General features: G+C 37.0%; 6 protein-coding genes across 12 annotated transcripts in view; 3 read left to right on the forward strand and 3 right to left on the reverse strand.

The window, feature by feature from the left end:
* Positions 1 to 35142: 35142 nt before the first annotated feature.
* Positions 35143 to 40724, forward strand: LOC132145002 (E3 ubiquitin-protein ligase RNF5-like). The gene is made up of 6 exons (XM_059555661.1): positions 35143 to 35402; positions 37691 to 37709; positions 38217 to 38329; positions 39049 to 39103; positions 39199 to 39310; positions 39424 to 40724. Exons 1-6 carry the CDS (start codon positions 35203 to 35205, stop codon positions 39540 to 39542), a joined length of 618 nt encoding a protein of 205 aa, XP_059411644.1. The 5' UTR covers positions 35143 to 35202; the 3' UTR covers positions 39543 to 40724.
* Positions 40725 to 41147: 423 nt separating this feature from the next.
* Positions 41148 to 74248, reverse strand: LOC132145001 (choline transporter-like protein 4). Of its 4 annotated transcripts, none has more exons than XM_059555659.1 (23): positions 74086 to 74248; positions 60145 to 60193; positions 59262 to 59335; positions 55480 to 55558; positions 55295 to 55394; positions 54397 to 54528; positions 53689 to 53749; positions 53479 to 53602; positions 50739 to 50756; positions 50386 to 50469; positions 49586 to 49698; positions 49094 to 49216; positions 48144 to 48243; positions 47745 to 47837; positions 47285 to 47387; positions 46002 to 46261; positions 45550 to 45644; positions 44532 to 44635; positions 44376 to 44449; positions 43454 to 43524; positions 43273 to 43367; positions 42005 to 42089; positions 41148 to 41924 (listed from the first exon to the last, which is right to left on the reverse strand). In XM_059555659.1, the coding sequence occupies exons 3-23, from the start codon at positions 59299 to 59301 to the stop codon at positions 41818 to 41820; spliced, it is 2061 nt and encodes a 686-aa protein (XP_059411642.1). In that variant the 5' UTR covers positions 59302 to 59335; positions 60145 to 60193; positions 74086 to 74248; the 3' UTR covers positions 41148 to 41817. The 4 variants fall into 4 exon arrangements, with proteins under 4 accessions (XP_059411642.1, XP_059411640.1, XP_059411643.1 ...); XM_059555657.1 differs by lacking the exon at positions 74086 to 74248 and adding an exon at positions 69081 to 69319; XM_059555660.1 differs by lacking the exons at positions 55480 to 55558; positions 74086 to 74248 and adding an exon at positions 69081 to 69319.
* A 933-nt stretch (positions 74249 to 75181) lies between these two features.
* Positions 75182 to 98517, reverse strand: LOC132145003 (histone-lysine N-methyltransferase EHMT2-like). Of its 3 annotated transcripts, none has more exons than XM_059555663.1 (29): positions 98419 to 98517; positions 97850 to 97889; positions 97147 to 97227; positions 96482 to 96711; positions 96324 to 96399; positions 95189 to 95277; positions 93008 to 93178; positions 92871 to 92921; positions 91667 to 91799; positions 91492 to 91602; positions 90655 to 90788; positions 89233 to 89376; positions 87776 to 88083; positions 85940 to 86167; positions 84922 to 85004; positions 84705 to 84811; positions 83561 to 83683; positions 82843 to 82914; positions 82376 to 82477; positions 81163 to 81267; positions 80636 to 80790; positions 80392 to 80559; positions 79359 to 79503; positions 78090 to 78167; positions 77898 to 78013; positions 77701 to 77787; positions 77543 to 77621; positions 76345 to 76520; positions 75182 to 76158 (listed from the first exon to the last, which is right to left on the reverse strand). In XM_059555663.1, exons 1-29 carry the CDS (start codon positions 98443 to 98445, stop codon positions 75978 to 75980), a joined length of 3600 nt encoding a protein of 1199 aa, XP_059411646.1. In that variant the 5' UTR covers positions 98446 to 98517; the 3' UTR covers positions 75182 to 75977. The 3 variants fall into 3 exon arrangements, with proteins under 3 accessions (XP_059411646.1, XP_059411645.1, XP_059411647.1); XM_059555662.1 differs by having other exon boundaries at positions 97132 to 97227; XM_059555664.1 differs by lacking the exon at positions 82843 to 82914 and having other exon boundaries at positions 97132 to 97227.
* A 2786-nt stretch (positions 98518 to 101303) lies between these two features.
* LOC132145005 (palmitoyltransferase ZDHHC3-like) lies at positions 101304 to 105734 on the forward strand. Its single transcript, XM_059555665.1, has 7 exons — positions 101304 to 101547; positions 102595 to 102932; positions 103022 to 103146; positions 103257 to 103353; positions 104092 to 104173; positions 104297 to 104427; positions 105332 to 105734. Exons 2-7 carry the CDS (start codon positions 102621 to 102623, stop codon positions 105488 to 105490), a joined length of 906 nt encoding a protein of 301 aa, XP_059411648.1. The 5' UTR covers positions 101304 to 101547; positions 102595 to 102620; the 3' UTR covers positions 105491 to 105734.
* A 3467-nt stretch (positions 105735 to 109201) lies between these two features.
* On the reverse strand, positions 109202 to 112217 carry LOC132144623 (transmembrane protein 42-like). The gene is made up of 3 exons (XM_059555184.1): positions 111920 to 112217; positions 111286 to 111432; positions 109202 to 109821 (listed from the first exon to the last, which is right to left on the reverse strand). The coding sequence occupies exons 1-3, from the start codon at positions 112094 to 112096 to the stop codon at positions 109681 to 109683; spliced, it is 465 nt and encodes a 154-aa protein (XP_059411167.1). The 5' UTR covers positions 112097 to 112217; the 3' UTR covers positions 109202 to 109680.
* Positions 112218 to 117914: 5697 nt separating this feature from the next.
* LOC132145006 (oxysterol-binding protein-related protein 10-like) overlaps positions 117915 to 127500 on the forward strand; it is a 24480-nt gene continuing 14894 nt past the window's right edge. Inside the window, exons 1-2 of one of the 2 annotated variants that reach the window (XM_059555667.1) lie at positions 117915 to 118277; positions 127002 to 127177. In XM_059555667.1, the coding sequence (XP_059411650.1) occupies positions 118123 to 118277; positions 127002 to 127177 (331 nt within the window). In that variant the 5' untranslated portion in view covers positions 117915 to 118122. The remainder of the gene's footprint in view (positions 118278 to 127001; positions 127178 to 127500) is intronic. The other variant, XM_059555666.1, reaches the window with a different exon arrangement.

Here is a 127500-nt window from a genome sequence, read left to right on the forward strand (position 1 = left end):
AAGAAATCAATCACACTAAGTGACATACACAGCTTCAATGGAGGGACTGAGAGCTCTCGGACTAAATCTAAAATATCTTAAACTGTGTTCTGAATATAAACGGAGGTCTCACGGGTTTGGAACGACATGAGGGTGAATTATTAATGACATAATTATGATTATTGGGTGAACTAACCCTTTAAGGTTTTTTTTTTTTTTTTTTTTTTTTAGAACCAGAGGCAAAACCTTCCCATTTTAAATGACAAATGAACACTCTTGTTTTTTATTCTGATTTAGATAAAAAAGGATTCCAATGACTCCAGCTAGAAGATCAAAACTTCTGAGGAATTAGATCTATCTCTACTTTCATCATCAATTGCAGCTTTTGGGATTAAATGAATCCAAGATAACGTCTCGGTTACGTACGTAACCCTCGTTCCCTGATGGAGGGAACGGAGACGTTATGTCGAACGACATATGGGGTCTCACTTGGGAGGCCAATCATCTCTGAATTTAAGAGAAAACGCCAATGAAAATTGGCTAGTGGATTAACACACCTGAGCCACTCCCCGAGCCACGGGTATAAATAGGGCGACAGGTGCATCCACTCATTAGGTTTTACGCTGAGGAGCCGAGAACGTGTCCCGGCATCAGCGAACGGTTCAAGGTTGTGGCATGGGGACATAACGTCTCCGTTCCCTCCATCAGGGAACTAGGGTTACGTACGTAACCGAGACGTTCCCTATCTGTCGGTCACTACGAGTTATGTCGAACGACATATGGGGTCCTATGGAAAACGCCACAACGTGAACATCGTCACAACCCTGTGGCGCTGCAATTGTCGACAAGCCCTGGCGTGCCACAAAAGCTACGCTTAAGGTCGTAACCTTGCCAAAGCCCCAGCGCAAATTCACTGACCTTGGTACCGAAGGGGCCAAAGGGTGAGTACATCGCTGCTGGAGAAGGCCATGCTGCTGTTCCGACCACATAAGTTAATGGAAGGGATTTCAACCTTCAGAGAAAGATTGCTTCAAATCTTCCCTATTTGTTCTTTCAGCTTTGGCAAGACAATGGGGAAGCGAGCCTAGGAAAAGGTCGCTACGGAGACCACATCCTACCCGTAGGGAGGTGACATGTGGATATACTGATATGGACTGACCCAGGGGGCAGTACTACATATGGAAGGGGTCTCTGAGGCAGGTCCTACCTTGGAGTAGGGATGGAACGGCTGCCAGAAGAGACTGACAGAACAGGTCTGTCAAGGGAAGACACGGGTTTGCCAAGAGGGAAACCTTACCGTGGAAGAATACCCATATGGGATTACCCGTAGGGAACCAAGCCATATGAACACCTAGCCCAGTAAAGGGGCTGACCGGAACTCCGGGCATGCTAACACCAGTACTGGGCCTGGCAACAGACTGCTCCGCCAAGTCTGACTGCCGAGGGTGCTGGAGGATGCTCGACCAGGGTACGCCAACCGGGGAACTCTACTGGGAGAAGAAAGGCGCTCACATCCCCGTGTTAGGGGGAATGGCACAGCAAGCGTGACACCCAGCCAGCCCTTCCCGCCAATTACCTGTTACCCAACACACGGGAAGAAACTGGCTCCACACGGAGGTTGTAAAACCTCGCAAAGGTGTAAGGTGTCGCCCAGCCCGCAGCTCGACAGATGTCTGCCAGAGAGGCGCCGTGCGCCAGTGCATAGGAGGAGGCCACACTCCGTGTGGAGTGGGCCCTCACCCCCAGGGGGCACGGCTCGCCTTGGAAATGGTAAGCCAAGGCGATGGCATCCACTATCCAGTGGGCCAACCTCTGCTTAGAGACAGCCTTCCCCTTCTGCTGACCTCCAAAGCAGACCAGGAGCTGCTCAGAGCTTCTAAAGCTCTGGGTGCGGTCCACGTATATGCGAAGCGCTCTTATGGGACACAGCGACGCCAAGGCTGGATCTGCCTCCTCCAGGGGCAGCGCTTGCAGGTTCACCACCTGGTCTCGGAAGGGAGTGGTGGGAACCTTGGGCACGTATCCAGGCCGGGGTCTCAGGACAACGTGAGAGTAGGCCGGCCCGAACACAAGGCACTCTTCACTTACCGAAAATGCTTGGAGGTCCCCGACCCTCTTGATGGAAGTGAGCGCGATCAGGAGCGCTGTCTTGAGAGACAGGAACTTAAGCTCGACTGAATCCAGCGGCTCAAAGGGACCCCTCTGAAGTCCCGCCAGGACAATAGAGAGGTCCCAGGAGAGAATCAGGGGTGTCCTAGGAGGATGTAACCTTCTGGCACCCCTCAGGAACCTAACGATCAGGTCAGGCCTCCCCAGGGACCGGCCGTCCACTGCAGCGTGATGGGCTGCAATGGCAGCCACATACACTTTCAGGGTGGAGGGTGACAGCCCACGCTCCAACCCTTCTTGCAGGAAGAAAGCACGACTCTGACCGGGCATCTCCGGGGGTCTTCTCGGTGAGAAGAACACCAATTCGTGAACAGACTCCACTTCAGAGCATAGGCCTGCCTCGTAGAAGGGGCTCTAGCCTGAGTGATAGTGTCTACCACCGCTGGGGGCAGATCACTTAGGTCTGCCGCGTCCCATCCAGAAGCCACATGTGGAGGTTCCAGAGATCTGGACGCGGGTGCCAAATGGTGCCAAGCCCCTGAGAGAGAAGGTCTCTCCTCAGGGGGATGCGCCAGGGAGGGGCTGTCACGAGGAGCATGAGTTCCGAAAACCAGGTCCGGGTGGGCCAATAAGGCGCAACCAACAGGACCTGTTCCTCGTCCTCCCTGACCTTGCACAGTGTCTGTGCGAGCAGGCTCACTGGAGGAAACGCATACTTGCGTAAAGCCCGAGGCCAGCTGTGTGCCAGTGCATCTGTGCCAAGGGGGGCCTGGGACAGGGAATAGTACAGCTGGCAGTGGGAGGATTCGTGGGAAGCAAACAGGTCTACCTGGGCTTCCCCGAATCGACTCCAGATCAGCTGGACCGTCTGTGGATGGAGTCGCCATTCCCCGGGGAAAGTGAGAGCGTGTCGGCTGCACGATTGAGCTCCCCCGGGATGTGGATAGCGCGCAGCGACTTGAGCCACGTCTGACTCCAGAGGAGGAGATGGCGGGTGAGTTGAGACATGCGACGTGATCGTAGCCGCCCTGTCGGTTGATGTACGAAACAGCCGCAGTGTTGTCCGTGTGGACCAACACGTGCTTGTCCAGCAACAGCGGACGAAACCGTCGTAAAGCTAGAAGCTGCCTGCCCGTTGCATGTTGCGCCCCAGCCCGAGTTGGAGGCATCTGTTGTGACAACAACGTGCCGGGACAATTGTTCTAAGGGCACGCCGGCCCGTAGAAAGGCAAGGTCCGACCAGGGGCTGAATAGGCGGCGACACATCGGTGTGATGGTGACACGATGTGTACCACGGCGCCATGCCCATCTCGGGACTCGGGAGTGCAACCAGTGCTGAAGTGGCCTCATATGAAGCAACCCGAGCGGCGTTACTGTGGCAGCGGATGCCATATGCCCCAGGAGCCTCTGAAAGTGTTTCAGTGGTACCACTGTCCTGCCTCTGAAGGAACTCAGGCAGTTCAGCACTGACTGGGCACGCTCGCTGGTGAGACGTGCCGTCATACTCACCGAGTCTAACTCCATACCGAGATAAGAGATTCTCTGCACAGGGGAGAGCTTGTGGGACCGCGCCGTGACCTTCGTCGCCCGTAAGGCGAAGTCAGTCGCCGTGCGCAGCTCCTGCATCAACCCCGGGTCGGTACCACCCTCGTGCATTCCTTTGAGCGCCTTGGCTTGGTGTACCTGCAGGATAGCCATGGCATGCAGGGCGGAGGCAGCTTGGCCCGCGGCACTGTAAGCCTTGGCAGCGAGCGCGGCTGCACGGGACAGGCGCTGCGGAAGGAGTGAGAGGTCCGTGGGGCATGGCCCGGCGGAGAAGCTCTCTCTGTAACCCTCAGATCTCCCAGAGCGCCAGCCGGCGGTCCTCTGCTCGAGCCAGAGAAACCGAGACGGGTGGCGACAGAGGGGTCTGCTGCACTCCCCTTGAGGAGTGAGAGACGCGATCGCAGCGCTGCCATGTTCATACGCCCACAGTAGACGCATGAATCATCCACGAGCGCAGCCTCAGCGTGTTGGACGCCCAGACACTGCAGACAACGCTCGTGACCGTCCACCGAAGACAGGAAACGACCGCATCCAGAAGGACACGGACGAAAAAGACGCGAAACGCCCGTGATTTGCTCTTTTAGAAAACTGTCTCTTTTAGCCGAAGCGCCCAGGGGAATCGCCGTCACAGGGACACCGCTGTACCGCGCCGTCACACCGACCAGGAACAGCTTCTTTAAAACAAAGATGAATGGCTTTGTAGTGACTGCTCTCATCGACTACTCGGCTCCGAAGCAAAAATCTAATGAGTGGATGCACCTGTCGCCCTATTTATACCCGTGGCTCGGGGAGTGGCTCAGGTGTGTTAATCCACTAGCCAATTTTCATTGGCGTTTTCTCTTAAATTCAGAGATGATTGGCCTCCCAAGTGGGACCCCATATGTCGTTCGACATAACTCGTAGTGACCGACAGATAGGGAACTCAAGGTGTAATGAATGAGGCTAGTTTCCATTAATCCCTTACCAAGCATTTCTTCCATTGCCTGTTTCTTTGGCTTCATGTTATATGACCATTGTGCTTGTTTTGATTTATTTTCCTAGTTGGATTGATAACATTGTCAGCTTCCACAATTAAGTCTCTGCCTTGTGTTTTGGAGCTTTTATCTAGGGAACATATTGATCCTATATTGAGTGCTTATTGTAACCAGCAGAGGACAGCATGAACGCAAATAAAGGATGTCTTTCTCTGTTGTTACTTTCTCTTCGTCATGCAGATGTGGTGAGAGTTTCTCATCTCAACAGCAGACCGAAGCTGCAGTAGGCTAAATGATTCTGCTAAACATCTGCGAGTGTGTGTTATACAAAAGTCAATCTAAAGTCTTAAGTTATACTGAATGTTTGTGTTTAAGAGACTTGTGGGCTACGGCTGCTCTGTGTGATTTAATTGTTTTTGACCATAGACATGACTGTTATGTACAAGCTGGAGTCACGTGACTTTGTTCTGAAGCTTTGATTCGAAACACAAGTGTTGCAATCTCTGCCTCCTCCTGCCCGCTTGTTAACCTATTTTTTACAGTCTATGTTGTTAACAAAAAGAATCGCGTATGTGTGACGAAGTGGGCCTTTTGGGTTTCGGTGGTAAAAAATAAAAAAAAAGAAGGAGGAGGATTGCGGGAAATCAGTCTGTGTTGACAGTGAAAATGTCATAGTGACGCAGTCTATGTTCCAGTCGAATGCTAGCAAGCAAAGAGACTTTTATGCTGTGAATGTGTACCAAAGTGAGTAATAAAGCCCGAGTTCATTGCTGCAACCCACCGACGCATCAGTGTTTTGTGCTTCGGCTCTGTTAGCAAGTTACCTGTCACGAGCCAAGTTTTTCTATGTTGAGACCAGCTCGCCCCAAACTACGGTTCGGGGCGTGAAAGCTGTAAAGGTAACACAAGAGTTTAATGATGCGCTTCTCGATCATCTCAAGTCAGCATTAACTGCATCCAGCTGAATTTTTTTCCCCCTTACCTTACCTGTTCTAGATTGTATTATTCTAAACGATGTCTGAAACTTCTTGTTTCTTTATCGCTAGTGCATTCCATAATTTGTAAGTCGCTTTGCGTAAAAGCGTTTGCTAAATGAATAAATGTTTGTGAATTCAGAATACATAGAGTATTTAGGTTTGAGCATTTATTAGCAAAAAAAAAAGGCTTGATTCGTAATCAAATTTTAACAAAGAAAGAACTTGTTCGCCAATAATTGTTTATTCTCCAATAGGTTCATTAACTTGATTCCGTTCAAACGGATATGATTCACTGAATCGAATCGTTGAGATGATGATGTCAGGAGAGCGCGGTCAGATTGCCAGAATTTAGCTGTATGCTCAAATTTAACTTAAGAACATTTAATCGTTTTGTTACGATACAACGCACTGTTTAGACAACAGATAAAACGAATTAATATGAATGATTACAGTAATTGTCACAATCTGAGACCGTTACAGCATCACATTTACCTCATCACAAGTCTCTCACATGAAAGCGGACGTTGTGGTTTAGTAGCCTAGTTTCATTCTGAAACTTTAAGATAATGGCTTCAGTCACAGTTCTCTTCCTGATTTTATCTGTTTTCCCCTCTCAGGGTGGTAAGAACACTGTATTTTATTCTGCTTTTCTTATGTTCTTACTGTACATTAATTGCATTACCTTGTGTCTGCATTAGATTGTAAAGATATGATCCATGTTGAGAAAATGCTCAGAAGTTTAGTAATGTTTCATGCTTTTATCTTTGAATTGCTCAGGTTTAGGTTAAACTTTGGACATATCGGTTTACATTGCTAGATGGTGATTTTTCTTTTCTTTTCTTGTTGTAACATGTTTATTTTCCTCATTTCAGAAATATGTTCTCTGTATTACACATATAGCGCCATACTGAGATCTCTGAGCTCTCGAGACATTTATGAATTTAACAGCTCAGTCGAACTCAATGACATACAGATGAATTTCTGTAACAGTGTGAATAAAGCAAATTTCTTGATACAGTTGTGTGAGAAATCTGAGAGACTCTTTAGAAATGAAAGGGATGATTTGAACTATAAACGAGAGTGGCTCCAAATCAACATAAACGCACTGGTGGAAACAGGAAATGATAACAGGACAAACAACTCAGGTAAATATGTTTAGGGGGAAGTGGAAACTGTGCCATGTCGAGATGTAATTTGATGAAATTGAGGAATGTATAAATGATTTAAATTTTTGATGTAATTATTTAAACATGACCATAAATGAGAACAAACTAATGCATGTGATATATTTGATCAACAATACAGTAAAAATAAAAAAAAATTGACAATTTTTTTTTTTTGTAGAAACCGTGACCAATTTTATTCCGAATTCTTTGATGAAATTAAGGCATATATATATATATATATATATATATATATATATATATATAAATATATATATATAGTAAAAATGCATTAGAAGTGTCTTAACTGTCACTTATGATCCTTGTGGAGTATTCCTTTAATAAAATCTTACCCATGAATGGTAGTCATTATATAGAATTCTGGATGAATTTGCTTTGAGAGAAAATGTACTTGACCTATGTAGAAAATTTACTTTTAAAGCAGTTGTTTAGTTTTGTGACTTTTAAGCCCTCTATTCTATTTAAGTAGAATTTACTGTGATAAATATCTCACTTTAGTAATTACAGTGGATAGCCATACACTTGTATTTGTAGCTGCTGTAAAAAAAAATCCAGTTTTTCTTGGAATTCCATACTTGCTCACCAAACTTTGCAGGAGCCATTCGACTTATAATATATCAGTGTAGGATCCAAATGATTCTGAAACTGTTATTTCAGTGTAAAAAAAAAGTTCATATGATCTTCCTTAAACATATCACAATGAGTTTTGTCTTCTAATGTGTTTTCTCTAGATCTTCATGTTCTTCAGTGGACACACGGCTGTGCAGCTGAATGTCACTCTAATGGTTCAGTAATATTTCTTCAAGGCACTGATGAATATGCCTATGATGGAGATAACTTGACCTTTAACCTCTCTATGCACTGGAAACCTTTACTCCTTGAGCACGGCATCATCTGGAACAGACAATCAGTTTCCAGCCTGGAGAGGAAATGTTTAGAGACATTAACCAGCTTCAATGACCTTCAACGAGACAGAAAATTCAGCGTGGCATGTGAGTTCAACACACTTGTAGTTCACACAAGAATCTAGTATTATTGTTTGAATAAGTTTTTTCATGCTGGTTTATTATCATGTGTGTCCTGCAGCTCGTCCTGAAGTTTACTTTTCTGTAAAAGCGTCTGGATCATCAGAGCAGCAGGTTCTGGTGTGTTTGGCCACAGGCTTCTACCCTAAACAAGTGCAGATGGAGATCAGACGTGATCAGACGCTGGTACCTGAGGACCAGCTGAACTCACATGGACTCAGACCAAATGCAGACGGATCCTTTCAGCTGAAGAAGAGTCTGAAGATCCTGCCGTCTCAAAGATCTCATTATCAGTGTGTAGTGAAGCACCAGACACTGACTGAACCACTCATTATCAGCTGGGGTAATGATGAAGTTGATCATGTCTGGTCTTAGATTAATAAGAACACATCATTATTAATGTTACATTTGATTTGGGCCATTATTAACCCAGTTTGTCTTTCTGTGACAGATGAAGTGAATGTACTGCAGCCGGTGATCATTGGATTATTAGTTGTTTTTGTTGTTCTTGCCATTATTGTTCTTGTTTTTTATCTGTTGAGAAAATGTTTTGAATATCAAAGTGAGTATTATTCCTTTAAGTCTTTTAAAGTTTCAGTAGGATGATAGAAGAGGAAAATGAATGTCAATGTTTGTAATTTCAGAATCTCTGAAGACACAAGTAAACTTACTGGAAAGAACGGGTGAGTCTGAAACTTCTCTAAATCACAACACACTAAAAACACACTTCTGCAATACTCTCATGTAATCAAACATATACTGTCAATCAGAAGACAGACCTGTAATCATAACACTTTCCTCAGTTCATATTTCGTACATTTTTACACAGGTCCTTTTGAAAGTGAATATTGTTGTAAGTCTCTTTCAAAAACGACAAATGTTTTATAACAAATGTTATTTTGTTATAATTGCTATTCATACAAAAGTAAAAACTTAATATCCTTACATTCAAACATTGAAATGTATTAATCCATTTAATAATACAACAATGAACACCTTTTGAAAAACCTATAAGGTATATTTCTACCAGAAGTGGATCCAGGACTTTCAAAAGAACGTGAGGAGGAAGGTGAGTCTGTCATTCTGCTTGAACTAAAAGAACATGTAAGAAATGTATTTATTATTATTATTATTTTTTTTTTAATCTCTGAATTTAAAAACGTTCAGTTTGATGTCACTTTACAGCCTTACTGTGTAAATGACAATATGCATTTACATATTTAATTACACTATGTTGCATTAGCTCTTTATGAGTCAAGACATTTGTACTTCAGAATTACTAACAATGTAGTTACATGTTAATTTTTACTGAAATATTGTTCAGAGCCATTGTTTACTGAGAAGATGCGCAAATCCACGTTCATTTTCAGCGTTTATTTGCGCATCTTCTCAGTTAACAACGGCTCCATGTAGGAACAGCTGCTCTATGTGAAATCACGCACCTGAGGGAATTTACCGCTGATTAGAGAACCGGCTTTACTGACGAGATGCGCCTAACGATCGGCCGATCGTGATCGGAGCACTCCTAAAATCTTTACACAGATTCTTCTGGTGATGAGGAATGTTGTCTAATGAAAGTCTAACTTACTAAAAAACTTACCCATCAAAACACAAAAACAAAAGTTATTTTGTGATAATTTTGTTATAATTATAAATTCAAACATTGAAATCTATTAATCCATTCATTAGTATTTCAATGAAAAACTTTTGAAAAACTTAACAGGTGTTTGTATACCAGAATTGTAGGACATGTGCTAGAAAGTGAGGAGGAAGGTGAGTCTGTCATTCTGCTAGAACTGAAAAATTGCTGTCATGTTCACACTGTCCCAACAGACACCAACAAACACTGACTGAACATGTTTAGTTGTTTGACAAACTCCAACCATCAGCAACAGGCACCAACAGGGGTAAAGCCTGGTTCACACGGCAGGATAATACTGCCGATTTTAGCCCCGATTGACACCTTCCGACAATCTTAAGGATGCTCCGATTATCGTAAAATAACCTGATCAGATATTCCTGCCGTGTGTGGTGTGTTAAGACTGCTCTCCTCTGCTCGGAAGGACGTCGGGACCGCTCCGATCTCAAATCGGGGATATCCAACATGTTGGATTTATTTGGCCCGATTTCTTCTCGTGTGTGTGGTGTCCCCCGAGGACAAACGATCACGCAGCCTGTGGACTGTGGCGTGTAGCCAATCAGAAAGCGAAGTGACGAGGCGGCGAGGAAGTACCGGGAAACAAAATCAAAACAGCCGGCGGCATGGCGCACCAGAAAGTCCGGTGGACGTCGGAGATGGAGGACTTTGACTCCACTTCTTTGACCATCGCCTTTTCTTGTTTTTCTTATGTTTTGTTTTTTTCGGTTACAAACAAAGCACAAACTATGGCCACTGCATCCTCTTCGTCCGCCATGATTGTTTACTCTGAAGTCACGTTTGATCTCGAGGGATTTTGCGAGATTTCCCGTCTGACCTGGGAATGCTCAAATCGGTTCGTGTGTGATGTGTTGATTTTGCCGTGTGGCTGCACACCACACACTGTACGACCAAAACTGTTAGAGCCGTGATTTTTTTATCGCTGTGTGTGGGGTCTCTCAGGTTTGGAAAATCGGCCGACAATTTTAAAATCGTCCCGTGTGAACCAGGCTTAACACACTGATCCAACAAAACCCAACAAACATGTTTGTTGGTGTTTGTCTGTGCAGTGTCTATTGACCTTATGAGTAAAGAAGACACTTATACCTTAGTATTACTAACAATATAGATGCATGTTCATTTTTAATTGAAATGTTGTGAATAAATAAAATGGAGCTTTTAAGATTATGATGAATTGGATGACTTGTGTTTTCATACTTATTAAATCTTTACACAGATTTGTTTGGTGATAAGGACTGTTATCGTAAGTATAACTCTTTTAAAAATATGTACCTATTAAAACACAATAGCAAAAGTAATTTTGTGATAAAAAAAATTTTTTTATAATTATTGAAATCGATGAATCCATTTATTATTATTACAATGAAAAACTTTTGAAAAACACACCAACAAACACTGACTGAACATGTTCTGAACAAGATATTGTCAATGATGTAGTTACATGTTAGTTTTTACTGAAATACTGTGAATTGTTCATTAAATAAAATAAAAACTTCTAAAATTATGATGGATTAGATGGATTTTATTGTAAGTTTAAAAAACATACCTTATTTTGTGATAATTTTGTTAGAATTATAAATTCAAACATTGAAATCTATTAATCCATTTATTATTATTACAATGAAAAACTTTAGAAAATCTTCTGGATACAGGACTTTGGGCAGAACTTGGGGACCAAGGTGAGTCTGTCATTCTGCTAGACTTCAAAAATAGCGGTCATGTTCACACTGTCCCAACAGACACCAACAAACACTGACTGAACATGTTCAGCAACAAACACGTGACAACAAACTCCAACCATCAGCAACAGGCACCAACAGGGGTAACACACTGATCCAACAAAGATGTAAAACATATAAAGTTATTTGCAGAAAATATCTGTCAGATTTTTAAAAATCCTTCATCACTTATAATCATTTAGTTTTAAAGCACTGCCATCACAAAATCAAACTTTAGCACCTTTTTTTTACTTTGAGATCCTTCTGATGTTAAATACAGATTTAGGATCATAAGATATAGTTTAATAGCTATAATACCTTTTCTGAAACCAAATCTTTGGATAGCTATGACAGGAAACACTGCCTTCAAATTAACAAACAGTTAATTTGAAAAATAAAGTATCTGCATATACCCAAATAGGAAATAAAACAGTTATCAAATAAACGTCTTTTCTGTGTCCTAAACTCCTGAAACATTGGTTTTTCATATTTTAGTGCAATCAGTGTAATTTGTCATACTGTATGCATCATACTGTATGCACTGATCCAGAGCATCCCAAACATGCTCAATGGGGCACTTGAGTATGCTGGCCATGCAAGAACTGGGATGTTTTCAGTTTCCAGGAATTGTGTACAGATCCTTGCAACATGGGGCAGTGCATTATCATGCTGCAACATGAGGTGATGGTTGTGAATGAATGGCACAACAGTGGACCTCAGGATCTCATCATGGTATTTCTGTGTATTTAAAATGCCAGCAATAAAATGCACCTCTGTTCATTGTCCATTACATACGCCTGCCCATACCATAACACCACCGCCATCGTGGGCCACTGTTCCACAATGATACATCAGCAAACTGCTCCCCCACACTACGCCATACATGCTGTCTGCCATCTGCCCTGTACAGTGAAAACCGGCTTAATCGGTGAAGAGAACACCTCTCTAAAGTGCAAGACGCCATTCAATTTGAGCATTTTCCCACTCAAGTCAGTTACGACGATGAACAACAGTCAGGTTGAGACCCTGATGAGGAAGACGAGCACCAGATAAGCTTCCCTGAGATGGTTTCTGACAGTTTCTGCAGAAATAATTTTTTTATGCAAACCGATCATTGCAAGAGCTGTTTAGGTGGCTGGTCTCAGACGATCTTGGAGGTGAAGATGCTGGATGTGGAGGTCCTGGGCTGGTGTGGTAACACGTGGGCCTGCGGTTGTGAGGCTGGTTAGATGTACTGCCAAATTCTCTGAAACGCCTTTGGAGACGGCTTATGGTAGAGAAATAAACATTCAATTCTAAGGCAACTGCTCTGGTGGACATTCCTGCAGTCAGCATGCCAATTGCACGCTCCCTCAAAACTTGTGACATCTGTGGCATTGTGCTGTGTGATACAACTGCACATTTTAGAGCAGCCTTTTATTGTGGCCAGCCAAAGGCAAACTTGTGCAATAATCATGCTGTCTAATCAGCATCTTGATATTCAGTTAGAGGCTGTCTAGAATAAATCTATACACATAATTTTGATGATAAAAGCAAATTAGATAAGATTATTTATTATAATTTAGATTATTATTTCTTGTGTGCGATTACCCCCTTATAGTGCCTTTTGTGTAACACCAGAAGTACTGGAGAAAATAAGTGAATCTAAGCTGCTAAAAAGCCCCAAAATAAATTACATTAAAACCTATGCATTTATTAATATTTGGTTTACTGTCACTGTACAGCATCACGGTTTTCCATGATTAAATATTAACGTTATCAACAATATCAACAACCATTTTATCTCTTCTGAACTCTCCATCAGGACAAGAAAAACGTGCAGGTTTGGCTGCTGATATAAGTGATTCTCCAGATGAGGAAAACACCACAAATGACAGTCTTCAGGAAGTTCAGAGTAGGTCCTGAACTAAAACACACAAAGGATGCCACTTCAAGCACTTGTTCAGTTGTTTTTCAGGACGGTTTCATTAGTGGTTCTTCTCTGTGTCTTTCAGCTGAGGAGCTTCATGAAACTCAAAGTCTTTGTGAAGCTAAAGAGACTCCAGCAGCAGCTCCTACAGCAGCTCGAGGTCAGAACATCTCAGTTCATTCATCTGAATTATCATCACTCACTCAGAGTCTTAAACATGTGCTGCGATTACTTTTCTAGGCGCAATGGGCTCTAAATACAGATCTCTGCCTAATTTTGGTGAGTTCAGATACATTTTCTTGGGTTGTATGGTTGCAGACGCTGAATGTTAAATTATTATAAATGTGTTTTTTCAGCCTTGGAGAGAGAAGACACAGATCAGAACACTGTTACCCAGAATGCCCTGCGGTTACCACTGCCAAGTAAGATTAATAGTTTAACCTCAAATAAAAATGACTTTCATTGTTATAAGGAACAAAGAGTTTATATTTACAGTATTTGTGTTGATTTTAAAGACATCATAATGCTGTTATTCTGTATTTCAGGACGCTGCAGATCAAAGCTTATTTCACTGCCAAACCTGGGTAATGCTTCAGTTCCTGTTAACCGAAGATAAACAACATATTCATGTTTTCATTCATTTACACTTTAAATGTATTTTGTGATTTAATTTTGGTGTGTTTTAATACCAGAAATACAAAGTTCTCCAGTTTTAAATGGCTTTAAAATAAAATTTTGTTTTTTCTTCAGCTCTAGATAGAAAGAACACTGATGCATCCAGCTGGAAGATCAAGTAATTGGTTATGGTCTGTGCAGGTTGTTATAAAGAATCAGATCTAGAACTTTGCTTCCATCATCAAAGCCAACAGTCATTTGTGCTTGTTTGGCAATAAAACATTTTTCACAATGTTTACGAGAGCATGAAGAGGTCAGACACCGTCAGAACACAATTTTGTGTTTCAAACTGTATCTGCATTAGCCTACTTCCGATTCCAAATTCAATGGACTCACCGTCTTTTTGCAGGGGCATTACACGCTTGTACTTTTAAGGTATGCAGGTATATAGCTAACTGTTGTTGAAGCTAATTAATTACAGTATGAAGAGGTTAAAGCATGTGGTATTTGATGTGTATTTAAACAGCAAATGTAAATATGAATTTAAACTGTTGTAACCGTTTTGAAGTGGTGGGGATACATTGTACCATGTATCATCGTGCAATCAAGAATTTTTCCAGTAAAACTATAAAGAAAAATATGTTTAAACTTTTATTTACTTATTTTTTCCTTCCTTCCCACACACACACAATTGTGTTTGCATTGGCACCCTAGTCCTAACCAAGGGTGTAGGTTTGCTTTTTGTAGGTTTTGGCACACAGGCTTTCATCAGGTATAAAAGATTGCAGATGTACATAGGTTCCTTTAAATGCAAAACTTCAAAACTTGCAAACAACCATTGAAAATATTGGATTATAAAGCATCCACCAATCACAAAATTCATCAAACAAATAGCCACATGTTTTTTAGAATAAATAGCTTGTAAAAGGCTTTAATAAAAAGCTTTTTTGTATGTTCTTCCAAAAATTAATAAATGCATAAGAAACCCAATTAGACCAATTGTTTCTGGTATAGGCAATCTTACGGACAGAATCTCCAGTTACGTAGAATGCCATATAACAGATTCCAAACTAAAAATAATATATAAGAGATAGTTCCGAGTTTGCGATATATCTTAAAGATCTTCCTTGATTCAAACTTGTTTCAGATACAATCGTGTCCGCTTGATATTGAATCTCTTTATCAGAGGTGGGTAGTAACGAGTTACATTTACTTCGTTACATTTACTTGAGTAATTTTTTGGGGTAACGAATACTTTTCGGAGTATATTTAGAGATGGGTACTTTATACTCTTACTTGAGTAAATTTTTGGGGAAAAATCTGTACTTTTACTTCGTTACTGTGGGCGACGCTCCTCTCGTTACTTTATCTTAATGCAATAAATGTTATAATGCTTCAGTTTATTCCAAACGCGCCGTCTACTTTTCTCTGGGCAATGAGCGATGCCCATTCGCGAATGATTCATTCTTTTGAGTCAATTCTGTTCAAAGGCTTGATCAAAGCAATTGGCAAACGAGTGAATTGGTTCATGAATCAGTTTGAATGATTTGTTCAGTTCCCTGCCGCACGCGCTGAGCGTCTGAAGTGGTTCACTCGGAGTTGTAACGTTTAAGAACAGAAAGAGCGTTGAAAACGTGGCTGGAACTGCACTGAATTGAAATCTGCAAAGGTTATTATTTGCTAGCGATGGAGATCCTTATTAGATGAACACCGCGTGTGCTGTCTACTGTTTAACAGGTAATAACTTGGGCTACATTCGATTACAGTACACGATACCACTGTGACAGTTTGTTGTATGTGTGTGGTTTATAACAGAGGGGAGTCAAGTTGAATGCAGCTTCCAAAAGACAAAAAATAGCCGATTAAGATTTTATTAATTTTAATACAATCACACTGGTGCAAGTACGTTCAGCGAGTCATATTATCAGCTGCTAAATTCAGATCTGTGATCGCTTGCTGGCGCTTAGCCAGAGATAGATGCGTTTATACAGCGCTGCGCATTATAACCAATCACACATGATTCTTTTGAGCTTATTAAAGCATTGGCCAATCAGAGGCGTTCAGATGAGTCATCGCTAAAATGCCGGTTCTTCCTTCACTCGCTCGCTGACTGAATACCTCTTTCTGGTGAATTCTCTCGCAGGAACAACAAAGTTCAGATGTGTGTACGAATCTTTAATTAAGATGTTGATTTCACAGTGTTAACAGTTTCAGTGATTTTAATGGGAGTTTCTGAGAGTGATTGAAATCTAGACTGTCAGTGAAAATTATCTTTAATAATGTAAATGTTATTTGCTCTCTTTCTGAACAATGAAAGATTAGTAGCAATATTTATATCACATTAACTTTCAATGTTAAATTCACATTTAATATAAAGTCAGTCGTATTAAAAATATGTTATGGCATGACACCTATATCTGTTACTTAAGTAAACAGACAGGGTTTTATAATAAATTACATAAATTGGAGTAAAGGCTGATGAAATATATACATTTATACACGCACACATACATTACATACATTTTATCTATATATCTAAATAAAAATAGGCTCAGTATATATGACCCAAAGTAACTAGTAACTAACTACTTGAGTAGATTTTTTATCCGATACTGTTTTACTCTTACTCAAGTAACTATTCAAGACTAGTACTTTTACTTTTACTTGAGTAAATATTTCTAGAAGTACTTTTACTTTTACTTGAGTACAGTTTTTGGGTACTCTTCCCACCTCTGCTCTTTATACCGGTATTGATCATAAAAAGGTACTTAAGGCATTAGAAAAATGTCTTAATAAAAGGACAAATATAATTCCATCTACAGTATTTTTATTTGAATTAGCTTCTTTTGTTCTGAAAAAGTATTTTTTTCTTCTTTGATTAGATTCAGGCTCAGCAAAGTCTTTTTTCGGTTCACTAGAAGAAAATATTTTATATGAATAAAAAAAATTTCTTACACATATTATTAATGAAAAAGCTAAAATAATGTTTTTGTTGTTGTTGTTTTTAAACGAAGCATTAACATGTTAGAGTGCACCCCATAAACACAATCAAGCCTGGAAAAAAACAGTCAGCCACCTCTTTAAGGTCTACTGTGGACAGCTGACTTTATAAAGTTTTTGATATTCTGCATATTCGGTGTGGTGATTAGTTCACAGCAGTGATAGAAATTAATCTTTTCAATAAGTTTAGATAGATTTTTACCTTTTTACCTTTATAAAGCCATTTTTCTTCAGGTGTGCATCATCTTTTCAGTCAAATTCTTACAGTCAATCAGTCAATTAGAATAAGTCATTTGGTCTGTTACCAAGCAAAATTAATCTTTGCAATGCAGAAAAAAAAAAACATGCTGCATTAGAAGTGGCATTTAGATGCATCTCACTGTTTAATGCAGGACATGCATGCATGGGAAGTCGTGGCCTAATGGTTAGAGAGTCGGACTCCCAATCGAAAGGTTGTGAGTTCGAGTCCCGGGCCGGCAGGAATTGTGGGTGGGGGGAGTGCATGTACAGTTCTCTCTCCACCTTCAATACCACGACTTAGGTGTCCTTGAGCAAGGCATCGAACCCCCAACTGCTCCCCGGGCGCCGCAGCATAAATGGCTGCCCACTGCTCTGGGTGTATGCTCACAGTGTGTGTGTGTTCACTGCTCTGTGTGTGTGTGCATTTCGGATGGGTTAAATGCAGAGCACAAATTCTGAGTATGGGTCACCATACTTGGCTGAATGTCACTTCACTTCACTCACTTCACTTCATTTAACCGGCAGTTACAAATGCATTAATACTGTTTTGATATATTAAACAGGTTAAAAACAGGCAACATTGTGTCTAAAACATAAGTGTCTTAATTTAAAATTCTTTATTATTGAACTGCTGTATAAAATCAATATTAAATTGTAATCATTCTGCTTTTTGGTAGAAAAAAAAAACATCAGGGTGGCCATATGTGCCATTTATACATGTCCTGGCCATGATTTTTATATTGCCTAAAACATCAAATGTAGTTTGACCAATAACATGCTGGTATTGTACATAATAGACCAATCGCATGTGTCTGTTCGTTCGTTCAACTTGAAGCTGCTCACCGATCATTGTATGAAACCAAAGTAAAGCGAGAGCGATTTGAAAGCATAAGAAGCTGTCTGCTCTGCTCTCAATAGCTCTCGTGAAATAATGTCATACATCCAGGCCCGGACTAAGAATTCAGAGGCCCCTGTCTTGGTCGGGCCCTCACACACACACACACACACACACACACACACACACACACACGTGCAGAATCAAGGTTTTAAATTACAGGGTGCTTATTGTTGGAAACACCTCTAGCTTATACAGGATTTACACTCACAGGTTACAGCCTATGATTGCATCCTCTATAATACAGGATTTTACATCACATGATTGCAACAATGCTTTCCTGGACCAGCAGAAATCTTTGCAATAAGTGTAAATAGTAATTATGCTACCTGTACTTTATATTGGCAGACACTTTTTGCACCAGTATTTTTGTATATTAACAGAATAACAATATAGGGACTCATTAATGAAATTTGCGTTAATATGTGAGTAAATTCAAAGTAATCCGCCCTTAAAACAGAGCCGAAAACTCTTCTCCTGATACACAAATGCTTCATAATCATCAGATTTGAGAGTTAAATGTGTATGTGAATTAATTCCAATCATTATAGTGCACGTGTGTATGCTCGCTCGTTCACAATAAACATATGAATTACAGCTATAAATTACATGTTCAGTAACACGGTGGAATATACTGGACTCCCTTTTCAGGTTTGGCTCCAATATAAATGTCACCCCCCCCCCAAAATGACTAATGTTCTTTTGAACGTGTTCATCAAAGCATTTTTAGCCATTTTTAGCCAAAGTTGAACAGTAATTAACCATAGTCTCAGCTCCAAAAAAGAGCTAATAAAAATATTATGATGGCACTGCATCAAAACGCACCATTAACACATGAGCAGATGTACATCTCTTTTCGTACCTTTGTTCGAGTTTCACAAATGAGGCCCTAGTGGTGGACTGAAAATTGAGTCGATCCATCAATCACAGTCAAAAGTAATGCTGTGACTGTGAGACTGACACTCTACTGGCTGTACCACTGATGCTGTTGATTTTAATGCGGCTTTTTTAATATCCAGTCTATGGTTTCAATCAGACATTGGTGGGCGGAGCTACTGTAAATAGCATTTGCCAACAAGCAGACTATTTGCACTATTTGCAGAAAATTTTGTCATAATTCACTTACCCACATGTGGTACCAAACCCTTAAAAGCTCCTTTCGTCTTCGGAACACATTTTAAGATATTTTGGATGAAAACTGGTAGGCTTGAGACTGTCCCATAGACTGCCAAATAAATAACATTGTTGAGGTCCAGGAAAGTATGAAAAGCATCGTCAGAATAGTCCATCTGTTATCAGTTATTCAACTGTAACGTTATGAAGCTGCGACAATACGCATGCGCATGGGACCCTAGGCCTGTGCCCATAATGCCCTTTAAATAATTTGGCCCTGCACAACGATCTATCTGCACAGTGCCAACAGCCAAAACCTGGAATAATAACAAAATTATTTTACCTGGAACAATATTATGTAAAACAGTTGTTTCCGTTGGAGAGTTGTGATGTGTACTGAATTTGGAGAAAGTACAGTGTGTTACAGTGAAGTTAAAACATAAGACATAAAACACATTTCTTCACACACTTTTCCAAAATAATTTCAAAAAATAATTATTGATTATTTCAAAGGGTTACTAATGACACATCATTTGGATATTTTCATGTCTGGGAAAAATTTGGGATTAAATGGGTAAACACTCAGGAGCCTTTATGAATCACTATATTTTTAAGTCTAGAAATAAAAGTTAGAATTAGACTTAGAATTTTACGGAGCCCCGCACATGACATGCAGGAAAAAAATATTAGGCTAAATCGTGTGCACGATTTACTAATTCGTTCCCTCACTGTACTAAAACGTGCACGATTTACTATTTCGTTCACTCGATTTATAAATTATGCACTCACGCTTGGACTTAAGCGTGAGATTAATACTGAAAGCGTGAGTGTCAAGCCAGATGCGTGAGAATTGGCAACCCTGATGATGATGTCTGTTTCATATTGAACTGGTTGGTCAAAGTTTATCTATGGTTTCATAAGATCACTTCAATATTAGTATTACATATCATTTTTCAATTAAATCAATTAAAACTCTTTGTTTTTCTTTGACAGATGAAGTGAATGTGCAGCTGCCGTTGATCATTGACGTTAGTTTAGTAGTTCTTGCCTCTTGCTTCCTTTAAGCCCTTTAAAGTTTCAGTAGGATGATAGAAGAGGAGAATGAGTGTTAAGGTTTGTAATTTCACGAGGAGCGGGTGACTCTTCTCAGAATCACAGCACACCATAAACACACTTGTGTAATCATGACATCAAACTTTATTAGATTTTCTAGTGTTTTTAATTTACATTTAGTCATTTTGCAGACGCTTTTATCCAAAGTGACTTACAGTTGGGGGATACATAAAACAATTCTTCTTAAAGAGGCAAACAGACACATGAAGTGCTTGTAGACATTGTTCAAATAAGTACAAGCTAGAAAGAGAAGGAATAAAAAAAGAGGAAGACAGTTATTTTTTTTTTTTATGCTGAAGTCAAGTAGTTTCGAAAGAGATGAGTTTTCAGCTGTCGCTTGAAAATTGTCAAGGATTAGTCACTTCAGATAGGAGTGGGAAGATCATTCAATCAAGAGAATGTTCTGGAAAGTGATTTTGAGCCTCTCTGTGATGGCATCACCAGGTGTCGCTCACTAGCGGATCTCAGATTTCTGGAGGGGATGTAGATTTGTAATAGTGAGTGGAAGTAGGCAGGTGCTGAGTCCGTGGCTGTTCTGCAAGCATCAATGTCTTGATCTTGATGCGAGCCTCAATCGGTAGCCAGTGCAAGGAGATAAAGAGAAGTGTACCATGGGCTCTTTTGGGTTCTTTGAAGCCCAGTCATGCCGCTGCATTCTGAATCATTTGTAGAGGTTTGATAGTGCTTGATGGAAGTCCAGCCAGAAGAGCATTGCTGTAGCCCAGCCTAGAAATGACAAGGGCCTGAACAAGAAGATGTGCAGCATGCTCTGTTAGAAACAGCCTGATCATTTCTGTGCAATGCAAAACTGCGAGATTGAACAGTCTTTTCAGTGTGGTCTTTGAAGGTTTTATAGTTGTAGACATGAAAACACTGGATTTTTAGTTCTAAAATGTATTTTTTTTTTTCAACCTTGGATAGAGAAGACACAGATCAGAACATTGTTACCCAGAATGCACTGCTGTTACCGCTATCAGGTAAGTTTAACATTTTCTCTTTCACATTTCATTGTTATGAAACATAAGTTCTCAAATTAGTTATATTTTCAATATTTGTGATTTTAAAGATGCTGCAGATCCAATAACATTACACTGCTAAACAGTAATATTTATAACAGACTGCAGCTGCAGTAAATGATTCTTCTAAACATTAGCAAGTGTGTGTTATAAATATAAAGTCTTTTGTTATACTAAATGTTTGTTTTTAAGAGACTTGTGGGCCTCGGCTGTTGTGAAATTATTATTTATTTTTCGACCCGTTTGTGGTACAGCTCAGATGAAACGTCAAACAGACACGGTTGCTAATTTTTCTTCCATTCCTTAGGTGCAAATAGACGAGAAGAAGATTTTTTCTGAAACGAAGCCGTGCTTGCTGATATTGTGGTCTATAACTCCTCCCCGCTGCTCTGTATCTTGCTCTCTCATTGGCTGTCAGTCATCGCCGATGTAGTTTTCAGTCAGAACACTTTTCACACAACATGATTTTGAATTGCCAACAGGTCCAGATATTTACCATGCCAAATATCTATCGAGCTTCAGTGACTCAGCGGTCAATTCTCTCAGATCGCGTCTTTGCTCACTCACACTAGCACCGATTTGCCTGTGATTTTGAGCATTTGTCTCAAATTTCTCAAAACCTGCCGGTGAGCCAAAATCAGGGCTTAAATTGTGCTGTCTGAACTCGGTTTAAAACTAAAATATATCAAGACTGACTCATTCATTATTACAGTATTTATTACAATCCGAGTATGCTACAGCATCACATTTACACAAGCAGCAAGCTCCCACTCTTTGTTGTAAAGCCCATACGTAACTAAGTGACTTAAACTGTAATTCATCGACTGGCCGCTAGAGGCTGGATGCAAGGGAAACATCTCCGGTTACTATCGTTACCTCGGTTCCCTGAGAGGCAGGAACGAGACATTACGTCAGCTAAGACGTATATGGGAACTCCTCCCTTCTCCACTTTCGCTGAAATCTTATTGGCTAACACCAGCTGGGGGCAGCTGGCCAATTGACGCGAAGCATGCAAATACGGACAGGTCAGCGGGCAGTATAAAATGCATGGGCGCGAAAATTATGTCGGAATCACGACTGAACGCTAGCATAGCTGATCAAACAGCGACCACGGCAGCTAACGTGATGTCTCGTTCCCGCCTCTCAGGGAACCGAGGTTACGATAGTAACCGGAGACGTTCCCTCTCGAGGCGGTAACTCAACATTACGTCAGCTAAGACGTATATGGGAACTGTATAAAATCCCGCCGTGAGAGCAGTGAAGATAAGCCCTGAACGTCAATCACCCCCACACATAAGCAGGACAGTTCTAGCCAATGGCCGTGTCGCTAAGAGTGCTTGCATCTGATAGGCGGAACTAGGCCAATGAGACATCTGCTCCGACCCTAACAAAATTTGCATAACTTCAAGCAATAAATCGAAGTCTGCACTAACCAGGGCAGACACAATGCAATAAGCACTCAAGCATGAGACTTAAACAGAGTCGACGAGTAACAGAGTAACTACTGCATAGCTGGTTATAACAGAATGAATAAAACTTAACTCACTGAAAGTACATGTGATGCTACAGAGGGTACATCCAGCTTGTAAAACCTGGCGATTGTGTTCTGGGAAGACCAGCCAGCAGCAAAACATAAATACTGGACAGACATACCTCTAGACCAGGCCCATCAGGAAGCATTTATATTGTCCTTGCAGAATGAGCTCTGATGTTGAGGGGATAATCCACGATCCAGTGAGAAAGTCACTGTTTAGAAACAGCACGTCCCTTATTACATCCACCAAGCACACGAACAGCTGGTCCGACTGACGAAAGGCGGCCAAGCGATTCATATACATCCGTAAAACCCTAACAGGGTCCCGGCGCTCTGAGTATCAGCGTCACGCGAGGCTGACGGCTCAACAGATAAGGCGGGCAGGGAAACAAAACGGTGTATTGAGTGACTTCGGAACGAAACCCGGTCTCGGCCGGAGAGTGACATTACAGTCGCCAGGTCCGAAACCGATGCAATATCGTTCACCAAAAACTCTTGAAAGTCTCCAAGGCGCTTCGCCGAGGCGAGAGCAAGAAGCAAGGCAGTCTTCAGGGAAGCTCCTTAACCGCAATCAAAGCTAAGGGCTCGAACGGTAGTAAGAGATTGAGCCCTCAAAACTAGAGCTAAATCCCACGGCGGCACGGAGGGCGGCCATGAAGTACACAATCTTCTTGCTCCCCTGAGAAAACTGATTACCAGAGCGTGCTTACCGATCATTTGCCTGTCAACATGGGAACGAAAAGCTGCAATAGCGGTCACATACACCTTCAGCGTGGATGGTTTTTAAAACTCCCGCTATCCATTCTCTGTGCTGTAGAAAGCACAAAACATCCGACATGGAACCGGTCCCCGGGTCAATATAAATGTCCTCGCACCATTTTGTGAAAACTCCCCACTTCTGCGCGTAGCAGCGACTGTTTGATGGTGCTCACGTCTCTGTAAGTGTGTTCAGCACTCGTGAGTGCAGAGCGTCCCACTTATTAGGGTCCCCGCAGCGGCCACACATGAAGGTTCCACAGTTCGGGACTGGGGTGCTATATTGTGCCGTTCGCCTGAGACAGCAGGTCCTGCCTGAGGGGGATTCGCTATGGGAGAGCCATCACTAACTCTCTCAGGTCCGCGAACCAGGGCTGATTCGGCCAGTTCGGGCCACAAGTATAACTGACGGTCTTTCCTCCCTGATTTTGCACAACACAGGCAGAATCTTGACCGGAGGGAACGTGTAAGCCTGGCTTCCGGCCAACGCGATGTCAGAGCATCTCCCGGCAGGGGGGAGTGAGATAGCGAGAAGGCAAACAAATCCACTTCCTCCCTCCCAAATCATTAGATCTGATCCTGGGTGAAGCCTCGATCTCCTTGAGGAATCCCGTTCCTTCGAAAGCATGCTCACTCCACGGTTCAAAGTACCGGGGATGTGCGACGCTCTTATGGAGATTAAGTGTCGGTCCGCCCACAACAGGAGACTCGCTGCCTGTTTGAATAGAGCTCTGGAGCGCACGCCGCCCTGGCAATTTATGTACGAGACCACAGACGTATTGTCGGTTTGAATCAGTACATGTTGCCGCTCCAATTTCGACCGAAAGGCTTGTAGGGCTAAGGACACCGCTTCTAATTCTAAACGGTTAATGTGCCACCTTCTCTGTGACTCCGACCACAGGCCTGAGGCAGGTACACTCAGACGCACTGCTCCCCAGCTTGAAGTAGACGCGTTCGTAGAGAAAAGAACTCCTGGGCTGAACATATCCGGGCTGTTCCACGGTCTCAGAGTGCTGACGCAACTGTGAATGACCGTATGTGCTTGTGGACCGAAGACCACGCCCTCGGCGGAACTCGAGTTACAGCCAAAACTGTAGCGGCCGCAATGTAGCAGACCCAGATGGCACACTGAAGAAGCCGCCGCCATCAGTCCCAGAAGCCTCTGAAATTCCCTCAGTGAAAACGACCTGCCCGGTCTGAAACATAGCAGAGTCGATGAAATGCTCTAGAGAGAGATGGGCTCGCATCGCCATCGAGTCCAAACATATTCCCAGATATGTTACAGTCCGACTCGTAAAAACACGCTCTTCTGCATATTCATACGCAGTACCAGCGTATCCAAACGGCGAAGCATTGTTTCCGCGTGACTGATAACACATCTCTTGAGTGGGCTAAAATCAGCCAATCGTCCAGATAATTCAACATGCGCATTCTTTGAATTTAGAGAGAATATCTGTCGTGAATTATTCCCAGTATCCACGGCGAAACGCCCGGGATAGCACTCCTACCGTCAAAGAAATGACACTGCGGACCCATTAGGTCTACAGCCACTGATGACTTGTTTTGACCAGGGCCCCGCCCCGCGAGGCTAGAAGCACTGGCGGGAGGGCGGTTCGCGTCGGCTATATAATGGTGTGACACTCTTACGCCCTCGAGAGGCCATTATAATCATGGGTTGTGGCTGTGTGCTGTTTGAGACAGGGCGAGTGACACAGTGTTGGGTGCAAGAATTTGGATACATGCTTCTATAGTAATATTTTACTCACACAAACATCATTTAAACAGTGTTGAGTGTAAGAGAAAGAAAACGTCCACGTCCACGTGCATGAACATGGCCTGCATGGCAGAGTGGGTGCGCGCCGATTGGGGTGCAGCCCACGACTTCACCACAAGCTCTTGCATGCCTCAATGCCGTCTGGCAGCAGCTCGACTGGAGGAGCCACGAGTCCAGCTACCTTTCACACGCTCATCAGGTGCGTTACAAGCGAGATCCAGCTCCGTGACAGCTTTTCCGAAGACCCTCACAAGCTCCTCCTGGAGTTCTGCAGGGCCCTCTCGGTCGGGGCGGTCCCACTGAGAGGCCCAAACCTTTTCCGACGTCGAAAGCGACATGGAGTCGTCTTCCTCGCCAGCTCCGAAGAGGACGAAGTTCGCGGGCGGAAGCTATCGTCCACCACGCCGACGTCAAACTCGTCTTCGGGCCAGGGAGGGCCCACCAGCGGCTTGCTGGCAGCAGTGGGCAGTGGTGTTAAAAGTATTGGCATTCACTACTCAAGTAGAAGTATAGATACTAGGGTTTAAAAAGACTTCTGTAGAAGTTGAAGTATCAACTCAAGCTTTTTACTCAAGTAAAAGTGTAAAATTACTGGTTTAAAAAACTACTTAAAGTATAAAAGTAAAAGTAATGTAAGAAAAAAAAATGTCATTAAGAACAAAAGCTTGGGCCGTGCCACTTTAATATGACATTATATTTTAATATAATGATATATTAAAATGTTCATGTTGAAAAAATTGGGATTCACTAGGTTACTTTTTTCAGCCGCATATGCCCATTGAAAATGAACGCACTTTAGTACAATGCAAATACATTAAAGGACTAGAGATATGATGACTAGTTGCCTATAAGTATTGTAATGGTGCAAAAAGTCAAACTTCAGAGGCATGTCATCAATAACCTTTAATGGAATGTAAATGTACATCCAAGCTTAGCTGCAGGAATCTGCGAGGGCAGTGGACAAGAACATTGGTGCAGGCTTAGTAACAATTACTCTTGTATGGTTGTCTATTTACAATAAACATTATAGTGCTGTCAAAATGAATGATTAATCCAAGTGAAAAATCAAAAACTAAAAATAAAAAATAAGTCATAATCCTGATACCTTCTTGATTGATAGCTTCCTGTATTCGCTACATACGTCTGCTATGTCCAGTGTGGGTGGGCTAACGAGTTACAAAGTGGGTATAGCCTACTTATCACAACATTGTCAATCGCGTCGTCAATCGCAAACGATAATTTATTCAAACGTCTCGCTACCGAACTACCTACAGTAGCTAAATTTGTGGAGGAGGAAGAGAAAGCACCCAAATAAGCCAGTGAGAAATAATAACTTTTAAGTAGGGTCCAGTACTTTTTTGATACTTTTAAAACGGTACCAGTGCATACACGGTGCCTGAACCGATACTTAAAAAAAAAGAACCACAAAAAAAAACTATGGATAACATTAAAGAACATTAAAAATATTTAAAATAAATCCATAGCTTCACATCGGATGCTCTCATTTCTCAAATTATGCTTCCCTTAATCTAAGGCTAATAAATGTATTTCACAATCTGGGTCATTATTTAATACAAAACCACAAATAATGTTTCTACTGTATCTCTGTCACTGACTCTGATATTTAGTTAAGATGAGTGCTGTCTGTCACTGTCTTTAGTTCAGTTCTGTGAATTACTCTAATGTCAATCTTTATAAAGTAGCAACAATGTCATTTGTAAAGTAGAGTACTGTGCAAAAGTCTTAGGTACATTAGTATTTTCACCCCAAAAATGGGTTTTAAGCCAGTTATTTATATCTTTTGCTGTAGTGTGTCAGTAGGAAATATCAGTTAACATGCCATTCATTTTAATAATAATCTAGTGAGATTTTGAATGCACAAGCAGTCTGACAACGCCACAATGAATGTTTGGAAATGTAAACTGATATTTTATACAGCAAAATATATAAATAACTGGCCGAACACCATTCTATTGGGTGAAAATACTAACGTGACTAAGACTTTTGCACAGTAGTGTATGTATAAAGTATGTATGATTAAATTAAGTATATTTAAATAAGTGTAATTAAAGTATGTGTTTGTTCATATGTGTTCAGGGCTCGATTGTCGCTGGAGGAAACAGCTGTTTAGTGATGAGCTGTGACAAGCGAAAATTTTACAGTAGATGAGAAACCGACTGCTCTCTCGTGACCTTTTGTAAACTGGATTTATGACAAAGAACTGCACAGATACGGATATTCTAACAATCTATTGATAAACACATACCTTGTGTCCTCTATCTGTGTTTAAGTGCGCTTGCGCTGCTCCGCCGTGGTCTGCGGGATCAAGAGCGCGCTGAGGAGACGGGGAGGAGACCGGTCTGACGCTGGTTTCATATGAAATTTAAGCGGACTGACTCTGAGGCGATCGGATACCGATTCCATACCCAACCCTACTTTTAAGAAATATATTTTTTGATAAACGAACCCAAAACTGGCTATGTCCTTGCTGGAGTGTGATGTGATTGTGTCATGTGCAGGTGCGATGGATCGCGTACAAACCAATAGGGTGTCAGAATGGTATATGTTTATACTTCTCATCCAACCACAGTCAAATTCACTCCATCCGGATGGCGCGATTTATCTGGATAGGGTTTTTTTTTTTAAATGATGACAAGCCGAAATGAAAACAAGACGAAATGAAATATCAGTAACGAAGCTATTTTTAAAATGTATGGAGTAGAAAGTACAGATACTTGCGTGAAAATGTAAGGAGTAGAAGTAAAAAGTCGGCTGAAGAATAATAACTCAAGTAAAGTATAGATACCCCAAATTTCTACTTAAGTAAGGTAACGAAGTATTTGTACTTCGTTACTTGACACCTCTGGCAGTGGGCCTCATTCCCGCTGTATTCCGAGCCACTCTGGCTCTGAGGGCATGCACTGCCAGCTCGGCACAGTGGGCGCACGTGTGGTCCGTGTGAGGCTTCCAGGCAGGTCACACAGAACTGGTGAAGGTCCGAATCTAGCATTAGCAGCCATTGGATGCGGAGAGGAAAAACAGGGTGAGTAGTCCTCTATTGCAACTTCAACGATGACTTAGATAAGACTTCTAGCGTGAAGAAAGAGATTCTGACTAGAGTTGTGACGTTCGCGAACGAACCGATTCTTTTGAACGGCTCATAAACATGAACGATGGGAGCCGAGTCGCGGCTGGAGGGGAGCCGTTCTTTCTGTCGTTTTTTTTCCCTATGCGTGTTTCACACAGATGCACACAAATGAGCTCCTCCGCGAGACAGAACAGTTATAGGGGGAGGGGCGCACCCAGCGCAGGCCAACCCTTTATAGCGTGATGATATTAGTTATTAGTTGTGCATGTTCATTGCAGCCCACTTTGTTATTGTTCATTGACTTGAAGGGGCTGATGTCCTATTTGCAAAGTTTACAGTAGTAATAGTATGTAGTATGTAGACATTTCCATTTTATTTATTCTAATTTTATCTACTTTAAATATTTTTTGTTTTCTATCAAAATGTTCTTGTGTGATAACAATGTTCTTGTGTGAAAGTGTTTGTAGTAAAAGCTGTTTTGCACAGAAATTCATTGCAGCCGGCTTTGTTTTTGATGTTTATTTGAGTAGGTATTGTATGAATAACATAAGTCAACGTAGCTTTACACACACACACACACACTTTGTACTAAAGGTAAATCCAAAATAGTGATGTCACTGTCTAAGCAGAGGGATTTGTGCAACCCTATGGAATATAGTCCACACATGACAAACGAGGTAATAATCAATATTTCAGATATTTCAAACTCAGATATTGGTGTGTGATATCTGAGTTTTAATTATTTGACTACAAATCTCACCTCATTTTTCCTCCCAGTAATTATTTCCAGGATAAACTGAGATGCCTCCAAGCTGGCTTCTTAAAACTGGCTAAATATTTAAAAAGAGCCAAAAGAGCCGTTCTTTTGAACGGCTCTTTGAAAGGAACGGATCGCGAAGATCCGGATCCCCTCAAAGAGCCATAAATCCCATCACTAATTCTGACGTAATTTTCACACCCCTGCATTTTATACTGCCCGCTGTCCTGTCAGTATTTGCATGCTTCGTGTCAATTTGCCAGCTGCCCCCAGCGAAAGTGGAGAAGGGAGGAGTTCCCATATACGCCTTAGCTGACGTAATGTTGAGTTACCGCCTCTCAGGGAACTCTTTTATTCTGCTTGTCTTATGTTCTTACTGTACATTTATTGCACTACCTTGTGTCAGCATTAGATTTTAAAGATAGTATTCCTATTGGCAAAATGTTCCTTTTTGAGAAAATGCTCAGAAGTTTAGTATTGTTTCATGAGTTGCTCAGGTTTAGGTTTAAACTTTGGACATATCAGTTACATTGCGACATGGTGATTTTTCTTTTATTTTCTTGTTGTAACATGTTTCTCTTCCTCATTTCAGAAATATGTTCTCTGTATTACACATATAGCGCCACACTACTGTCACTGATGTTCCTTGTGGAGTATTCCTTTAATAAAATCTTACTCTTGAATGGTAGTGTCATACTGTGTAGAATCCTGGATAACTTCGTTTGAAAGAAAGTTTACTTTTAAAGCAGTTGTTTAGTCTTGTGATTTTTGAGCCCTCTACAGTAAAGTAGAATTTACTGTGATAAATATCCCACTTTAATAATTACAGCGGATAGCCATACACTTGTATTTGTTGCTGCTGTAAAACAATCCAGTTTTTCTTGGAATTTCATACAGTACCTGCTCACCAATCTATGCAGGAAACAAACAGGAGCCATTCGCCTCATAATATATCAGTGTAGGATCCAAATTATTCTGAAACTGTTATTTCAGTGTAAAAATAAAAGTTCATATGATCTTCCTTAAACATATCACAATGAGTTTTGTCTTCTAATGTGTTTTCTCTAGATCTTCATGTTCTTCAGTGGACACACGGCTGTGCAGCTGAATGTCACTCTAATGGTTCAGTAATATTTCTTCAATGCACTGATCATTATGCCTATGACGGAGAGAACTCTATGCACTGGAAACCTTTACTCCTTGAGCACGGCATCATATGGAACAGAGAACCAGTTTCCAGCCTGGAGAGGAAATGTTTAGAGACAATTACCAGCTTTATTGACCTTCAACGAGAGAAAAAGTTAATCAAGGAATGTGAGTTTGTAACACTTTCACTCATTCAAAAGAATCTGTAGGAAAGTTAACATCAGTTGAATTTTATTTATTTTGAAGTCAGTTTACTTTTAATTTTAGTCACATTAGAGTGGTTCCAACCCACTGACCCTTCAGTGCCAGGCCAGTCTCTTTGTAAAGCTTGTGACAGATTCACAAATAAGTCTAAATCAGGTTTAAATAAATAAATCTTGTTGAAAATAACTGAGCTACTGGATTCTAATGTTAGGAATTCAAAAAGCATCAGGACTCAAAAAGTCCAAAAAGATTTGACACATTTTACTCTTATTGGAAGTTCAGCTGTCAATAACAGGCCTGGGTCAATTTCAGTAGCATTTTCTTAGTCCGATTTAAATTAAATACAGACTATAGTGCCCTCTATCAAAAATGTGAAAAAATTAAAGCTGATATTTCTCTGAAAGATATGCAACACACATGTATTGCTTTGTTTAATATGCAGGGTCTGTCAGTTGTTGATTGCTGCTAAATTTCTTTCTGGCCTGTGTGTCACCTTTTGCTTCTGTCCCATAATGTAATATCAGACTGGCTGATAGTGAGATCAGGTCTGTTGTAGGGCTTCTTGTTCATACACAAATCTCATTGGATTACAATATTTGCAAAAGGAATGTTTGGAAATGTAAAAGCAAAAGATAAGAAAACTGGCTTAAAAGTTTTTGTGAAGCATCTAATGTGCATGTTAGAGACTTAAATGTTCCACAGTGCTCTATTTGCCAGTCTCAAGCTGTCTGAAATAAGCTGTGAAATAGACTTTATGCCAATGCAACATGAGGCAACAGGAAGTGTCCATTATTATATCAATTACTGATAAATTAAGTTCATTTGTGTGTCTGTCTCTGTGTCCTGCAGCTCGTACTGAAGTTTACTTCTCTGTAAAAGCATCTGGATCATCAGAGCAGCAGGTTCTGGTGTGTTTGCCCTCGGTCTTCAACCCTACACATGTGCAGATGGAGATCAGACGTGATCAGACGCCGTTACCTGATGAACGGCTGAACTCAAGTGAAATCAAACCAAACACAGACGAATCCTTTCAGCTGAAGAAGAGGCTGCGGATCCTGCCGTCTCAAAATTCATGCTATCAATGTGTGGTGGATGAATGGATTCTGATAGAATTAAATGATAACAGTTTAGCTGAGGATACTACTGCAGTCCCAGGTTTACTCAGTCTTCTTCAAGTAAAACTAGCTAAGTTTGTTTGAATGTTGTTGGAATGATTATCTATGGTCTCATAAGATCACTTCATTATTAGTGTTAGATTTGAATTTGTTCAATTAATCCTAATCTAACTCTATGAATAATGGATTTTTGTTCTGTGACAGGCCTGTTGGGCGTTGTAACTTTAGTCAGTTTGATTGTTGCTTCCGTCATTGTTCTCACAATTTATCAACTGATCAAATATAATAAACATCCAAGTGAGTTTTAAGTAAATTAAAGTCATAAATATGATTAAAAGAGGAGAATGACAGTCTGTGTTAATGTTTACAATTTCAGTGAAGCAGAAAACACTGAAGACACCATCACACGTGAAACTGTTGAGTGAGTCTGACACTTCTAAAAGTTATTTAATAAAACACACATATTTCCATATGTCTCTTAAAGGTGCTGTGTGTATGTTTTCGACTCTACTAAAGCATAAAAATAGCATAATATGATTAAGATATAAGATATTCAAGAAACATGCTAAGTTAACTTACTTGTTTATATGAAAAACAATGCTATAGTCAGTTATTCTCCTTTGAAAATATTCATTACGGGCCGGAATGCAAGTCTCTGTTTTGGTTTGTGAAACCCGCTGACTGTCAGTTTACCCAATTGTATTTGGGCACCCCGTAATACATATCATTCATCGTCAACTGTTCTTGTTGATGTTTTCTTTTCACTCCATAATTTTTGAAAATAGGTTAATTTTCTAACTCATCATTTTCGAATCCATTCAGCCGATCCGTTGGTTTTAGTACATACAGAAGAGTCAAGTTTTAAACAGGAAAATTATCAAAAGTCTTTGGTCATTTTTGAGCGCGATGCTAACGGTCTAATCAGATTCAATGACCTATGCTAAACTGCAGCTAAAAGTGTTAAAGCTAGACCTGGAGATCGGCTGAATGGATTCAAAAACAGCAAAACTTAACTGTTTAACTCTAGGGGAGTTGGAAAATGAGTCTGTTTTTGAAAATAGCGAAGTGTTCCTTTAAATTTGAATTCATTTCTGGTTCTTGAAAGTGAATTATTCACCACTCAAAACACATTGTGGTCATTCCTCAGACATTAATGCTTGCATCAAAGACTAAATCTATACACGCTGAATATTGCTTTGGATTAAATATAAACGAGCTGAGATGAGGAGGCTGAACATCTGGGTTGTTTAGAATTTCATGTGATTATGAAAACACCAGACCTGGGGAAAAAAGTGAGTGTGAATTGCTCAAGAAGCTAGAACTTCTTTACTGACACTTTACTACATCACTGTGTCCAGGATGAAATGCATTAACGTTCAATAACAATCTGTACTTTAAAAAAAAAACTTTATTTCTTGTGAACTCTCCATCAGGACAAGAAAAGCGTACAAGTTTGGCTCCAGCTTTAAATGCTGCATCAGATGACAGTCTGGAGGAGGTTCTGAGTAGGTCCTGAACAGACACTATACACACACTAACAGTGTTTCTACACTTCTGCCTCACGCTGCTTCAACATCACTTGCCTACACTTCTACATCACTTGTTCAGATGTTATTCAGGCCTGATTCATTAGTGGTTCTTCTCTGTGTCTTTCAGCTGGGGATCTTCATGAAACTCAAAGTCTTTGTGAAGCTGAAGAGACTCCAGCAGCAGCTCCTACAGCAGCTCGAGGTCAGAACATCTCAGTTCATTCATCTGAATTATCATCACTCACTCAGAGTCTTAAACATGTGCTGCGATTACTTTTCAGGGGCAATAGGCTCTAAAAACATCTCTCTGCCTGATTTTGGTGAGTTAAATGGGTTTTACAGTTTTTATTTTTAATCAAACAGCCACTGGATGTGAAAATGTTTTGTTGTTGTTTTTTTAGCCATGGAAAGAGAAGATTCAGATCAGAAAACTGTGACTCAGAATACACTCTTGTTACCACTGCAAAGTAAGATTTATACTTTTTCTTCAGATTACACTGAGCTCGGTGCTGTGAGAAACAGTTTATATTTGCAGTATTTGTATTGCTTTTAAAGATGCAGTTTCACATTCTGTGTTTCAGGGCACTGCAGATCCCAGACCATTTCAATGCCAGATCTTGGTAATATTTGGTCATTCAAACAAAATATGAAAAAATAAACATTTACGATGTAATTAGTCTACATTTTAAATGTAGGTTATGTTTAATATTGGTGTTTTTAAAAAAATGAAGAATAGTACAGAATTTAATGACTGTAAAATAACAGTTTGGGGTTTTCTTCAGCTCTAGAAAGAAAGAACAACAGTGACTCCAGCTAGAAGATCAAGTAGTATCTCATGGGCTGTTGTGATATTTCCATCATGGATGTCAAAAGCAAATGAAAATGTTAAGTCATATGTACTTTATATTTACTTTCCACAACATCCACACAGCATCCACTATATAAATAGGTCAGAAACTGGATGATCCATATAGGCATGTGTGGTCAGGAGGCATAAATGGAGACAGTGTCATTCTCTAGCATGAAATAAAACCCCTTCATTGTGTCAAAACCTTACTGTATTTTGTTCAAGATAAAATATTGCCATGTACTGGTATCATTCATTTGAAATTTGATTTTTTTGTTGCATATAAGACTATAATGAAACAAAATATTTTGAGAATTATGTGTGTTACTTCAATGTTGTTATATACATTTAAATGTAATCATTTAGCTGACACTTTTATCCAAAGCAACTTTTATGCTCTTTGGATTTGTTTACAGATTCAGGGTTCCCATTGTCATAAAAAAAGTAAGTGTCTGGTAATTGTAAAATTGTGATGTCCTTATTCAGTGTGGATTTTACAGCAGATAATAAAGTAAGAGTTGGTGTGTTTTTCTGTTATTCAAGAGCTTTTATAAATGGAGCAGTGATTATAGATTGATTTCTGATTTCTTGTAAGCAGCAGAGGGCAGCATGATTCTGTGCATTCTGTGAACATTTACGAAACTCATGAAGCTTTGTGTTTGTTTTTAGTCCATGTTTGTATCATAGACTGTATAAAACAGGTTTGTACTTGTGATCTGCATAGCCTAGTTTTCACAGATGTATTAACTTATCACTTTATCTTCTGACAGTTGCACCGATCGATTGCTGAAATGTACAATTTGAACCCAACTGGTGGCATTCATATAGAAATAACCCAATAAAAGTTAAAAATAACCCAACATAGATTCAGTGTTCTTTGTTTAACCCAGATATTGGGTACAATAAACAATCCAACTGTTTTAGAGCATGGGAAAACATAATTCATTTGAGTTTCCTGCTATCAAAATTTTGCATACCTGGACAAAATGTACTGGCTGTAAATCTATCTGTTCTTTATGTAAAGTTGATAGTAGCCTATATGGAAACTAAAGTTCTGTTAATCCTAAATAAGTGAAAACGCTATCTCTATATTTATCTTATGTGGCGGTGTTACTCTTCATTTAGGCTATTTATTTTTGTTATACATTTGTATACTTTTTATTTCTCTTTGTTTTGTTTTTATAACTTCTAAGGGCTAGGCTCTGGCTAAAACTATTTAGTCACGTGTTTCCAACAACACTCGCTCAAACCCCGCCCGCTCAACGCAAAAGGTGTTCTCTCGAAGTGGGAGGGGCTGGTAAATAGCGTGGCGTCACGTCCGCGCGAGTGCGATACGCAACGCAACGCAGGACAGTACGCGCAGTGGAGTGCGAGCGTGAGAGGATGGAGGCCGCAGAGCAGCAACAGAGCTCGAGTGACGGCGCGGCCGCCAGAGGAGCGGGAGTCCCGGGCAGCGGAGGCGGGGCAGGGTCGGGGGGAGGCGCGGAAGGCGAGCGGGACAGAGATCGAGCCACCTTCGAGTGCAATATCTGCCTGGACACCGCGAAAGACGCGGTCATCAGCCTCTGTGGACATCTGTTCTGGTACAACCTATCGATAATCGATCCCAAACCAGTATCATAACAGTATGAGTGAGTGCTGAGCATTAAAACACACACAGATGACAGTGACTAAATAACTGACAGTTCGATACAAGAAAGACTACCAAGGTTAGTTTCGCCTGCTATTTGTTATTTACTCACGTAAAACTGCAGCAATACAAGCGCAACATTTCAGAGAAGAAAAACAAAACAACAATTGATTGACAGCTTGACATGTTGACAGGAAAGAGTCGGTCTCATTTTCAATCCTTAATTTACCGTGAAAATATTGAATAAAAAACATAGTTACTATAGTTACTGTTATATATATATATATAAAACGTTACTTTTTTGGTAAAATGTAACATAGTGTACATCGCTGATAATATCCTAATGTTCATGGGTGTGTGATTATGGTGTATCACTGAACATGGTATTACTGAACACAGTACTCTTTGTAAGCACAAAGGACATTACTTCAGTTATTTGTTACCATAGTAAATATTCTCTGAATATTCTGAACAAGCTCCTGCGTTACTTTTCAATTATTTTACAGTAGTAACATATTGTGTGTTACATTTGGAAGTGTACATCATGTGTTTATGACTCATGTAGTGTCATATAGTGATAACATGGAGATAAAAAATACCTGTTTTTCAGAGGCACAAACTGAGTGATTTGATGCAGATGCTGATATTTATATGGACAAACAAAGTAAGATGTCTTGATAGCTTGTAATGTAAATCATTGAGCTCTTTATAACAGTATAACAGTTTATATACAGTTTATAATAATAAAATGCATAAAATATCAGTTTACACTTTATATCTCCAATGATATTTCTTAGTAAGATATTTAAATGTCTAGTTTTATGATTAAACCATATAATACAAAGATAATTGAGGGATGAACATAAATATTCCTCAAAAGCCTGATGATCATATTTGATTCATTTGAACATGATTTTCCTAATATTTTATGCGCTAAAAACTGTCAATCAGATGAAGCAGACTGCATGCAACAGGTTTTTCAGCAAAGTTTTGAACAACAGATAGAAATCAGAATGATCTGTTAAGACCTGTCCCAAATAGATGGAAGTCACTGCATGTGTGTCTGATGAGTGAATTCGATTAAAGCAGGTTGTTTTTTGCTAAACAGTTACATCAGAGTGTGTTTTGCGTAGTATCTGTGCCGTTAGTGGGAGATTATGGGGTTAATGAGAGATTAGACTCTACTGAAGGATTGAGGCCATAATGGAGGAGTAAGAATAGATGCACACATAACGCTGAGCCTGTGTGTGTGTGTGTGTGTGTTTGTTTTGTAGTTGTGCAGATGTTTTGGACTGTGTTTGTGATTGTGTGCATGACAAACATCTGTTAGGTGTTTAGTATTTGGGGAACAAACCCATCAGGATCAGCAGCACAACTGCTCCTGTCTTATCGTTTATAATATTAGCTTAGAATGAATTATGTTTTATACACTTAGAAGTTTTGAACATTCACTCTGAGATATGGAGTGAATCTCTATAAAACATGGTCTATTTCACCTCAAAATCAACATCAATACAACGAGAAATGGCATAAAGCATATAGGCCTAATGCTTGGCAATACAATGAGGATTGAGAGATGAACAAATAAACGTTAATCAGAGGCCTGATGATCATATTTTGTGACTCACATTTGATCATTATTTTTCTGCAAAATTGTGTGATGGGAAAAATGATGAAGTAAACCTAACAATTGCTGAAATTATATAAAATGTTTGTTTTTTTTACCTGAAAATGTTTACAGTGAACCATCTATGAAAGTATTTTCATGATGATTACAAACATGTATTCCAAGAAATTATTAGCTACACTGATTTGTATTTCTATTTCTTTTATAAATATGATAATATATCAATATTTTTGGCATTACAGCAATAAGAACTGAAATGAGGGAAATGTTTAATTAATGATTGCCATGGAACAATATAAATACAAAAAAAAAACTTTAATACATTTCTAAATGTATCTTATTTTTTTGGGTGAATATATTTTAGACATGCTCTCCACAGGATTCCTGAGATTCACCATATTTCATGTTCAAAACTTTCTGTATTTAATTTTCATGCTGAATTAATTCTGAGAAAATGCAGATTTATGATTTATGCACATGGGATGGGCGAATGTATTTTGCCAGATGCTCCTGAAAGAGTTTTCTAACCATGAATTCTATTATAAAAACAGAAATGATTTATGTATTCACCTTATTTCTTTCTCTTTCTCCTGGTTGGACTGCTCCTCCTGCAGCTGGCCATGTCTTCATCAGGTCAGTATCTGAGGGTCTAATATCATCACATTATAAATGATATTATTTAAATGATATAAATGACATTATAAATTATTTTATAGCTGTTCATGCACAGTATAATGACATGCTTACATCTTAAATCAGATATTAAATTATTGTAATGTACAGTAGAAAGCTGGAGAACTCTTATACTTTTATAATCTGTCAAAGCAATAAGGAATAAAAAAATTATCAAGGATGCATTAAGTTGATCAAAAGTAACACAAAGGCATTCATAATGTTTTCATTGTTTTTTGAATGTTATATCTGAAGATCATGTGACCCTGAAGAGTAGAGTAATGATGCTGAAAATACAGCTTTGATCACAGGAATAAATTATATTTTAATATATTCACATAGTAAACAGTTATTTTATATTGTAATAATATTTCAGTTTTGACTGTATTTCTGATGAAGTAAATGCAGTCCTGGTGACCGTGAGAGAATGATCTGTTTATCTCTCTGTTTGTGTCCCGTGTGTTTCAGTGGCTGGAGACGCGTCCCAGCAGACAGCAGTGTCCCGTGTGTAAAGCAGGAATCAGTCGAGATAAAGTCATCCCTCTGTACGGCCGCGGCAGCACCAGCCAGGAAGACCCCAGGTACACTTGATTTGATTTTCTTTCTTTTTTTTCTTTTTTTTTTTTTACATGTCAATCCATATTTGATATTTGTTTCAAATTATTTTAGCTCTCCAGTAAAATAACAAGGCATGTAACAGGTATTTTGTATCTTTTTCTTCTTAATTTGTCACTGTAAATAGAAGGTCAGGTGAAGTGCATTGCATTGTGGGTCTCTCACAGTATGTCATTATTTCTCTGGCAGATAGCAGGTCGTCCATGTACTCCATGAAAACAGAAAATAGTTTTTTCTAACAGATATATATATATTTTTTTTGTTATGTATATAAAACAATGTTAATTGAACTAAATGAAAATTAAAAATATTCTCTTGGCAATGAACTGTTGAAGCATTAAAATTACTAAATGGAAATAAAAACTATAACTGTGCAAAATATTTATTACACCTAAAAAGTCATATCAAAATTGAAAAGTGAAAATATTATAATAAAAAGTATTTAAAATATTAATAAAAACTAAAATAATATATACTATAATAAAACTTGTGTGCACAATTTGGCCAAAATTTTGTGATTGTATCTTTGTTTCTGATAATGTCAGAATGGCTGTATATTATTATTATTATTTTCAAATGTTAAGCAATCATAGAATGCTGCACGGAGACATGAAGACCTTCACCTTGATGGTTTCACTGATTTTCAGTTGAAGAGAAATGTCTGATTTGTGTCTGCGTGTTACAGATTGAAAACCCCACCACGACCTCAGGGTCAGCGGACAGAACCAGAGAGCAGAGGAGTGAGTGTCTGTGTCTGTCCTTCTGAACAACACTTCATCTGCTGCATCAATATCTGTGATTATGAGTGTCTGACAGTCATCGTATCTGTCCGCAGGTGTTTCAGGGTTTTGGTGACACTGGGTTTCACATGTCTTTTGGAATCGGGGCTTTTCCGTTTGGCTTTTTCACCACAGTCTTTAACACCAACGATCCTTTTCAAAGACGAGGTCAGTGCTGCTGTTAGTCTTCATCAATATTAATATTTCATTATTCAAATGCGTGAAGATCATGTCAGGTCTTATGAATGTTCGTTTTTAAAGCCGTGACTTGATCTCATCAGATCCTCATTACGGAGGAGATCTTCAAGCCGACGGCATCCCCAACAACGGCAACAATTGGCAGGACTCGCTCTTCCTCTTCCTGGCCATCATCTTCTTCTTCTGGCTGCTGAGCGTGTGACGTGCTTTCAGAAGATCAGCTGTCTGCTTCTCATACACACACACACTCACACACACATCGGTGTTGAGAGAGACAGTATTAATGATTAAACACTACAGGATCTGATGAAGCAGCTCACAAAACAGCATATTTCACATCAAAATCAATACAGATGCAATGAGAATTATTGTGCATTAAGGTTTGTCATTTCTTTTGGAGTGAAATATGAGCTGAAATATGAGCTTTTTTTTAGATCCACACTTTATTTATAATGTTTTCTGTGAGATTTGGTTTAAAGGAATGTCCTGAAGTCATAAGCTAATGGTGATCAGACACCGAGGCGAGTCCTGGGTTAGACGTTAGGGTCAGGACGAGCTCCGGTCAGGTCTGTTCAGGAAGTGTTTTCACAACAGTTCTAGCTGCTGTGTGTGTGTTGTGTACAGCAGACACACACCGTACGTCACAACTGTTATTATTAATCTCCTGATTCACAAGACAGTGGGTGGAAAATTCATTGTGCATTCAGTCAAGATCATATTGTTGTCATATCCTGAAAGAGTATAAACAACGTTAGAATAATTTTAAAAAGTGAGTTTAATTTTCACACACCTTCAGAGTTCTCCCCAGGAGCGAGTGTTGTGAGCTGCGGTGTGTATGTGAGTGTGTATATATGTGTGTATATATATATATATATATATATATGGATATTGTAGATGATGTTTTCAAGCATCTCTCTGTCATTGGCTGTGACGTTTGATTGACAGCCGGGAGGTGATGGTTTGTAATCCCGTCGGTTTTAACCGTTTGTCATTATAACAAACAATCTGTGAACAAGAACATTTCTGTGGATTTCCTCTCTCTGCAATGTGATTGGCCGGTTTGGACCTCCTGTGACCACGCCCACTTGTGTAGTGTCACAGCAGGGGTCATGTTGATTGACAGCTGCTGGGCATAAAGTGGGCAGGGTTTATGCCCAGAACCTGTTGATTGCGGATGATTTTGGGTGACTTTTGTTGAAATGGCTCTTGTTTGTCTCTTTACTTTTGGCATATCGCTGGTTAATTATGTTTGTAACAAGTCTTTCTCGCCATTAAAAATTCCTTTGGTAGATAAATTGCATATAATTACTGTGCTTATGCAGCAGAAAATAAAGTGGGTGTGGCCTGTTCTCTGGCACTTGAGAAATAAATATTTAATATAATCAGTGAGATGTTTGCATTTTGTGTGTGTGTGTGTGTGTGTGTGTGTGTGGGAGAGAGAGTTTGAGTGAGAGTGTGTGTGTGTATTAAAATAATACTAATACATCTGATATGAGCAGATGTATTGTACTTAAGCTGATGTCAGAATGAGGTCATGTGACACATCTGCATTTCTATAGAGTGTAAGTTATATTATAACTGCAGCCTTGAGCGATTATGGTCTGGTTTTAACAGTCGGGTGACTTCATGACCACTGAAACTGGTTCTGCTGGTTTGGAGTTGAAGGAAGCATTCAGGACAAAACCAAACTGTAATGTATATTTAAGGCAGTTTAATTTCTAACTGTCTGTTTCTAAACCAAACTACAAAATAAATGAAAGCTGTTATTTTCCATCAGTATCAGTCTGTATTGAAAACGAGCACTCGGTAATATACAACATTTTTTATTAAATGTATATGTCTTAAAATAAATATTCTCTGTTCATTTCCAGTTTACACTAAATCACACATAACTGAGCAGAAAATCATATAAAAATGGGATAAGAGCATGCACTACTGCAACTATAAAAACATTTCAAACTGTGGCTTTCCTTCAGGTTTATGGAGTGTCATATATTCTCTCATAGATTACAGCTTTAAAAATGTTCAGCAGTCTAGAAAGAATAGATCTTTAGTTATTAATCTGCACCAAAAACAGTCATTTGTACAGTACTGTAATATATCTTCACTGTGCACATCTCGCATATTAAAAGCATGAACCAAATATATTGCTATAATGATAATAATGCTAATAATAAATGCTTTGGCTTACAGCCATCTTCATCCAAGTTTCTTGCATGTACTTTGGACAAATAGTTTTTTTTTAAATCAGTAAAACGGTTTCCAGCAGTTTGGATGTGATCCTTAATCTTCGCTGGTTTTGATTCATGAGTTACACTTGATTCTGTTGAGATCAGGCTCAGATATTCTCAGTAACATGTCTAAGAAAAAAAGAAAATGTTTAAAAGCATCTGTACATTGATACACTGGGATCTTCACTCTTCAGTTGAAAGTGACGGTGCTTGAGAGAATGAAGTCAGAAACCCTCGTCATCATCATCAGTCCGTCTTGGGCGCTTTGTTCTTCTTGTTGAGGATCTTCATCAGGTTCTTGGACATGAAGTATGGTTTCTGTGGACTGCCGTCATTACGCTCCAGATCCTCCACTGAACGACAAAACACACAGTGAAACACACACACACAACACCTCACACAGTATGTTATGTTATATATGTGTGATACTCACAGAAACACAGGAAGAGTGTGTCCACACCCATGTTATACACACTGAAGAAGCCGTGAGCGATCAGATACGCACCGAACACCACCGTCTGTCACACACACACACACACTTTATAAAACTAAACATTTGCCACTGTCTGATTCCACTGTACATCTCATTCCAAAATCTTTGCAACTGTGCAGCTAATTGCTGAATGAAAGTACATGAACACACTTGAACAACAAAATACAGAGAAGAGAAGTGAAAGGAATTTAAGAGGAAAATGTATGATACTATATATATATAGAGAGAGAGAGAGAGATTTTGACTGAACTTGAAAAAACCCATTTCACCTCAAAACCAAATAAAATAATGAAATTATATTTTCTCAAAAGAAATTGATTTAAAATATTTACTGTAATCTAAATATAAAAAAATACTTTTACCGTACACAAAATATGTTTGTAAGTCTATTTTGCATCGAGATTTCATCTATATCATATTTCATATTTATTTAAATTTTAACCTAAAAATAAACAAATATTTTTTTAAAATGTAATATTTTTTCTGCATATGTAATAAAAATAAAAATACATAAACTAAAAATATATATTTTTCATATTTTACAATCGCATTTAAAAATGTACTGTAATGCAAAGATATAAATAAATAAAAAACTATGCAAGATATCATTTTCCTTTATTAGGTCTAGTTTACCTCCAGATGTTTTAGTATTAAGAATGCTCAAAGAAAGAGTTTGAGAGACATATTTAGATTTTGCACTTCCTAAAAATACTAACCTCAAAAACCAACCAACCAAACAAATAAATAAAATAAAATATTTTGTTCCATACATTTTGCATGAAAATGTTATTTATATATTTGCATTACAGTAAATTGTTTAAACGCTATTTTTATTGTTTATTATGTTTATAGTAAGGTCACTGTGTAGTAGAAAAGCGTGATTGTTGTTGATATTTTAAGAAATACATCAACAGAAGTAATTGTCCTAGTTACAATTATTTATTATTGTTAAAAGGACAAGTATGCAAAATATAATTTCTTATTCCTTTTTGATTTTTGGGGTGAAATAGTTGACAGGTTTGGTGAAATTCAGTTGTTCAGTGTGTAACTGCAATGCTGAACACAAGGTCACTGTATGTGACATATAGTAAAATCCATGTAAGAAAAGACCAATCAGAATTCAGTATTTAAAGATGACGACATCATAATGTCAGTGAGGTTGTGATCAAATGTCAGTCAGTAATGTGATGTGTGAATGTGAGTCTCACTATGATGGGCATCCAGTAGTAGTTGAGAGCCGCCGTTTGAAACGTGGTTCCTGGAGTCGGAATCCTGCCGGAGAAGAAGAAGAAGGCCAGCACACCTGAAAACAGAGCAGAAGACATCAGCTTCAGCTCACACATGAAGCTCCAGAGATCCCATGAGAGTCTGAACATCAACATCTCTCACCGACTCCACCGACCACCAGGAGCTTCCCGAAGAACAGCAGCAGATCTGTCACTTTATCCAGCACCACCACCCTGACCACAACAACAACAACAACACCGTCAGCTCTTCACAAACAACACATCTCCTCATGAGCAACCAGAACTTCAGAGCTTTATAACACTGTTTCTGTAACCAGACGTGACTTTATTTAATTTACATCTTTTGCCCAAAACTATGAAAGGTTATTAACTTATATAAAGTTGCAATTACCTTTGATTTTTTTATTCAGTAATTGGGGGAAAACTCATGCAACTTTGCATGAAACCAAAATCTTTGCAATTTTATAGCTAATTACTAAATGAAAGTACATGAACTCATTTACATAATACAAGATAAGAAAAACTTGAGGTACATTTTAAATGAACACCCATTTCACCTCCATATCAAATTAATATAAGTACACAAAAAATAATTAAAAAAAATTCTGTAAATTTAGCATGATTTTGATTGAACTTACCTCATAATAAAAATAAATACATTTAAAAATAATACATAAAAATAGATTTTGCATAAAAACAATTTACATTTATATTTCCTTAACTATATTTTGTAAAGTTGGGAATCTGAGTTTGTAACTTGCAATTATAAAATATACACTTGTGAGAAAAAGTCTGAAATTTGAGAAGGTTTATTCCATGGTAGAAAAACAAACAAACAAGGAAAGCAATGAACAAAGCAAAGCAAAACAAAACTGTGACGTGAAAACTCAACTGCAACATTGAAACCAGCAATCACAGGCTTTTAACTTGCAATAACCACATATAAACTATCAATTCTGAGGAAAAAAGTAATATTTAGTTTTAGTGGTTTGGTTTCTGTGCTTTAGAGCACTTTCTGATACTTCATTCATTAACAGCTGAATGATTGCAGACGGTGTTCTCACCGGACGATGTTCCTCATGAGCAGAGAGAAGGCATTCTTAGCAGACACACAGAAGTTCTTCCCGTATATAGCGATCTACAAACCAGAGAAACGTTTATTCATTTATTCACTCACTCGGCTGATGATTGTACGTGTGTGTGAGAGAGGGTTTGTGTACCATGATGTAAGCGTTCCTGTTGATGAACTTGATGAATTTCTCCAGACACCAGAAGCAGCATTTGAGGCAGCACATGATGAAGCGCGTGCACGGGTTCTGAGCCTCTGCACACACACACACACACACACACACACAGTTCATCACTCAGAAACACCTGCTTTCAGTGAAACATCTGATCAGTGTAGATGATATATCAACTCATGACTGATTGTAGATATTGCTGTTTACAACAACAAAGTCAAAGTCAATCTAGATTCTAGACAAACATTTTTACATCTTACAGTGTTTGAAAACATTATTCAGTCAAGTGTAAAGCAGGGTTATTATCGTGAACTAAATCTAAAACTATTAAAAGCATTTTGCCAACTGAAATAAACCGGAAAAATAACAATTTAAATAGATGAAAAAAACTGCTCCCTTAGTAATCAACTGAAATACATTTATAAGGTGAAGCACTGAATTTTTTACATATTTTTATTTATTTATTTTTATATTTTGAAATTAATTAATAAATCTGAAATATAAAATAAATCTAAACCTGATAATATATATATATATATATATATATATATATATATATATATATATATATATATATATATATAAAACTAATAAAAATTATGAAAACACATAAAATAAAAAAGTTCAAAGTATTAATAAAAACTATAATAGTATATAAATAGTACTAAATTAACACTGCTGTGGAGTCAGAATAAAATGAATCTAATATCTGTGTTTGCAGTGATGTTCGATGTCAGGCGTCTGCACTAAACCCAAACATTACAAAACCACATTTATCTAAAAAAAAAAACACAGCAAAAACAAGTTTTATTTTAATCTGTTTTCCAGTACTAATATCTAAACATTCATAAGAGACTCAAAAAATATTTTTTTAATTATTTACTAATTTTGCTTCTCAAGTAAATACTAAAAATGAATTTTTACTGTGCTGACACTAAATATAATGAAAAAATTAAAGTATTTTTTTTCTAAGATGACAAGAAAGATGTTCCCTGACCTTTGAACTTGTGGTCCAGATACTCCAGAATGATCCGGACCATCTGCACCAGCGTGAGAATCAGAGCGCCGAACGCCAGAGAGCCCACGTGATACCTGACACAAATCAAGAAATCATAGATTCACATATTCAGAAATACAGCTGGACTCATGAGCGCCATCTAGAGTCTGAAACAACAGTGACATGAAGGGATTTCTCAAAACACACGCTCTTACAGTGATTAACTGACCAGTGCACTTCAGATAAATGATGTACTGTACATCTTTATTTCCCACTGAATGTTCTGCTTCATTTTATAGAAGTAAAACAGATTGTAAAAGTCATTTGATCTGAAGTGCCTCCAGCTTAATGTGGTCTGTCTTGTGGTTAGAACTGAACCACAGTTCATTTTCCACCAGTAACCCATATTTCTCCTCTGATCTGTGTGGCCTGCTGTGTTTCGTGTGTCTTACCGCAGCGCTCTCATGAAGGACTGGATCAGAGGGAATGTTGGGATATCTGCCGGTTTGGTGAAGGCCCAGTAATAAGAGCCGAACGCTCCGGCGAGTGTGCAGTGACCCAGAGCGATGACGAAGTTCACGCACCACAGGAACGCAAACACGTTATAGATCTGCAGGTTGAAGAGGTTCCTCTGGAACAAACCCTCTGTGTTATAGTTGATGAAGACGCAGCTCGCCGACGGACACGTGGGATACTGCGTACTGTTGAACGTCTGTGGAGAAAGACAGATGCACAGATCTCAGTTATTCACAACATTACATGGAGACTCAGGGGTTCTACTGAGAAAAGCTGCAGAGGAGATCTCAGTGTCTAAACCAGACCATAGATCACAAGTCATACCATATCTCAAGAGAAGAAAACAACATGTTTTTAAAGCATATTTTCATTTCTTGTTCATTAATTATTATTTTTTAAATCTAAAAAGAACAATTTAAGTGTGAATTTGATAAAAAACTATTTGAAAATGTCCCCCCAATTAATTTTTTTTGAAAGATGTTGAAAAATGAAATAAATCAATACAAAACAGCATGGTCTAATACAACAACTAAGTATGATTTTTAAGTTGTTTTACATGAGTCATTTTATTTATTTACATTTTATTTAATACAACTATTCCAAAGTTGTTGTTGTTTTTTATTTATTGCTTTTATTCAGCAGGGGTGCATTCAATGTATCCAAAGTGACAGTAAAAACATTTATAAAGTTTTGTCCATGTCAAATAAATTGTGTTCTTTTGAGCTTTCTATTCATTCTTTTTGAATAAAATAAATGCAGCCTTGGTGAGCAGAGGAAATACTTTTTAAAAACACACATAAACATATACATACATATACACACACACACACACAAACACACACACACACATACACACATACATACATACATATATATATGCTGTCAAATGATTAAACATGATTAATCACATCCAAAATAAAAATGTTTTGTTTATACGTGTGTGTGTACTGTATATATTTATTATGTATATATAAATATAAAAAAATATGTACATGTATATATTTATATTATGTATAAATATATTTGATATACAAATATAAAATGTTTCTTAAATATATACATGCATGTGTGTATATTTATATATACAAAAATATACACAGTACACACACACACACATATATTATGTAAACAAAAACTTTTATTTTGGATGCGATTAATCACGATTAATCATTTGACCACACTAATATATTTATTTATTTAGTTAGTTAGTGTGTGTGACCTCCGGGTCGCAGGTCTCGTTGGCTCGTATGACGCTGCAGTCTCCCTGTGATGTGTTCATGGCCACCACCTTGTAGACCGGAGCGCCAGATGTGGCCAGATATCTGAACACACGCTCGGTTAAAGACTCACAACACATGAAACATGACAACACACTCAATACATTCATACACTACGACAAAAACACAACAGAATTACTACAAAAAATACACAAACATTACTACAAAAATAACAATTCAGAACGATTCAGTATCTCAGTGATAGAATAATAAGACTGCTGATCTGGAGAAAAAAAACAGTTTGGTGATGCATTCATTTGAAGCAGATCTATTGAAGCGGTTATATTTGGTATGCTTCAGTTTGGTTATGTTCAGTAGATCACCTTGGCTTTTTACAGCTACATTTATTGATTTGTCATATGCTTCAATCTAGATCAGTTTACACTTGTGTGTGAAGGATACAGTGCTGTGATTCCCCAGTACGACACACACACCAACAGCAGCACAAACGTGATGATGGGATAGAACAGTGTTGACATCATGTGACCCAGTGCCCTGGAAACACACACACACACACACACACACGTTTACTCACTACTCAAGTCAAACTCCTACAGACAGAAAACTGTACTTCTTTTAATTGGTCCTAACATTAATATGATGATATGATTAATGTGATCAGTTTTAGAATCTGCTCTGTATTCATAACTGCTGATAAGAATATTTCACATATGTGTGCAATGCATGAGCACTGATTGTCTGTGTGCTTCTGAGCAAGTTTTGGATATAACTACTTTGACATGTTTATGAGAGAGAGTAAAACCCAAGTGTGTGTGTGTGTGTGTGTGTGTGTGTATTTACTTGCTGGTCTCCTGAATAAGAGCGATGGCGATGAGAATACGAGTCCTCAGGAAGATCAGCGCCAGCAGAAGGATGGCCTCGACAATACACAGAATAATCACTATAACAGACAGAAAGATTGTCACTAGACTGATTGAGGTTTCCTGAGAAATTCAATTTCAATTAATTCCTGCATATTAGCTATTAATTATGTGCTTTAAATTTGGGTGATCATTAAAACTAAACAGATAATGCATAAAGCATATAATACATTTATTTCCCAAATGAATTCAGATGCTATTTAAAAAGAGCATATAAGGGAAAGTATACTTAAGGAAATAACATGTAAAAAGAAAAAAAAAATTAATAGATGTAAATCTGTAAAACTATGACAGTGATTCAAAATTCAGATGATTTTTTTCAGGGATTTTTTTTTTTTTACGTTTTTTAAATATATAATTTGTATTTAAAATAAGTGAAAATGTTATTATGGTTTTCAGGTGTTTAAAGTACAAAAAAACTAATTTAATTAACTGCTTTGTTTTTGTATCTTTCTGTGGAAATGACACTTATTATGAAATTATTATCATGGCATTAACAAATAATAAGCCTTCAATAAATCAATAAATTAAAAGGCTTTAATCTATAATTCTAAATTATATTTATACATTCTGTATAATTAATATATAATTGTGTATGAGGGAGCAAAAGAAAAAAAAATTATTATAACATTAATTTTACTTATATTACATCAGTTTTATTTTATTTGTTAATATTATTAGTTTACTCTATTTGTACAGTTTTCTATTATGATTAATTTCTTCCTTTCGCATTGTAAACTGGTCAAAAGTTGAAAAACAGCAGGTTTTTGTTGTGCACTTACTGTATGCACGTTAAACTGAACTGACTTTATAAGGTTCTAGTATTCCACTGAAACACAAAAGTGTTAAAAACTAAGCGCAGTGACTCACAGAAGGCCAGCCAGGTGTCCCGCACCTGCAGATAGACCTGCACGTTACTGGTGAGACCCACGTTACTGAAGGACAGGTTCGAGCTCGCCAGAGACATGTACTCATTATAACAGTACCAGATTCCTGACAGAAGACAAGAACAAGAAAAACATCACCATCAGCTAACAACAGCAACAAAACACACGATTTATAAAGAAGACATCAAAAACATGATCAGCACAGAAACAACATTCATTATTCATTAATCTTCAGTGAAATCATGTGCAACTATGAGTGTCCAGCATCTAGTACATTATTAAAGCACATGATGTTTCAGTCAGATTCCTGAGCTGAACGAAGGACAGAAAACACCTTAGATTCACATTGTTACTCACGGCACAACTCTGATGAGCATGTCAGATATGAGATCTATCACTTGAGGATGTCATACCCAAGTAAAACACAGTGTAACAACTTAAGAGAAGGGTTTAATAGACCCAAAGGTGAGCGTACCGAAGGCGCCGACCGCCAGAACGCCGATGATGAGAACCCAGACGAGAACCGGAGCCGTGAAACGCAGCAGAAGCAGGAAGAGAACGCTGACCACCATCGCAATCACCAGACCACTGACACACACAGAGACAAACATGACACAAACTCTCACAGAACCTCGGGTCAAGAATAGAAAATCTCCCGATTATTAATGCCAGAATGAGCATGCTATTTCAAATATTTTAACAGTTTAAATCACAGCAGTAATGATAGTCTGGCAATATTTAGTAATGAAATAAAAAAAATCCCCTACAAAATGTTTTGTTTAGTTCTGAATGAATTATACATCATTATATTTTTTTACAATTATAACATAGGTTTATAAATCATTATGAAGTAGCGTTATTCATTTTATTATTATTACATTTATTATTAAATATGATCATTTATTATTAAATATTATTTAATAAAATCTATCTATCTATCTGTATCTATCCATCTAACAAATTGTATGTTATTAAATATGATTGATAATAATAATAAATAAATAAATACACACACACACACAATATATATATATATATATATATATATATATATATATATATATATATATTATATATAAAGTACAATATTTAAGAATAACTGTCATCATGAATTAAAAAATGTTATTTTATAAAATGTATCTATAAAAACATCTATAGAAATAGAAATTTAAAAAAACAATTTCAGCTTTTTTCAACATTTAAATGGTCAAATTGAATATAAATGTAGTATTTTAAATAAATGTATCAAATGTAATGCATAAGAGCTGGCCTCACGCTACGATCCACTGCCATGACTTGGCGAAGTCCTCGAAGATCCTCAGACCGACGTCTTTGATGTTGAAGCTGTTGGTGACGTCGCTGTGAACACAGAAACACTGTCAGAATCATCTCGGTGTGCTCCGGCACAGACAGACCCACGCGTCCCGGGGTGGAGGGCTGCTCTCTCCCTTTGTAAAGCTGTACGGACTTTACAAAGCATTTGTCAAAGCTCACAAATGAAGCTCTGGATGAAGCCACAGACGCACTAGAAGCTTTAAAACGATTACAGCTACACATCCTTCACCCTACAGTCAGGCAGACACAGAGACACACACAGAAGTCTACTGCTACACACATCTGTCACTCACTTTGTGGCCCCTCCAGCACTGACAACAAGAGAGACACGCGTCAGTATCACACACACACACACATGCACGAGTCATTACTAGACTTTAAGAAACAGTGTCCTCGGGAATATGTTAATATGACAAAACCTCCATTTGTGGACATCCTCAAAACAACATATAAAAGAATTAAACTATATATTCTTCAATATACTGTTTTTTAATGAGGTCAGTGTGTCAGTGAATCAGTCCATCATTTTTATAATTAGCTGTATAGAAAAACAATACAAATCGACAGCATGTACTTGTTTAGATTTAATGATCTAGTGATTTTTTAATGATTTAGTGATTTTGATTATGGAAGCATATGGGTAGCATTATTCAATTTGGGATGTAATATGCAAAATGACAATGCAATATGTAAAATGACAATGCTTTTCTGTATTTACATTTACATTTTCCAATACATTTGTGCAACGTTTGGTGCAAAATGAAAATGAAAATTAAATTACATAATTTTAATTTGCCATTTCATACACTAGTCTTAATATGTAAAATGAATACTAATTAACGCTTTATAAGTTGCAAAATTAAAATGAAAATGTATTACAGAAATTATTAGATATGTATAACATGTTCAAGCAAAAACTGTGGCAAAATGATCATTTAAATGCTATTTTTCTTAAATGCATTAACACTCACAGTCAAGACACTTACGATTGCATTTTCATTCAGTGTCCCGCAATGAATGTAGCAAAATTCAATGTGCACATTGAAAATGCATTCCGAGCCGATCACGTCTCCGCCCCCTCCCGCCATGTCAATCACTGCGTGAACAAGGCGGGGCTTGAAGCACTGTAATGTCTGAAACTACACTCACTGTTAATTAGCATGATATTTGAATCAGATGTAGCTGGGCACATAATTCGTGCTGCTGCGACTTGCAAGAGACCCCGTTAAATTATTTGTTGTTTATTATTAGTTGTATACTATATTGTATAAATATTGTCCCACTGATAAAAACAGTGCAAATAGTTCTGTATCCTTGGATAACAGTGAAGTGGAAATAAATATAGGTAAATTTAGGAAATAAAATAAAATAGGATTTCTTGGGAAGGTAAGTCTGGCCAGTTATTCAGCAACACGAGTCAGACGAGTCTGAAGATCTGAGCTGAATTTGGTGAAACATTAAAGTTCTAGTCTGTGAAGGTGGAGCGATTTGACCAATCAGATGAAAGCAGCGTTTCAGCTCCGCCCACAAGTGCAAATGTAATATTGAAGCCATAAACTGAAATGATCAAAACGTACACGGACCAACTTTCTTGTCCATGTTCTCTCACTTGAATCCTCTTCTTGAGATTTGAGTCTCTGACCTTCTGCAAGCCCCGCCTTGTTCACGCAGTGATTGACATGGCGCGAGGGGGCGGACACGTGATCGGCTCGGAATGCATTTTCAATGTGCACATTGAATTTTGCTACATTCATTGCGGGACATTGTAATCGTAAGTGTCTTGACTGTGAGTGTTAATGCATTTAAGAAAAATAGCATTTAAATGTTAATTTTGCCACAGTTTTTGCTTGAACATGTTATACATATCTTATCATTTCTGTAATACATTTTCATTTTAATTTAGCAACTTATAAAGCGTTACAATTAGTATTCATTTTACATATTAAAACTGGTGTATGAAATGGCAAATGAAAATTATGTAATTTCATTTTCATTTTCATTTTGCACCAAACGTTGCACAAATGTTTTGGAAAATGTAAATGTAAATACAGAAATGCATTGCCATTTTACATATTGCGTTGTCATTTTGCATATTGCATTGTCATTTTGCATATTGCATTGTCATTTTGCATATTACATCCCAAATTGAATATTGCTACCCATATGCTTCCATTTTTGATCAGTTGAAACCCAATAATGCAAAACAGATAATGTCAAAGATTAAATCAGCTATCTTTCACTCCATTTCATTTGTAATCAAACAAAAATTACTTATTTTTAAGAAGAAAAAAAAAACCTAAACAAAAAAAAAAAACCCAGGCAATATAATTTAATCAGTTTTGGAAACATGATTCACATTTCACATCTATTTTAATGAAATATATATACAGTATTTTTGTATGAAGTTTTGGCACAAGATTTGGTCATCTTTATGTGCTTTAGTGATTTTTATTTATCTTTTTTAGCTTTCACATATATTTCATATATTTAGTTTTAGTTCAGCTTAATCTTATTTCAGTTCACATCTTATCACAGCCAATGCATCTTGAGTTTTGTTGTTGTTTGAAGTATTTTTAATTGTTCAAATTTGATCTTTTTTTAAATTGAAGCTAATTAAGTTTAATCGTTTTAGTATAAGTTAACAATAACAACGCTGCTGTTATTCAGCCAAACAATTAGTAAACTTATGTTCAACAGCGTTATTTTACTATTATTTACAGTATATACTATTATAATGTTTATCAATTAATTGGATTGTATTTTTTATTTTATATGTTTATATTTTATTTCATCTTTTTTCAGAGTTTTAGTTAACAATAACATCACGGCTTTTAATCATCTGATAATTTCAAAATGAACATATATTAATGAATAATTTGACTACTAGTGTGTAAATCAGGATATTTTAGTCCATAACAGGTACTAATGTTTGTTTGTGTGTGTGTGTATGTGTGTGTGTGTGTGTGTGTGTGTGTGAGTGTGAGTGTGAGTGTGAGTGTGAGTGTGAGTGTGAGTGTGAGTGTGTGTGCTTACCCTGTGGCATTCCTGATCGCTGCCAGTGTCTCATTTACATTCAATCCAGGAAGACTGAAGTTTGTGGGAATGTTACTGGGATTATAGGCATTTCCTCCTAAACTGGGCAAACACCGACCCAACACTAAACACACAGACAGATGAGTTATTATTAAGATGGGTAAACCACATACTGCTTAATGATGGTTTTCTTTATCTTCTGTCACTCACCGGAGGTTGTCGGCATGTTGAATAAAGGACACAACTCTTTATTTACGATGTCCATTACCGACTGAGAGAGAGAGAGAGAACGACCAGATTTTTATCATTTTTCTTTGTTAGATAACATACTACTAAGGCACAGATCATTGAAATACAAACAATCAGTCATCAAATGTGACCCTGAACCACAAAACCAGTCTTAAATGTCAATTTTTTTAAACAGAGATGTATACATAATCTGAAAGCTGAATAAATCATTTTTCCATTGATGTATGGTTTGTTAGGATCAGACAATATTTGGTTGAGATACAAAATCTGGAATCTGGGGGGCGCAAAAAAATCTAAATATTGAGAAAATCTCCTTTAATTTTATCCAAATTAATTCTTAACTATGCATATTACTGATCAAAAATAATTTTTTTATATATATTTACAGTAGGAAATTTACAAAATATCTTTATGGAACATGATCTTTACTTAATATCCTAATGATGTTTGGCAAAAAAGGAAAATCTATCATTTTGACCCATACAATGTTTTTTTGTCTATTGCTACAAATATCCCCCAGAGACTTAAGACAGGTTTTGTGTTCCAGGGTCACATATAATGTGCAGAAGGGAAGAGGACGACTGACAACAAATGACAGTTGAACAAAAGAAAGAAAGTCACACAGATCACAAATGACAATCCTGTCATCATTTACTCACACATACTCACATATTTAGTGTCTTTCAGCTGGAAGGATGGGACACAGTACTCCTGATTGAAAAAATCAGCCGGTTTTGCCCCTGGTAAGTAGGCGCTAGGAGGCAAAATCCAGAACTGTGACGGACACGTGTTCACACACACCTACAACACACAAACAATGAATATCACACACATTCACAAATAAAGTTTATCCTTATCCTTATTCAACACAAACATCACGATTCATGAAATGGTAGAGTATGCATGACACCAACTTTAATCAGATTTATATACTTAAATCCCTTAGGGGAAATAAAACAGACACAAACGAGTCAATATCTGTCATATGATAAGAATGAAAGTATGATTGATCAGTATTTAGCATCATTCAGTTGCTTTATTTTTATTATATATGATTGAATAAAGTTTTAGTAGTTCTATTGTGTATTTTTATTAGCTTTTTTAAAATAAATATATAGAAAGAACTACCTACAAATTACTATATATGTCAAATTATTAATTGTGATAAGTTATGTTTATATATTAAATATATTTATTTATAATATAATTTATATGAATATAAATATAGACATGGAAATGCATGTAAATATTATATATATATATTTATAGAGAGAGAGAGAGAGAGAGATTATTAATTCTTAATATCAGTTTTAGTTATTTTAGTACATAAATTACTAAATGTAAATGAGACACATTTCAGTTGATGTTAATACTTTAAAGCAACAAATATCTTTTTAATGGTTTTAGTTGTATGCATACTTCAGTGGTTTTAGTAGACCAATGTTGTAATCCACATTTTCTACAAAAGACAGCAACTATAATCTGAATCACATTTCTATATTTGTACTACTCTAGGGTCAAAATCTTGTTAGCATTGTAAACGGAGCTGCTATAAGAGATGTGGCACCTGTGTGGTGGGACACTGGAGACCCTGCAGAGCGGCAGCCATGATGTTTGTCGCTGTGGCACATTTGAGGATGTCAAAGTACATGACACTGGGTCTGTCCCTGAGAGACAGATGGACATGAGCATCAAATGACTGCAAACACACGGATGACTGACTTCTCTAAAATCACTGACGGCGGATCTCACTTGTTCTGTCCGATTCCGCAGAACATTCCCGTGGAGTTTCTGGGATACAACACATGTCGAGGATCTCCGTACAGCCAGGCTGCAGAAACCAAAACCATTTCACATGAAACACACACATCAGCTATGTTATGCTACTTATTCTGCACTATTAACTGACAACAGAACATGAGAAATTGAATTAGTTTCATAATCAGTGCTGAATAATGACACTATTGTCTTCTGTAGAGCTTGCATTATAGCTGGAATTGAATTATATTAGCAACTTTGCAATATTTACACTATTTTCCTGTTTATTGATGTGAATGTGTTTTGAAACTATCGGTGTTCTATAAAATGCTACAGAAATAAATTTGACTTGACTCAAGGCTGTGTAATACTGTCTTTTACTGTGTTTACAAGGATTTTTAACACTTTTCTTCATGCAGTCCATAACAACACACCTGAAGCATGGTTTATTTTCACTGTAATGCTTTAGAAACTGTAACTGTGGACTCTAATTAGTTAAATGGAAAAGTCCTTAGACTCTAATTAGTGTTTCGTTTGCCCTTCATTATCATCTCAGAGAGAGTTTAATGAGATCTACCACATAATCACAGATGTTTGAATACTGAGGTTTTAGATGATAAACTATAAACTGTCACATGTGTGATCAAAAAGACAAATACAACTTTTAATGGTCAATTAATAATGTTCAGATCATCAAAAGATTATCAAAGCAAAGCATTTTAATATAATGCAACATTTGTATAATATCATATTGTGCAAAATTCTAAACTGTAAATAATATACTGTAAATTCTAAATATAATATAATTTGTGTAACTTTCTTTTGTTTATATTTTATCATGTGAAATTCAGAACTTAATTTTGTCTCCTTTTCATTTAATGAGTGCGAATTGAATTTGCATTGGCCCCGACACACAGGAAGTTGAACTGGAATTCCAAGAAAGCAAACGCAGGTAAAGCATTCTGGGAAAATACGGCTGTTCCAAGAACACAAAGAAAGGACTTGTGTTCTCATGGAGACCGGTCTTGCCAAGCTTCCTTGGAAGAACGAACTCAGAAGAACGCGAGAACACAGAACACACCCTTATGAGTGTTGAGATGTGCTGCGTTCTTGCTTAACTGATCACATAATCACAGAATAAATCACAGAATAAATCACAGCATAAGCAGCGGCCAATGAACCATAAAAATAGCATAACATTACAAACAAATGTCAGAACTTATGAAAACATTCCAAAACTATTATTGATCATATTTACATACCGTATAATTGTACATCGTTTTATTTTACAGCGTTATACAGTATGTTAGCTATGACTATGTTAAGATTAATTTTAATATGCCAATAAAAATATTGCAGACTTTCTCCGGGTCTTAAAAGTTTATTAAAATTAAGTAAAACAAAACGATAAATGTTTTCTTTTGAGAGCCGTCAAGTATTTGCGAGAGCGAGTTTAAAGCTTGCAGGTTTCCGTACATCGGCCGCCCGCAGCGTCTTCTGGGATTTCTAATGGCACTCGATGCATCCTCGATATCAAGAACACATCCGGGCACTTCCATGCGTCCTCTGTACTTGTGTTCTTGAGAATTAGAATTAAACTTTGACGGTTAATGATGACGTATAGTGAGAACACATGAACTCAAGATCACTAAACAACGCATATTGAGAAACAGCCTAAGTGTTCTTTCACCTTTTTATACAAAAGGTCACTTCCTTACAGTGAAATTCCAATGCAGTTCCACATTCTGTTTGCAACTGTAAAATCAGTATTTGAAATGGAATTTAAAAATTCTAATTAAATTCCTAAATTCTGAATGGAATTTTTATGGCTTTGAAAGATCAATTAAGTTTAAATTACTTTCTAAAGTCTTCTTTTAGGGTTTTTGTCAGTATATGGCAGTTATAATTAGTTTTATATCAAAACATATTTGGACTTCACATAAACAGCTAAATAAACTTGTGTCTGTGTTAGGGCTGTGAATCTTTGGCAAGGCAGCGATTCGATTACGATTCATAGGTTTTCGATTCGATTCAAGAACGATTTTTGCAAATTTAGAACGATTCAATTAGATTCGATTCACAATTAAATTCGATTCGATTCGATTATAACGATTCGATTCTGCATTCTTTAAGTGCATTCACGGGATTATTTAAATGCTTCTACTAAATTCTTTAAATGCTTAGTCAGGGGGCAAATTACAGTAGCATTTATGATTAGAGAACCATAGGTTATAAAAAAAAAAACTTTTTCCATTGTTAAATGCTAGTTTAATGATGTGACATGGCATACGTAAAAATGTATGTAAGCCAAGTTTTTAAAAAAGAGCTTAAAGAGTATTATGTATAAGCTAACATTTTGTCACACCAGGGGCGTAGCCATAATTTCGGAAGTGACAGAAATGTCAAATACAATCATTTTATGTATGTAGCCTATATAATAATAATTATTAATATTATAATTATTATTATTTATTTTTTTCACAAGGAATTATCTTCTATTTTAATTACTTTTAACTAGCTGTAATAAATCAAATACTGCTGGACAATAATCAATCATTTGTAATCGATATTTTTTTCCTAATGGCAATTTTATGATTGTTTTATATACTAGGCTACATTTAATTAGCAATTATTTAAATTTTCTGCACAGAATAAGGTAGAAAATATACTTTATAGTTTCTGTACTGTAATAAATGACAATTAGAACTGCATCATTCATAAATTGTTTGTGGGTTTCATCAGTTCATTCTGCTTTTATTCAGTTTAGCTGCAGATAAAGCCTGGCACGTCTATGAGAGCGAGATCGCTTCTCTTTCAGTGTGAAAACGTCTTCATCTCTATTTAACCTTTCCTCTCCATCAGCGAATGATTCTGAGAGAAAACGTGCCAGATGTCTGTTTGCTAATGAAACAAACGCTACTTTCATGCATATTATCAGATAAATCTCGTGCTCTTATTTCAAGGTCGTTGTTAATGCTGTGGTTAATTTTAAAAGTTTTCTTCGTATATTCGGTTCATCCGCATTGTTTAAACACATTTATCATTCAATGGATCTGTGCGTATGATTTAGACACTTACATTTCTGCTCCGTCCATGCAATAAACACAGCTGTCGACGGCTCCTAAAACTCCGTCGGTAAGATGCAGAGAGCCATTGACAAACTACAGAAAAGTATAAAACTACTTCACGAGTCCTATAGATCACACGTCAGGTGCGTCAGAGACTAACGGGGCGCGAGCGCAATCCTGCGACAGTGGTGCGCGTGAAGGACAGATAATAGGCACGATTCACGAACACTCTTCAATGTCTCCATTAATTCGTGCGTGTAGTAATTTAATGTGTATACATTTTGAAAGCATTGAATCGCTATAGAAATCGGGATTCATTCGATTCTTAGCATTTTTTAATCGATCACTGTCCAAGATCGGTGATTCACGAATCAAAAATCATGTTTCAAGATCGATGCATATGAATCGACAGGGTTTGTAATCGATGCATCGAGAAAACGGGTGAATCGTTACACCCCTAGTCTGTGTGTATTTCTACTATCAGCAGAAACAATCACATTGTGTTACCCATAACCCCTTGCCCTCTCCAGTATTTGCATACTGCATGTTAAGGGAGGCAGACCAAGTTCAATTTCCACATTGCTTTCAGTTCAGAGTAAACACACCACCAATACACACACACACACACACACACAGAGCTCACAGTATGTGTGCATCTGAGTGCTGAACAGTGATGAGACACAGACAGAGAAATGAACAAGATCTTACCCAGAATTCCTACCACCATGTAACCGCCGATGACCAGCATGAACAGAACACAACATATGATGTCCGTACAGCTTCTACAGACACACAAGACACAAGCACACACCTTACAGAACGAGACCATATTTCACCACAGATTCAAAAGAAAGCTATTTTTATTCATAAAGCACTTAAGGAATAGTCCACCCAAAAAATTTAATTTGCTGAAAATGTACTATGTAAAATGTACCATCCAAGATGTAGATGAGATTTGGAGAAATTTACTCTGCAGTGAATGGGTGCCGTCAGAATGAGAGTCCAAACAGCTGATAAAAACTAATCCACACCACTTCAGTCCATCTGTGCATACAGTAGGCCTATTTCTCTTCTGATTCAGACTACACAACACTTTCACTGGAGGAAGCAATATTAGAGATAGAGGACTTCTATTTGAGCTGGATTTGTTTCTTACAAACACACAACATTTCACTTCAAAAGACATTAACTGATGGACTGGAGAGGGGTGGATTATTGTGATGTTTTTATCAGCTGTTTGAACTCTCATTCCGATGGCACCCATTCACTGCAGAGCATCCACTGGTGAACTAATGATGGAATAATACATTTCTCCTCATCTGATCAAACTCATCTCATCTGATACTGGGGGGGGGGGGGGGTAAACTAGATAAAATCTAATGAGAACTATATATATATAAATATACAGAATAATCTGAAAACTCAAGAGATAAAACATCAGAATGCATTACTGTAGTGCTGTCGTGTAACTTTTATCTAGTTTGCAGTCCCCAGTCCCTGACTAATGTCACAATGCAAAATAAAATTAGCATTTTAAAACCAATTCTTTTAATTTTGTGGACACGCATTCGTGAGACTGACACATACACACCTGTTGTGAATTGGGCCGGTGAATGTGGGGTCATATTTAGCTGGTTCACCTGAAAAACAAGAAGAGTTTAGATCAGTGGTCAGCGTGTGTCATTTAATATATGAATATATTATATTACATTTCATACTAAAATCATTTTGTAAGCTGCTTTTCAAAGATGAAGAACAAATCTCAACAGTATGAGTCAAATAAAATAGTTTTTACTCGTTCAAATGTAAGTGACTGACTAAGGAAAGTGTATATTTTATATTTGATCAATTTGCACTTTATTTTAAATGTTCCTGCGGTGTCACAAATTAATTTGTACAGTTACAAGATACTGCTTGCAGACTACATACACTATTTAGTCACTTTAGTCACACTGATGCTTTTCTAGCCTTTAAACTGGACAGGAAACAGAGACAGATGATTTGAATATAATTTGAATTCGAAGATAGAGCCACACGGTGAGAGACACAAAGTGGGTCAGTAATCATGAGTGTTTCTGAACACTTCCTCTAATGAAGCTGCTGATCAGGACAGGTGCTTCAGGATCTTCCTGAATGGGATCATTTATTGAGCAAGACTGTGATCGTTTGTGTTCACGCCCACATGCACACCTGTGATTAATTACCAGAGATGGTTTTCTACATGCTTTTTGTCTCTGTTCAACTCAAGTCTGGAGTAAAACCAACACATCAATGAAGAAAGTCAAGAATTAATGTCAGTGTCCTTTTAAATTATGGTTCTTTAAGTATTATTTCGATGTGATTTTTAATTGAAAAATAATTTTTTATATGTTTAATTATTGAGCTTTACAGATTTTTATGGTGTTCTTCTCAATCAAAACAATAACATGGGACATGCTGAGTGCCAAAAATACTCTTATTATATTTATTTTTCCATTATATTTCAATGTGATTTTAGATTCTGGTTCTCAAGAAATGTTTCTTTTGACAATCGTCATTTTTAAGGCTCTATATGGTTAATTCCAAGAGACATGGGTGCTTCAATGCAGTGCCATGTGCAAATAGTCAAATTTTACCCATTTTCAGTGTTCAAAACCAAACATATGATAATCATATGTATATGGGACTAAACAAAAGTAAAGTCTTTGAATGAAATTCATATAAAAAAAAACATTAAGGCACAAATTATTATTAGTTGTAGATGTAATGGCTGTATTAAAGTGTTAGTTCACCCAAATAGCAAAATTATGTTATTAATAACTTACCCTCATGTCGTTCCAAACCCGTGAGACCTCCGTTCATCTTCAGAACACAGTTTAAGATATTTTAGATTTCGTCCAAGAGCTCTCAGTCCCTCCATTGAAACTGTGAGAACGAGTCAGTCTGTTGTTCATTATCTGGCTCAGCGTTCATCTTCAGTTCTCTCTTCACAGCAGTTCATTCAGTGTACTGTTTGAGTGCATGCATTACTCCGGGATATTGGTCTGTTTGAACTCAGAGGGAGTGTCAGCCACATTAAAAAAAGTTAACAGCTTACGTCACTTGTGGATTAATGCGTATTAGAGACGCGAACCGTTTAAAACTATTCAGTTCGATTAGGTGAACTGGTTCAAAAAGATCCGGTTACATCGAATGATTCGTTCACAAACCGGATATCACTAAACTGCTTTGTTTTGAACTGTCTCACAACAGACACGGAAGAGAAGACAATGCTGAATAAAGTCGTAGTTTTTGCTATTTTTGGACCAAAATATATTTTCGATGCTTCAAAAAATTCTAACCGACCCTCTGATGTCACATGGACTACTTTGATGATGATTTTCTTACCTTTCTGGACATGAACAATATACCGTACACACAGCTTCAATGGAGGCACTGAGAGCTCTCGGACTAAATCTAAAATATCTTAAACTGTGTTCCGAAGATAAACGGAGGTCTTACGGGTTTGGAACAACATGAGGGTAAGTTATTACATTTACATTTAATCATTTAGCAGACGCTTTTATCCAAAGCGACTTACAAATGAGAACAATAGAAGCAGTCAGGTCAACAAGAGAACAACAACAGTATACAAGTGCCATGACAAGTCTCAGTTAGTCTAGTATAGAATGCATAGGTAGGTTTTTTTTTTTTTTTAATTAAAAGACAAGAAAAGGAAAAGTGCTAGTGTTAGTTGGTTAAGTGCAAGCGAAAAAGATGAGTCTTTAGCTGTTTCTTGAAAATGAGTAAAGACTCAGCTGTACAAATTTAGATTGGGAGGTCATTCCACCAGCTGGGCACAGTCCAGGAAAAGGTCCTTGAGAGTGATTTTGAACTTCTTTGGGATGGTACCACAAGGCGTCGATCACTTGCAGAGCGCAAACTTCTGGAGGGCACATAAGATTTAACCAATGAGTTTAGGTAAGTTGGTGCCGTGCCAGTGGTCGTCTTGTAGGCTAGCATCAGTACCTTGAATTTGATGCGAGCAGCTACTGGTAGCCAGTGTAACCTGATGAGGAGCGGAGTAACGTGAGCTTTCTTTGGCTCATTGAAGACAACCCTCGCTGCTGCATTCTGGATCAATTGCAGAGGCTTGACAGTACATGCAGGAAGGCCCGCCAGGAGAGCATTACAATAGTCCAGTCTGGAGAGAACAAGAGCTTGGACAAGAAGTTGGGTTGCTTGCTCTGACAGGAAGGATCTAATCTTCCTAATGTTGTATAAGGCAAACCTGCAGTACCGGGTAGTTGTAGCAATGTGGTCTGTGAAGCTTAACTGATGATCCATCACAACTCCTAGGTTTCTAGCTGTCCTCGAAGGAGTAATGGTTGATGAGCCCAGCTGTATAGAGAAGTTGTGATGAAGCAATGGGTTAGCTGGAATCACCAGGAGTTCTGTCTTCGTAAGGTTAAGCTGAAGGTGATGGTCATTCATCCAGCTAGAGATGTCACTCAGACAGGCTGAAATGCAAGCAGCTACCGTCGGGTCATCTGGTTGGAATGAGAGGTAGAGTTGGGTGTCATCAGCGTAGCAGTGATAAGAAAAGCCATGCTTCTGAATGACAGATCCTAATGATGTTATGTAGATTGAGAAGAGAAGTGGTCCAAGTACTGAGCCTTGAGGAACCCCAGTAGCAAGGTGGTGTGACTTTGAAACATCACCCCTCCAAGACACACTGAAGGATCTGTCAGAGAGGTAGGACTTAACCCACAGGAGTGCTGTTCCAGAGATGCCCATCTTTCTGAGGGTGGACAGGAGAATCTGGTGATTAACAGTGTCAAAAGCAGCAGAAAGGTCCAGTAAGATGAGTACCGAGGATTTTGAAGCTGCTCTTGCTAGTCGCAGGGCTTCAGTAACCGAGAGCAGAGCAGTCTCAGTTGAGTGGCCACTTTTGAAGTCAGATTGGTTGCTGTCCAGGAGGTTGTTCTGTACAAGGAACATAGAAAACTGGTTGAACACAGCTCGCTCAAGTGTCTTTGCAATGAATGGAAGAAGGGATACTGGTCTGTAGTTTTCAAGAAGCACTGGATTTAGAGATGGTTTCTTGAGCAGTGGGCTTACATGAGCCTGCTTGAATGCTGAGGGAAATGTTCCAGAGTGAAGAGAGGAGTTGATAACGTGAGTAAGCGAAGGTATGACTGAAGAAGAGATTGCTTGAAGGAGGTGAGTGGGGATCGGATCAAGTGGACAAGTAGTAGGATGATTGGACAGGAGAAGTTTGGAGACGTCCATCTCTGAGAGTGGGGAGAAGGAGGAGAAAGAGTGTGCGTCGGTCATTGTGAAGTTGTCCTCAGTCTGCGGTGTGGAGAATTGGCCGCTGATGGATCTCGTCTTATTTGTGAAGAAAACTGCAAAGTCGTCCGCTGTAAGAGTCGATGGAGGAGGTGGCGGCGGCGGATTAAGAAGAGAAGAGAAAGTCTTGAAGAGTGTCCGAGCATCACAACAGCTGTTAATTTTGTTGTGGTAGTAGGATGTTTTAGCCGTGAAGACATTTGCAGAGAAGGAAGAGAGGAGAGACTGATACACACTGAGGTCTGTAGAGTTTCTTGATTTCTGCCATTTCCTCTCTGCAGCCCTGAGTTTAGAGCGATGTTCACGGAGAACCTCAGACAGCCAGGGGGCAGATGGGGCAGTGCGTGCTGGTCTAGACAACAGTGGGCAAAAGTTGTCCAAGCAAGATGTTAAAGTGGAGCAAAGAGTGTCCGTAGCGCTGTTCGTGTCCAGAGCAGAGAACTGAGAGAGTGCAGGAAGCGAGGATGAAACCACAGAAGATAGGCGAGATGGAGAGAGTGAGCGTAGGTTCCGTCGAAAGGTGACCTGCGTTGGAGTGTGAGGCACTTCAGGAGTAAGTGCTAGGTTAGCAGTAATGAGGAAGTGGTCTGAGGTGTGCAGTGGAGCAACTGAAGAGTTGTCCACAGAGCAACAGCGCGTGTAGTTGAGGTCCAGTTGGTTGCCTGATTTGTGAGTCGCTGTAGTAGACACTAGCTTGAGATCAAATGAGGCGAGCAGAGTTTTGAAGTCAGCAGCCTGGGGTTTATCTAGGTGGATGTTGAAGTCACCAAGACATCATTTATGACATTATTTTGCTATTTGGGTGAACTAACCCTTTAAAACTGAAAGCAGTTAATCAATCAAACTAATGAAAAAAATAATAATAGATTGATCTCAATGAATTATTTGTATTAATCTATCTGCTATGGCTTCTCTAATGTAAGCCTGTGGAAAACTGTATGTGAGTTTAATATTTGGATGTTCATGCATCTAAAGAGAAAACAAGTGAGCGTCGGTTGATTGTGCTATCCCAAAGAAGCACAAAGTCACTTTCACGGACTTTTAAATGTTTAATGTTTAAATGTTCCCTCCTGGTGGAATGACCTCCCCAACTCAATCCGAGCAGCTGAGTCCTTAGCCATCTTCAAGAATCGGCTGAAAACACATCTCTTCCATCTTTATTTGACCCTCTAACTTTAACACTCACTATTCTAATTCTATTCTTTAAAAAAATCTAACTACCTTTCTAATCTTTTTGTATTCTAGTTTATTTTCATTTATTATGCAATTGTGTGTGTGTGTGTGTGTGTGTGTGTGTGTGTGTATAAAGACCTCTGACACAAGGTTGCTCTATTCTTTTTCTATTCTATCTGTTTCGTTTTTATTTATAATATTATTTAAAAGCCCATGCTCTGTGTACTGTGTTAACCGAACTAAGACTTGTTATAGCACTTATATATCATTGCTCTTTTTGTTGTTTTTGTTTGCTTCCACTGTCCTCATCTGTAAGTCGCTTAGGATAAAAGCGTCTGCTAAATGAATAAGAGTAAATGTAAAACATGTTCAAGTTGTTGATCCGGAACGGCAACATCTACAATCTGTCTGAGGATCTGTAGACTCTGATCCTAAACGTTCATCTTTCTTGTAATTACTTGGATGAGTTACTCTGTGTGTAAAAAATTAACTTGCTTTGTAAACTTAAAGTCCACAGGTACGAATGATGCAGTGAATGGAGGAAGTCACAACAACAACAAAAAAAGCAGGAAACTTTTTCTTTAAAGCTCTGTGTGACTCATGAGCCCACAGACTTGGGTACAACACCAGGAAATAAAGCACAAAATCAACCACAAATGCCTCTTCAAATATTAATCAACCACAACAACTTGCAATAGAAAGTCAAATATTAATAAACTGATTTATTCTAAGAATGTTTTACATTTTCTAAACTCTTATAATATATACACTGCCATACAAATGTTTGGGGTTGATGTAATTTTGGGAAAAAGAAATGCTCACCAAAGCTGTTTTTATTTGATAAAAAAATACAGTAATATAGTGAAATAGTGTTAGAATTTAAAATAACTGGTTTTGTATTTAAATATAACAAAATATAAACTATTCCTGTGATGCACAACTGTATTTTCAGCATCATTCATCCAGTCTTCAGCGGCACAAGATCTTCAGAAATCATTCTAATATACTGATTTACTAATTTCTGATTATTATTGCTTCATATTTTTGTGGAAATCTTGATAGATACATTTTGTTTTTCAAGTTTCTATTCAAACAAACAGCATTTTTTTAAATATAAATATTTTTTACATTATAAATGTCTTTACTGTCACTTTTGATTAATTTAATGCAACTTTTCATCAAAAAAAATCTTACTGACCCCAAACTTTTGAATGGTACATAAACCTTGTGCAATGCAGCTATCATATCAGACCAACCTGTTCCTCAACCTCTTTATGTGCAGTTCAGGATTATGTTACACTCAGCACACACACAAATGGTCATTTGCCCTTAGGACACAGAACATGTTCTCTGTCAGAGACGTTTACAGCATCTCGTAAAAGAAAGGCTGAGGATTTTATATGTGGTTTTATGTGGAGTTCATTGTGTGAAGCATTACAGGGGTTTACAGTAAATCACACACACACACACACACACACACACACACACACACACACACACACATGCTTACGAGGGTGTCCAGAATAGACAGCAATGAACACAATATTCAAAAAAATACTGAATTCAAAAGTAAACAACATTAAAACCTCAGCTAAACTGCAAAAAACTGACAGCTATGTCACTGAAAGCTGAACCTCATCGTGTTTGGAGTTATAGTCTGATGATGAACGTGCCTCGAGATGTGAGCGAAACCTGACAACCCACCTTTGGAGGTGTTATAAACGGCAAAATGATTCATAAATGAAGTAATGCTCTGTTCAGTTTTCTTTTAGGGTGTAGTTTATTCTGTCAATATTAGAATTAACAAAGTTGCGATTAAACAGAAGTAGCAGTAGACCTTTTTTCCATATTTCAACATACATCCATATCATATGATATTGAGATTTGGGGAGAAAAAAGTATGCAACCTTGCAGTTGATTGTAAGAAAGGGACAGGGTTTAAATCAACAAAATGGTTGGAGAAATCCTGCATATGTTCATATTCAGGGAGAGGTCTGCAAAAGATTTAGTTGTGGAATTTAAAAAAAATAATAAATCAAAATGCACCCTATTAATAGATGAATCATTCAGAATAAGATCAATAACATGCATTTGGACACACTCACACCAACTTTCATATAAAACAACAGAATTTGGAGGAAACCTGACAAAACCTCCCGTTTTGGACTTTTGGAGAGTAATTTTAAAATTGTTCAACAAATAAAGCAATTTTTTTTTATGCACCTGTTAATTTTGAGATTTTGCTCCATGTTACTTTATATAATGTCTTGTTTCAGACTAGTGGAAAGAAAACAGGAAATAAACCCTTTAAAGTGTTTACTTTATTGCACTTTATATATTTGCATTTGTAGATTTTTCTAACTTTTTTTTTTTTTTGGTAGACTTGTTGTATTTAGTGATTTATGTATTATACAAATTTCGGTTCTGGAATTGTATGCAAATATGTGCACATTTACTTAGATATTACATTATTTTGATATTTAAAACAAACATTTTTACACGCATAAACATGCATATTCAAAACTTGCTATGCAAACAATGTTTGAAATTCTTAATCTGATCAATCAACTTTGGAAGTATGGTGAAAACTTCTGGATATTATTTTTTTTTGGTTAGTTATTTATATATTTAGGTTATCAACCTTAATGCGATAATGTTTCCTCAATGTAAGGGCTAATGAGTGGGCAATTTTTTAATAATTAAAACTAGCTTTATATACAGTATAAACAATACGAGTGTTGTGATGTCCTGTTGTGATGTGTGTGTAAAACTGAGTCACATATATTTCAGGAAACAATTTCAAATTGTTTCCACATTGCAACAAAACTGGCTATTAAATGCTAAAATGACATCAGCTATTCTAAAACAGGTAGAACATGCATGTGTTTATGAATATTTGATTCTTCATAGTTTAAATGTTGACCAACAGACTTGTTTACCCAGTAACTAAAGCTCCAGAGAAAAGGCGTGTGCGGGGTGAGCAGGAAGAAGAAAACCAATGATCGACTCATACAAAACCACAGATGTTGAGAGATTGCAGAATAAACTAAAAAAAAGATGATCTTAAAGACACGTATCTTTCCTGTTGCTTAAAGGTACACAGGAAGAAGGCCACTGAGACATTTGATTGTGGAAATAATGCTGAGAAGTCATGCAAGAATGAAGATTTCTTTATCCATTATGGCATTGTAAAGCATGTATATGGCCTCTTTAAATATCATGGCATAATAAAGATTGATCTCAGGATGAGCTGTGAGTTCACAATAGCATCTCAGACAGTGAAATTTCTCAACAGACTGTTGGACTGAAGGGCACTGAACGATCAGTTTTGGCAGGTTTGGGGCGTTCAGCTCTGTTTAATATAAGAGCCGGATCAGGTTCACAAGCTCAACCTTTGCAAAACAAGCTATTGTTTGCCAGAGCCATTGTAAATACACACATGTATTTACTTAACTACCTAACTAAAGGATATAGCATTCAAATTAATTTTGTTGTTGTTGTTTTTTTTTAATTACCCAGACTTAATTCATCTAACTTTCATAGTTATTCATGATTACTGGATAAAAGTTAATAAATATATATTATTTTTTTAAAATATTTTATATATATAATTTATAAAATGTAACTTTTATAAAAGGCTACAGTAGGCTAACTATATTTAGAATTCTATTTTATAAAAGATCCATATGTATAAAAAACACACACACATACATACATATATATATAACGTTTTAGAGCGAAGGAGAACTAAAAAAATATACAGTATACACTAGGGAAATATTACCTTTCATTGCTTTTTTAAATTTACAGGCAAGTAATTCACAATTGTTCCATTTCCTGATATTGCATGACCTTGCCAACTTCTATCAACTCTCTATCTATCATATTATTTAGACGTTCATATATGTCCTTCAGGGTTACAATACATAATCCACACATGATTCATATTTTGATTATTGTAACGCTGAAGTAGGTCTGAATAGATGATGCATTATAGCGGATCCTCCTGAGAAATGCTCTCACTGTACTCAGAAACAGTCTTACCATACTCGGAGTTGTTTTGCTCTTCCTCCTGTTTCTTACGGCCCATCTTTTCACTTCACGATCAATAATAACCGCGTGAATTGATCTCGAGCTGTTTCACTGCTCTGCTGCGCTCATCTGAATCGATCAGGTCCGCTATCAGCTCGCGCTGATCTTACTTTGAGTGCTGTTGTATTGTCTGTAAATCTTTAGTGGAGTAACTAAGCGCCGTGATGACGTCACGTTGCACCTGCCGCCGCGAGCGCCACAAGCTCACCTGACGCACGCTCACGCGCACCTATACACCCGCGGACACGCGCACGTGCTCTTCTGGTGGAAGATTACCAGCCTGAGAAACTTGTTACTTTAGCTTTGTCCACATACACACACTTGCGGGCTTTATTTGCACTTGATCACTTATATGACGTATTTCCTGTATTTTCATTCTCTCTCTGTGTATCTTTTCCTGCTTGTAACCCAATCATTATCTTTGCATGTTGTAGAAAGTATTCTTAAGGGTCTCTCTATTGCAAATTATTTCAGTTTTAATTTATTTCTTACCAAATTCCAATTGCGGTTAATGTTATTAATAAGTTTTCTAGTACATCTGGTCTCCATCTCATTATTAGTAAGTGTGAACTAGTGGCTGTTAAAGACTGATTTAACAGATATTTGTAGTATTCCTGTAAACAATAGTGTTGCATACTTATGAATCATTATTGTTAAAGACCAGCTGAAAAGATGCTCTCTCAATTTTAACCCCATTATTTGCTGGAGAAAAGTGTGGTTGTTACCACAGAAAATTCATCTTAGAAATCTTTTTTTTTTTTTTTGTATAAGAATATGAGGAAACTGCCTTGCACTTGTTTTGGCATTGTACATGCTCAGTTACACTAAGGGGAAGGTCCACAAATTTATTAGTTAAAATATTCTGAGTTTAAGACGTTCTTCCCTTCTATGGGAGAATGTACACCTTAAGAGGAACAGAACTTTTACTTAATTTACTTTTGACTTAATGTCACATTCATTAGTGTAAATTTATCAATAAAAAAAACAAATTTTATGGTTTTGTTGAATGAAATATGTATATATATTGAAAGTATCAGAAACTCCGTGAATAAGAAAGCTGTAAGAACTCTGAAAGTTTGTGAACTTAAAAATATATTTGATTTTATATACAACCCGAATTCCGGAAAAGTTGGGACGTTTTTTAAATTTTAATAAAATGAAAACTAAAAGACTTTCAAATCACATGAGCCAATATTTTATTCACAATAGAACATAGATAACATAGCAAATGTTTAAACTGAGAAAGTTTACAATTTTATGCACAAAATGAGCTCATTTCAATTTTGATTTCTGCTACAGGTCTCAAAATAGTTGGGACGAGGCATGTTTACCATGGTGTAGCATCTCCTTTTCTTTTCAAAACAGTTTGAAGACGTCTGGGCATTGAGGCTATGAGTTGCTGGAGTTTTGCTGTTGGAATTTGGTCCCATTCTTGCCTTATATAGATTTCCAGCTGCTGAAGAGTTCGTGGTCGTCTTTGACGTATTTTTCGTTTAATGATGCGCCAAATGTTCTCTATAGGTGAAAGATCTGGACTGCAGGCAGGCCAGGTTAGCACCCGGACTCTTCTACGACGAAGCCATGCTGTTGTTATAGCTGCAGTATGTGGTTTTGCATTGTCCTGCTGAAATAAACAAGGCCTTCCCTGAAATAGACGTTGTTTGGAGGGAAGCACATGTTGCTCTAAAACCTTTATATACCTTTCAGCATTCACAGAGCCTTCCAAAACATGCAAGCTACCCATACCGTATGCACTTATGCACCCCCATACCATCAGAGATGCTGGCTTTTGAACTGAACGCTGATAACATGCTGGAAGGTCTCCCTCCTCTTTAGCCCGGAGGACACGGCGTCCGTGATTTCCAACAAGAATGTCAAATTTGGACTCGTCTGACCATAAAACACTATTCCACTTTGAAATAGTCCATTTTAAATGAGCCTTGGCCCACAGGACACGACGGCGCTTCTGGACCATGTTCACATATGGCTTCCTTTTTGCATGATAGAGCTTTAGTTGGCATCTGCTGATGGCACGGTGGATTGTGTTTACCGACAGTGGTTTCTGAAAGTATTCCTGGGCCCATTTAGTAATGTCATTGACACAATCATGCCGATGAGTGATGCAGTGTCGTCTGAGAGCCCGAAGACCACGGGCATCCAATAAAGGTCTCCGGCCTTGTCCCTTACGCACAGAGATTTCTCCAGTTTCTCTGAATCTTTTGATGATGTTATGCACTGTAGATGATGAGATTTGCAAAGCCTTTGCAATTTGACGTTGAGGAACATTGTTTTTAAAGTTTTCCACAATTTTTTTACGCAGTCTTTCACAGATTGGAGAGCCTCTGCCCATCTTTACTTCTGAGAGACTCTGCTTCTCTAAGACAAAGCTTTTATAGCTAATCATGTTACAGACCTGATATCAATTAACTTAATTAATCACTAGATGTTCTCCCAGCTGAATCTTTTCAAAACTGCTTGCTTTTTTAGCCATTTGTTAGCCCCGTGACAACTTTTTTGAGACCTGTAGCAGGCATTAAATTTTAAATGAGCTAATTAAGTGGATAAAAGTGTAAAATTTCTCAGTTTAAACATTTGCTATGTTATCTATGTTCTATTGTGAATAAAATATTGGCTCATGTGATTTGAAATTCCTTTAGTTTTCATTTTATTAAAATTTAAAAAACGTCCCAACTTTTCCGGAATTCGGGTTGTATATGACGTGACATTCAGCCATTCAGACTCAAACCCACAACCCTAGGGTTAGGAGTCAAACTCTCGAACCACTAGGCCACGACTTCCCTTCTATGCACCTGTATGTGTGCATATCTTGAATTTTTGTGTTGAAATTTTATACATTCCTCCCCATCAACTGTTTTGTTTGTTGTTATATGTCCTATCTTTTTCTTATTTTAATGTTGTTTTCTTATAACATATTGTATGTTATTGTTCCTTGAATAAAAAATAAATAAATAAAAAACTTTACCATTTTTAAGACTTAAGACAGTCTTGCGCACTTACTTCCTGTCTCGCGCATGGCCAAGACTGCAAGCGTGTGTATTTGGACAAGGGCTTTGCCATATAGGAAGGAGTGTTTTTAGGTTTTCATTTCGTGCAACTCAAACCGTAACTATTTCAACAATGTTTTAAATAAAACACGGATGTTTGTGATATATTTCTTATAAAGTGACACATAAATAAATAGATAAATTGACTTGGGATGTGTTTTTGCGCTGTCCTGTATAAAGGCGCGTTGACACACGTTGTTTCTGTGAAACCAGTTTTCAGTATTAATTTTAAATGAGACACATCTGCTATTATTTTAATATCCAGTCTGTTATTTATCAGATTAAACCTTTCATTGGTGTAACCCTTTAAACCAGACTGCCAGAGGGTTACTGTAAATGCATGCACCTGCTGTGCTCTGTTTTCCTGATGACACCGGAGTGGCGGCTGCACTGGGGGCTTGGGCCCGTCCTCATCACATGCGGATTTATTTATCCTTGAGCTGTCAAGCTACAGCAGTTAAGAGATTACTCTATTTAGCAGCCCAATGCAACAAACACTTAAATACTTTAAAAAATAAACTTTTTTAATGGTCACTTTAAATACTTAAAATGTAGGTGTTATACATATGCTATAAATGTCCAGTTTAAAAGCGACATCAATATCACCTTATATTGTTTAACTGTACTTTTGCGAAGTCTTCAGACTTTTGAATAGTATATTGCGTTACAAAACTTTTTATTTCAGATAAATTATCATCTTTTTATTTTTCTATTCAAAGAATCCTAAAAAAAACAAATGTGTAAATATTGATGATGATAAATGTTTCTTGAGCAGCAAATAAGCATATTTCTTTGGTTCCCCACAGTCAGCATAAGTGAGAAAAACATTTTTTTTTATTACATTTGAAATCTGGATATTTATCTTACAAAAATGCATGGATTCACTACAGGGGCCTTTATTCATCCCCCAGAGCCATGTGAGGGACGTTTTATTACAGATGCACACATTTTATTTCACTGTTCTGCACAGAGGACAACAAACACCTGCTAACTCCCACTGAAAGGCTTGGAAGAGCAAGGACAATTTTTAATAGATTTGATTATTCTGAAAGAAGAAAGTCACATACACCTAGGATGCTTTGAGTGGGAGTAGAAGAGGGACGAATTTTCATTCTCAGGTGAACCCTTTAATGGCGTTAAAAATATTGAATGCGTTTAGCACAGGGGTGGAGCTAGGGTTGTGTTCTAACATGGGAAAGCTGGGTAGATTAACCTCTCGTTCATCCATTTCTGGCCTCCTAGCAAGGATACAGTGATGTGAAAAAGGATCGGGAGTCTGCGCAGGATGTTTAGTTTGAAATTTTGCTGGTGGTAAACACAAGTATTAACTAGGGACACCACATGCATTCCTGAAGGGCCGGTTTCCAAGTCAAGTCTCGCAGAAATCCTGTAGAATTCAACCAATCTGTTGACGACTTCGATACTCCTGAAGTGTTTCCACTTTTGTGTCCCATATGCAACAGACGTTTAGCCAACGGACCACGGGTGTGACATCTGAGGCTGAGACTAGGTGACCCCTGCTCTATAGTCAATTGTTAAAATATAGAGGGGAAAAAACAGCAATGTCCTAAAAACATCAGAAGTGTTGGGATCTGTGATACCTTCAGTCATAAATAAGATGCCACTAAACAAATATTAAATCTATAGCGTTTATTTAAAAACTGTTCGGATAGATGGGGGGGGGGGGGGGGGTCTTTTATTTTAAGCACATCAAATGTTATTATAAAATAGAAATGGGGTATTAATACCTAGACACTACATAAATAATTTTAAATATTTCTCATTTTTTATCAGTACTAAAAGAGACTTCATTTTGCTTACACTTCAAAAAGATCCAAATCATGACAATACTCGCAAACCATTAATAATTGTTGCCAAAAAAATCTACTTACGTTATCTCCGTGTTTGTCAATCAGCCAGGTAAGACAAATACTAGAGTCTGAGTTTGAATTCAAAACTGAGTTTGAAGAACAATCACCAGCGCACGCTCTATCAAACAAGCACGCGCTCAGCTCACGATCCGCGTGTCAGCTGACTCACTTCCGGCTTCAATTAGTAGTGGTCCGCCTGCATTATTGTCAATGGGCTGTAGTAGCCAATGTTGTCATGCAAATTAAAACTTTGTTGAACATGACAATAAACATCAGTATTTTTAGACAATACTTTACCTTGTGTGTAATCTTCCATTTAACATGAAACATCAAGTAAGCAGCATGATGCTTCCTGTCAGATTTAGCTACCAAACAGTCCCCTAACCCTAAATCTACCCTGACAGTAATGCAGTAATTGTGTGTTATTCCCGGTTGAAGCTAGAATGGATACAGCTACAGGAAACCAACAATAAATACTTTTTTTTCTACCTATTAGACTGTGTTTTATTAAAGTCTACACCTACCCTAAACCTAAACCTAAACCTATCCTTACAGTGTTGACAGAGTTGTCAGTGTCTGGCAGTGTTACTGCTGGATAAATTCTCTGAATATATATAACATGTTTTAGTTTTACTTTATTTTAAAATTATTATATTATTATTATGTCTATTAATCCACAATCCATTATAAATCTTATGATTGCACTCATTTGTTTTCCTGCATTCGGACCATCATTTAGTAGTTTCTCATTTAGTAGTTGCAAATTCTTTAAAGAATTGCAGTTCTTCTTTAAGTCGTCCCTTTCTCTTTCATATTAGTAGTAGCAGTAGATTTCATCCAAATAGTCCTCTATAATATATAATGTTTGATTAAGATTTGAATATCCTGTTTAAAGTGAATATTAGTTTAAAGTGCTATATCACTAAATGATTAATCACTTCCAAAATAAGTTTTGTTGTGCGTGTACTGTGTATACTTTATATATATATATATATATATATATATATATATAGTGAATTTTTAGTTCATAGTTCATATATAAACAGAGCATTTATCATATATATGCATGTATGTGTATTTATATATACATAATAAATATACACAGTTCACACACATATATCCTGTAAACAACAGTATTTATTTTGGATGCGATTAATCATTTGACAGCACTGACCCTGGATCATTGCTTTATCTGTACAGTAATACGGTTTTATTACTACATTCACTTTGACACACTTTGACTAAAAATTCAGGTCAACACACGAAGAAGAATGTGGAATATGAAAACTGTAAAACATCTCATCACACTTCTCACAAAACACCATCCACAATTCCACAGTATTTTATGATTTATACTTTTTGGAGTAGGCGATCATTTAAAATGTGTGGTATATATTAAAGTACCACAATATTACAATGTGATACCTTCTCTGGACTAAGTACCACCTCAGTATCACAGCTAATGGGGATTTATGATTCGACTGTAATAAAAAAAAAAAACGATAATTGAAATATTGCATTTGATTACCCTGGTAAATTCTGAACAACAAAAGGAAAAGACATTTCTGTATAAAACTGTATTTATTAAAACAATTACACATACAAAAAAAACAAAAAACTCATGGTTTTTAATGAAAAAGAGGGTCTTCATGAAATCACATGTTCCTTAACATTTTCCCTCCTATTCCGAGCAGAAATGATAGCCTTGAATTTGAATGTCACTTCCTGCTGGTATTTTGAAACCGCATTTGCGTGTGCTGAACTTTAGGCACGGTGTCATTTTATAACTTCCTGTGTCCTGGCCGAGGGAAGAAATGAATCATTTGATAAAGCAAACACAACCTTCTGTGTGATAATAATACACAAGCACACGTCTGAGAGCTGTACATGTGTGCATTAGACACAGGGTCTCATCACGAGTGTCCCATCACAGGGAGCCCGGCGTCACCGGCCGCTTCGGGACAGACGTCCAGACGAGCCAGCCGGCTCTGCTCCAGCGCGATGGCCTCCGCCGAATGTTTGCACTTCTCTGAGCCGCACTGACAGGTGAAGTACTTGCTCTTGATATCCCAGAAACGATCGCCGTAATCAAACCTGTCAGAGATAAAATAAAAATAAAAATCAGTGATCATAAAACAAACAGGTGGAAAATGTGTTAACAGGAACAGGATGCAAAATACAGCCATAAATTCCTTGAGATCGAGTCACGAGGCCATGAGCAATAAATTCATAAAGCAATTAAGTGCAGCTTTCGTCAGTACAATAACAAACACGTCTCACCCGAGCTCCTGCCCGGTGAAAATGTCTCTGGAGCTGAAGAAGGCGATGCGAGGGAAGCGCAGGTCCTGATGCAGCATGAACACACGCACCGGGATGATGTTGGGGTCACACAGATGGTTTATAAAGCGGCTGATGTTACCGTAATAACGGGCGTCAATACAGTACACTTCACCATCCTGAGACAGACAGACAGACAGGGTTATCACAGTTAACTAGAACTATTAAAAAAATGTATCTAAATGAAAATAGAAATGAAACTGAAATTATAAAAAATATAAAAAATCAATTTAAAATAATATATCAAATGTAAATAATACAAAATAATAAAAGTTAAACAAATAAAATATTTCAATATAAACTAAAATATATAATGTGTATATATATATAAAATATTGCCTGACTGAAATACATTTCAGTTGAAGCAGTAAAATTAAAAACTGGAAATAAATAAGAACTATAATTTAAATATAAATAGTAATGTAAAAAACTAATTTAAATGACAACCAGAGTAAAATTACTACAAATATTTACTAAGATGTAAATCAAAATGAAACTGAAATGATAACAATAGAAGCTTATTCAATATATGAACAAAAATTATAATAATGTAAATTGTAAAGAATAATAATAAACAAAAATTAGAAACTGTGCCTTGGCAACTGACTGGAATAAATTGTAAGCACTAAAATAATAATGTTGAAAATAAACAAAAACTAAAATTAAATTAAAATGCATTTAACTCTAAATAGTAATTGGCAAAATTATTAAAGAATATAAATGAAATGATAAAAAGAACTGAATATTACTAACATTGCACATAGATGACGTTTATATTGCATTGCATTTTGCATCATAGCTTATGAATAGACACCATGCATGCCATTTATGGTCAGCAAATCAAACGTGTTTTCATTGGTTCTCAGATTCGTTTTGTATAAGAGCTATTCACATTACACTTTGTTAAAAAGCAGATGTTACTGTTTATAATATCTTAATATCTTACAATATTATAGTTACATTTTGCAGTGATATAAACAAGCATGCAGATTTGTGTTGTGGTGCTTTTGTTGCACACATGTGTCAGTGATGTTTGTCTGCAGTTTGCATGATTTTGTCACTACTGTTGAAAACAGTCCTTCAGACCGTCCACAATCTGGACTGAAATCAGTGACACACACACACACACACACACACACACCTTGTTGTCCAGATCAAAGAGGTACGAATCGTCCTCCCTCACGTCTGCTTCTGCGTCAGAGATCAGCTCGCCAACATACCTGCGCGCACACACACACACACACGTTACAGCAGAAATAAGAGCTGCTGAAAACAACCGGCCTGAACACTTTCACTCACTCGCAGATGAAACTTCCTTGAGGAATGTCCTGAAGTGCTCTGACGCCCCATCCCATCTTCTCCGTCCGGTAGAGCTGCAGACGCACCCTGAAACACACCATCCACTTCAGCCAGCTCTTCTTTAAAACACCTGAGGGTCATTCGACACGCAGATCATCCCACTACATCAAACTGATTAGAAAGTCATCCTGGCTTACTTGATTCCAGCTTGAACCACTCGGTTCTTGCAGGTTTTATGGCAGGAGCAGGCCATGTTGCACTCGAAGATCAGAGGAGGCTCGATTTTATTAAACTCCTGAAGGAGGCGATGATCCTGCGAACACACGTGTGCTGTTATACAGGATCCACGCTGACTGTAGAGCTCATCGGTGAGATGAAGAGTGTTTTACCTTGTCGTACCAGCAGCGGATGCTGAGCTGTCCGCAGAGACAGTTACTGGAGGAACAGTCGTCTGTACAGCTGCAGTGCTGAAACACACACACACAGCTCTCTAAGATCAGCACCTTACATCTGACAGTCCTATCGTGAAGAACTATTAGAGCTGAGTAATACTGAATATGGGGATATACATTACATAGAGAAACAAATGTGGGGGTTTTATTTTGGTTTCTAATGTCCAAAGTGATTTCTCCGAGGCTTTCATTTATCTGCAAAGTATTATTTATTTTTCTTTTATTGACACTGACTTGAGAACAGATCAGTCTTTTTGGTTGGTTTAGTCACAAAAGAGTCTGAACTGATATGAAAAACAGCCTGAATCTAAATTAGTTTCTGTGAATCCGTTCAAAGCAACGATTCAATGATTCGTTCGCATCTCAAAACTGTTCATAGGTGCAAGAAATTAGCTGACAGGCAATGAATTATTTTATTCACAAAGACTGCATTCAATTTATTTTAAAAAATGACAGTAAAGACAATTATAATGCAAAAAAAAAAAATGAAGCAGCTCAACTGTTGTCAGTAATGGGTAAAAACAGTTTGGGTAATAATCAGAACATTAAAAATATCTTCCTGACCCCAAACTTTGCAATAGTCCATGTTGAAAAATATTGCTCTTTAGTGTAGTTTCTAGGGCTGGGAAATAAAATCAATGCATCGTGAATTGAGAAATGATTCCGCATCGATTCTGAGATTTTCCAAATGCATCGAGATTGTTTCTTGAATGGATTCTGAGCTTAGTTTTGAACAGCAGATGGCACTGCACGCTTTAGAAACAGCCGTCTGCTTGTTTCCAAATCCTCACACACACTTGATCCTAAAATAATAATTCATAACATTTGAAAAGGTTGATGCGAATTACAAAGGTGTTCACAGTGGGCCATGTTTACATTAATCTTGCATCGTAAAAGCATTTTAAGATGAAGTGAAATTACATGACTCAGCCGAACACACAAGCGCTCTTCAGCACTCTTCTTCATTAACATTTGAGTGTGCGAATAAAAACTAGATTAGAATTGATTCCAGAGGAACCGCGATGCATTCTGAAAATCTAAGAATCAATCCAAGAATTGATTGTGCAATCAATTCTCTATCGTCTCAGCCCTAGTTCAGTGCATATGAATAAATATCATTAAATATGAATCTTCCTTGCATTGCTCTATATGGTTGAGTGTGGTTTGTGTTGTGTGTAGTGTATTCTGTTGTGTATTGTGTGGCACCTGCAGGTGTGTGATGTTGCGGTCGATGTTCATGGTGGATGTTTCACAGTTCTCTGCGATGTATTTGTAGTCAGAAGGACAGCCTTCATCATCCACGCCATTAACACACGGGATGGGAACGTTCTCATAACCCTGAGCCACATCACTACACAACAAACACACACCAGTGTGATTAGCTACAACTAAAGTAGAAGAAATAATTTTAATAAAGCTGATGGAAAATGACATTAAAAATATTAGATGAAAAACATAAGCTTACACTTAAATGAAAATTAAAGTACTAAAATTACTAGAACTAAAAATAAAAATCTGAAACTTAAAATTATTAAAAGTAAATAAAAAGACTTTAGAATAAAAGAATAAAAAGCTTTATATATAAAAATTCAAAATTTCTTAAACTTAAAACAAATGACTAAAATTATTAAAATACAATTAAAATAAAGATATACAGAAATATTAAAAATAATAAAAAATACTTTCAGCAATTCTACTTTAGAAATTTCTACTTTTACTAATTTCGAAATGCCGCTTTAGCAACTAACTAAAATTAAAAGTTGAAGTACTAAAATCACAAATATATATATATATATTAAGCTAAATATACATTTTAAGAAAAATAAAAACTAATAAATATGACCTAAGCACATAAAATTACTAAAACTTGAACTAAAATTAGAAACGTTGCCTTGGCAAATAATTGAAATAAAGAAGTTGAAGAATTACTAAATTATTAAAATCACTAAAACTGTAACAAAAAAAGAAAAGAAAAGCAAAATAGAAATATACTCTATATTAAAAAATGATTTGGCAACTAACTGAATAAGTTAATTATTAATTCATTATTATTAATTAAATAATAATATTTAAATAATTTTTTTAATTTAAAAATTAAAAAAACAAATCACTTAAAATCTTAACAAAATAAAAAAAAATGATAAAAGTAAATAAAAAACAATAAATACTAATAGTACAGAAATAATACTAAAGGTTATTTCATTGATGTAATTCTCAATATTAAAGAGCACACACTGACCTGGATATGATCCTCTCTGTCCGTACGACACGGTTGGAGATTCCTCTACGTAACTTCCTGTTAATCTGAAGCGCCACCCAGACGGGCGTGTCACAGCGGGCGAGAGAGAGCGGCGTGTCGCCCTCCTTGTTCATAATGTCGATGTCAGCGCCTCGAGAGAGAAACAGCCTGGAGTAAAGAGGAACAGAAGACGTCAGATGAGTGTATGACACTGAAAGCAGCTCTCAGACGGTGTGTGACCCACGTGACACAGTCGATGAAGCCCTCGCGAGCGGCGATGTGCAGCGGTGTGTCTCCGTGAAGATTCACAGACGACAGAGGACAGCCGGCGTTCAGGACCAGCTCCGCTATCTCAGCACTGCCCGCGAACGACGCCCAGTGCAGACAAACGTTCATCTCCTGCACACACACACACACACACACACAGTAAGACAGGGAAACCATAGACAGTGAAATAGTCAATCTTTCCCGCCCAATATCTAAAATTCTTGCACTGATCTGGTGCTGTTTTTTAGGAAGACAGAAAGGTTTAAAGGTTATATTTTCAGCCTGGTCTGCTCAGTGATCTAACAGCACTCGTCAATGTCACAATAATTTAGATGGCCAATCAAATCAAAGTAGGCAGGCTTCACTGTTCACAGAAGCAGAGCATCGATTTCAGCACAAATCGTCAATTTAATGTAGAAAGAGAGCGAGGTTAGATGGAAGTTGCAAATGATTTAACATTAGCCAACTGTTTTATGATAGAAAAGTGAAATGACTGAGCTATACTTTGTCTCTGAGTGTGACGTCGGCTCCTCTGTTGAGGAGAGCTCTGATCACGTCTATATGTCGATGTTCTGCTGCCCAGATGATGGGCGTCCAACCGCCGCTATCCTGAAACAGAGATGAGGTCAAATCTAGGGGAAGCTTTATATATATATTAAAAAAAAAAATAACAAAAAGGGTAATTGCACTTTCCTATCTCACAGTTGTGACATTTTCTCACAGTTCTGAGTTTGTATCTTACAATTCAGAATGTTTTCTCAGAATTGCAAGATATAAACTGGCAATTGCAAAATCTCAACTCACTAATGCAAGTTTATGACTAACAATTCAGAAGAAAAAAACCGATTATGAGATTAAAAAAAAGTGCAATTCTGAAAAAAACAAAACATTTGTGAGATATAAACTAATTTTTATGAGATGTTGACTTACAATTGAGTTCATACCTTGCAATTTTGAGACGTATTTTAGCAAGTTCATAATAGTGAGATATTCAGTTGCTGTTATGAGAAGAAATGTCTGAGTTATGAGAAAACTCACAATTGAGAAAAAAAAAAGTCATGCCTTGTGAGCTCGTTTCCACCACAGAATATCAAAATATTCTCACAATCTCAGACGTTTGTCTTGCAATTCTGAATTGAGAGATATAAAATCAGAATTAACTCGTAATTTGGAGTTTGTGAGAAGTATTCTTATTACAAGTTCATAACAGGGAGATTTATAATTGCTGTTATGGGAAGAAAAGTCTGAATTACGAGATATAAACTCTTAATTGTGAGAAAAAAAATCTGAAAATGTTAGTATGTTTCTGTCATGGAATAAAAAAGTCACAATTAATAAAGAGAAAAAAAAAGTCATAACTCTGAGATATGAACTCAAGATAAGTGCAAGATGTTAAAGGATCAGTTCACTTCCAGAATATAAAAAACTCCCTATAATTCACTCAGCCCAATGTCATCTGAGATGTTAATGTCTTTCTTTTTTCAGTCACAATCAAATTAAGTTTTTTGAGGAAAAGAAGATTTTTCTTCAATGGTGCTCAATGGATTGAAGGTTAAAATGCTGTTTCAAATTTTTTTTATATATATATACTTTTTAACCATAAATCCTTCACTTCCTCTAGCTCCGCTTGCTCATGCATTATGTAGTAATGTTCGAAATGAGACTATTTGGTTGAAAAACTGTCAAGAGTCGCACTAATGAGTTGATGCACACACACCTGGGCGTTTAAGTCCACCTGTCCGGTGCTCAGTAACAGCATCAGCACCTCCAGGTTCCCCAGTTTAGCAGCGTGATGAAGACCTGTAGATCCATCCTCTTCCTGAACAACACACACACACCATTCAACAATCAATTACAACTTTGTACTTCAATATGACCAATATCTGATAAGCATGAGTTCAGTTAGGGGGAAAACAGCTTCTGGCTTCTCTCCTGAGACCACAAGCAAAAGGGCGCATTACTATTACACTTTTATTCAAAGCATTAAAATCAACTATCTGTGAAAAAAAGGGGATAAAGTTTAAAACAAGGGTTATCAACCAAATATTATTTATTAAAATCTGCTTAAACAATTAGAAACAAAACAGCATCATGTATATTTGCATAGTTTAATACAAAGGGCCAAAACCCATCACAAAGAGTACTTTTTCATTTAAAAACATGGGGAAAAGAAGTTGAACTTACATTAATTTTACATGGCTTTCTAAACATGCGTCTCTCTTGTGCGAGAGCCGAGTGCAGCGGGGATAGATGTCCCTATAGAAAATGTGATAAATATGCCATCTGTGTGAACGGCTTGGTTCAGTTTTGCCGTAAACAAGATCTTCTCCGCATTTCTTTTCTAATTTTTCTCTAATATTTTGAATGAACAATGCAGCAGCGCCACATGTCTTCATCTAGTGGGTTCAGCTGGATAGGCTAACAAAACATTAACACACTTACATTGTCAATGCATCTCGTGCTGTGCCTGACGCACAACCGAAGTGGATTTTTATTTTAAATTTGACAAATATTTTTATTTGACAGGACACACTCATAACATCATGTGTTCGATTCATACATGAACTGATCAAATGCACACCTTGAATGCAACTCAAGTTGCACTTTGTCTGCCAAAATGCATTTAACTTCACACAAAATTAGAATATTTTGTTATGAATGTTGTGAATATTCGAATAACATGGTTCAAGCTATTTTTTAAAATCAAGAACTGCCAGGATATGATGAACAATTGACCCCAGACTGTTGATTTTTTTTTTTATTAACCCCAAAGTCAAGAGTACAACTGCAATTATGATTAACATGCATTATGTTTTCATTGATCCACTGTCAGATATTACAGACAACAAAGGCTCTGGATCAGGAGTGTGTGTGTGTGTGTGTGTGTGTGTGTGATACTCACTGCGTGATAGACGCAGGCTCCGCTCTGGATCAGGTATTTCACCACCTCTACATGATTGTTCACTATTGCCTCTAACAGAGGGGTCCTCAGGGTCTTATCTTGGGCGTCCACCTTAGCGCCTGCCTGAAAATTAACCACAGCACAAAAGCAGGAATTTTAATGGAAACTTTCCTCAGATACAAACTGAAACAAGTCCATTCCTCAAAAAACAACAACAATTCTCTGCAGCAGTGATTCCCAAACGTTTTTGTCAGCCTTTGACCTGAAGTACTGTCTTGAACCCCCCCTAAGATTTTAAGTTAATGTTTTAATAATTTATCAAAACATTTGCATCTTTTCTAATGTCAGCTAAGGGTTACATGACAAGCAGATAAACAATCATTTTTATATTTTATTTCTTTTAATTGAGCATTTTTGATTTAATTCATTACATCTTTTATTTTGTTTTTATTTTCAAACTATGTATTTTAATTAAAATTTTTATGGTTTAACTAATTATTATACATGTAAAATTAAGTATTTATTAAAAATAAATCAAAATAAGGTACTTAAAATAAAAACCTATAATTTTAAAATAAAAAATTATTTGGCATTTTTATGTGTCAATTATTAAAATCAAGCATTTTATTTTGATTGTTTTAATTCAGCATTTTAATTAATGACTACTATGCAATTTATTATGATTGTTTCTATTTTGATTCAATATTTTAGTAATATAACAATTAAACACTTAATTAAATCAAAAGTAAAATACATACCTTAAAAATAAAAATAATAATAATAATAATTTTGCATTTTTATGACTTAAATACTACTAGCCATTTATTTTGTTTTATCATTTCATAAATCTGTATTTTAATTTTGCATTTTTATGATTTAATTATTACACCAAGTATTTTATTTTGTTTGATTTTTCTATTAAAATGTAAAAAAAAAAAAAAAGAAAAAAAAATTATATTGCCATTTTAGTAAGGGTTTTTGATTTTGATGGTTCTTATTTTCCATTTTATGATATAATTAAATATGAACTTTTTCATCACAAGGCCCAGTTTGGGAAACACTGCACTACACAAACATCACGGTATGATCAATATATTCACCATGTACTGTGAACTTTAGGACGTGCTGTGCATGTGGAGCTCACCTGTATGAGCAGGTAACAGACCTCCAGCAGACCCCTCTGAGCGGCTGCGTGAAGAGCACAGCGTCTGTTCTGGGAGTCTGACTGATACGACGGGTCGATGCCCTCCACTGACACACACACACACACACACACACAGACAGACAGAGAATATCAGCTCTGATGCTCAGACCTTCAACAGATGTGATATACACACACACGAGCACACACAGGTACGTACTGAGCATGAGCAGAACTCGCTGAGCTTCACCCTGTTTGGCTGCAGGATACAGCTGACGTGGATGAAAGCGCAGCTTCTTCCTCCTGACCAATCAGAGACAGCCAAGCAGATCACATGACAAAAACATGATATTTAGCCTGAGTATGTTCAGAATAGCACACTACAGTACTGTTTTTGCCTCTATTCTGTGCAATGCATGTTGTTTTTTCCCCGCATGCATATCGGTGTTATTCCAGTATTGACATTCTATTATAGTTTTTTATTAAGATTTTTAATTAGAATTAATTTGTATATTTTCTGTTTTCATCTTGTTGAGTTTTGGTCATTTTGTGTCTCAAATTTGTTATTCAAATAGCCACAGTTCACAAAAAATAAATATTATTTCATTATTTACTAGCTATTCCAAACCTTGATGCCTTTATTTGTGACTATGTTTATTTTAGTATAATCCATATGATACAGTAGTTTTTGTTAACATTTTAAATTTTAACTTATTTTATATTTTAATTTATTTTATATGGTTTTTTTTTCTGGGTTATACTTAAATTTTAGTTGCAGCAAGCAATTTTAGTTATTTTAGTACTTATACCTAAAAAAAATTAGAAATGGGTATGGAAACCCTGGATACTGGAAGAACTTTAATATTGTGATTTATGGACCAGGAAAATCATGGAAAAACATGGAAATCTTAAAAAGTCAGAACATTTTTATAATAATTTTGTTTCTAGTTATGTGAAATTCCCTTCTGTAAGTAAAAATAATCTAAAATTTATGTTCATCTAAACGAAAATAGGAAATGTTTCCTTGACAACAGCTGGTTGGTTTTAGTTTTAGTTAACGTGAATAAGCCTGATGCATAAAACACCAAAGACTACAAAATACACAGCTGAACACTATATCCCACAATGCAATGCACTCTCAGTGTGACGACTGAACCAGAAATTATAGAATGTGCAATTCTGAACATCTCTTTCTTCACTCATTATTTTAAGACAATAATAAAGAATCATGTGGTCACCTCTCAGTGTCCTGTGTGAGAATGGCTCTCTGTAGCGCCGCCCTCCTGTCTCCCGGTGGAATTGCACTTGGACAGACTGGCTTCCCATTGGGCAGGACGAGCGACGGTCCAACACTGTCCACCCCACCGTCGCCCAGGGCAACCACATCCTCTCCTGGAGTTGCATTGGCTGGCTGACTTTGTAGCTCCGCCCCCTTTCTTACATCTCCACGACATCGCATCCTTGCACTGAGTGGAAACAAACATTTCAACATTAAACATTTTAATCAATATATTTCTGTCATGAAAACTCTCGGAGTGATTTGCATGGTAATATACATGATAAATGTATTTGGTCTTTGCTGCATTTACACAGAAGACAATCTTGCAATTTTCCGGGTCCAATGTGCAGTGTGAAAAGAGCTTAAGAAATTTGACTACTGCACATATAACATGAATAACCCCCGTAGCAGATCTATACAGGTGGAGCTGGGGAAGGTGGAGGGTTTCTGAACTGGTACAACAAACAATGCCAAGTATTTGAATGTTAAGCAGCGAGCTCATTGGCTACCAATACAGGAGAGAACCAACCAGCTGTGTCATGTGATAATGATGTCACTAGGGCTGCACGATATTGGAAAAAAATGACATTGCGATATTTTATTTTTCTGCGATGTATATTGCAATATTTTTTCTTACAAACAAAAATGGGGTGAGCACGCTAACATTCTCATTTTAAATGATTTAAACATCTACACCACCATATGCGTGAGGGAGAGAGAGCAAGACAGCGTTCGTGTTGTTTGAAAACGGCTCGCTCTCTCTCTCTCAATTCAATTCATATTGCTTTATTGTCATGACATACAAAGGTACATATTGCCAAAGCATTGTACATAGCAGAATAGAAACAAACAAAACAAAAATACATATAGAAATGTATATGGATTTATTTTGCATGTAATTTTTTTTCTTATGAATATATAAACATTGATGGTAGTTCTAATGTACTCTCTGTCTGTCTCTCTCGCGCGCGCTCTCTCTCTCTCTGTCTCTCTCGCGCGCGCTCTCTCTCTCTCTCTCTCTCTCTCGCGCGCTCTCTCTCTCTCTCTCTCACGCTCTCTCTCTCGCTCTCTTATTGACTCTCTCTGTCTCTCGCGCGCGCGCTCTCTCTCCCTGTCTCTCGCGCGCGCGCTCTCTCTCTCTGTCTCTGACGCGCGCGCTCTCTCTCTCTGTCTCTGGCGCGCGCTCTCTCTCTCTCTCTGTCTCTCTCGCGCGCTCTCTCTCTCTCTCTATCGCGCGCGCTCTCTCTGTCTCTCTCGCGCTCCCTCTCCCTGTTAAACTTGCATGTGGTTTTCAGTCCTGTCAATTATAAACTTTCACTCTATGATGGTTAAGCGGTGCAATTAATCCGCGAATCACACTGTCAAGGGCAGGGGAGTAGCTGGCCCGTACAGTTAATGAATAACGGATCAACTATGACAGCCTACATCGCACATCCTACGATGTGACTATCGTGGATTCGTACATCGCGATATCGATGCTTAAACGACACATCGTGCAGCCCTAGATGTCACTATGTCATATTGTGTTAGATCTATTGGACTGTGCCATCTAGAGTTTCATGCCAGAACTGGTAACATTTGACAAAAACACTTGTTTTCATTTACTATTAAATAAATAACATTAATAAAGAAATACAATTTTGTATATAAAAAATTTAATAAAAACAACTTATTTAAAATTAGTTTTATAATGTGGGATGTTCTTAAAAACTTTCTTTGTTAGAGGAGATTTTATGAAGTGAAAATAGTAAACATAAATGTGCTATTTTACTATTAAGTAACGCATAGGACTCACTTGATCGGCTCGCCCGTCTTCTTCTCGTGGTTTAGCGCTCGTGATGTGGCCGCGAGCGCGGAGGGAAGAAGCGAGGGTGTGGTTGTGGTGGACGACGCACTTGCAGTGACCACGTTCGAGCCTGAAGAGGGCACTGCAGGAGGGATGGTGACTTCACGTGCCTCTGATGCGTCCTCCCCACAGTGAGGGCAGAACAGCAGGCCGACGCCCACTCCTCCTCGACTCCGCCCACCACCCAGCACAGACACACAGCCCCGGTGGAAGCGGTGAGCAATGTGAACGTCTGGACAACACTCAAGAAACGTTCCCTGTGTGCGAAGAGGATGACCTTTGAGCTTTCTGTTTGAAAATCTATTTATTTCTATCATAAAATTAAAATAATGCATCATTTAAAAATAAAATACAATTAAAATAAAACACTTTAACATTTTATTAGTTAACCATTAACTTTTTTTATTAAGATTAAGTTTTATTAAGAACTATTAACAAGTAAAATATGTTATTAAATTACTGAAATATTAACCAAAATCACTGTATTAAAGCTTTTAGGGACCAGTTTAAATGAATCATTCACAAAAATGTATAAATAAACAAGTCTATAATTATTTACTTTTACTTTAATTTAAGCTTTTAGTCATTTTTGTCATTATTACTTTTAAATTACTAATGATTTATTTATTAGTATATCAGTGATACTAACATAAAACTGCCTAATAAAAATTGCTGCTATTTTTGTCTCAAGATACCATTAGTTTTTTTATTAATATTTTGAATTAGTTTTCACTTTTATATTTTCTGTTTTCTTTGTAATTTTCAAGTTTTAGAAATATTGTGTATTTGTCATTTTTATTTATTAAATTTTATAAAAATGTCTATATTTTTATTTTATTTTAGTTTTGGTTATTATAGTAAGTATAGTAATGGCATAAGTTGCCTTGACAACTAAATTTAAAAATATGTTTACGGTCAAGTTCAAGTTAATTTTATTTCAAGTAATGAAAAGGGTTTTTTATACGTTTTTTGTTTTAACTATAATAACCCTGTGAAATGACCTCTGTTGTATGATAAACAGCTGTGGATAAATACATTTTTTAAAGGGACAGTTGACCTTTTACTCACCCTCATGTTGTTTCAAACCTGTACAAGTTTCTTTCTTCTGTTGAACACAAAAGATATTTGGAAGAATGTTGGTAACCAAACATTTGCTGGTAGCCATTGACTTCCACAGTAGTTTTTCCACACTACAGAAACCAGTGGCTACCAGCAACTGTTTGTGATCAACACAAGAAAGAAACTCATGCAGCTTTGAAACAACTTTAGGATGAGTAAATAATGACAGAACAGTCATTTTTGGATGAACTATGCCTTTAAATAACAACATACAACATAGAGTAAATAATCCGTTTAGCTTATTTAGCTCTTCCTATAACATGATTTTTGTGGTCGGAGAGACTCACAGAGAGGCAGAAGTATCCACAGCCCGGACAGCAGTGATGTTTCACCATGTGTGAGCGGTGCGTCTCACACAACACCATTAGAGACACACGGCTGGACGGACGCATCGTCTCCCCCTTCACGATCACATTGGTGCAGCCCACCAGCTGAAACACAGATGACGGGAGGAACCATACGAGAGAGACGGGGGTGATCAGTCACTCAGCACAAACATACTATAAAAATGATCTGTTTCAAAGCACAGTGAGCTGCTTTTACTGTCTTTACTGCAACATTTTAACCCAATTCAGTTCATTTTAACTTAAAAACCACTGAAGAGAGACCAACCTGAAATGCTGCAGAATGTATGCATCCAAAAACTAATGTTTCATAGAAATTCTGAATGGATTATAGCCTAGAAAGCACACTCTCATTATTATCACTAAAATCATCACTCATCTTAGTTCACGACGATCTCACAAAGTTTTGTTATAATCAATTAATTTCTCTAAACTACACAATTAATCACGTCTGCACTTGTGAGATGATTCGCGAGCATGAAAAACTGTGCTTTCAGCAGTGAGTGAATACTGAAAACGTTTTTGATTGGCCATTGCGTTGAAGAAATCAACAGATAAATTTCCGATAAAATGGTACAATACCTGGAAAATTATCTATATTCAATACAATTTGCACTATAACGCCAATGAAAAAAAATACATAACATTACATACAATTCATGCCATTATACTGTAAAATAATATATAAAATACATTATTTCTTAAATAAAAATACTTTCACGGGAATTTTAGTTATTATATTTTACACTGCAGTAGAAAAATCTTAGTCTTATTTCATCATTTGCAAGAAGCTTTTACAAAAATATAAAAAATATTGATAAAATATTAGAGCTTCCACATAGTTTTGACAAATTAATTCTAATGATTTTTTCTCATTGGACAATATTTTTAAATACTATTTTACATCATTAGACCTAGATATTATATTATATTATACTTAGACCTAGATGACAATATATCTTACTGCTGAGCTCGAAAAAATATTTTCACTTTCCATTACTCCATTACTTTTTTAATTTAAAAAGTAAATTAAAAATAATGTTTTAAGAATGTTTTGTTTTTAATTTAAACAACCTTTTAATATTTTACTTAAAAACTCTTTAAAATGTGTAGTTTCTATATACATAACCAACATCTTTTAATCAGCAGTTTTATATCTCTCCATTTTCTTCTAATTCGATTATGTCATTCACAATGCTTCTTTCCCTCAATAAAGAACAAGTCGTGTCTCTTTCTTTTTGTCCGACTGCCAGATTCTTTTGTTTTCTTTGCTTCAAGTTTCTAATGTTGTGAATCTGTTTGGTTTGGTTAAGTGCTTTATTAAATCCCCGTGTGAATCAGGTGTTCCCAGCAGCGCAGGCTCACCTCTCCGTTGATGCTCTCGATGGCCATGCAGGTTCTGCTGGAGCGAGTGCTGAATCCATCCACACGCGGCGCCTCCATCCTGCAGCTGCACAGAGGAAGCTCCTCCAGACGCTCGGTTTCTGCATCACTGCCGTCTGCACACACAGCATGTGACGTCAAACACACAGGCTTTATATTGGGAGTATCTGGCCATAAAGACGAGGCTAATTTAGCTCATACACACTGGTTATTCAAAGTGCTTTAAATAAAAAAATATTTAAAAATAACCATAACACATGTTTAAAAAATACAAATCAAATATGCAAAAATTATAAAACCATATATTATATTATCATATTCATTTTTGTGGAAACCATGATACATTTTATTTTTTCTGAATTCTTTGATGAATAGAAAGCTCAAAAGAACATTTATTGGAAACAGAAATCTTTTGTAACATTTTTCAATTGAATGCTTTCTTGCTAAATGAAAGGTTTTTTTTTAATAGTAGTACTAGCAGTATACCACAGTTTCCACAAATATATGAAGCAGCACAACTGTTTTCAACATTGCTAATAATTAGAAATGTTTCTCAAGCAGAAAATCAGCATATTATTATGATTTCTGAAGATCATGTGACACTGAAGACTGGAGGAATGATGCTGAAAAAGTTAACAACACATTCACACAGAAAACACCTGTTTTGAAAAGTAAAAATATTTCACGATATTACTGATTTAACTGTATTTTTGATTAAGTAAACACAGACTTGGTGATTCTAAGAGACTTTTTTCATGAACTTAAAAAAAGAGCCTAACTCTTGCAAACTTCTGTCAGTGAGTGTAGCTCATCACACACCTGCGTGTGGAGACAGAGAGAGGCTGTCCGCTGCAGAGATGTCCAGTGAGTCCAGAGGAACCTCAGTGTAGTCAGTGCTGCCCACTGTGACTGCGGCTCTGGAGTCCACACCTGACACACAGAGACATCTGCTCACATCTGTTCACACACACACACACTCAGGGGTCTGTCTCACCTTTATCTGTCTCCTGCCCTCCAACCGGGGGTCTGTCTCTCCCTTTACCCTTCCCCTGAAGTTTCCATTGTGGCTCGTCTCTCTCTGCTGATGTTTTCTTATAAGGGGTGAGAGGCCGATCGGAGCCAGAGCTCTGACAAACACCACACACTCGTTAGTTACACTCACTGTAGCTTACATCAAATTAGTCTGAGAACTGCTCAATGGGACATGCATACATACACAACTGCACAGCAAAATAACAAATAATGAGTATTAATAAGCATATTACTTAATTTTACAATACAGCAGTACAATTACAATGCTTAATATATTTAGTTGCAAGAAGCTTTCATAAGTATAGAGAAATAATGAAAAAATATTTACAGGATTTTTGCCTAAATATTGTGTTATATGTCTCATTTATTATTTAAAGATCCCACATATTTTGATAAATTAATTGTAGTGAGCTTCCCAAAAATCCCTAACCTTTTTTACATAATATATTACACCAAATACACTTTCAAAGGCAGTTCCTAGACAATAAAACATTTTAGAGCTGAGCCAGAAAGAAAAATATTTTCACTATAGAAATTTATTTTTAAGTTAATTAAAATATGTGTTAATATAATAACTATAATATTATATATTAAAGTATTATTATTTTAATTATTGTATAAATTTTAAAGACTTTTTCATATATATATATATATATATATATATATATATATATATATAAAAACATTTTCTAGACTTTTTCGGGCCTGGAAGTCACATTTTATATAATTAATCCTGATATCCAGGTTTCCATAATCTTGTCAGCCATCCTTATGTTATTTTAGTATCACTAATATACCTTTATGGTTTCTTTTAATATTTTGAACTAAATAACATTTTTATATTTTGTTTCCATCTTAATATTAATGTTTTAGCAATCTTGTAGTGCATTTTATTACTTTTTTGTTTTAAACATATATATATATATATATATATACACACATATATATTCGTTTTAGCTTTTGTTTATTCAATTCCACTTATTTAGAAAAAAAAAAGTTCCCTTAACATCTAGCTTAAAGAAAATGTTTTATGGTTTTAGTTTTAGTTAATGATAATTTTAACCCTTATTTCAAGATATTGGCATCAAACAATGAAAAAAAAAACTTCCAAAAATCCTGAAACTGTAAGATAATAAGGTGCACGTCCACTGGTCAGAATCACTCACATTATCAGACATGTGCTCCGCCTCCAGCGTCTCTACCATCCCATCATCTGACTGCAAAACAAAAGCACAAGACTCTCAGATCCTCAGACTCTGTTAGACTCATTATCAGTGGCTTCACGTCTGTGTGATCTGCTCACCTTGCTGTCAGAGTAGATCAGATCATCTCCAGAGTAACTGTTGTAGAGCAGGTGGAAATCTTCCTCATCTGCCTCCTCATCCAGATCCTCCAGCCAACCACTGTGATGCGCTTTAGTCGCCGTGGCAACTGCCTCCACCTTCCCCGCTGCTGGAGACACGTTAAGTGCAGGCTGGAAAAACACAGAGAAGTATTTACATACGATAATATTAGATTAACTATAATGAGCAGTGGAATCAAAGCTGCTGCTGTTTACTATAAAACACACAATGGAACTGGAGACAATCTGATTTATTCCGACAGCAATAATAATAATACATTTATTTATTTATGCATTCATTCATTTGATTATAAAAGACACCAATAACATTCATTTAAAATTATTATTATTATTATTATTAAATATTGAAACTTTGAATCATATTGATATGATAACCTAGGGCTGTGCAAAAAATTGAATGCGATTTTCATGCACATCTCACCAGTAAAGACGCTCCTGTAATTAGAAGTATATCTCCAGCACGTGCGTTCGGATCAGGGTTGCCAGGTTTTTACAACAAATCCTGCCCAGTTGCTTCTCAAAACTAGTCCAAAACTAGCCCAATCGCGCTTCGAAGTGGTTCCCTGATAAAAATTGCTTCCCGGGGTTAAAATATACGTTTTTTAGCAGGGTTGCCTTGGTAAAAATTCGCATTTTAGGTGCTAAATATGACATTATTTGTATTGGGGTCGCTTCGACCTGCGGGCATGAAAAACAACCTCAGACTTGGCCACACTGGTTGGCATTTACTACACCGAGCCGTAAAATCTACACAAAATCGATGTTAAAATCGCAGGCGATTCTTTGTCGATTTTGAAAACGATTTTGTGTTAGTTGTCGGTGGACTACGGCTCTGTGTAGTAACTGCCGCTCCACCTGAACCAGTGTTGCCAAGTCTGCGATTGTTTTTCATAGCCGCGGTTTGAAGCAACCCCACTACCAATAACGTGACATTTAGCCCCTAAAATGCGAATTTTACCATGGCAACCCTTCCAAAAAATGTATATTTTAACCCCGGGAAGCAATTTTTATCGGGGAACCTCCTGGAGACGCGATTGGGCTAGTTTTGGACTAGTTTTGAGAAGCAACTGGGAAGGATTTGTTGTGCAAACCTGGCAACCCTGATCTGAACGCACGTGCTTGAGATATAATTCTAATTACAGGAGCGTCTTTACTGATGAGATGCGCATGAAAATTGCATTCGATTTTTTGCACAGCCCTATGATAAACCGATATCAATAGCAATAATTAAAAATAACAACAGTAAAAACAACAACCAAAACAATTATTATTATTAACAATTTATTAATTCATGCTAAAAGACACCAATAACAATAAGTTTAAATAAATGATGATGGTAACTATTATCAATATTGTCACTGTTAACTTGTTTATTGAAAAATTTTATCATATTACTATTATAAAGATACCAATAACAATAATTAAAATTCATATTAATAATAAATAATAATTATTATTCATTTGTTTATTTATTGAACATTGGCCTTTTAATAATATTGTTATGATGAAGATAACACAAACAATAATTAAAAACAACTAATATTACAAAACAGTAAATATTATTATTTAGGGATGCACAATATTATTGGACCAATATTGGAATAGGACGATAATGGCATTAAATGTAAGTAGCCACATCGGACAGATATGTCTTGCTGATAAGACGAAAACTTTAACACAAACGTGCTCAGTGTGTGCTAGTGATTATATTACATCAACAGTGCAATTAGATCACGTCAGCATTTTACAACTCTTTAGCTTTAGACCATTTACAAATGTTAAATCATAAAATAAAATGTTAAGGTTACCATTGAATCTTTCTGCAAGAAAAGAAAATGCAGTGATTTATATATAGTTTATTTATGATTATTTTCAAATCTTCAATGTACTGTCACTTTATTATTGTTTATTTAATTCTAACAAATAAGTTTGTGTTAAAAACTATCAAAAAATTAAAATTATGTATCGGTATCAGAACTCGGCCAAAACGAGTTGAAAATGATCAGATAATGGCAAAAATCCAATATCATGCATTCCTAATTACTGTTGTTATTTATTTATTGAATACTGGTATCTTTTATCATTACCAGCATTTTATCAAATGTGTGCTCTTCATCTCACCTCTGTCTGTGGCTTTGGGACTTTCTCTGGAGTTCCTGCAGGACTGGCTGCAGCATCAGAGTCCAACCCCACTTTACGCTTCTTCACTACTGCATACAGAGAAAAACACATAACGGCTACAAACCTGCTACTGATGACAGAGGTACACAGGGCCGGCCCTGACCAATTTGCTGCCCTAGGCAAGATTTTACCTGGTTCCCCATGCATCACAGCCCATTTCACCCTGTCATTGTGTTCATGATTTAGAATATATATATATATATATATATATATATATATATACACACACACACACACATTACAGCAGAACTGTGTCCAACACTCATAATAAATCATCATATTAGAATGATTTCTAAAGGATCATGTGATAGACTGGATGTCACATGTGACACTGAAGAATGGAGTAATGATGCTGAAAATTCAGCTTTGCATCACAGAAATAAATGATAATTTAAAGTATAATAAATTGAAAACAAATAATTTTAAATTGTAATAATATATCACAATATTACATTTTTTTTCTGTATTTTTGATCAAATAAATGCAGGCTTGATGAGCAGAAGAAACTTCTTTCAAAAACATTAAAAATAGTAATGTTTCCAACTTTTTGGCCTGTACTGTATCCCCCCAAAACTGCACAACTGTAGAGTAAAACATTAATAAAAAAGTGACAATAAAAAATGCGTCTTAAAACTGACATGATTGTACAAAATCACATTCTGGGGACTCGGAGAACTGGCGCGAGCTGCCAGGCCCGTTTCTACGAGCTGTGTGTTAACAAAAGCAGTGCTGTCTACATTGGATGCGGCGTCGGGCACGCTACACAATAAATTACCAACAACTGATCGTGCGCGCGCTCTGTTTCTGACGCACTTCAAGCACTCGATGGGCGGGGGAAGATTGAAGAGCCGGACTTTTTAAAAAAAAAAAATGTTTGCTTTATTTGGTAGTATTTCGAATTAATGGTTTTTAAATAGTAGCCTATTATAAAAAAAAAAAAAAAACAAATTCACTCATTCTGGCGCCCCTATGGATGAGTGGCGCCCTTAGCATTTGCCTATATCGCCTATGCCGCGGGCCGGCCCTGGAGGTACACACAATACAAACATACAAGATTAATCCAATTAACACACACCTGCATCAGCATCTGTTTTCACGGTGCTGATGGGTTTCTCAGGTGTAGCTGCTGCGATGGACTCGACAGACTTCATCTGATCAGAAACACAGGACAGTTATGATTTATTCAATCGAGTCGAGCTCATCATGACTGTGTTTCATCACAAATGGAAGAACCTGTGGGAACGGCGGTCTGTTCATGGTCTTGCGTGCGCGGTGGACTTTAGCAGGAGGACCGGCTGAAGGCACAGCTGAGGAGGATGAGGACGAAGAGAGTGATGAAGATGAGGAGGAGGACGGAGTCGTCTTACTGCTCGGACCACAGACGCTCATTTTAGCTCTGCCAGACGCTGATGACGGAGACGAGAGAGACGAGGTGGAGGGAGAGGCACTTTTACCAGCACTACCTGTGAGGAGAATGAATAAAAACGAATTATTATTACTTTATAGTTATCACCGAGATCTTATTTTTCTTGTTTTGCAGTGTTTCATCTATGTAATTGAATAATAGCCTTCTGAAGTTTAATAATTACATTACACCAAATGTAGGACCTCATAAAATGATATTTAAAATCTCCATCATATCATTTATGATAGGTAGGACTTCTTATAGTCTTAAATATTATAAAACCCAATTTCTTTAGGGACCCTTTGAGAACTTTTGTGTTTGCACACGTGCTCTAAAATGCATTCTGCATTTTGCACACATCTATTTTAGCCACAAATACAAGTGAAACATTCACACTGTCAAGCCCTGAAAAACTTTGAATGTGATGATGATGAAAAGTCAGAAAGCACAGTAGTTTAGGACACCTGTACAAATGCACCTGTGCTTGACTCACCTAGGAATGATTTAGTGGATGTGGTGGGACGTCCCGTCACATCTTCCATCTGTTTTCCCTTTACAGGTGAAATCAGCTCCACTAACAAAACAAAGCCCAAACAACGTGATATTCTTTGTAAACTATTTTATAATATTACCGTGTTTACCCTGATTTCAGTTTTTATTTGCAATGAACTCAATGATAATTAAATCAAAAATTTAACATGCACAATTCTATTATTATTTTTTAAATCACCAGTAAACAAACACCATAATGCATTTATTTAAGAAACTGCTGACAACATAAAGAAATGTAGGCCTATATTTAAAATTATTTTCCTTTAAAAAACATAACATTAAATCTTGAATTGTATATACTGTACTGATAATGTGCAGTATAAACGAAAGAAAGAATACAATAGAAAATCAGGCTTATACTAATAATTGCATACAATCTATTATTAATGAAAAAAAATCTATATAATAATTTCCATTCTTAAACATCTATACAATTTTACCCGTTTTCTTTTTTTGTTGTTGTTGTTTTTTTTAATGGCCATTTATAATAAAGTGAAGTTAAACCAGGAGACAAAACAGGTTAATGTACTGCAGCTTGAATCTGTATCTAAGAAATAGGTAATAAGGTGATACAGAAAACATGTTGGCCAATACTAACATGTACTACTAATGAAAGACTAATATAAAAAGTGTGTCACCCTCACCTTCCTGTTTGGATTGAGGAGAGCTCCCTTCTGATGGGGTCTGAATCAAAACAATAAAAAATAAAGTTAAACATGATATATAATCCAGAAACAATGACAACATGCTAGAATATGATCAAAACCGATTTTAAATCTGATGTTTTAACACAGAACAACAGCTAAACTCCGGCTGAAGTTTTAAAGTAGACACTTGGGGCACGTCAAATAAATATGGACAGACTCTGCAAATATTAGAGAAGATACAATGAACTGATAATCATAGGTCATAAATGTCACATGCATAATATTTTACCAGCACCACCCAGCAAACAACGTAAAACGCATCTATTAGTTTAAATATCTGCTGACAAGATCAGCGCATCTGTGCGTTTAATCACTCTGATGTTTGTTATACTAATCAACTGCAGCGCTGCATGCTGCAACAAAACAGAAAAGCGCATACACACAACGCATCATTTCTATCATCTATCGGGAATACACACTCATAACACAACCTCGAAGGCGCAGATGCACTGTAATTAAGGCAAGCACGTGTAAATGTATGTTTTATTGTGTGTTTTGTTTCTCACCTCGAGTGCGCGCTCAGATGCCGACATGGTGCCGGATGCGCTCGAGGGCAACCGCAGCGCGCGCACCCGTCACTACTACTAAGATAAAAGTCACTGCGACTGCTTCATTCATACATCTTTTTTATTTAGATTTTGTTTTAAAATGTATAAGACGTGATTATTAGTTCCTATAACATAAATATAACCTGTTAATCACAGAATGTTTCCTAATTTGATTGAACTATAAAAACGTTTCGATAAAATTATTCAATTCTTCTGACACCTTTATACACAAACAACGCCGAAAAAGCATAAACCGATCTTGGACATTTCCACTGAGGCCCTGTCCCAAATCGCGCACTTCATGTGGACTTTCGGTCTCGTGGACTTGAAATGCGCGTGCTCGCCGAGTCTACGAGTCCGTAGGCCGTCCCATTCAGCATTTTAACGCTCCGAAGTGTGCTCAGCAGCGCCTCCTTTGTACCCTTGAAGCGGTCTTCCGCGAAGCCCGCATAGAAGCAGGCTCCACGCACTTCAACTACCCAGGAATCCTTGCGAAAGACCAATCAGACAACAGATGGGAGGATATTTCGCTCACGGACTGTAAACATGGCTGAGAAGAGAATATTTAAGTGTAAAAGTATCAATGTTTTTTATGACATAGGCGTACATTTTACCAGTTGTTACTTACAGTTATACAAACATTATCGACCAGTTGATATCTCAAACATAATAATAGCGCGTTAAATAATACGATCGCATTATGATTCATTACATAAATAGAACCGAATGTCATGGCTTTATGAGTCATATAAACGTAGTATGAATATTGAAACCTATACATTTTTCTTAAACTCATTTTAATTTTGTGTTAAAATTTAACATTATGTATTATTATGTACAAATGTATTTATCATTTAAATCAGGGGTTTTCAAACTGTGGGTCGCGACCCACTTGTGGGTCACAGAATGGAACAAGGTGGGTCGCACAAAGTCACTTGGCTGCAGCTAAATTTGCGTTTCAATGACACACACACACACAGTTCAGTCTAGGGCTGCACGAAAGTGACGAGTGGGAACGGTGCGAGGCCGGTGGAGTGATTGGAATTGAGCGACACCTGCTCGACTCACCAGTCTCGAGAACCACGGAGGAGATCGGAAGGATACAAAAGAGGAGCGTCCGTCTCCCCGGCAACTCACTCCAGCCCACCGCCTCGAGCATCCTCCTTCGCCCTACTCGATGGCACTGCGGATTCACCTCAGTGCCGAGGGATCTTCGGCAGCGCGTCCCTCCTTCCTCCCAGGCTTCGGCACCAGTCTAACACATTAAAAACTTCTCAATCACGGGAAGGAGGAGGCGGGAACCGGGAACCCACTCGTCACAATGATATAGCCCACCAACATTAATAAGGACTGCAATATCCTTAGTGTGATTTTCGAATTGCAATTAAGTCCGCGTGCTTTGCGTGTTTTGAAGCGCGGGCGCGCACGAGTTGTAATAACAGTGAAGGTCTCAGAGCAATGTCATTAAAAGGTTCAATCGGTCCGCATTATTAAAAGAGAAAAACTTGCTCACTTCAATACACTATATTCCGCATGAGATTGCATACACCAGAAAACAAATGTTACGAAAACGGTTTCAGGTAGGCCATGTTCATTCATTTCTATCGTCCGTTTGAGCTCTGTGCACTTTTTTCGTTCGGGAAACGGTTTGTAAAAAGCATTTCACATGTACAGGGTGAGCAGTGCACAAACGCAGGGTTAATTGTAACACTACAAGATTTAAACATTTCCACATAACAAAATGCACAAAAAAATAATGCAATACTCCTTGACGTATCATCTCTTTTTAGAGAAAAATTTGCCAAAGTTCAGAAATCTTTTGAAGATATTGCTGAACATTAATTTAACCATTGCTAAAATAAATTTCTGCCTGAACTTAATGTCATCCAGTTTTTTTTTTTTTGTTTATTTAAAACGAGACACATGTTTATTATTATTTTTTACCTATTTCACAATTATTTTAATCTCCAAACAGTTTTAGATAGTTCTGCTTTGCTTCTTATGCTTTTTCTAAAAAAAGTGTTGGATTGTGCTCCGTTCTCACCGACACACACGGAAGGATCGTGAATGCATTTTCTGCAACAAAACACAGCAGCGCAGATTACAGTTCACTGGAGTGAGCCTGTTTAACGTTTTTATGGACACTACATATTCTAAAGTCTGTAAACAAAAATTAAAACTTAAATATTAATAGTGATTTTTTTCAGGTGTAGGCCTACTCTAAAATAAAAAGTTTTTTTTTCTTAAATACTTCATTTCTGTCATCAAACTTTTAAGTAAGATTAGGCTTAAAGTAATATCAACCTTTTTTTTCCTCAAATATTGTGGTGGGTCATGAAATAGATTACACTTGTCTAGGTGGGTCGTGGAATGGAAAAGTTTGGGAACCACTGATTTAAATAACCATGACATCTATTCTAATGCCCAGGTGGCATTTACAATTATAGAACTGTAAAAGCAGGCTGTGTATTTCACATGGACATATTATTTGGGAAATTAAAATTAATCCTGTTCTCTATGCTAAACACTGTAATTTGTTTAATGATATTTGTGATATTTTTCTAATAAAGGGACTGATGAGATGACCTTTAAGTTTATTCAGCTCCGTATGGAGAGGGATAAGTCAACCAGACCTTCTTCCTGTTTCCGGCGTGACGATCGAGTCTGTCCCAAAATACCTCTCAATGCACCCTCGCGGACTCGCGCTAAGGGCCCTATAGGTCTGCACTACATGACGTCACCGAAGTGTGGACTCTGAGGAAGTCCACAAGGCCGGAGTGTGCCATTTGGGACAGGGCCTGATACTTCTGGTTGCCGAAAGCGTGAGGACTTTTATTGTGTAATGTTCTGAGAGCGGAAGCCCGGGTGGGCGACTGTGTTGGGTGTGTAACAGAAACTTCCTGGATGTCGCGGTTCACCTGCCGAAACTGAAGAGATAATTCACACAAAAACACAATCGCCTGCTCATATATCCAACAAACTGACATTTCATCGCTACCTTACGTCACCTGTGTGGAAGCGGAGAGAACATTCATCATCTGAAGCAGAGAAGTCAGTGACGCGCTGCTGGAGCATTCAGAGAACACAGTGAGTGAGTCAGAACTGAACTCAATACATTTAATGATTTAAACAGACTATAAGTGTCTCCCCCGTTTGTTGCCTTCGAGAATTATTTCGTACAATATCTACAAGCCCTGTCACAGAAATAAAGAATTTTTGGGGGGTGTTTAGTTCTATTTATTAATACATTCTGAATATACCTGCGATCATTTTTAATCATTAATATATTTGTTATTTATTCATTTAGGGCCTATTCCTATCTATGTTTGTTTTATTTTATTATTTAGCTTTTTAGCCTTTATATTTGTTTAGCATTGCGTGCACACACACAATAGTATTATTTTAGTATAATTTATGATAATCATATTTTAAAAAGTAGTTTTCATATTTATATTTTCTGTTTAAATATATGTGTGTATATTATTTTTCTTTTTTTTCTATTGTCCATTTCAATTTTAGTTAAAGTTTTAGTAATTTTCTTGTTCTTGTTTTTTTTTTTTTTTATAATTTTTATTTTATTTTGTCTATATAGTTTCTATTATGATTTTTTTTTTTCTTTCAGATGAATCATTTTAGTACATTAACTTAAACTAAAGGAAACTGAGAAATATTAACTTGGCAAACAGCTGAAATAAAATTAGGCTTTTTGTTTTTTTAAGTGTTCGGGGTTTTTAATGTTTCTGGTTTCAGTGAACTGTAATAACCCTGCTTCTTAATGGACGTAATCTATTTTTAATATGCTGACATTGCATCCTCTGCTTTCAAAGGTCTGACAATGGTCACATGATTGAAATATTGTAATTAAAAACTGTGCTTTTAGAAGCTGATTGCAGATTGATTCCTATAACTATAACAGTAGATTAAGGCCTGCAACACCCTGACCATGAGTTTGATTCTCTGGGATGCATGAAGTGAGAAATGTACTGTATTCCTTGAATGCAGCGTAAGTTTTAAGGGAGAGAGGGATAGTAAAATAGCACTGCTGTAAGTCACTTTGGGTAAAAGCGTCTGCTAAGTGCATGAACTGGCTGTTGTGTGAGCTACATGTCGATCGTCACATCTGTCTGTCTGAAGAAGGATGAGGGTGTTTCCTGGTGGAAATGATGAAGAGTTCCCCAGCTAACCGCGGTCGGGACATCGAGCGTCAGGCAGGATATCTGCGCCCAGAGCACTGCATGCCTCCCCCTCCGCAGACACACTCGGCCGGTGACATGTGGTTCATCCGGGACTGCTGTGGCATCGTGTGCGGCGTGATCACGTGGCTGCTGGTCTTCTTCGCCGAGTTTGTGGTCATCTTCGTAATGCTGTTGCCGTTGAAGAGTATGCTGTACAGCCTAGTTAATGGTGCCTTGTTTAACGGACTGGCCTTCCTCGCCCTGGCCTCACACTTCAAGGCCATGTGCACCGACCCGGTGAGACAAACACACACATGCAATAGTTTGCGTAGATTCATCACTAAACCATCCAAAGACTGGTGTTTTGACTCTGTCTTTCCTCCTAGGGAGCCGTTCCGAAGGGAAACGCCACTAAAGAGTTCATTGAGAGTCTGCAGCTCAAGCCTGGACAGGTGGTGTATAAATGTCCCAAATGCTGCAGCATCAAACCTGATAGAGCTCATCACTGCAGGTCAACACACACACACACACACACACACACACACACACACTGTGTGAGGTTCTCTTCCGAGGCTGTTTCCTGCAGATGTGTCATTGTAAGTGTGTGTTTTCTCTGTGTAGTGTGTGTAAGCGCTGTATCAAGAAGATGGACCATCATTGTCCCTGGGTCAACAACTGTGTGGGAGAGAGCAACCAAAAATACTTTGTGCTTTTCACTGTGAGTTTCAAGTTGTTTTAGTATCATCCGGATACTTTTTTATTAATCATTTGAAAAAGTTTTCATTTATATATATATATATAATTTTTTATTATTATTATTAGTAGTATATGTAATGTAAAAAAAGTCATATACAATTGAATGTTTTAAAATGTCATATTTTAAAATGTATTTAATAATTTTGTTTTGCGTTTGACTTTTTTATTTACATTTTTAATATCTATATATTTTTAATTTCTTTTTTTATTTCAATTTTAGTTTTAGATATTTTAGTACAGGTTGCCTTGGAAACTAGCTGGTTTTTAAGGGGGGGGGTTAGATTTTAATTCAGTTGAATATTTATTTTATTTAAAATTTTCACTTTATTTTGTGGCAGAGTTATTTATCAACTAAAACAAACTGTTAAAGATTTGAAAAATGAAATACAATTATTTATTTCAAAATTATATATTCATTTATTTCATAATTATATATGTCATATGTTATATCGCAAACTTTAAACAACTAACTAAAATAGGTTAAAGCAGTCAAATTAATAACTGGAAATAGTAAATAATAATAATAATACAAATTAATGAAAAACTTAAAAAATAACAATAAATGTCCTCTACTCTAAGTTGTAATATTTAAAATAATAGTAGTAATAAACATGGCAAAAGAACAAAATTTCTAAAACTATAAAATATTGAAATAAAATGATTGTAGTATATAAATAAAGTGTTTCTGGTGTTTTTACAGATGTACATTGCTTTGATTTCTCTTCATGCTCTCATCATGGTGGCTGTAAATTTTGTCTTCTGTTTTGAAGAAGACTGGGCAAGTAAGTGCTTGTTTCTGGGTTTTATTTTCCTCCGTTTGCTGCTAGATGATTGGCTGCTTGTGTTGTAACGGAGCGCTCTGATTGGTTGATGAGTTTAGAAAGCTTCCTCTTTCCTCTCCTCAGAGTGCAGTTCCTTCTCTCCTCCGACGACCCTCATCCTCCTCATCCTCCTGTGCTTTGAGAGCCTGCTCTTCCTCATCTTCACTGCTGTGATGTTCGGGACACAGGTTCACTCCATCTGTAACGATGAGACTGTAAGTCAACATCTGCTGATGTCACTTCCTACAATAATAAACCATTCTTCCTCATGCCAGGTTATTATAGTCAACGGAAACTAAAACCACTAAAATGTTTATTAACTTTTACTCAAATAAAAATGAAAAAGAAAAAAAAGATAATTCAAAATATTAATAAAAAATACTATCAAATTTAAGCAGTAGTTTCAGTATTTTATTATTCACATTTTATTTTAAAACATTAGTAATTTTGTTGTTTTTCATGTTTACTAAATTTAAGTTTTTAATTAACTAATCATTTAAAAAATTTGATTTAAAAATTTAATAATTTAACTAAAATGTAAATAAAATTTGAAAAAATGCAATCAAAAACTAGGTCAAAATATTAATTAAACTATAATAGTATTCAATGATACAAAAGTAACACTGTCTAATGCATACAAATTTGTGAAAATTAAGCAGTTATTTTGTATTATTTATATACTATTATCGTTTTTTATTAATATTTTTAATTAGTTCAATTTTTTTCATTTTAATTTTTACATTTGAAAGTTTTAGTAATTTTGTCATGCTCATTTATTATTATTTTTGAATGCCTATTTAGTTTCAGTTTGATTTTATTTTTTATTTCAGTTCACATTAATTAAGATTTTATTGGTTTTAGTTTTAGTTAATTATAATAAGAGTAAATTTAAGAGTAAATTTGAGCAGTTTTTACCCGTTTATGTGACCAAACATCTCATTTAATAAATTCCACTTGCTTTTCATCGTCCACATTTCAAGATCCACAAGTCTGTGTGAGAAGCGTTTGTCTTCTACATTCCCTTGAACAGCTGAAGAAAGCATTTAGATGGATTCAATCATAACTGAATGCAGAAATCATCAGATCAAACTCTCAGAGCGTGACTCTCTCTGTTCACAGGGAATCGAGCAGCTGAAGAAAGAAGAGAGACGATGGGCCAAAAGGTCCAAGTGGATGAACATGAAGGTGGTGTTCGGTCACCCGTTCTCTGTGGCCTGGCTGAGTCCGTTTGCCCCGCCGGATCACGGGAAGGCCAATCTCTACCAGTATGTGGTCTGAGACGTCTCTACACAAACATCTCTCTTTGCTTTTAACTCCGTCTGCTCTGAAAGACCTCAGCGCACAGGACTCTAGTGGCCTGTTTCTGCTCGAGAGTGACTCTGACGTCCAGCTGATCTGTTCTAATCAATCCCACACTGTGAACACTGGCCTTTATCAATGATGTTTGAGATGAACTGGATCTAGAGGCCTTGAGTATGGAACTTACTAACCATCACCAGCCGTGGCAAATAACTCAAAAAGTTTTTTTCTTGATTGACAGATGCCTTTATTATTCACTGGGTAATTAGGAAATGCTTTTTTTTCATTCTCTGCTCGAGCTTTAGCACAGAAATGCTGCTAGAGTGTGAGGAATCTTACTTTGCCAAATTTTATTCCATTATGAAAAGTTAAATCACACAAAACATATTTTTTTTCAACTAATCAACTAATTTATCATTTTCAAAACACTAGTGGGTGAACATTATGAAAATGTCTGGTCCATATATCATACCAAAATCCTTTTTTTTTTTTTTGGTGCATTGTGACTATTTACATGATAATAAAATGCATCATTCTATCAAATTTACAATATAGTACCTTGTATTGTATTATTATTAGTAGTACTAATTCTCACACTCAGTGCTGATTTTCATTACCGTAAACCAGTAACTTGGACTGAATTACAACACACACACACTTGCATTACAATAATCATATATTTTTATTAGTCTTAAAAATAATATTTTTGTATTTTCTGATTGTTTTCATTCTTATTCTCAAATACAGTCATTAAAATAATAGATTGTCTTTGTTTCGAAAATAATATCTGTGCATTTTGCCTGCAAATTCTTTATTAAACATTTTTTTCTGTTGATTTTGGGATGAAATCTGGTGTTTCAGACATGTTTTATGAGATTAATTTCTTAATGCAGTAGCTCATTACAGGCCTGGAAATACGTTTATGACTGTAATACTACATTTGCAACACTTTCAGTCGTTCTTGGGACTATTTTCACCGTCTCTTGGTGGTGGTGCTCATGTGTCACTGCAGTATTTGAGCACAAGCTCGGTCTTCCTGAATCCAGACGGCTGCTGTCTTCGTCCTGTGACTCCTCAGGATCACATCATGTTCTTATCAATCCTGCTTCTCTTCTGAATCCAGCTCAGACCATCAGATGTTCGACGGTTCTGCTGTTGGAGCAGTATTTCCCGTCGGGTCTCTACGGGTCGTTCATAATCACTGCTGTTCACAGGACCGCTGTTTCTTTTCATTTTCTTTGCACATTCTTTTTCCTGTTTTCAATTTATTGTGCCTTTTTTTTAATCAATGCTTCATGTTGTGCATGTATTTAAAAAAAATCATTATCTTAATGCAGTTTTGGGTGTTGCTCTCACTTTGAAAGTCGATTCAATAAAATTCTCTTTTTTGTTGTTTTTCCAAAGTGGTATTTTCTCTGCTTTGTTGTCTTTAGATGGTTATGAAAAAAAATAAAACCTTCACAAGTCTACAATGGAAGCTTTCTTTCACCGAGGGATAAATAAAAAGTGAAATAAAGTAGCAATTTCTTAAACTTTAAGGAGAAAAAAAAGTTATATTTTTTATTTTGTGGTGAAAAACAGGCCTCCACAGTCCACATATTCAAATATCTAAGTATCATCTAATACCATTTCAACTGTTTTTCTGTGCCGGTTCATGCTCATTTGTCTTCAGTTATTGATAACGATGAAAGAATCACACAGAACACTTCATAGCAGTTTAATGAATCACTTGTGTAGTGTCATCTCATTTAGATGAGTTTACAGAACTCTAGTCTGTCCATTAAATAATCCAACTATTTACACATTTATAAATGTGGCCTGTGATTTACACAGTGACAGCTACATAAACACATGCCATAATTAACATGAATGAGACAGATATTATAACATGATGGTCGACTAACTTTCAATGATCCTTTCTTTAATAGTAACAGGTCTTAGCAATTTGAAATCAAAGTCAAAGATTTACAAACAGGCCTCCAATGCACAATATTTTCTCTTTTGGTCCCTAATACTGCAGTGTATGATGCCAAATATGAATATTTTAGTTCTGGTAGTAGTTTACACAAATGTTTGGCAGAACTAATACTTTAATTATAATGACACAAAAGGAATGCCCCATAACACTACATTCTATAGTTACTACGGTAACAGCTGTAATTAAGTGTAAATCTAGTGTCTTTGTTCAGATGTACTTAATGTTACTGTAAATCCTTCAACAGTTTCCTGAATGTTCATCGTGCCTAATTATAACAAAATGAAACATTATTTGCAAATAATGGGCTCATGACGAGGACGTATGTTGTCAACATTAAACACAGATGACGTCACATTGCCAGGGACTTCAGAACATCACATTATGATGGAATGCATTCGGTCCATGTTTGTTTTAGTAATATCTACTGTATTTAGCTGCTCTATGAGTCTCTTAATTGAGACCCATAACACAGGAAGAACTAGAATAATTCACAGGAAGTGCAAGACCTTGACCTTGTCCTTTAGCCCCCTACAGTAATGACCTGCTAAATCTGCTTCAGTGTCCTGGAAGATCCAGATAAAACAGGTCTTTAACGAGGTTTGGTAAAGAGCTACAATGTTCCAGAGTCAACATGAAGTCAAAGCTGACTTTCTTCATACATGCAACTGATTTTTACAAACAAGCTAAATCATCTTTCTTCACTATGAAAAGCATCAGATTAGAGGAGTTAAAAAGCGAGTATGACCTGCTGGTTTCCAGTATTGCGTCATCCTGGTAAGTTTCGGTGTCTGCAGAAGGGGCTGAAGAACAGGTTTTGGTTTGCGTTCATTCGTACAGCTACAGGAAGTGTCTTTGCTATCACATCACATCACTGGATGTTTGCATGCATAAGTCATGTGGCATATTTGGGAAAAGCATTTTCTGGTAAAAAAATGTAGAATGCCAACATTTGGAGAGGTTTGGTGTCATTATTGCACGTCTCCTGCCACACACAGTGCTCACAGTGCTGGAGGATGAGGAAGATGTTGATGCATGAAAAAAAAAGCATGTGGGGAACCACAGCTTTAACCAATACCTGACCCTCTGGAGACTGAAGGAAGTGATGTCATTGAGGAAATAGCAAGATTAAAAGATAATAAAGATGTGATCAGAGCAGAAAACTACTCTTTTATTTAAATTTAACAATATTTATTGATTTAAGTATTTGTTTGTTGATTTATGAATTTAAAATTCATTTAATGGTTTATTTGTTTGTGTATCAAACATGGTTGGCTAACTAAAACCATTAAAACGTTTCTTTAACTTTAAATGATATAAACGTTAAAAACATTTTTTGTTTTACTTCAACTAGTTGCCAAAGCATTTTAGTTTTTAATTTTTGTTAAGTTTAATTTGAAGTACCAAAACACCAAAGAAAATAAAAATAAGTTAACTAAAACTAATCAATAAGTAATAAAAACGACATATATAAAAAAATAACTTTCAAATTAAAATGTAAACAGAAAATCTAAAAATAAAATCTTATTCAAAATATTAACAAAAATTACAGTAGTATGAAAATAAAGTAAAATAACAGTCATCAAATCAAATGGCAAGTTTTACATTTTGGAGCGAAGAAAAAAATTGAAGAAAAAAAATATTTTACTAGATAAATCTCATGAAACCTTTCAGCAAAGAGCATCCAGATCATATTTCAAAAAAAAAAAACTCAAAAGTGAAAATGCTGCACAGATGTTACTTTTCCTGCATAATTTTTATTTTTGTAATCTATTCCCTTTTTATTTGTCCTAAAACTAACTTCACCTTCTTTATTAAAAACATTTTTTGTACTGATTTTGATGTGAAATATGACCCAGACGTGTTCTGAGATTCACCTGCCACATTAACAATGATGTAGATTAATTTAAAAATAAATAACAACAAACATAAATAAAATGTACTTTTTTATATTTAAATTGATCTTTGGCATGATAGTAGATTTACGGCTGCGAGAACATTTCAATCTCTCCGTTTAACGTTTAACCTCAAAAAATTTGAGCAACATTTGTGCAGTGAAAGTAAAATCTTGGTAAGACTGTAGGAGGTTTGTGTGTCTGAGAGAAGCAGGACCCACACACAGTTTGTGTGGTGATATGAGTGTTTGCTGATATGTTCATAAACCACACTGAACTCATCTAACGCAGGAGCAGTGTTATTCTCTCTTTCTGTCGTGTGATTGGGTGAGGTTGGGCGATGTGTGATGAAGCACCAGCAGACCGGAGAGAGTGAGAGAGATGCCCACCCACCACAGAGCCACGTGTGTCTCCCCGAATATTAGCTGCCCCAGAAACGCCTGTTCAGCAGAGACAAAACCCCCTAGATCATCATCATCATGACATGAGACACCTACATACACTGTGACAAGCAGAAGACACCTCTAGCAGATTTAAATGATAATAATAATACACAAATTAATATGGCGGCTGGGTAGATTATTTGATATGCTGTCATGAACTGTTTATTCTTAAATTAATTTTAAGCAAAATGACAAGATCAATTAAATTAATATTTCATGACAACTTATTTGTTCATTTTACATAACCATGTGCAACTCAAACTGACATCTTCTACCTCTAGCAAACTCAGTCAAACAATGCAATGATCTTTAATGAAGTGATAATCACTTTCTGACTTTTTTGAGTTGTTTTAAAATTACTAGCTAAGGGTTTTAAAAAACGGAATAATTTAAATACATATTTTTAAATATATGAATACATAAAATATATTTAATTTGTGTGTGCGTTTCTATCTATATTAAAGAGGTCTTTCCAGTTTCAAGATTACCATGAACCATTTTCTTTAAATAATATATTTTCTAAAAGTTATTTAATGTAATTCAACAGCTAGAAATTGTTTTTTTATTTAAAATGTTTTTTGAGCTAAAGTTACTAGCTAAGGATTTTTAAAATAATAATGATTCATTTGTTAAGATAAAATGTTTAAAATAAATATTTAAAATAATTCATCAGCTAGAAATCAGTAATTTAATGAGTGCATTTTTTTATTATAATAAAGTTATTTTTTTAAAGTTGTTCAAGGTCACTAGCTAAGAATTTTTTATGTTATGAATGATTAAGATAATATACTTTTAAAATTGGTTAAATAATTTCAACAGCTAGAAATTGCTCTATTATTTTGAAAGTTGTTTTAATGCATGCAAATTATTTAAAATAATTTTTCAGCTAAAAATTGCTCTATGAATGTTATTTTTAGTTTTTTGTACACACACACACACATTTTTTTTGTTTAGAATAAAAAAATAAAAAAATATTATATATATATATATATATATATAAACAAACATTTCAAATTATTTAATATCTTATGCATTGCTTTTGACCTAAGCATAGTTAAGTAGCATAATTATAATTTAAATACATATATTTAAATATATGAATACATAAAATATATTTATTTTGCATGTGCGTTTTTATCTATAATAAAGAAGTTTTTCCAGTTTCAAGATTACTATGAACAATTTTCTTTAAATAATATATTTTCTAAAAGTTATTTAATGTAATTCAACAGCTAGAAATTGTTTTTTTATTTAAAATGTTTTTTGTGAGTGCATTTTTTTTAAATCTATAATATAGTGATAACCACTTTTCTATTTTTTCCAGGTGTTCAAAATGACTAGCTAAGGATTTATATATATATATATATATATATATATATATATATATATATATATATATATATATATATATATATATATATATATTTGTACTCATCAGTCGGCCCCAGATAAGACACTCACAGAGGAGATGAAGTTGGAGGCGGTGGTGGTCACAGTGGTGCGGGTGGAGGAGCACGAGCTGCGGAGAGCTTTGGCAAGGAACGTCCACATCACAGCATTACAGGTGAACAGCAGACCTCCACACAGCAGTCTGAGAGGGATGTGCAGCTAGAAACAAAACAGTGGGCCAATTATAATTCACTTAGTATCCCAGGATTTAAAAAAAAGTACATTTCCATACTTAAAGTGCTCTGTTTTCATGCACTTATTTTGTACTTAATATACTAAAAATGATTATTTAGTACTGCTGAAGATAAACTTAAGATCATCTGAGGGCACTATGCACACTGTAGCTACTATTTTGGTACACCAGGAATATGTACTAAAACATGTGCATTTAACATACGATCTCTGTATTTAAACAATGTACTTAATCACCACTTGTCTCATTGTGTCCATATAAATGAATACTGGCTGTGTAAATACTAATGCTGAATTAGTGCATCAAAAAAAGAGCACTGTCACGTGCGCTCTGCTGAAGGTCATACGCGTCTGTCACGCATCATCATCCTCATCCTCTTCCCCATCCCAGTAAACAGCTAAATGCGAGTGTTGTTTGTGCCCTTATGTGACAGTGACTGACTGACTGACTCACCCAGTCGCACGCGCTCGTGTCGCTTTGCTGTGTGAATCTCCTCTGCTCGCCCCAGGTCCGCAGGCCGGTCTCACACACGCCCTTCAGGTAGTCGGTACCGAGGGACAGTTTGGCGGAGGAGGACGCGACCGCGCCGAGAAAACCCGCCAGCAGCGCGTAAAGGACCCCGGGAAACATGACTATCAGAGACGAACTCCAGAAGACCCATCACATCTCCAGCACCGCGAGCGAAAACACTCCATCAGCATCATCACCGCTGCTGCGAGGAAGCGTGCGGCGCAGGTGCATTCTGGGAAATGTAGTCCATGCTGTATTTGAGATTTAACGCATTGTGTACGTGAGCACAAATTAAGATATTTTTGATGATGAAACCAAAGAGCTAAACAGGGAACGTTCTCTCAAAGTTATGAACAAACGATCTTCCAGTAACATTAATAGAACATTTGCTCCGAGTTTTCATAATGCTCTCAAAACCTTAGCACAAAAACGGTATTTATACATCGATCATGGAATGTTTTATTTCTTAAATGTTTTAGTTGGACATTTATCATAGGTTTCTTTTGGTTTTCTGGATATCTTAAACGGTGTTGCCATCTTGGTTTATTAAAGTAATGGCAAAAAAGTAGCACGAGTTGCCTTAAAGCCTATGTTTAAAGTGCTTGATCAAACTCCTTAAAACTTTTGCATATGAAGAGCAAGTCATTCTGAAGAAACATGCATAGTTTAATACATTTCTGATGCTCTGGGGCCTAACAGAAAGTAAAAATCATCAGATATTTCAACTGACAGATGAAGTCTGGAATACTACAGTTGTCCACTAGATGGAGTCATATGATAAGAAATATTTTAAATCTAAAACTTTTTCTGTCTGGTTCTATCAATTTGAATGACAAATACATAGAATCAGTTGATATGTACTTACTGTCAATACAGTTTTAAATAATTATGAATGCTTATAGATCATTAAAAATGTTTACAAATTATAGAGTTAATTATATATATATAACTTTCTGTTTATCAAAGAATCTTGAAAATCAAAATGTATATGAAAGTGACATGACATACAACCAAGTATGGTGACCCATACTCAGAATTCATGCTTTGCATTTAACCAATCCAAAGTGCACACACACAGCAGCAGTGAACACACACTGTGAACACACACCTGGAGCAGTAGGCATCATTTGTGCTGTAGCGCCTTGGGAGCAGTTGGCGATTCAGTGCATTGCTCAAGGACACCTCAGTCGTGGTATTGCCGGCCCGAGACTCGAACCCACAATCTTAGGGTTAGGAGTCAAACTCTCTAACCATTAGGTCACAACTTCCCCTTTATATCATGAGAGACTTCTATCAAAAACCAACATACATGCATTCCTGCATTTATTAATTTGATAAACTGATCAGTTGAATTCAAAGATGGTCCAGTGAAATTATGAGAATTCTTTGCCTGTGGAAGAAGAAAATAATGCTAATGATATGATTCTCCATTCCCAGATAGATACAGGAACATGACCTTATCAGACAGAACAGGGAAGATATGCTCTCAAATGACTCATCATTCCCATTAAAGAACTCATCCAATGACATTTAAAGAACAAATGTTTCCATCCAAAAACTGTGACTTTAATCAGCGATGGATGGTGACTTGATGGAGAGCAGATTCTGATGTCAGAGGGCTGTTCTTATCTTACTTGAAATTAATAGAATCACAGATGTTGTTATAGTTTTTTGTTTATGTTCTAATTTTTATATTTTACATTTTAATTTTAGAGTTTATAAGTAAATTATGTGTTTTGTCATTTTGTAATAAAAGGTCAATAAAGCTTTTATTAATTTTTAATTGCGTTTATTTTGATTAAAACTAAATGTTGCTTTGACAACCCTATTGGGATGTATTTTGGGATGTATTTTAGTAATGTTAGTTGTGAGGCCAGTAGAGGACACTAGATTCATTATTTGTGTTCCAGAAGCCCTCAAATCACGTGTCTTGTGGAAATATTGCTGTTCTTTTCTGTGTCAGTCGATCAGGTTTTTCAGTCTTTACTGCCATTAGGAAGTGCAAAGCTTATACTTCCTCTTTTCCCTCTTCTTCATCTTCCCCCGCCATGCCATGTTTAACTACCAGACAGAAGTTCTGTAATCTGATCATTCTCAGTTCAAGAAACATCATCTCGAAAATAAGATTGGAAAAGTTTGCAAAACAGTTCTCTCCAGAACTCCTTTAGTATCTTAGTAACTAATCAGAGATGAAGCCAGCTGGAAGATCCAGGCTGCTTGAGGTCACCAGCTGCATATTTTCATCTTCAGCAAAGTCTGAAGTTTCTCTGAGACGGAGTCCATGCACATCCCTCCAGAGATCATCGAACTTTTAGACTCTCTCATTAGCACGATAACACTCTGAACAATGAACAGCGTGAGAGAACAGAGCGAATGCCTGAGGGGCAGAAAATCCACCAGCTCGTGTTTCTGTGGAAGATCCTCCCTTTAACAATGGACAGAAGCAATTAAAGGCCGTCACAGGTCACTGTCTCTGCTGAACACAAGGATAATTGGCCTCTTATTTGCAAGATTTTCCTCCATGAAAGTGTAAAGAACACGAGGAGTTAATTAGCAGAGATAATGGAAGACGGGGGAGATAGATAGATAGATAGATAGATAGATAGATAGATAGATAGATAGTTAGTTTCTGGAGTGTAACAGGCTTCAGTTGAAGCTCTACTGTCACGTTTCTCTGTTCAGAAGCTCTTAGAGATCCAGCGCTGGACGGGGAGCCTAATTTGACAGGACCTTCTCCGCTGGAACGACTTCCACTGTGAGCATGCTGAGGCCAAATATAGCCTCCATCACAGGAGCGTGCTGCTTCAGACGACGACAGAGCAAGCGAATGACAGCACGCATCAGCAGACGCATGCCAAAACAACAGCACACACAATCACATGAGCTCATTGTGTCTCTGCGGCGGATCATTCCGAAGCCTTTGAATATCGTCTGAAAGCAGAATCTGATCTGATGTGCATTTACTTCTATTCTTATATATTAATCAGATGCATTAAGTGAGAGATCAGATCCCTGCCTTAAGGCCATTTGCATAAATGAAACATATTGTAAATGTTAATTTAAAAACTAACAAAATGCTATACTCTTGTGATAAAGTAAAAAAATGCTTGTTATTTCTGTTCCTTATCAGAATCAGAATCAGAATGAGCTTTATTGCCAGGTATGTTCACACATACGAGGAATTTGTTTTCGTGACAGAGCTCCGCAGTGCAACATAACAGCGACAGAACAAAAAACACAATAAGGAATAAAAATACAAAAACATACAAATAGGTGGGTAAGGATTGACAATATACAAATTGACAATGTATGGCAGGTATATTAAAATGAGCATTTATGTATGTACATGTATATTATGTGGAAAAGTTTTAACTGTACGCTAAGTATGTGTGTTGGATAAATAAGTGTATGTGTATATAAATATAAATATAAGTAGTGTAGTGTGTTCCATGTATGTACATGTATATTATGTGCAAAAGATTTAAGTGTACGCTAAGTATGTGTGTTGGATAAAAAGTGTAGTGTATATAAATATAAATAGTGTTATAACATATCATATGATGAAAAGAAAGTAGTTTTAGTTTCCCTGGATACCATGAGGCACATATTTGCAGGAGATAAGGATTGTGTGATTGTGGACAGATGTTTGTGATCTGTGTGTGTTCAGATATTAACATGTGATGACCAGCAAAACAGCAAGCAAATGGGAAAGATTTCCTGATGTCTAGTTCCTGAGCTCATCATCATCATCATTATGAGAGCTTTGGTCCCAATATGAATGTGCTGGATAACAGAACAGACAAAAAACAGAGACACTAGTAATGCCAGAAAATCAAACACAGAAATTATAGAAGGTTTTTTTTTTAAGTTTTCCCCTCTGTACTGACAATCAGCTACACAACACGCTGAACATTCACCACTCACATTAACATACATTTGCATCAACATCTGCTGCAGCTGTGCAGTAAATCACAGCTCATCATGTTCTCCAGGACTCGGTGATGCAGGATGAGACTCTTATGCACAGATTAGCTAAAACTGAAGTGGGAAATTGTAGGAACCAACTTCTTTTGGATAGGGCTACTCTATTTAGGGAAATTGCAATTCTTCTGTTGAAAACGGTGGAATATTGCAAACCAAAATAACACAGGGAGCCATGGCATAGCAGGTCATTCAGGAGGCCATGGAGGACGGAGCTTCGTGGCCTTGTCCAGGTTGCCCAGCTCAACCACTAAAGCAATGGAAATCAATATGAACTGAAGTTAAGGGAGAACTGAGGGTTTAAGTAGGGGAGCAAACAAAGGAACTGACGAGTTAATTAACCATACACAGGTGAACAGAATGACAATCAGGAAACTAAGGAGAACTGTAGGTCACAGGAGAACAGGCCAACTGAAAACACAATGAAAACTAGGACAAAAACCAAACATAACCCTAACATAAGCGGCACTGTTTTTATTTAAACGTGACCAGCTCATGATTCTGTTTCCTCTGGAAGCTTTTGTTCCACCAAGAAATAATGAATTCACATTTTTTATGTCACAATAAAGACTTTTGTGGCAGTTCTGAGTTCTATCTCACAATTCTGACTTTTTTTCTATTCTTATTTATAAAGAACTGTGAGATAAAAAGTTGGAAACAAAATTTTCCTTGGTGGAAAACAGTATCATGAGCTGCGCATGTGTAAATGAACACAGTGCTGTGCTTCACTCGGAAACACAAAGAAATACGTAAATTTAATCGCAGCCTTTATGATCTTATAGCTGCACTATAAGCCATATCTCAATTTCAGTTTTATTTCAATGAATCATGTATACTTCAGTGTGCAGTAATGCAGCTGACCTGAGCTTGACTTCAGTCAAATCCCTGCTCTCTCTGCTCATATTGATCTGCAGTGAGTTTGCTGTGCCGTTCTGGCAGAAGGAAATCTATCTCTGGCCTCTTGTAGTGAAACCTGAAGCGGAGGCTTTGTAAATATGCAGCACAGATCCATCAGTAGCTCCATTTCTCAGCACGACTCAGATTGATTTAGTGACTCTTAAGATGCTTCAGCCATGAACATGTTTCTTTATCGTACTAATGGATGGAGAGAAAGAGCGAGAGGAGGAAGTGCTGTTTATTTCAGCTTTTAAACTTTTTCTCTCTGCAGGTCACTGGCAGGTAAAGTGTTTACTAAGTGAACAGGCCTTAAGCTAACAAACAGCTTTAAAGCATTACAGTTTAGTCATGTTCAATTAGCCGCAAGCAAGTGCTGTAGTTGTCATCCATGTATCCAGAATTCACTTCAACACTTCATTATGCAGTTTTTACTGTACTGTAAGCTCAAGATCTAGATTAAAATTTAAATTAAATGTATGCATTTAGCAGACGCTTTTATCCAAAGCGACTTACAGTGCATTCAGGCTATCAATTTTTACCTGTCATGTGTTCCCAGGGAATCGAACCCCCAACCCTGCGCTTAATAACGCAATGCTCTACCAATTGAGCTTCGATGAATTTATTGAGAGCAGATTTAGAAAAATTTAGCATGAAATCAATTGCTCATTAATGGATCCACTTCAGTGAATGGGTGCCATCAGCAAGAGAGTCGAAATTGATAAAACATGCATATTAATCCAGAACGTGCTTTCAATATATATGGTCTTTCAGAACCCTTTTTTAAAAGTTTAACTCTATAAATCACCTTAGCCAATGTTTATCCATTTAGAAAATTTAATATTATTATGTTGTTCATGGCTAAATTAAATAGATTGCAATGTCTGGCTGTTTAAGGACATTTTGTTTCATAAAAAGTTTTCTTTGGCTGACACATTAAGGCCAGTGTCAAATTTGAGTAACAGAACCAGCTGAGAACCAATGATATAAAGATCCTTCATTACTGGGAGGGTGAAAGAGAGAGAAATTAGATTCAGTAAAAAGGCTACGCGTCACGCACGCGTCGCGCACACGGCAGAGTTCGGACGCGTTTGTAATATCCGGGTCTGAAGGAGGGAGTGTCTCAGATTCCCAACAGAAACACGCTGGACAGAGCCGCGAGAGAGACGCTCCGCGGGAATATGGCATCGGGCAGAGGGAAGCGGAGGCGCACCGCGGTGGATACGGGTTCCAGCTCTCCGGTCATGATTTAGATCGGGATCGGGACCGCGATGGAAAAGCCGCTGTGTTCGTCGCAGCCCACGGCCTCGCTCGGGTTCGGCGCGTCCTCGGTGGGGAACATCGCGCCGCTGCAGCGCGGACGCACGCGCAGGATAGAGGGAGTGCTGAGCAAATACACCAACCTCATCCAGGGCTGGCAGAACAGGTAACTCACCGAACCGAACCGAGCCGAGCACGATCGAGAGCGTGATGAAGTTTACTGACCGAGCTCAACTCGTGGCCGCAGGCTGTCATCTCTTATTACCACAACACGTGTGACATTAAATGCATTTGATAGCCTATCTAAATATGATTAATTTTTTATATTTTTTTGTCATTAGCCTTTTAAGTTAAATGTAGGTTAGTTATTCAGCTATGAAATTTAATTTGTTCATTAGATACTCGTGCTATAAACACTGTTATATACAGATACTTTTGAACTTTTATATGTGACCATAAGCATAAAACGACCAATTGTCCAAATGTGTCATAATGGTCCATTTTTTTTATTGAGACATCATCTGAAAGCTGAAAAAATACGCTTTCCATTGATGTATGGTTTGATAGGATAGGACAATATTTGGGGATGCAGCTATTTGAATATTTGGAATCTCAGGGTGCAAAAAAAATCGAAATATTGAGAAAATCGCCTTTAAAGTTGTCCAAATGAAATTCTTAGCAATGCATTTATGTCATCAAAAATACAGGGGAAAAATAGTATTGTGAATTATTATTATGATAACGTTTATCTATTTTAATATACATACAAATTTTAATTATTCCTATTTTCAGCATCATTCCTCCAGTCTTCAGTGTCACATGATCTTCAGAAATCATTCTAATATACTGATTTATTATCAGTGCTGGAAAGATTTCTATTTTTAAATAAAAACTTTTTATTCATGAAAGAATCCTGAAAAAAAGTATCACAGGTTCCAAAAAAATATTTGGCAGCACAACTGTTTTCAACATTGATAATTCTAATAATAAATCAGCATATCAGAATAATTTCTGAAGATCATGCACTTTATACTGGAGTAATGTCTGATAGAAATTCATCTTTGCATCACAGAAATAAAATATATATTTTAAGGGATATTAAAATAGAAACCATTAATTTATATTGTAATAAGATTTTGCAAGATTACAGTTTTTCCCCTGTATCTTTGATCAAATAAATGCAGCCTTGATGAGCAGAAGAGACTTCTTTAAAAAAAAACATTACAAGTCTAACTGATCACAAACTTTTGACCAGTTGTGTGTGTGTGTGTGTGTTCCACACTATGTTATTTCAAATGCCTTGTGTTGTGTCAAATGTCTAAAGTTTTTAGTATGTTAAAATGATGCCATAAAAACTAATATTTATTAGATAGCTTGGACAATGTTGGAACATGTTCAGATTAATTATAGTCAGAAAATAAAATAAGTTATGTATGTATTACACACCTAGAAATCTGGTTTTTGACTCATGTTTTGCCACGTATTGTCATATTTAGTTGTTATGATTCTCATATCTGCTGTGTATTCTGGCATAATGTGACTACATTTCGTAATCTCCTTCATTACCAGTGTTGCATCATAACAAAACTTCCTTGTAGTCCCCCAGATTGATGCCATATGTTAGCTTTTGTGTTTTTAGAGTTAAAAAGAAGCATTCAAATGGTAAAAAATGTGTTTTTATATTTGCTGAGGTAAAGCTGAAGTCATCCTGATGTGTTAGTCACTGATCAAACACTTGAGGTTGGTTCAGACTTGATGCTTGTTTCACAGGAGAGATTCTGAGATGAACTGATACTCAGGAATAATTACACAAGAGATAAGGAACCAGTTTAATAAATAAATACACACACACGTTATCTAGATCAGAATCTGATCTTTGTACTTTAAACACAGTCCATCTGTAAGTTGTAAAACAGCACAGGCGGAAATAAGTTTCTTCACACACAAGGTCTGTTTCAGGCTGTGTTTCATGAAGAAGATTGTGCAAATGTGTGTGTGTTTTAGGACGTTCTGACCTGTGTGTGTCTGTGCGCTGAACACATGGGATGAACTTTGATATTCAGATCAGATTCTCTGCTGATGGAGACGTGAGTTTACATTGACTCATTGTCCATCTGTTATGGCACTGAGAGATTATGAGCTGTGATTATGAGGAAAATCGTATTGTTGTTACTCTTTTAAATGATCTAAGTTATGAAAATTTAAACATCATATTTAGGGCTCCATAAAATTCATTTAATTTTCTTCCATGTTTTCCATTAAAAAAAATTCTGGATTCTCTTTTAATGGCGTACTTAGTATTATTTTTTTTAAATGTAATCAAATGACAATATAGTGTTTTAATTTAATTTAAAAAAAACATTTATTTTACAAATAAAGTGTAGCACAACAGAACTTTACTGTATGAATTACAACTTGGATGTTAAAATATCTGGATTAATATATTCCTATACATATTTTAATTAATAGTTAGGATTGTTATTTGGTTAAACTTTATTTTACAGTCCTCTTAACAGATAACATATTTAAATAGCAGTCAGTTTGCAGTTTAATAGTGACTTTAATTCATATCGTGATTTGAAGTTGATGTATGCTATGGCCTTCCTTTTGATTTATTATGCCAGAAGATTTGATTCAGTGACATTCTGCTCTTCATTGAGTCTCCTGCTGTCAAGGAGAACTAATTGAGATATTAAAAAGATCTCGTGTGATTTTCTCTCCTGTATTCAGTGTTGTTCATACCATGGCTCAGGAGGAGATGAGAACACACACACACACACACACGCTCAGCGCTCATTTCTCCGTGTTCAGCAGGACTGTCAGTCTCGGAGCTGGTGGACGTGACTCAAGCAGCTTTTCTTCTTGTTGTTGTCAGGAGAGTGAAACATGTAAATACAGTATGAATAAATCAGACATGTTATTCATCCAGTGTGTTTTTCTGTCCTTGATCTCACTGGTTGTTTATAATATTTATATTTATATTTCCCTCTCTAGAGTCATTGAAACTCCTCTTATAGGCAATATTATTTTAGTATCATCCTTTCTTTTTAGTTTTTATTTTTATACTTCACATTTTCAGTTAAAATGATGTTGCCTTTTTCTCATTTTTAGTACTTTTTAAAAAAACATATCTATATACTACTTTTTATAACATCAAGTTAAATCAAATTAAAATGTAAATGATGGAAACTAGCTGGAATAATAATAAAAAAGTTCAGTTAATGTGTATTTTATTCAAAATATTTTTTTTTTAATGTTAACGATAATAGGCATGTTTACAGGTGACATTTCACCCCAAAATACAAATATATAATTCATAAAATAAATTAAAGAAAAGCTATTTTTTAAAGACTAAAGTTAAGCTTCATTGTGGAATTATTACTTTATTATTATTTCTTTTTTAGTTCTCAATATTTTCTATAATAGAGAGAGAGAGTGTGAGTGAGTGAGTGAGTGAGTGAGTGAGTGAGTGAGTGTGTGTGTGAGTGAGTGAGTGAGTGAGTGAGTGAGAGTGTGTGTGAGTGAGAGTGTGTGTGAGTGAGTGAGTGAGTGAGTGTGTGAGTGAGTGAGTGTGTGAGTGTGTGAGAGTGTGTGTGTGAGAGAGTGTGTGAGTGTGTGAGAGAGTGAGAGTGAGAGAGTGAGTGTGTGAGAGAGTGAGTGTGTGAGTGAGTGAGTGAGAGTGTGAGTGTGAGTGAGTGAGAGAGTGAGTGAGTGAGTGAGTGAGAGAGTGAGTGAGTGAGTGTGTGAGTGAGTGTGTGAGAGAGTGAGTGAGTGAGTTTGTGAGTGAGTGTGTGAGAGAGTGTGTGAGAGAGTGAGTGAGTGTGAGAGAGTGAGTGAGTGTGTGAGAGAGTGAGTGTGTGAGAGAGTGAGTGTGTGAGAGAGTGAGTGTGTGGGTCTGTGAGTGTGTGAGAGAGTGAGTCTGTGAGTGTGTGAGAGAGTGAGTGTGTGAGAGAGTGAGTGTGTGAGAGAGTGATTGTGTGAGTGTGTGAGTGAGTGTGTGAGTGTGTGAGTGTGTGAGTGTGTGAGTGTGTGAGAGAGTGAGTGTGTGAGAGAGTGAGTGTGTGAGAGAGTGAGTGTGTGAGCGTGTGAGAGAGTGAGCGTGTGAGTGAGTGAGAGAGTGAGCGTGTGAGAGAGTGAGTGTGTGAGAGAGTGAGAGAGTGAGTGTGTGAGTGTGTGAGTGAGAGAGTGAGTGTGTGAGTGTGTGAGTGTGTGAGCGTGTGAGAGAGTGAGAGAGTGAGAGAGTGAGAGAGTGAGAGTGTGAGAGTGTGAGAGAGTGAGAGAGTGAGTGTGTGAGAGAGTGAGTGTGTGAGAGAGAGAGTGTGTGAGAGAGAGAGTGTGTGAGAGAGAGAGTGTGTGAGAGAGAGAGTGTGTGAGAGAGTGAGTGTGTGTGTGAGTGAGTGAGTGTGTGAGAGAGTGAGTGTGTGAGAGAGTGAGTGTGTTAGAGAGTGTGTGAGAGAGTGAGTGTGTGAGAGAGTGAGTGTGTGAGAGAGTGAGTGTGAGAGTGAGTGTGTGAGAGTGAGTGTGTGAGAGAGTGAGTGTGTGAGAGAGTGAGTGTGTGAGAGAGTGAGTGAGTGTGTGAGAGAGTGTGTGAGTGTGTGAGAGAGTGAGTGAGTGAGCGAGCGTGAGAGTGAGAGAGTGTGTGAGTGAGTGAGTGAGAGTGAGTGTGTGAGAGAGTGAGTGAGTGAGCGAGCGTGAGAGTGAGAGAGTGTGTGAGTGAGTGAGTGAGTGAGAGTGAGTGTGTGAGAGAGTGAGTGAGTGAGCGAGCGTGAGAGTGAGAGAGTGTGTGAGTGAGTGAGTGAGAGTGAGTGTGTGAGAGAGTGAGAGAGTGAGTGAGTGAGCGAGCGTGAGAGTGAGAGAGAGAGTGAGAGAGTGATAGATAGATGTTCTTAACTGTCGTGAAACTAATGTAATAAGAAAAGTTCAACCATCACAATGGTACTGAAAACATTTTGTTATATTCAAAATGTAATTCTATCTTTCTTTCTTTCTTTCTTTCTTTCAGTTGTTGAAATATGACTGCACATTATCCCGAGGCGTTTTCAAGGCTGCTGTTGTTGGTTTGCTTAGATGCAAGCAGACATTTCTTTGGGAATGAACTAGAGCTGATTTATCGGAAGAACAGACTAATTACTGTTTAGAGAAATCACAAAAACATCCAAAATATAGCACCTTATTTATCAGTTATGATACGCCATGAACCTTTCCAGCTCACACACTTACAAAAAGGCATTTCTGCTGTATGGAAATGAGATTGAATATTTAATTTGAGGTAAATGAAAATGAGGCTGTAGAAGCTGTTCAGTATGTTGTACTTTGGGTTTTTTTTTTGTGTCAGTCGTACAGTCAACTGTACATTCATTTTATATTGCAGCAGCACTACAGTATACAGTATTTTAATGTAACTCTTTTACCAGGTTTAATAGGGGGCCTGGAAACGGCAGGCAGAAGAATAGAAATGTAACTCTACTCTGGGATTCTGACCTTTCTCAGATTACTAGGACACATTTGTGTGATCGAATTTTTTCTCTACAGACACAGATCTCAGTGAACAGATGATTAAAGCATGGAAAATGTGACTATATAACATGTAGATTTAAAGGGCCAGAGTAAAGCAGAAACTAAAGTGCAGCTGGGGTTTTATTTCTGTGTTACTGGAGCTGATTGAGGAACGGAGAAACTCACAGGTGTATTTGTGCCGTGGGCGACAAATCTTTACGTGTTTGTGTCACAACGCTTTCTTTTGCAGTTCTGACTCACTTCACTATGTGTGTTTCCTGCAGAATTCAAAACAACAGAAGGTTTCTTTTTAACGTTCTATTTTTAAATTGAAACAGTTGAAACGCATCACAACAGAGCTCTGTAGTGAGAGAGTCTCTTTAACTAATAAACATTCAGTAGATCAGTCAGTAAATGTTAATCCAGTTATTTCTCTGATGCTTTCCACAAGTTAATTAGACTGATTTAAACCCATTAATCAGTCGTTTGTGGAGCTTTCTCTTAACAAAATTCATTTGTGAGTGAATTATATTATGTTTTGCACAAATATAACACGAATCCGTGTTCTCATCGCCTTTTTTATACAAAAGCACTAAATAGCATGGCAGGAAACACTATAGGTTTTCAGAGCAAAACGTACAAATTATTTAAAAGTTTATGGCAATATGTAAATTATAAATAAATAATTTAAATGAACATTATTTTATAATTGTAAGGTATATATGTGTGTGTGTGTGTGTGTGTGTGTGTAGATAGATAGGTAGATAGATGCATACATGTGCACATGCATAAGCTAGATAAACAGAACATGTACAGATGGTCACCAGTTTAATTTGTAAACTTGGTTTTTAATGTAGTACTGGACTTGAAAGCATCTGTCTTGAACAATATCTATAAAAGTGAATGATTTACAGAAATGAAGTGATTCCAGTGCTGCGAGTGTCTGTGTAACTAGGCCACACAGCTGAATACACTCAATGCTCATACAGTATGATGAATGAAGCACGTTTTTAATGTGTTTGTTTGCTTCAGTGATGGTAAATCCAGCTCCTCCTCTATTACAGGATCAGAGCTGCTGGTTTATGTCTTTGTGAACATGATTATATGGTCTTGAAAGGGTCTGGTTCGGGGTCAGAGCACATTTTGAAATGTTTGGTGCCTGAAGGCTGGAGTTTATGAGATAAAGAGCAGCATCGAGGAGAGAAAGCTCGGAGAGAATGGACTCAAATGTTCACTCTAATTCCATCATCTATATTATGAAATGTACCTTCTCTTTGCCTCCATTTTAAAAAGCCTACTATACAGCTGCATGATCAAATGTAATTTATACTTCATGAACTAAAAGGTGCCACGTGGACCAGAAGAGCACTTCTGGAAGTATTTTCTCCACTCGTTTTATCAATAAAGAATACTTAACCATGAAGCAAACCAAAGTTCAATCACATTACAAACATCAAGTGGAGGGAAAAATAATAATAATTGGAGTATAAATATGTGTTTTACTTGTTCAAATAATATATTTTAATATGGAATAATGGAAATCACAAAAAATCTGTCTGACCAGATCATATCTGCTTACTTAATGTGCCAAAATAAGGAAATGTGGGATGATTTTAATTAAACACAGACTATTAAATCATCTAAACATGTTGCAACTTGCAACATAAATACTGTAGATTTATAAACAAGATAAACAGTAAGTGCATGTACAGTATATGACGCATAGCAATGCAAGTTTTTGACCTGTGATTAATTTTGCATTTTACTAAGTGCAGTTTGTTTTATTTCCAAAGCTTTATTGATTGTTTTCAAGCAGTCAGTTGTCCAGATGAGGATGAGCGGATGCTGCTTTAGCACTGGCCTACTGTATGGATATACTAAACTATAGAAACACATTTATAATGCATGTGGAAAAATCAGCCTGTCATATATGATCTATGTTTCACTTTAACTAAACATGTCAAACGTGTGTGTGTGTGTGTGTGCGTGCATTTTGAAGCTCTCTCTGTTGAAGTTTGTTGCTGGTCAATGCCGCTGTTGCTGCGATCAGACAGAGAGTCATCGATCTGCTTCAGAGAGAAACACACACACACACACCACTGTATTCTCACTCACACGCTTGTGGGCTTACTGTTATATATATATATATATATATATATATATATATATATATATATATATATATATATATATATATATATATATATCTATATATATATAAAGAATTACAAAAAGTTTTCTAAAAACATTTATGCAATATGTAAACAATTACATTAAATGTGCTAATTGTGTATGCATTCTTAAACAAAAATATTTATTTAATTTATTTTGTAAGGACTGACAAAATAAAGGAATTTATTCCCCAATTTTTCTTCATTCATTTAATTTATTTTCTTTATTTCCATTTCTTGCTTGCTTTATTTTATTGTCAAAAATGATATGTAATATGAAATTTGCACAATTTTTCAATAAATATTTTTCTTTTTGTGTGCATTCTAAAACCAAACAGCTGCTTTTTGGAAATACTGAACTTTTATTTTATTTCAATTTTAAGGGCATATTTGGGAGTGAAGATTTCCATAATACAGTAACTAATGTTTAAAATTTGCTTATTAAATTCAAAAGATTCTTTGGGTTGAGAATAATACCCAAAAATTATGTTCACATGAATTTTTTAATTCATTCATTACTCATAGTAGTTTGGTTTATTTTAGGTGATGATTCTATGTTATACAGGGTGAAAACACCATCATAAAATCACGAGAAAGCAAGGCTAACACAAATACTAATACAATATCTAAAAAAAACATGTGCAATAACTTTATAGGATGAGAAATGAATCCTTGAACGAAAAATTTTCCAGGCTTGTTTGGTTTTGTCAGTCGTGTAAGAACAGACTGGAGGAACACACTTCTTCAGGTGCACTTCTCTGGTTTCCTGTAGTTCAGCTGCTCTTATGTGCACTTTCTCATACGGTTTAATCACACAGAGAGCTGAGCTGGGACTTCCACTATCATTTGCACTCTCTAATTGTCTGAACGGGTGATTGGAGCCGTGGCCTCTGGCCAGAGGGATTTGAGAAGTGATTTTCCTGCTTAAATATAAGGTGAAATAAACATTTTGAATAGACCTGCTTTATGACAAACTGCCTCTTTAATATGTGCACATAAAAACAGCTTGTAAAAGAGTTTTAAATGGGGTTTTAAATGAAGCATGCCACACCACAGGACTGTCAGATTTGCATGTTCTGTCAAAGTATTTCAAAATAAAATCATATAATGTTTGAGACATGGTGCAGTGCAATGCAACACACTGAGTCCTTCTCTCTTCACTCAAGAGGTGATGCTTGACTGTGTGAATGTGTGGTGATGGATGTTAATCTGTGTGTGTGCAGGTATTTCGTGTTGGACCCTGATGTGGGTCAGCTGCAGTATTTCGTGAGTGAGCAGGGGCGGAGTCAGAAGCCCCGCGGATCCCTGCCTCTGATTGGTGCGTCTGTGACGGCGAGCGATGAGGTGCCTCACATGTTCATCGTCAGCTCAGCCAATGGGGAGCTCTTCAAACTCAGAGGTATTTCACACTGATGCTTGTGACTCTCAGGTCAGTGCGTTCGGGAGACGATGAGCTAAAGGTTACTTGTTTCACAAAGCAATACTGGGTTGTTACCACAGCAACCATTGGCCTCTCTTTATGAGATTCATGTTTCATGCAGGAGTCGTGCATTTATTCAGTATTTTTCTCTCTCTGTAGTGCTGGAGGCTTTTGTATTGAGAGTCTCGCTGGCATTCAGTCTGTCTCTCAGCCTGTCCTGGCATATGGAGAGAAACTGTGATCTAAACAGATGATTCACTTTCATTTGGATGTCCGTTCTATACACTACCATTCAAAAGTTG

This window comes from Carassius carassius, chromosome 8 (genome assembly GCF_963082965.1).
Source record: "Carassius carassius chromosome 8, fCarCar2.1, whole genome shotgun sequence".
Taxonomy (NCBI): Eukaryota; Metazoa; Chordata; class Actinopteri; order Cypriniformes; family Cyprinidae; genus Carassius; species Carassius carassius.

Coding starts and splice junctions, on each gene's coding strand:
- LOC132145002 (XM_059555661.1), top strand. CDS start 35,203: ATGGAGGCCGCAGAGCAGCAACAGAGCTCGAGTGACGGCGCGGCCGCC. Junction 38,330..39,048: donor ACCAGCCAGGAAGACCCCAG/GTACACTTGATT, acceptor TGCGTGTTACAG/ATTGAAAACCCCACCACGAC. Junction 39,311..39,423: donor CGATCCTTTTCAAAGACGAG/GTCAGTGCTGCT, acceptor TGATCTCATCAG/ATCCTCATTACGGAGGAGAT.
- LOC132145001 (XM_059555657.1), bottom strand. CDS start 69,126: ATGGGCCGTAAGAAACAGGAGGAAGAGCAAAACAACTCCGAGTATG. Junction 55,395..55,479: donor TGCGGAATCGGACAGAACAA/GTGAGATCCGCC, acceptor TCTGTCTCTCAG/GGACAGACCCAGTGTCATGT. Junction 53,750..54,396: donor AGCTGAAAGACACTAAATAT/GTGAGTATGTGT, acceptor TCTCTCTCTCAG/TCGGTAATGGACATCGTAAA.
- LOC132145003 (XM_059555662.1), bottom strand. CDS start 98,445: ATGTCGGCATCTGAGCGCGCACTCGAG. Junction 82,915..83,560: donor GAGCCTGCGTCTATCACGCA/GTGAGTATCACA, acceptor CATTTTCTATAG/GGACATCTATCCCCGCTGCA. Junction 76,521..77,542: donor TCTTTGATCTGGACAACAAG/GTGTGTGTGTGT, acceptor TGTCTGTCTCAG/GATGGTGAAGTGTACTGTAT.
- LOC132145005 (XM_059555665.1), top strand. CDS start 102,621: ATGATGAAGAGTTCCCCAGCTAACCGCGGTCGGGACATCGAGCGTCAG. Junction 103,147..103,256: donor GATAGAGCTCATCACTGCAG/GTCAACACACAC, acceptor TTCTCTGTGTAG/TGTGTGTAAGCGCTGTATCA. Junction 104,174..104,296: donor TTTTGAAGAAGACTGGGCAA/GTAAGTGCTTGT, acceptor TCCTCTCCTCAG/AGTGCAGTTCCTTCTCTCCT.
- LOC132144623 (XM_059555184.1), bottom strand. CDS start 112,096: ATGTTTCCCGGGGTCCTTTACGCGCTGCTGGCGGGTTTTCTCGGCGCG. Junction 111,433..111,919: donor ACACGAGCGCGTGCGACTGG/GTGAGTCAGTCA, acceptor TTTTGTTTCTAG/CTGCACATCCCTCTCAGACT. Junction 109,822..111,285: donor CCTCCAACTTCATCTCCTCT/GTGAGTGTCTTA, acceptor TCTGCTGAACAG/GCGTTTCTGGGGCAGCTAAT.